Source organism: Amblyomma maculatum, chromosome 10, assembly GCF_055883805.1.
Source record: "Amblyomma maculatum isolate TAMU_Amacu chromosome 10, ASM5588380v1, whole genome shotgun sequence".
NCBI classification, from domain to species: Eukaryota; Metazoa; Arthropoda; class Arachnida; order Ixodida; family Ixodidae; genus Amblyomma; species Amblyomma maculatum.
In genome coordinates this window covers 38,883,242-39,027,420 of record NC_139353.1, presented here as the reverse complement: position 1 = coordinate 39,027,420, position 144,179 = coordinate 38,883,242, and the positions used below count along the sequence as shown (strand labels likewise).

The 144,179-nt window shown below is 43.8% G+C and overlaps 4 long non-coding RNA genes across 4 annotated transcripts; all 4 read right to left on the bottom strand.

Moving 5' to 3' along the window:
* Positions 1-67,444: 67,444 nt before the first annotated feature.
* On the bottom strand, positions 67,445-77,135 carry LOC146176214 (uncharacterized). The gene is made up of 4 exons (XR_014701169.1): positions 77,092-77,135; positions 75,167-75,214; positions 73,945-73,992; positions 67,445-67,562 (listed from the first exon to the last, which is right to left on the bottom strand). It is a non-coding gene; the product is annotated as an uncharacterized LOC146176214 (long non-coding RNA).
* A 2,149-nt stretch (positions 77,136-79,284) lies between these two features.
* Positions 79,285-80,753, bottom strand: LOC146176213 (uncharacterized). Its single transcript, XR_014701168.1, has 3 exons — positions 80,656-80,753; positions 80,203-80,248; positions 79,285-79,333 (listed from the first exon to the last, which is right to left on the bottom strand). It is a non-coding gene; the product is annotated as an uncharacterized LOC146176213 (long non-coding RNA).
* A 20,349-nt stretch (positions 80,754-101,102) lies between these two features.
* On the bottom strand, positions 101,103-107,138 carry LOC146176212 (uncharacterized). Its single transcript, XR_014701167.1, has 3 exons — positions 107,090-107,138; positions 105,922-105,975; positions 101,103-101,246 (listed from the first exon to the last, which is right to left on the bottom strand). It is a non-coding gene; the product is annotated as an uncharacterized LOC146176212 (long non-coding RNA).
* A 1,910-nt stretch (positions 107,139-109,048) lies between these two features.
* Positions 109,049-126,094, bottom strand: LOC146176211 (uncharacterized). The gene is made up of 7 exons (XR_014701348.1): positions 126,073-126,094; positions 125,271-125,309; positions 124,681-124,722; positions 117,371-117,418; positions 110,904-110,942; positions 110,352-110,393; positions 109,049-109,059 (listed from the first exon to the last, which is right to left on the bottom strand). It is a non-coding gene; the product is annotated as an uncharacterized LOC146176211 (long non-coding RNA).
* Positions 126,095-144,179: the final 18,085 nt, after the last annotated feature.

The window sequence follows — 144,179 nt, the reverse complement described above, 5'->3', positions numbered from 1 at the left end:
TAGGACAAACCGGACGGTGTATAAATAAGAGACTACAGGAACACTGTAACAACTTGGAAATTGGAAAGAACAAAACGTTTCTGGTATCCCATTGCCAGTCATATGAAATAATGAAGAATGAGAAGAAGAAGTGCACTCCTAAGTTTGACAGTGTTAAGATTTTATATAGCCACAAAGAGAAGATAACGAGAGAGATAGTGGAAGCGTATTTTATTTCAACGGACAATAAGTGTGTCAGAAAGACGTCTCTGGCTCTTTCAAGCAAAGAGGTGTCTTTTTTAAGTGATTTTTTAAAGTAATTTTTATGCAGCAGGTGAACCCAGGGGTTTTTTCACGTGACTGTTTCGTTTTCTTCATGTTTGTTTTTCTGGGCCTTGGAGTAAACGGCTTAGGCTTAGTTGTGAGTCAGCGCATGTACTGTGGCTTTCTTGTTTCTTGTCCCTTGTTTTCGTGTTCGCGCTGTTTATATTATTAATGAATAAGTACCAACTCGCCCAACAAAGTATCTCGATTAGCACTCCGTTATCAATTTTTTAGCCAGTTCCCCTCCATTTTACCATCCCAACAAAATAAAAAGCATAATCAATCAAATGCATGCTGCGTCAACCTGGCATTCCATATGCTTAGCCGCCTTGGCGCAACAAGGGAATGAAATACTGCTAATCAAATGTATCTGAAACTTGCAAAGATTCGTTTCAACGAGGTGTTTAATATCAACAAATAAAAGGTATCCATCCCCGGAGTTGTCTTTTTACTTCTTGCGAGATCTTTTTTTTTCAACAACCCGAGTCAACGGGACCTGTAGGGAGTCCTTTTTTACTATAGTTTCGCTTGCTCCGTGGCAGTCTTCGCAAACATTCCATCACGCGTCCTACAGTACCATGTCATACAACACGGTGCGCACGCTTAGCATTGAGGCGGTTAGCAAAGTATTCGAGATCCTCTTTCATGCAACCTTCGTTTCTCTTTCTCCGCATAACGTGATTTGATCGGCTGACCAGACAGAGCTAACAAGCCGCTGGCTGCTAAGGTCAATATTTGTGGCAGCGCGATTGAAAACTAAAGTGAAAAGTGCTTTTCGTTTACAAATACACGAACATGAAACTGCTGAATCGGGTAAAAGGAAATGTACGGTCAAAGAAGAAATCAAAGTTGTATGGCTCAGGCCAGATCACATGCAACCTTAGACAACCAAGCATCAGTCAATAGAGAGATTTAGCTTACCGAGATCCGCTATCCGCCACCGTGACTTTTTACCGCGCGTGGGCGGGCTGCACAAGCTGATTGGTCCTGACGCGGCAGACCTAGCGCCGATGTCCAGTATGTGGCGCCATCTATCAGTCTCAAGGGTATCTGGGCATGCGCAGTGGGACACATTGAGGCGGATCACGGTAGCGGATCGCGGATCACGGTAAATTAAAACTCTCTGTCGCCACTATGCGGGAAGGGGAAAAACCAATCAGACAATTTTTTGAATGGAAGCATCTAGAGGATATATTAAATTATTATCGGTGAGCTGATTGACATGCATATTCTCCTTTCGCGCTTCTGTGAAGCGGTTAAATGTAATCACCAACGCCTGCACATGTGATATGCGCAGAAGGAAACAAATGGCATACATGATGAAACCGCCTCCATACGCCCTCTTCCATCATAGGTCCTCAACAGCTTCTCTCTAGGGAAAGTTGGTTAAATACTCTTCCTACATCTCTCTCTCTCTCTCTTTCTCTCTCCTGCCCATCGTGGTTGGTCTGTGGTTAAGCCGCTCGACTGCTGAACACAAGGATGCGCGATCGAATCCCTGCCGCTGCGCGCACTTCGCGATGAAAGCGAAATGCAAGGCGCCCTTGCGTATTGCGATTTGAGTATGTGTTGAAGAACCCCAGGTAGTCGAAATTTTCGGAGCCCTCCACTATGGCGTCTCTCATGGCCTGAGTCACTTTGAGACGTTAAACTCCATAGACCAAACCAATCGGCGTATAATTCCGGGACATTGTTCCTTGAAGTCTAAATCTTTAGTCGACGAGAAAACTATCTTGCACACTTTACCAAGGTTATTGACGCCGGGCTCACTCAATAAAGAGTGGTAGACACCTAAAGGTCAAATATGTTATGTTCGGTGTGCGCGGTGACAAAACGTTCGCTATAACAGCAACGTGCAACTAAAGCCACCTAAGGCTGTAACAAACTCATGGATATAGTAAATAAAGAGCAATCCCCCTTTAACTGCTTTATCAAGAATTTCTGCAGGCCTTCACACTACTCCATGTATTTTAACACTACTCCATGCACTTTCATTGGAACGAACATCTTCCAATTTCAAGACCATGGGTGACCTGGATGTAATCACAGACTCCCGCGCCCATCCCCTATTGGCTTCGCGTACTTTCGCTATTATAGATATTATTACAACTTTATGCTCCGCGTAGATTTAAAAGCGTTAGGGCTCATTTTCTGCTACAACTCTCAGCAAGCATTGTTTTCTATCAATCTTAGTGTACGGAAAATGACTAATGCAACTCTCTGCGAGTGTCTCTTGTGGAGGAATTCAGATCTCTACGCAACTAAATAATGTGAAAAGCGCGAAGTCGGTGATATATTCAATGGATACTGGGCTCTGCGCCATCATAAGCCTTAGCTATATTTAGTGTCGCTACAGACGTGAGAACCTCATCACCACGTGCTGAATTGCGCGCAGCGAAGAGAATGACGCTGTGGGCTCAGGAGGCGCTTCTAATGAGCAGAAGCCCGAGGGCGGTGGCCGTATGGTCGGAGGGAAAATAGGAGACGATCGATTCACATTGTCGCGCTAGGGGGAACATTTTGTGTCTCCTGGAAAGGAGTCGGGTGCGAGAAGTGCATTCATTTACAAAGCCGAAGCGCTGCTCTATCGTGGTAGAGCCGACACGTATCTGAAATCCAGTGGAAGTACCTTAGGCAAATAGAATAGGGATTCTCCGCTCTTCCTCTTTGGGTTGTCTGGAGCCAGAAATCTGGTGGCGAACACACGATGAGATTAGCCGCTGTAATGGGCTATACCAAGAACATCAAAGCCCGCCACCACATGCTGAAGCTAAAGTTATTTTTCTGAGTTAGAGTAGTAAGCGCATGAAACATTCTGTTTTTTTTTTTTTCTTTTTTGTCGCGTGATCACGCCACACTATAGATGCCGTATGCAGTCTCTTCATCTGCGTTAATATTTTTCCAGACAAAGCGCTCAGGAAAAAGCATTATGGCTGGCTATGCAGTCCATGCATCTGCGCAGGTAAGATCAGTTGGGCATTTATACGTCGTGCTTAGTAGCTGATTGCTGGAGCAAATTAAATTACTTCAATTGCAATGATAGGGTTTCAGGTGGTTATAAATAGAAAGTGACGATGAAAATTAGTATGCAAAGGCAGGGTCGTACCTAAATCAAGTAACCAGATATGAAGCGCCTTTCCTGCACGCGTCGTAAATGTTCGAAAATATCTTTGCTTTAAATTCTCGCCTATTAAAAGAAAGACAGTAGGTTAGTTTTCCTACTGCTTGACAAAGTACATGAAAGCTTTAGAATCTCACCGCTGTACTAGTGGCGCTTTCTATTTTTCTTTAAATCTCCGGCGGAGAACTTTAATGCCTCCCCGCCTGCAAAAGATGAATTTAACTCTTTGAGTGTCTTGAAATACAGGGTGGCTTGTTTATACGAACCGTCCTCCTTGCGCGAAAGCCCTTTACACGCTCTCCCCCTTTTATGATTATGGCACACTCCTAAAGAGTGTAACGGTGGCTAAGCAAGGGCCCCATAGCCGATTATGTTTGACGAGCAAATCTTTACGGCGTGTGTAATGGGTTCGGTCGTCTTTGCAATAATCTGAGCCTGGCGCCAGTAACTCGGATCGGCTTCGAGTGGCAGAAAGCCTCTGGTTTCGGTCGTATAGGTGCCCGCGTAATGACAAATTTGTCGATTTAGGCGTGAGTTGAAAGGGGCACAACAGGTGGAGAGGGGGAGGAAAAATTTGAACGAACACGTAGTGGGTAATAAAGCATGTAACTGAAATGAATGTCACAAAATGGGTCGTAACGAAGCGTCCTGAATCCCTGCGGCATGGCTCACTGTAAAGGTTGCTCGTATCCAGCCATTAGTTTAAAACTGCAAACGACGTTGAGACGCTGTTGGTCGTCAAGAGGCATAAAACGCCCGGCCGCGTCTCCCACGAGTCCGATCAGCCGCATTCGTTGACACTTTACGGCCTAATATAATGGGCAGCATATAGGTAGAGCCGGTTTGTTCATTAAGTTAATATTAGTTATTTCTTACTTGCAATGGCGCGCGGTGATGCCGAACAGCCCTTTAAACACCTTCGGTAGGTCTTCGAGGTTCTCTGATTATGGCCACATCGGCACTACTTCTAGCAGGTCCCAGCTCGGCTTTCTTTCTCCCCGTGTTAACAGCTTCGGTGTTCAGGCACTTCCAGTCGAAGTCAAGGCCATTCAAGATGTTTTGCAGCCTTCTTCCGTCCACAAACAGCCTGAATATCTTCTTCTTATCAACTTTTATCACTCTTTCATCCTTCATTGTGCAGCACCACTCCGACCTTTGGGAGAACATGGTTCGAAGCGTGAAAACAAGCTTTGCACAACTTATATATTATTACCCACCGCTCTAGATTTTTTGTAGCCGTAAGGCGAAGCCTTCCAACGTGGCTCTCCTTGTCTATCCGCGTTCTGTTGTGCCCTTATCACGGCCGGCTCTTTCAACGCTGACGTTGGAGCCATACTTTACCATCTCATAGATAGTGTCTAGAATCCTCTATCTATTCAAAGAATGTTTCCTCTGGTCACTTTAGCTACAGTATATTCAATTTCGAGCGCCTTGCGTCTACATCTCTCTGTGCCACGATATTAAAAGTGAATTGCAAGGGTGGAAGAACAGGCCAATTCGTAGTTCATCTTAGGAAAACAAAACTGCGCACTCTTGACAAACGGTCAAAGAAAGAAACGACAACACAGCGCTGGCTACAACTGGTAACTTTATTGCAGAGCGACAGAATATATATGTTTGCAAAGTGGGAGGGAAAGCATGAGCAACAGCTGCTGGATTTGCACGCGACAGAAAGATAACCTAACAAAAGTTGAAAAGACGAGAGGTAACAAAACTGAACCTAACAAAGCGAGACAACAAAGCTCGAAAAATTCGAAGGGCGAATTAAAGGATGAAGGCAATATGCAAAAAAGTAAGAAGTACCTGTATGCGACGACAAGAAAACAAAATAGAATAAGCAGCCAAAAATGCCGTGAAAGGCATAAGAAAAATTAAAAGCAATAAAAAAAGCCAGCAGGTCCATTAAAAGCAGAATACCGAAAATAACCAATGCCGAAAGGACACTAAAAGCAAGAAGATGCAGTCCGGAAACATAAACCTTTAAATTACTCAGTGCCTGACTCAAATAGTTTAGTAACAAGTTATTCAGCGTTATATAACAGACACGGACACATGAAGAAAAACTCAGGACGGGCGCTGTATTTTTCATGTGTCGATGTCTTTTATATAGCTCTGAATAACTTGTTACTAAGCCGTGCTTCGCCAACTAGCCCAGCATTCAGGTTTCGTTCGGTTAAAATTATGCTCCTTTTTTTCCGTGCTTCAAGGTATTGGTACTGAATAATATTTCCCTTGCGTTTTATTCACTCCACTCTATACTTCGACACAGCGCTCAGCATAGATCTAATCAAATCAAAGTTGATTTCCCATCTAGCAATGCAAATGGAGGAATCTTAGAAATTTTTGTCTATATTCAAAGTAGACCTAAATTTAGTACTTTTGTTTGTCTTCATAAGTCTTCCAATCCAATTTACGACCTACCTCACAAAACCAAACTGAATTACAGTGATTCGTGCAATCGCCTACACGAATTTCCATATAAATGAAACCTAAACATGGAGCGTTTTTATGAGGGATATACTGCAAAAACTAAACGAGAACAGCAAACGGAATGCCTGAAATAGGGTACCGAAATAACTGCGGATCACCCTTGGGAGACCTCTTTTGTACCCAGGAAAAAGGCACAGTATAATTGAATGACTTCCCTGTCACCGTGTTTCTATGTTATGTCTACGTCATGTAGATTTTTCCCTTCGCGTGTCGGAGAAGAAACGAAATGCGCTGCCTTAACCACGCTTACGGGGGCGTCTCCATTCTTTTTCGTTTAATTTTGATGGAGAGCCTGTATACGTTCTAAATAGATGTCTACACCTTTTATCTGGCAAAGAACGAGATACTCACCTAAAGGAAGAAGAGCGTTTTTTCTTGTCAAAACGCCTTCTGCTCTACTCGATCTTGCCACTGTTTTCGTGTTTTCATAGGTTCACCTCGTCGCTACTAAAAGAAGCGCTAGCAATATCTAAGCTCACTGTGCAATGCTCACAGTTTGTTAGAGTCATGTAGATATAGAAATGGTGCCCACATACCCTCTCATCGACCGAGCAAATGAGCAATTACATGCATATTGTAGTCACTTTCATTCCATGCGTGACATTACGTTTAATGCAAGCTTTGTAAGGCATTCGAAATTCTCGCTCAAGGTCAACAGACTTTGACGACGTGACCCTATCGACCAACCAGTATTATCCAAGCGTTGAGGTGCCGGCTAGTTGGTAATACATTTTGGAATAACAGCGCGAAGGACGAGGACGAAGATAGAAGGACACAAACACACAAACACAGTATTATCCATTCACAGCCAAAGCCGTCACCAGCGGTGACGATACCGGCTTTCCTGCGAAAAGGAACTCTTATACGCTATAGCCCGCAAAAACATACATCACATTTCATTCAAACTAGCAAGGGGAAAAGAGCGAAGAAAGAAACACGCTTAAAGTGGACACAGTAAAAAAAAAAAAAAAAGGAAACTTTAAGAACGTAAAAACTGCACGAAAGCGGCTTACTCTCCGCGTGGATCCCCACAAACATATTTTGATTTTTTTTTTTCGAGGTCAGGATGGAACGACGGAACCAAAGTGCTCACGCTCCCAGGACGATGTTACGATACAGGTGAAAACAAAGCAGCTAAGCACGCTACTGCCATCGAGATCACTGAAACGGAGCACGATTTCCTTATAAGACATTTTCTTTTAAAAGTTGGGACCGAGGCGGTCAGAGAGTATCTACTTTAGCCATGTCTTCCAAGACCAATACTGTCTGAAAGAAATTTTCAAATAAATGAAAAAAATTAGGAAGAGCAGTTGGGGAACTTCTGACCGTTGTTTTATCGTTGGGCAGCGCGTCAAGGCGCCTACAAGGCCGTGCGGTCATCGATGGGCTTTAAAGATCCTGTAATGTCAACAGGAAAGCAATGTGTTCCAATTATACCGTTGAATTGAACATTTTAAAGCTTTGGGATGCAATAAAGTTTCATTACTGTATAAGTCTCTCCCGCTTTAGCGGGTCTCGCTCGCTATCAAATGTAGCAACAAAGTATCCCAATTACAACATAGAAATTGCACAAAGAACTTACAATCCTCCTTACAATGCGAATTCTTCGTCTTTAGTGTTTGTTTCGTCTGTTGCTTCTATTTTTCCAGTGACGTGTGATTGGAAACAGATGACATTTCTTGAAATGAACCAATGTCTGTTGACGTTTTTAGGACAAATAAATCTAATAAGCTTTCGTGTTAATGTTGCTTTCGTTCTAGAATGTGAGCTGTTCAATACCTGTACAATAGTGTGCTGTAGAATACCTATTATCTGCAATTTTTGTGCCCTGCTTTCATTCTGTAACCTGAGGCTAAGAAAAAACTAATTATTCTTGTCCATAAATAAACTCTAAGCAGGTGCTTTTCAAAAAAGGCGCGCGTGTCAAAGAACTGAACAGACTTTTTCTTCCACATTCCCTTTTATTAGAGAATCCTAATGCATTATTTTTGCCTAAAGTAGAGAGATTCTAAGAACCTTTACAAAGCTATCAGGAGAGTGCTGTAGTTATGCTAAAGCTAAATCAAGTTGTATAATGAAGCAACACCACAAATACTGACCTTCCTGAAATAGTTGCTAATCAGCAGCTCCCTATAGGGAGATTTGCACAAAGGTGCCCATGGGGGTGCATAATCCGTGTCCACCATTGAAGCTCATTGCACGGAGCCGCAATTCGCACTACGCTAAGTGCTTGCAGTCTTTCATCTTAGCTGTAGGCAGGAGCGTTGCGGGTTGTTGGTCATTCCACGACTGATAGCTGCAGCTAGATCATGTGCAGAATTACTCACATGGGCGTTCCGCGGGTTCCATCTGCAGTAAATTGAATAAGCTGCAGGATCTTTGGGTACCATGAGCACGCCTTGTTTTGTTGATTCGATGATTGTGCCTTCGGCTTCTGGTGTCGACTACGCTTCAGCTGGTTTTGCGGACGTCGCACGCTCTCACTGGGAAGGTCGCCATCCCCGGCAACTAGAAGGGCCGCCAAAGAGCGCCACGGGATCTAAGTGCCACAGAGTGAGGAAATGAATTGCGCAGTAGCGTGCGCTGAGGGAGCTGGCTCTCCCTGCTTAATGTGCATGGAGAGCATTCGACATTAATCTGAGTTAATGAGGTGAGAGCATCTAGGACAGCCCTTTTACTGCTCCGTCCCCTCTTTTTTTGTCCGCACATGGGGGAAAATGGGTCCATTGGGTAATACTGCTAACCCTTTCGCTTAACTAGGAAGGAAATGATGCGATGTAACAAAAAAAAAAACAAATTGAATGAATCGTTTCCTTGGTACTGGAAGAAGTAGGATCACTGTGTATTAAGGACCTCATTCAGCCCGCATTATGAAGCTGCTACGGGGGACAATTCAAAGATTATAAGAGATGAAATGTGCTATATTAGGATTTTTAATTTTCCTCCTCAAATGAATTGAATCTGTGGAGGAAAACTAACCTGAGAAAATAATTGCCACAATTACGTTACTTCCAAATGCGAAATTTGAGGGCGGCTCATCAGTTCTTTGTTTTCAACTTTTCAATACATTGAGGCAAAGAATTCGAGCAAGACATGCATGTACATTTACAGACAACGTTTTTATTTTTCACACATTCCTTCTTCCAGAAACACTCCACTAACAGTTCTTGATTGCCATGGAGGAAGCTTTGCGGACGGAGAAATAAATATATGCTCGACTTGCTGCGCAAATCCCTGGTACTGAAAGACTAGGTCTTTAAGGTCTTTGAGACGAAGAAAAAATAAAATTTCGATAGGGCTACTGTGCCGGTGTACCCCGGTTCGATACCGAACGCCGGCGGCTGCGTTTCGAAGGAGGCGAAACTGAGGCGTCCGTGTTCTGTGCTATGTCTGTGCACATCTCGGCCTTTTGACTAAGGTCAAAGTGTAGTACGCTAGTCGACTTTTTGGCTAAAATCAAAGTGTAGTACGCTTCTCGGCCTTTTGGCTAAGATCAATGTGTCAGTACATCTCGACCTTTGGCCAAGTGTAGCGCTTCGATCAATGCCAGAGGTTGGGAATATACTCAAGGCCTTGGTTCTCAGAACCAGCGTTTAAACATTCCCTTTCCGGGAATGCTTAGGTCCACCTTTCCCATCCGTTGATTGGGTGTCCTGAATGGCTGGCGTGGGGTTTCGGTGCTCCGGCACCGGACCTCCCCGCCACCATCACGACACAGCCCGACCGGCTGATCTCTTGTGCGGCCGGGTCTTTTGTATGCCAACGCAATTGGGACGCGTCTCCCATTTCCATTTCCATGCCGAAGATATCGTAAACAGGTGCTCCCGCTCTAAGGGAGCCCATCACCACTTTCTCTTTGCAATGTCCCAAGCATTGTCGAAAGCCACATCTGTTTTAACAGCCTAATATCTGTTAGGGGTTCTAAGGATCCCCAGGTGGTAAAAATTACTCCGTAGCCCTCCACTACGGCTCCTCTTTCTTTCTATCCACTTTCACTCCCACCTTCCTTCCTTCCTGTAAGGTCAGGTTCATGCGCCCACGGAGGCGAAACGGAGGCGTCCGTGTGCTGTGCGATGTCAGCGCACGTTAAAGATCCCCAGGTGGTCGAAATTACTCCGTAGCCCTCCACTATGGCTCCTATTTCTCTCTTTCCACTTTCACTCTCCCCTTCCGCCTTTCCCTTACGGCGCGGTTGAGGTGTCCACAGAAAACAAGTGAGACAGTTACTGCGCCTTCCCCTTCCTATAAATCAATCAATCATCAATCATTTTCAGGCGCCCACGGAACACGTGCGACAGATACAGCGCCTTTCCTTTCCTGTAAACCTCTTATTATGATTTCCACAGAGGCAAAACGGAGAGGCGTTCGTGCGCTGTGCGATATTGTTGTTGTGGTTGTAGGAAGAAGTAAAATAACCTGAACAGACCTGCTACTGGCTCTGTAGCTGAGCCACCTCCACTGCCTCGTGCGAGAACAGAGGGTGGCAGTAGCTGGGATGGTAGGTCAACGCCGCTTGCGGCGGGGGCAAGCCAGCCACCGAATTTTTATCGGTTGGAGGCCGTCATTGCACCTGCCACCGCTTAGGTGGTGGACGACGGCTGTTCATGTGGCGCGCCTTTCTCTCCCTCATCTTTTTCTTTCTTCTCTATTATCTCGGAGATCTGTCCGCACGAGGAGGGCTTGTGAGCCCCGCCGGGGTGGTGCAGTGGTAAGACGCCCGACTACTGTGCCGGAGTACCCGGGTTCGAACCCGACCTCGGCGGCTGCGTTTCGATGGAGGCGAAACGAAGAGGCGCCCGTGTGCTGTGCGATGTCAGCGCACGTTAAAGATCCCCAGGTGGTCGAAATTACTCCGTAGCCCTCCACTACGGCTCCTCTTTCTCTCTTTCCACTTTCACTCCCACCTTCCTCTTTCCCTTATGGCGCGGTTGAGGTGCCCGCAGAAAACAAGTGAGACAGTTACCACGCCTTACCCTTCCTATAAATCAATCAATCTTTCGACATACAACGCACAATTTACAAGGAAAAATATGAAGGCAGGAAGGCGAAAATGTTATTGATGAGCCTAAAAATGGTGTTACGCCCTAAGGACGGTCTGGCTCTTTGTCTGTGGTGGTAGTCAACAGTCCATGACGTGCGGCCATCTTTCCAGCCCGCCACTCTACCAGCCGCCTTTGTGACGCCGGTTAGAATCTCTCAAACTTCTATGACCGCGAGGTTCCAGCGAGATGGTGGTTGGAATTTTCGGCTGAGTTATAAAATGTGGTCGAAGTTGGTTCTCGGAGCCTCATAAAGAGAGCATTCCGGTTTGTAATGGTCAGGGTGTTTAACTGATTGATTTATAAAAAGGCAAAGGCGCGGTAACTGTCTCACTTGTTTTCTCTGGACACCTCAACCACGCCGTAAGGGAAGGGAGGAAGGTGGGAGTGAAAGTGGAAAGAGAGAAAGAGGAGCCGTAGTGGAGGGCTACGGAGTAATTTTGACCACCTGGGGATCTTTAATGTGCGCTGACATCGCACAGCACACGGGCGCCTCTTCGTTTCGCCTCCATCGAAACGCAGCCGCCGAGGGCGGGTTCGAACCCGAGTACTCCGGCACAGTAGTCGGGCGTCTTATCACTGCACCACCCCGGCGGGGCGGTCAGGGCGGATAGGGGCTAACAGAGCCGATGAAAGGAATGTGTGAGCCAGAAGCGGACTCCAGGTAGTTGTTCCTTTGAGAGGGAAATGTGTGTGTGTGTCTGGGGGGGGGGGGGGGGGGATAGACGAGACGTTTCTCCTGGTAGTGGAGAGTTATGTCATGATAGGTGACTAGCCGGTCCCCAGCGCTACCCTGGTCTACGGTGTGTCCTGCTAGGTTGACTTACGCTCGAGCAAGAAAGTGGGCCGCTTCGTTGCCGGGGTTTCCTGGGTGGGCTGGCACCCAAACTAGTTGAATTGGTCTGTGTCCTGTGGAGCGAGAATTGAGAATTTTTCGTGTGGCTGAATGAATCTGTCCCCGTGTAAATATTGTGATTACAGTTTTAGTGTCGCTCATAATGAATGTGACAACGGAGAAGGAAATGGCAAGCACTATGGCTGCTCCTTCGGCTTCGAGTGAGGTTGTTGTCTTGATCGAGCACGAGGCTATGTGTTTGAGGTCATGCGATGCTACATTGATGGCGTAGGCCGAATTGTGGCTTTACTCTCCCGCGTTTGTCGTTTGCATGAGCTTTATAGAAAGCCTTGGCACGAGCATTGCGTCTGGCCTCTTCGTGAACTGGGTGTACGTTTTTGGGCAGGGGGTGAACTATGAGTTTGTGCCTGATGTGTTAAGATGATGTGAATGTCAATTGTTGTTTGGGGTGGACCTATTGGCTGAATCTTAAGACAGGTGGGAATGCATCTATCTGTATTTGTGTAGGAAATTCTGCACCGAAGACATGCGGTGAGCTTCAGTTAGGTCTTGTAGTGTATTGTGTACACACATGCGGAGAAGATAAGTGGTGAGATCTCCTGGTGGGAGATTTAGGATAGACTTGTATGCCTGCATTATTAGAGCATCTACCTTCCCCTCCTTTGCCTTTGTGAGGTAGAAGTATAGAATGGAGTAAACCACCCGACTAATCACGAAAACCTGCATCTGCCGCCACAGGTCATGTTCACGAATGCCTAAGTGCTTGTTGGCTATTCTCCAAATGATTGATCAATCAAATGAGACGGACGGTTTGGTATGTGGTGACTGTTAGTGCGGAGATGGTATCTGTGTTGCGTTCATTGTTCTGAAAAACATATCTAAGATGCGTATTTTGTGAATCTGGCACTGGTAGACCATGATCGTGACGGTGGCCCTGGGCCCTTGAAGGGTCCAAGCTCGCTCGTTTAATAAAGTTTTTTCCTCCTCCTCCTCGTGACCTGGTTAGGTGTACGTGTTCGCCATCCGGGATATCCACCCAGAAGTATGAGGCGCCTTCCTATGCCCAAATCCTAATTTAAATAAAGTTATGAAACAAAACCGCGAATTGAAAAGGTGGTGTTACAGAGGCTGTCGCTGCAACAGTCAAAGCTTTCGCTCTATCATTAGTTTCAAGCCGTGGTTAAACCTCCAAATTTATTTCTTTACTACTAATAATAATAATAATAATTGGTTCACAGGAAAGGAAAGGCGCAGTATCTGTCAGACTTGTTTCTGTGAACACCTGAACCGCGCCGTAAGGGATCGGAGGAAGGTGGGAGTGAAAGTGGAAAGAGAGAAAGAGGAGGCGTAGTGGAGGGCTACGGAGTAATTTCGACCACCTGGGGATCTTTAACCGCGCGCTGACATCGCACAGCACACGGACGCCTCTTTGTTTAGGAAAACTTCAATATTGCGTCATCCGTTTTCCGTCAGAGAGAAAATATTTAGAGTTTTCGTATAATCTGCTCAATCGTTTTAGGAATTGTGAATAGAATATTTTGCAAGGCTGAACACGTCATGTTATTTTAGAAAAATTAGCAAAGTGGTGGAGGATTGCGGGAGGAAGTTTAATAAACAGGGTACATATCTTGCAAGTCTTATAGCGTTAAACGTGATGATTTGGCACCCATGCTTATATGGAGGCTGGTTCTTAGGCAAGTGAGGGAGTGTTTATTTGGTATTGAGCACGGAATGACTATTAATATGTGATTGTTGCTAGTTAGGGAGATAATCGCACCTTTCGTTGTCCTCCCATGTATGCACTACAGTGCGACAATACATTCCCTTATACTGTATTTCTGCGCCGCCACTATGCGGTTAGCTTTAATTAGTTCTTGTAGTGTATTGCATAGAAGATGGATTGCGAGATATCGTTGTCGAATATTTAAGACTGACTTGTATGCCTGCACTATTAGTACATCTGCCTTCCCCTCCTCTGCCTTTGTGAAGTAGGGAAGGGAGCAAACCATCCGACTAATCACGAAAGCCTGCACCAGCCGCCCCAGGTCATGCACGAGGCAGCGGAGGTGGCGCAGCTACAGAGCCAGTAGCAGGCCGGTGCATTATCTTTTCCTTCTTCCTAAAGCCACAACAACAACACGACGGGTGGTTACGCTGACCCCTTTGTATCTGTATTAGCATTTTCCACGGCGCCGACACACTCATTACTTTAACATTTATGACAAGGTGGAATTGGTTACTCTATCGTATTAACTTATTCCTCCTTCGGCTAAATCCATTACTTTGTCTCTTGACTGTGGGCCACGTTATGCACAGTCTCTAATATAAGCGCTTGCGTTCCCGACAACTTTATAGACGCATGTGTTACTGCTGGGTCAGGTACTTGATAGAGCAGTTACCCTTGCTTTATTGTTGAATTTCCCGGGCATTGCCGTGCCTTTATCTTAGTGTGCACCCGCTAAGGATCTGTCTGCCATCCATTGTATTGCCATGTGTTCGTAAAAAATAAAATTTCTCTTTTGTGTGCCGTGTGTTTGTTTCAATGTTCATGGCAATTCTGAGGCTTCCACCGAGAAGTAAGGTTGACATTGTTGGCTTCTGATGCGAAAACTCTCTACGGCGTAGCTGCGGTTAAATGATTGGTCTGTTTGGTTTACGAGGTTTAACGTCCTAAAGCGACGTAGTCGAGTGCCCTTACCACTGCACCACGCAGCGGGGAGTCAAATTAAATAAAATTAACAATAAATAAATAAAATAACAAAATAATATAAATTAACAATAATGTAGGTCTCGCTTCTTGGTGCGCACATAAAAAATTAGGGCAGATTACACTCTCGTGCAAGACTGATGACAGAGCGATGCTGTACACGTGCACGTTTCGCTCGGTAACACGGGCTCTTCTACAACTAGCAGATATCACGATGTCGACACAATGATTGCGCGCACGCTTTGCTGGGTGATGCTATAGCGATGCGGACTTGCAACGGGAACCCTTTGTTGCAACTCGGTGACATCTCGGCGCATTCGCAGCAGCACGATTTTCGGGATCGAATCGAACTCGTCGCATGCGTTGTCGAGCAGCAGCACGCCTTCTTTTGGGCCGTACTTCCTCTTCTACTCGAGAGACGCGGCCCCATCTATCTTCGTTGGAGACGGTCGCTCTGTCGTTGGGTGCCGTAGCGCAGCTTCTTTTAAGGCGAGAGCCTTTATACGTTCATGAGTTCCCATCCGTGCGTGCGCAAGAAATGTCGCACTTCTTCACAAGATTTTGCGGGATACCGCGAGACTGTGACGTCATCGGCCATGACCGGAATGACTTCAGATCCGGTCATGACCGTTTACTACGAGCACGTGCTTGCGCTGAATATGACTCTCGGAACAACCTTCGGTTGGTTGGTTGGTTCATAGGAAGGGAAAGGCGCAGTATCTGTCACACTTACTCTGTGGACACCTGAACCGCGCCGTAAGGGAAGGGATGAGGGTGGGAGTGAAACTGGATAGAGAGAAAGGGGAGCCGTAGTGGAGGGCTACGGAGTAATTTCGACCACCTGGGGATCTTTAACGTGCGCTGAAATCGCACAGCACACGGACGCCTCTTCGTTTCGCCTCCATCGAAACGCAGCCGCCGTGGTCGGGTTCGAACCCGGGAACTCCGGCTTAAACAGCATCGTTGCTAAGACGCCCTGAAACGATTTCTAGAGTTCTCTTAAGGGAACTTATCAAATGCCAGTTTTTTAGACGCCAGACAAGCCGTGACTCAATTGCGAATCCGCCACGTGGTCCCGGAACAGCGGCAGTATAGTCCGCACAAGATCACCCCGTCTCCCTCTCTTAAGGGGTCCTAACATTCAGCTGGTCCACAAGGATTCCGTGACACGTCTATGCCTAAGAACCACTGTAATAGAAACCACTGTAAAGTTAAGGATGATCCAAGGGCGCAACAGCGTGCTGTAGCTCTTTTTGTGACTCGATGATGAAAGGCTTGTGGCTGACAGGTTCAGACGAAAGGTAATGGGTTTGATTATCCCTTCTCTGAGCCGATAGTCAATTGTGCATGCGGCAGTAACAATGGGGACTGGTCCACCTATTCAGTATCAGGCATGGGGAATTGCCGCGAAGCCAACTGGCCTCTCCGCGCACCTGTAAATGCTCATAAAACTTGTGCCCCCCCCCCCCCCCTTTCTTCACAAGCTTTGAAATAATGTCGTTGGCTTTATGCGGTAATATATTGTATTTCCAACAAATGTTGTCAAGATATTACGTCAGTATAAAATTGAGCGTGTTCTCCTCGGACACCAAGGAAACGCTGAATCCGCGGTGGATCCCGCATCTATGGGAACGGAAGTCGAGCGCCCTAAGCACTGCAAGAACGCGGAAATTTAAAAACAGAATTGTTGAGAAAAATTACCAAAATCGGCTAGTAAAAAAAGCTTCTGATAGTTTTGCGAAAGCCTTACATGTACTAAGCTGCGCCGCTTTATAACTTTGCTGGCTTACAGAAGATGCACATCAAATCTCCCTAACGCATAGCGCAAAGTAAATAGCTGTGTTGATGTGTTCCCACTGTGAGTGAGCGTGTGACTAAAATATAAGCTCTTGGAAATTTACAGTGTATTATTAGCAGCCTTCAATACTAACAGAGCCGCTCAATGGCAGTGATAGGATAGAAACGATGTATAGCTCCAAAGAATTATCCAAAATAAAAGAAGAAAGACATGTTAAATACTTCAGAACTTTACCTTAACTCATATTCGCCTTATTTTCCTTTTTTTTTTTTTTTGTATGGTAAAAAAACATGGCGCAAGCCTCAATGCACCGCAGGAATGAGAAAACGCTTAGTTTCTAGATGCCTCTGACAGCTGAAGTTGGAGAAAATCGCTGTGATGAAAAAAAAAAAATGGCATACCTCGAACACTGACAAAATAAATGTCCGAGCAAATAAGTAAAAAACAGTGTTTCGGCGCCCACTATTTTCCTTTCTTCTCCTTCTGAAAAAGCGTTTGGCGTCACGCTCCAAAGGCGGCATTCACACCCTCGTGGTCTAGCTGCCCCACTGTGACGTATGTCGCGCATTAGGGAGTGCCGGACTTGTGGGAAGTGGCGTTGTGGTTTTGGTGTTGGGGCAGCCCGTGATGGACGCACCATTCAAGAACGAACATTGCGCTCACATATCATTCTGTCTTATACTGCCACGTCTAAACTCCTGGAAGTACAGCGTTCGGGTACTTTTCGTTATTAAAGTATTTTTCACTTAACATTCCCTACTTTAATCAATGTCGACACGAAGTCGGCCCGAGATACTTTGAGGTCAATAAAAAATTGGTGGAAACTTGCGTGGGGAACAGTATAAAAAGAGCGCAGAAATAGACTCGTGTATTTGAGAATACAATCATGCTCGGAATTTCACTATAATGTCGCTGCTCTTTGGTCGAGTAAAGAGGGCTTATGTTTACTGACTACTTCTGCCCTCTGGTCTTGTGAGGACTTACCCGTGACTAAATCCTACTCTGCCCATATCCGTGAGGTGGAATCCACTAAAAACGCAGTAATGCGGAATTGCTCTAGTCAATCGAAAGTTGAAGTGTAGCGGAAAGGTGAAACACGGTAGAACAGCAACGCGATGTTATGCGTATAAAGGTATACATGCCAGCTGAACAAAATTTGACATTATACGTAGCCATCGTAGGACTAGTTTGAAGCAAAGTACCACTCATTGTACCATTGTTCATGGGGAAAGGGAAGTTTGAGCGACCATACCCGATGATTTCATGTATACTCTTCATTCATAAAGGTATACCGAAGTAAAAATTCTCATGTACTGAAACAAAAAATGCGGGATAGAAATTCTATTTATTCCAGTGGGTACTACAGAACATAAAGTAAATATGGCGGTCGCGTTGGTAGATGAAAGTCCGTTGTGCACGTCTACTATCAGCTCAATATGTCGCAGAAAAAGCCGTCGAAAAATGACAATATGACAATTTACACGATTACACATTAAAATCGTTCAGCCAAAAACCTATCACCGTACCGCACAATTCTGACGACGCGCAAAAAAAACGTAAGCGGAAAGACACCAAACAAAATTAGCGCATTGTGTAATACCAGAGCTGTGACGCAACCGTGCTTGGCGCAACGTTCAGGGCGACGTCACCCTATTTCGCTTCCGATTTAGCGCCCATCTGCTAGTCAAGTTGGAGGTTAGTTTGCGATAGTCATTGCAACTGGCGACGTATATGTGCTTACCACCAACTGTACGTTGCTTATTTTAGGCATGGATGTACATCGAAAAAAGGAGACAAATACTGCGCCTTTGTTTACATAAAAAACAACTTAAGCAAAAAATTAAAAATAATTCAAACATAAAAAAAGACGGTGTTAAAGGCGTTTTCGCGCTTAATTCTAGGGTGAAGCATGAGCATCCCCCTAATTTCTTTATCGTTTTCTCATATATCTTACCTTATCTGTTAGGCACGTTGTAGGAGAGTGTTTCATTAGCTATCCAGAACACATGAGTGTTCTTTCCGACGCCCATCGCCAAAAAAAGAGGCTCGAAATTGGCTCTACAACGTGGGACAAGAGCTTTCATATTCGTTTTCAGTGCGGATATTTTACCTTATGGTTCACGTTTTTGACCTCAGTAATTTAATTAGGTATCTACAGGGGTATGCCGCATGCCATGAGCATGCCGCAATGGTCATTGGCACCCCCTTTTCTATTCAACGCTGCGCTGATCACGCTCCCTAATAAGCTTGACGACATACACGGTATTAGACACACCCTATACACTGATGACGTCACGATTTGGGCGAGTCAGCGATCAGACGGGCAAATCGAAGAAGCCCTACAAGAGGTGACACCACTGATGACGTGCTTGATGCTTGCCGCTTCACCGATGTTGCAGAGCATTGCTATGGCTGGCTTCTAGAAGTACTCTTCGACACTTTCCTGAAGCTCCGTCCTTCGTGCTTTCGTCCCGGAATGTGTGTTGTAAACTAGAAGCCGAAAGAAACGCCATAAGCATTTCAGTTTTCAATCGGGTAAAGTTCGTTGAGCACAAGAGACCATCATGCCTCATTTGTCGGCGCCTTGGAGCTTCGTGAAGGCGACCAATATCAAAGAGCAAGTTGCAGCCCCGGATGAAGACTCTCGGCCCTGCTCTTTTGTTCCGCCATCGCAGAGACATTGTCATTTATGTCATTTAGGAATGTGCGACTTGATCAAACAATTTTCGGTGTAGTGAGGTTGTTGAATTCCAGAGCAATTACTCTTTGGCTTAAACATAAACGCAGATATGCTCTTCTGAGAGCTGCATTCTTTCATTTCAAGCCGTGTTGCTGAACTCTGTGTGCCACTGATGGAATTTTGTCATAGAGCTCACTGCTGGCAATTCTGCTGCACTTCGAATATCTTTGTGTCCATTAAGCTTCGCTTCTTTGTGGCTTTTGTGCTTCGACCAGAGTCTGAAGACGGAGGCACTTAATGAGTTATTGAGGCCTCTACATCAAAGGGGTCGAAATTACCGAGCGTGAATTAGCGTTAAAATGCGATTGAGTCGCCGAATAACCAGGGCGCACTAGCGATTGCATAGGAGTTAGTACGTAGAATGTTTAACGGCATGAAATTATCTCTTACATTTAGTCATAAGAAATCATTGTCACTCTTTCCGAGAAAAGGATTAAAAGAAAAAGCTTTGGAATTGAGCGACTTTGAAGGTATTATCACAGAACAAAATTTCAGCACCACGCCGCAATAAAGGATAGGGCAAAACAAGCGTTGAGAGATGCAAGGCAGAATCAATTCTTTTGCATTCGCCGTCTTTACCAACCTTCTACGACTGGGGCGCTTTGACCAAAAGTGCATCAAGCCAAGTGTTTTCGGTAGAGATATTGGTCATTCGCCCCGACGAGACCATTCTTTTTCGCCGAATCGGCACAAAGCTATCCACTGCAAGCTTCGCTCTCAGCTTTCATCTCATCTCAACCCAAGAAGGGTTGTAATGACGTCGTTTACCCCTTACGTGGCTCGCTTCCAAATCCCCTACGAAGCAGGCTCTCCTCTTCAACCTCCGCTTTCCATCTCTTCCGGAGAGCGACATCCGCAGACCAGGAACACCCGCTCTTAGCTAGCTGTCATGGATCTCATCCCCTCGAATCGCATCCACCCATGCGGCGGCGCGGGAGACAGGAGAATAAGTAGGACTGGGAAGACCCAGCTCGAGGACTCTCTACTCCCGCTGAGAAAGCTGTAGAACTCCTCGGAGTCCACAAATGGCCCTAGATTCCCAGCGCGACGTACCTTTTTTTCTTTCCTTCCTACTCTGGGAATTATACCGTGTCATCAATATACAAGGCCCAGAATCTTTTAAGGCGGCTGAAATTTGTCACGCACAAGACTTCGGCGATTGCTGTATACGCTGTCTGGCACAGAGACGGTGCAGCGTGCCGGAAGCTAGAATTGCTTTTGTCAGATCCAAGATCGAACGTTTAAAGCTGTTCACAGGTAATAACAGTTCTAGTGAGTGGTCTCTTCGCTGATCAATGATCAGGTTGAAATAGCAGTTTCAACATGATCACTTGTTAGCAAAGAACCGACACATATGTGCAATCGACGCCTCCAGTTTGTACGTCTTCTTGATAGGCTGGCTGGGACTTTTCTGTATATGTAACGCTGCACACATTTAATCAGGTCCGTAATGTCTACAAGGGGCTTCGTGCTGCCAGGAGGGAGTCGTAGCCAATCTTGTAAGTAGCATAACATGGGATATATAGCGCCATTACTCGAAGTGGACTAGGACAATGGGTAGTTCAGATTGAATTTTGATATGGATGTTTTACGTCTTTATGACAGGTGGTATTGAAGTTATACGACAGAATAGCAGCAATACGCGAAATATGACGTCAGTAAATTGATATGGCCCACTTGTTTCCCAAGAAACTGGAATTACGCAGTTGTAAGCGACATTCAATTCGCACAAGTAGTGTGGTCACACTGTCTTCGCTTTTGGAACCGTAAACAGGCGACAGAAGGAGAATGGCTTCGTCATGTAGCGGAGGTTCGCGATGGTACAGCTATTACGTTCTGGTTCCATCTCTCCTCATTCTTCGCCAGTGGATAACCTGAGTTAAAAAGTCTATCTGTACAAAATGATGTAATCGAGTGGAAGGAGGAGGAGGAGGAAGATGAGGAGGAAAGGCAGGGAGGTTAACCGGTAAAGGAACTGGTTTGCTACCCTGCACTGAGGGAGAGGGGTAGGCGGGTATAAAAGTTGTGGGTCACAGACATGTCACATCACATCACGTCGTGGAAGGATCTTTGGTATAGTATGCTAGCTTCTGGGTATTCGATTTTAATTCGAGTAGTAGGTAAGGAAATAAGATTGCTTGGCCCCAGCGCCTTTTGTACAAACTTACAGGTAACGGCGTCCTAGTAAATCTGCTCGCTGTCATATCATTTCATTTCTTTTTGTCATCATTGTTTGACCATTTCTTTGTAGCAGGTATTTTTTTTTCCTATTTGACGAGCACTGCTTAAAAAACAGCTAATAAAAAAAAATAAAACATAAAACAACACAAGCGGTGTGAGAATACGTCTTGTGAAGATCCCCCTTCAGATTTGCGATTGAATCGCCCTGTTACTGCTGCGCATATGGCGCATGACGTCGTTATTAAATCTGTCTAACTACTATAATCAATTTAATTGTACTCTTCTAATGCTACGTGTGCTTTTGTGAGCAGTGCTTTTATTTCTGCTATGGCTACTATTATGGCTACTACATATTGCTCTTCTACTAAGACAATGGAGTCCTGAGAATATCCCCTTGTCCAAAAGCCCCCAAAACAGAACTTTTTGGCGTTACCAAGAACCGCATTCTTCCTTCTGAGTATTAAGTCCGTCATGCATTTTTGTACTTGCTTATCCTCTTTCGCTTTGTTTCGCAGTGTTCTCATTTGCGGTTGCCTTGGAACTGGTCATGTGCTTTCCACGTCGCCACATTTAGAGAATGAGTGGTATCTAGATTCATTTCGGTGGTTTCTTTTAATGTGCTTCGAAGTGTATTGTTTGGATAGAGGTTCTGATAAGCTGATGTATTTCTGTGATATCATTAATTTTCTTTCGTTATACTGTATATTCTTCCACCTTCGCGATGACGCGATAGCATAAGCTACGAGCAAACATATAAAGCACCGCTTTACCCGAACCGTATGAAGGTGCCTGCGTGGCATAGGGATAACGTGAATGCAAGCCTTTTGGCAGGTTGATTCTGATATCACTCCCCCAAATGAAAGGAGAGGCCCGAGTTAGCAGCACCTGATACACGTAATGGCAGGCAGCCCTACATCCAGTTAGCGCTCGTCCATGTCAGCTGCCAGCTGCCGTCTCCCACTTCTTTATTCGCTCTTCGGACCAGCACGGACAGCACGGAGAGGCACGGCGAAATGGCGAGACTGTGGCCAATGTAGCTCTCGCTACAAAATTAGCTGTGGCTTAGCTTGTGGTTAAACCATAGCAATCTGCAAGGCTGCGCTTGGGTTCGGCTTTAAGGTAAAAACATGGCTTTCGCACATTTACTCCGTGGTTTCAGCTTTATTTATGCCATAGAGGAATCACTTTATGTATGAGCACCCCTTGCCTCTAGTCGTTGACCATGCTCACACAGGTGTAGAAAACCTCTAGTGGTATGACGTCATCTCTACGTCGAACTCCGGGGCACACCGCCGTCAAAACGTTCGAACTAACCTTCTTTCCTAGCAACTCGCTGTTGTCGTTTACCTCTACCAACCAACGAGTTTTCTTCTTCTTCTTCATTTTCATTTTCTTTTTTGTTTTCGTTTTCTTCTTTTTATTTTTATTTTTCTTTATTTTCATCTTTTTCTGCTTCTTCTCGTCTTCTTCTTTCTCTCACGGAGAGGCACGGCGAAATGGTGGGACTGTGGCCAATGTAGCTCTCGCTACAAAAGAATAAACGCCTGTTGTAGAGGTGACAACAAATGAGAAAAGTGAAATTCTGCATATTTGTAACAGAAATAGAATCGAGCAACAGGAATTCCTAGTACACGTCTTGCTCGGCTCATACGGACTAAAGGCGTCCAACAAGGACAAAGAGGAACAAATTGATGGAAATGATTTCGGTACAGTATATTAGGACTGAAGCGCACGCGACCCACTTCAAAATACTCACGCCCCCTGCTTTTATTCGGGCCAACCAGTCAGAGAGAAAAGATAAAATAGAAATGCGTCTTTCTTTTTCTGGTAAACTTACACAAACGCTCACTTCCGAATTTCCGAATAGCTTTAGGCATGTTTACGACGACTATTCTATATTGTAATGGTTGGAAAGAGTGAAAGCTGATGAGGAAAGTATGACTGATATCAGTTCAAGGATTTCACATGTGGGCGAAAGGAAAACCCTAATCAAGAAAACTCGCTGTTTTCAAGTCAGGAACAAAGTGTGATCACTTGTATTTCTTTCGGCAAAGGTGTCTTTTTTCTAGCATGTATACAGTCCTGATTCGAGATCTCGTTTGGAGATTAGGGGAGGTAACAGGCGGAAATATTATCTTGCCTCGAGTATTCTATCCAAAGTCATGCGCTCGCTGCTTCTTGCTCTCCAAGCTCACTGCCACAATCACTCCTAATCGTGTGTACTATATCATATTCCGCAGCGTATCAGCGCACAGTCGGGTACAAAAGGTTGCGGAATGCGAGTTCGAGAAAAAATTAATTTTTTTTTGGTGCGGTCGGAAATCATAGAGAAGAAAATGTGCTGAATCACGAGGCTATATGCACGCCGCATTCAAAGAAAAATATCAGACGAAAACTAGTGAGGCAACGAATAAATGTTTTTCCACAAATGCGTGTCCCGCAAATTTTGTCACTGACTGTTATGCTGAGTTTTTTTTTTCTGTATTTGATATGACAGCTACTGCTGATAACGCTGACGGCGCCTACATCTTCTATTCCCAGGCAAACAAAGTAAAAATGTAATCACCCTTGCCGGTGGAAAGAATTCAGACTAACCAGGAATGTAAACGCTCACTTATATGGAGGCAGGATACCCGAATTTGTACTGTACTTTTGTGATGAATAGGCCCTATTTATATTCAAATATTTAGATGATATTGTCACACAACCCGGTAAAACTAAGTAAGCAGGTTCACTTGCGCCAACACACAAGAACCGGCGAAAGAAGGCACGGCTGAATAACAGACTAGCGAGCAAGCTCCCCGAGCGACTTCATAAAATCAGCCAACCTTTTTCCATTCATTTTATCCTTAGCTGATTCTTCATCTTATACCCTACTGATGCCCTGAGGCAATTAATGTCGTTAGAAAAAAAGACGAGCGCGTATCAGTTTCCCGATCTCAACCACATGGCGGCGCCAGTAAGTAATTAAAATAGCGGCAATATCTAGATGATATTATTCTCCTCGAAACTGAAGGCATCTCGTTCCATTCGCTGCCTGAAGTAGAAGCAGTGAGGCATTTAAAGATAGGCGAAGAGAGCAGCGGGAGTGGCCTTTTCCCCTCCTTAAGAGAGAAATGCTACAGAAAAAAATTACGCTTAATCAATTTTTCATTCACGAAAAGAAAGAAATGATTACATAATTCAAATGGATCCAACCAGTCTCTCAAACCCACCAGTTAGAAGCAACGCACAAACTTCCTCAGGTCGGCCCGTGGTACCGTAATTAAGTTCGGCGAGACTGCGACAACTTGCGTTCAATGCAAAGCACAAAGAACTTCTGCTTGTTCACTTTCACGTTTTGCAGTTGCATGACACTGCTTATGGTTTTTCTGCTCCTCGCCTGATAACTTTCGTGCACTGAAGCTTGCTCCTAAAGATTCGTATAACACCGTGAGGAACACCGTGTGGAATAATTGTTACTCTTCCTTTCTCCTCTTATATTACCACTTTCGTTCTGTTCTTTTCTTTTTTTAGTAAAAATCATTTTTTGGCTTGAGGGAAGAAACATAATCATTAACCCCGATCTCCCATCTAAAGGTGACACGTGAGTGCAATTTTAAAACCGGTCCCGTCGGCTGCAATGACAGTCCATTCCCCGTATATCTTTATTATCGCATTGACATTGATAGGTAGCATTTGCAATTACCATAAATTACTGGCCTTTTCGAAGAATACTGATATTGAAACTGTCCTAGGTTCCTAGCATACTTGTCGAATCGATCTTATATTTTCTCTGAACATAGCTACACATATTATAGGTATTATCTTCGTTTCAAAGATGAATGTGGTCAATGTCGCAAGGTTGCAGCAATATTCTAAATCTTTCATTTAATATTACGATCACGTTCGACGGAATTGCAAACCTTCTCACGCAACGTCTAATTTGAGGCATATATCTGCAAGGATCTTTACTGAAAACTTAAGTCATCCTCTATTCCTGTCCGCCTGATACAATTAAGAACTGTCAGATGTTCCACGAATTGTTTCTCGAACACGTCTTTACAACGTCCTGTGCTGTGCGATGTCATCGCACGTTAAAGAACCCCAGGTGGTCGAAATTTCAGGGAGTCCTCCACTACGGCGTCTCTCATAGCCTGAGTTGCTTTGGGACGTTAAACCCCACAAACCAATCAACCAACGACGTCCACCTGTAAAAATAATATAAGCATTCGGTATGAACTCGAATTAACGATATGTAAACTTGAAGAAACATTCTAGAAGGTTATTAAAGCATTGTTCCATCTTATTCGTTTTTATACTTCTTGTCATTCTACGCTAGCAGACCGGCAATATTTCAAGCGTATAGCTGAAATAATTCTAAGCCTGTTTCTAGAGGGCAAGAATGCAGACTATTTCAGGCCAGTGTTCCCTAGAAGTAGCGTTAATAACACTAATTTAGGCCTTATAGGTAGGACTCAGTTATTAACGCTGAGGGCATTTTTTTTTTTTTTTGTACTGGATATGAGAGAAAATTCGAAGCTCTTGCCGGAAGTGGAAAAGACCGCAGTGGTAACGTTCACATGCAAGATTACCCCTACAGATGTTTGCATCACTGTCAATAACCTGATTATTACGAGGTACTATACAGTTCTTGTCTTAGGCATCCTTCTGGAAGCCAATAGCACTTTCGCCTCTCATTTTGCGGAGCAAATCAGAATGTTTGCTCTTCAGGTCACGGTTACATACGGCTGCAGAGCCTTGACTTATACGGCAAACAAGGCAGCTGCCTATCAATGCCTTGTCATTTCTTCAATTGAGTATACTTTCATTGTTTAACGTACAATATACTGGTCCTCTTTTCCAGTTCTTCGAAAACGTTCAAAAGCGGCAAGTCAAAAACGTCGTGGTTTGGTGAAACCCCTCTCCACGCGGATATTTTTTTTTTTCAAAAACTGCACAAGAGATTTTAAAATAAATCAGGTGATATCATACCTGTAACCCCCCCCCCCCCCTCCCACTTTTGACTAAAATCCATGAATAGAGGATTTTACTTCCAAGGATATACAAATCTGTGGAGATTACTCCTCGATGCGATCTAGGACAACACTATTCCAGGACTAGACAGCACTCGCAAAACCTTGATTTTTCATAAGAAATGCAATAGTATGCACTATGCGCAAATAATATCGGTGGATAGAATCTGCGTGCCTGTGTGGCTACGACGAGTAAGAGTAATGTTTTTCCTACAACTCGAACGAAAGTGCGGAAACCATATGCGTTTACAACGATGCGTGAAATTTATATACTTCATTGTGAGTCCACTGACTCCACGGCTTCAAACCTGACTTGGAGACCTCATGGGTCTTATCTCTGTCGTTTTGAAATCGCTTTTTCTCTGACATCTCTGATTCACTGTCTTCTTACTTCATTGGCTAGGTGCCTTAATATCAACAAATACCTCTCTAATGCCATTGGGCCGGAGGGTGTCAGAAATCAGTAAATAATTGAATAAATATTTATATATTTTTGCGGCAAGCCGACTTCTTGCATAAACTGGACGATAATAAACAAAGGTGCGTAAAGTTAAACATCAGAAAATCATCTCAAAAATACTCAGAATGGTGAGTTCAAATGCGATGCTTATTTGCCTTTGTGCCAGAAGTACGTTAAGGTCAAAACCATTTGACCACACGCTTTTAGCAAAGGACCTTATTTGCTTCATATTATATCGTAAACCGGTCACTATTCTAGTGATATCATCTACGCATAGTTGAACTTCGTTCACATCAGCTGATCGCGAAGCATTTCGTCAAGCCATATGATATAAAAGCTGTTCGAACATAGCACATCGCGTCATGTCCCGACAGAACAAAACACAATGCATCATTACGCATCACAACGCAACGAAAGTTCTAAGCCGCAAATAACAGAGAGTTGAAGAAGTCCACCTCCTCCCTTTTCATCCCCTCCTAAATTTTAACCGTATACTTGTAAGAGCAGAGTGCGCTTTTCTGAGAATTATAGCATTTTAAGCCCGTGTGCACCAGTGATATTTATGTTTCCTTCTCGACAAAGAGAGACAGTGGACGGTGTGCCAGGAGTTCTCTTATATGTGGCTGCACACCATTTTCTTCATGCATCGTTCGCAACGTCTTGCAACTCTGAATGTCCCGTTGTTTGCTGACATAAGCAGTCACTCCCAAACTGCTCTCCCCACCTTCCCTTCGAACGCCGCGCGAATCCCGCAATCCCTACTGTCACCCCGTGGTGCGTTCATTTTTCACTGGGAGTAGCCGAGCCATTTGTGCCATCCGCGATGACCTGAGGGAACTATGTGACGGGCGTTCGCGTCAGTACATCTATCGGCAACTGCGTGCCTTCTTTATAGGTGCAGGGGAGAAGATGGGTAAACACGAGCTCTGGTCTTTACGGATTGGCGAACCGTATCGTTGGTTGTTTGTGTAGCAAAGACTGGCCAAATGGCGCTTTCACCCAAGATTGGTTTCTGCCGACGGGTAGCTCGCGCATCGATGCTAGACGTTGATACCGGACATACCATTTTCTATCGCTTTGTTTTTTTGTGGGCATGCATTGATGCTTTTTTGTGCATGCATGTAAGGTTGCGAGGAAAAGTGGCTAGAAGCTGCGATGACATGGCTCGCTGCTCTTGCGATGCCTATCGGGACGAAAACATCTATATACTGACTTGCATCACGGTCACAAAAAACAAAGCAGCCTCTCTGTAGCTTGTCTAAACAGCATGCTGTCTCCGAAAGTAGCGCGGCCATGCAGTTTAGACGAAGTTTGCATAGCGTACATTACTTTATTTGTCAACCGTACACAGCCATACCACGTTGTATTTATTCTTACAGCGTTGGTCTCTAAGCATAAAAAGAAAGAAAGCATTTATGTCCCCCGAGAGAATGCAATGGTGGACTTTTTGTACATGCCACCGTTCCAGTTCTCAAACCTTCACGCTGGCCATAACACCTTTTATTATCACTCTGATTTAAGAGATATATCTCAAGAGGTAGCAACTCTCTCTATTCACGATCACTGTACTCTTGGCAAGCTTTGTGCCTTAATAAGGAATGATAAGAGCAATGTCCTATCGTTGTGAGAGAGCATAAACACCTTCTCGCTTCCCCGTAATCTGCAGAAGCGGGTGTGAGCGCGAAAAGGGAAATATATCAGGGGAAATTAACGGAATAATGACGGAGACCCGGATTAAGGCATCTCTATTGGTTTTAGTGACCAACGTTTCATTCGTTCCATGTTCGCCGGTGAGAAACTTTGCTATGCGCAGCAATGAATAGCAATTACGCTGTATGAAAATGAATCTATGTGTGCCGCATGCATCGGAGATTGAACTAATTCTCGAACAAGCGCTTTCGACTCTTCCTTCCTGCACCGAGCGAATTGGCATTGCTTCGCTACTCTGGAAATTGGTGTCGGAATGAGTGCTGCAAGGATGATAAGCTGTATAAACCCACCCACACCAAACATTAGTATGATATAGCTTCTATATTAAAGTCAGGCAACCTGCTAGCTTCAAGAAGCCTGATTAAGATAATACTTGTATATTTACACTATGACACATACCCCGCCCCATAACTAACAGTACAAAAATTCACATGCACCACGCTGACGCGCCATTCAAGTTTCTTTCACCAAGCGGAGACCATACGCGATATTAGAGCATACATAGATGTAATATGGACGAGAGCTTTCGCGGACAGGGACTGAAATAAATAGGGATGAAATTTTGTTTCGAAATATCCCTTGTTTTGTAATTGGACAAGCAGAAGCACGACAAATGCTACTATTACCAGTTTAAATATAAAGGCAGGAGTGAGCAGTGAGGCTTTTCTAGTATATAAATATATATTCTAGGAAGAAATCTAGAGGTTTAAAATATGTTTACGTGAGAAATTAGTTGTGCTTTCTTATCAAATTCGCGCGCACTTTAAGGCACATATGTGGACCTCCTGATACCTCTGATACCTCCTATTTATACTCATACGCCGCAACAGCATCTTCACAGGCCACTACTGACGTGTGGCATAAATTGGGTACTGTAGGGATTTGCCATCAATAGGGGCTTTGTTCCGCTGAATCCCCACTAATACGTGATACATGCCTGCAGTAGCCGTCCTTGTGAAATGCTAATAGCAATCGTGGGAACAATTCTGGAATGCGTGCGCTGCAACTTCCCGACGAGTCTGAGTGGAACATCGAGTCGAAATTAACAGCACAAGCGCCGAGTGCAGATCTCTTGCGGTGATTAGAAAAGTGCGCGTCATGGCAAGACATTTCCATGCGTTTAACGGAGACAGGCGGTCACGTGCCGAGGACACAAATCCAATAGTTACGACCCCAGACGACTTAAAGGGACGGAAACGGGAAAATATATGAGACGCCACTAAGAAGCGCCACTGCTCATGGTTTGCTCGCGCAAGGTCTCTGGAAATCTGGCCCCACTCGAGCCAAGCATGCGCCTACATTCATACGACCCGACAATACAAGCTTTGAACGCTTATTATCCACCGGCCTCTTCCGATTTATGCTGCCGGCAGGTTAGTCTTCTAACCGGTCCTAACGCGTTCATGTTGAGGTTAGTAACAAGACGTTATTTGGTCCATCCTAATCGTTATTTAAAGTTTTGCTCATTTACCACTTCTATAAGCGTCCTTAAGGCTTTCGCATTATCCGTCATCTGATTTACCAAAGCAAACTTCTCGTTAGAAGGCATGTCTGAAAACCCAAGTGAAATAACAAACAGCTCACGCAAATTAATCATTTATTCATCCTTCATCTCATAACCTACTGATGCCCTGAGGCAATAAATATCGACTAAAAAAAATCAGGAGAGAAGAGCTACTAGAATATTACGAACTTCGAAACAGGAGAAGAAATCTTGCAGCCACATTTTTACAAAATTGTGGTGTGCATTCGACTTTGTTAAAGGGTAACAAATAAATAAAAGGTGACATCAGCTCTAATTATTATGCGATGATAGATGCACTAAAATCATCGCTGCGTATCTTGCCTAACGTGTGTGATAGTGAAGAGTCTAAACATGGAGTTCTTCTTTCAAAACCAGCGTAATTCAATTCAGCAACTGACAAACGGGCGAATGTTTCTTATGCGTATACACCGTAGTGCTATTCGTCATTACATCATGCCAAGAGGGAACACAAAAACTTCTACGCCAGCATGTATTAAAAAAGTATGCAAATTATTTGATTTATGTGTGAATTCATACAATTTAAATTTGGCTGTCTTCAATGCGAGACAGTTGGTTTAAAAAAAGAAAGCTTTTGCTCCGCATCGATAATTTCAGCTCAAACATTGAGAACGATGCGTGAAAACGATAATGCTCTTAATTGAACAGACAAGCAATATTAACATTCATTGTGTGGAATCAGGAGCGCTGCGGCGCTCTATTAACAAAATCAACTAAATATAAACTGCATACGCTTCTGTCAAATGCTCTTGCATTGCTGTCTGGCTGCCTTTTGTTTCTGGTATTACAACTTCACAGCGGATATGTACACTAGCTGCAATAAACGGTATTAAATATATGTTTCGAGCTGACTTAAAATTTTTAATTCGTGATTAGGAAAAAAGGTATCCTTGATGCAGGAAGTAAGCAAAACGGCCGGTGTACTGCTGGTCTTGCCGTTTATTGTTCGCGGCCCTTCTTTTGGCAAGAATGATGAGTATATAGAAAAACAATACGCACTAACCCAGCTAAACACTTTAGCGTTGAATGTATCAGGAGCTCAATAATGGATAATCAGTAACGGGGCAAATGATCAGGTCACTATCGTCGCTGTTTAGACTCGGAGCTTCCGATGATATTTTCCTATCCTACGCAGTGGGCCGCAAAGTAGCGTTTTATTTAGTGCTAGAGAAACAACCTGGAATAATAAGACATGAGATCAATGTTCTGTAGAACGATGGATGACATAGTATTCCCCTTTCTTTTCTGCTCTGCACAAATCATCCCCAACCGCAACAGTGCTCCATTCTTTCGGTAAACACAGACTTCCTTTCTCTGCTAGCAACTTCCCGTTTCAAAGATTCAAAGGACATGGTATGGCACTCAATATCGACCAATGTCTCCGGTCTGTTCCCCACCTTCAACACGAATCGATGTATGAACGGCATCGCGCAGCAAAGTACGAAATCAGCATTTTTGTATCACAAAGAAAGAACTAGTATGTACTTAGGAGTTGGTGTTTGCATAGCAGCCGCGAATCACAAAGGCTCTCCCGTCGCGTGGCATATGATCTTTGCTTTCAGTACGTGAAACTTTGCTTTCGACATTCGACAAGTTCGAGTGCGGTGTGCGTGGCGTACTCGCTTCTTTGTGTGCTTTTCGTTGTCCGGCCGTCAGTCGAATACATGCATGAAGCGAAACGACTAGCACTGGAACAGGCACGCTATTGGAGGCAGAGCCTCTGTTTAGCCAATAGATAGTGCGTTTCTTGAGCTCCCGCGATCGACTGCGTCCACCTACTGCGGTGAATAGTGCATCCCGTTTCTCGATGTAGGAGAAAGCAAGTTCTAAATGGTGGAGTAGCGTGCTGGCAGGTTGTTTATCGAGGGTGCGCGACTCTAAGCCCTGCTTCTGAGGTTATGCTAATCAGCTACGGCACAGAAGTATCTGGAATATTCGTTTTCTCGTATTATCGATAGGTCTATATTCGATCCTAAGTTTGTCTCATTACCAAGTAAAGCAAGCGCTTCATCTCGTGTCCTGCACATTTTAAACACAGTATACGATTCTTCTGGATAGTAACAAAAAATATCAATAGAGCAATAAGTGGAGGCAGATGATAGTTGTGACTATGATGCTAGCTGTGACTATATACAGCTATAGAGCAAACATTCAGTAGCCGGTAAAGCCTGACATACATGTTAAGGAGGAGCTAAGATTCTGCTACTTACTGCAGGGAATCATAAATGAATCTTTTAGGAAATATTTTGACAGCAGTAAAACAATACTGCGTACAGCCTTGGTCAAAAGTTCTGAAGCCAAAGGATGTTTGTCTAAGCCGCAAAATGAAGTTGTCATGACATAATTAAACATAATTGGCCATGAAGGCGTATGCGATAGCTTCTTGTGTTGATAATAAACAATTTCCAAGCATTTTTAATGCCATCTGGCCTTTAAATATATGAGTGACGGTACCATTTTGCGGCTGAGACAAAAACCTTTGTTTGGGTTCAGGAATTTTGACCAAGACTGTACGGAAACGTGTACCGTTGGAGTCAGATAGATGAAACTAGAAGGTTTATAGGGACCAAATAGCGTCAGGCTGGAAAAAAGCCGATTGACTAGAAGCAATTCAGAGGGACATTTGTTCTCGAGTATGCCTCAAGAAAAACTATGTAGATCTCTGTGTTACTTGTAGTAAAACTACTAAGAGAAGCCAGGAGGCTTAGGAAAAGGTTTGAGCCTATATTGGGGACAGCGCAAACACCTCTAAAAAGGAACATAAGAAAGAAGGAAATCAAAACGGGTCAAAGAACAAACATGAATTGATCATATTCGTTCAGAATGAAGGAAAATATCCTTGAACTCATTCTTGAAACAGAATGAAGGAATGAATTGTGTGTGTACAGTGTATTTTTGTCTCTATATGATTGTCACCTGTTATGCCCCTCCTGCTGGGCCATAAGGCCTGTTGAATATTCCGCAGGCCGCCTCCGCTACTGCAGTCATCACGGCAAGACTAGACATACATATATATATATATTGTGAGGCAGAAGAACGCACCAGCAAATTCACCTTTTTACTTCAGGTAGGCCGAAGCAGCAGCTACCGACTAGCCACAGCTTAGCAACACTTCGTCTTCTTCGCACGACCCGATGACCGATGATGATTACGCTGAGATGAAGATGAAGGTCACTCACAGTGCTTACAACATTCCCCCTCCCGAACGAAAGCGACCATCCTGGTCGCAAATTAAATCTTAAGGTCGGCGGTTAAAGGGTTTCAAGCGCGACACGTGCACAATCTCGGTGCCGCGACACCGACGATCGCGAACAGGCGATGCAGGTGTGATGAGATAGTTTACAGGGGAAGTTTGTTCCAGAACCGTGTATGGGCCAATAAAACGGCTCAGAAACTTTTCACACAGGCCGGGGATGCGAGTAGGTGTCCAGAGTAGCACTTCGTCTCCAGGGCGGAAAGACACTGAGCGATGAGTCGCATCATACGTGCTTTTCCTGGAAGCTTGAGTGGCTTCAGTTTGAAGGCGGGCACGATCACGGCAGTGGGCGATACGAGACACGAACTGTTCGTGGGAAGGCGCGGCAGAAGGAGTAGAAGCTGTGAAGAAAGATGCTTCGAGGGAGAAGGTAGGATGGCGGGCATAAACAAGAAAAAACGGAGAGTAGGTGGTGGTTCGTTGAACGGCAGTGTTGTAGGCGAAGGTTACAAAGGGGAGTAAAGAGTCCCAGTTGTTGTGCTGAGGGTGAATGTAGGTGGATAGCATATCAGAAAGGGTGCGATGAAAGCGTTCTGTGAGGCCATTGGTCTGGGGGTGGTAAGGAGATGTAGTTTTATGCACCGTGCCTGAAGCATGAAGCACTGCGGCGAGGACGGTGGAGAGGAACGACTTGCCACGATCGCTAAGGAGGAGGCGAGGGGCGCCGTGGCGAAGAAGTATGGTGTGGAGGAAGAAGTTGGCGATTTCGGAAGCGGAGCCGGAAGGAAGTGCTGCGGTTTCAGCGTATCGGGTGAGGTGGTCAACGGCAGTAACGACCCAGCGGTTGCCAGCTGGAGTCAAGGGCAGGGGTCCATACAAGTCGATTCCGACGACTTCGAAAGGTGTGGAAGGACATGGGAGAGGTTACAAGAGACCGGCAGGAGGCGACGTAGACCGCTTGCGTCGTTGACAAGGGATGCAAGACGCTACGTATTTTAATACTGAGGTTGAAAGGCCAGGCCAGAAGAAACGACGTTTGATGCGGTCGTAGGTTTTGTGGTACCCAAGGTGACCTGCGGTGGGGTCGTCGTGAAAGGCTTGTAGAACTTGAGGACGCAGGGAAGAAGGAATTACGGGAACCCATGTGTGGCCCAGTGGGCTGTAGTTGTGCCAAAATAATGTGCCATCCTGTACCTTGAAATTTTTGAGCCGACGACGGAGACGGGCATTTGGAGGTCTAATAACACCGCTGAGACTATCAATCAGCTTTTGACAGTAAGGGTCAGCACTCTGGTGGTGAGCAAGATTGCAGTGTATATCTGGCATGGGAGCAATAGAGGCGGCGCTCAAAGACTGCATAACTGTAGGGTTTAAATGGCTTGACTCCGTTGGGACAGGAGAGGAATGCGAGGACATGGGTTGCGACGGCAAAGCAATAGGGCAACGAGAGAGAGCGTCGGCGTCCTTGTGCTTCTTGCCCGATTTGTAAGTGACAGTAAAGTCGTACTCTTGAAGGCGGAGGATCCACCGCCCGAGACGACCGGACAGATTTTTCAAAGTGGATAACCAGCATAGGGCGTGGTGGTCAGTGACGACTGTGAAGTGACGGCCGTACAGGTAAGGACGAAACTTCTGAACAGCCCAGACGACGGCGAGACATTCTTGTTCGGTAATAGTGTAGTTTTGTTCCGCAGAAGTCAGAGTTCGGCTCGCATAGGCAACAACATTTTCTGTAGAGGTGTTTTGGCGTTGCAGAAGGACAGCGCCAATGCCATGGCTACTGGCGTCGGTGTGCAAAATTGTCGGTGCTTTATCATCAAAATGGCAGAGGACGGGACCCGAAGTCAGAGCACGCTTCAGAGTTTCAAATGCTTCTTCGCAAGCAGGAGACCAGATGAAAGGCGTGTCGTTGTGAAGAAGCGCATGTAAAGGTGAGGCAATAGAGGCGAAATTGCGGATGAATCTGCGGAAGTATGATGCCAAGCCGAGGAAACTGCGGAGATCTTTGACCCGAGTTGGACGGGGAAAGTGCAGCGCAGCAGCGATTTTTTCAGGGTCAGGCTTAATTCCTTCGCTGCTTACGAGATGGCCAAGAACTTTAATGGATTTTGATGCAAAACGGCATTTCTTCGTGTTTAGCTGTAGGCCAGCGCTGGAAAGTGCTGTCAAAACTTCATCGAGACGAGTAAGGTGATCAGGAAATGACGAAGAAAAAATGACGATGTCATCTAAGTAACAGAGACATGTTTTCCATTTGAGGCCGCGGAGAACTGTGTCAATCATACGCTCGAATGTAGCAGGAGCGTTGCAGAGTCCAAAAGGCATTACATTGAATTCGTATAAACCGTCCGGTGTTGCAAAGGCGGTCTTCTCTTTATCATCTTCATTCATGGGGATCTGCCAGTAGCCTGATCTTAAGTCAAGGCTGGAGAAAAATTGGGCACCTTGCAAACAATCGAGGGCGTCGTCAATTCGAGGGAGGGGATACACATCCTTACGAGTTATTCTGTTTAGAGCACGGTAATCTACACAAAAACGAACCGAACCGTCTTTTTTTTGCACTAGCACAACAGGCGATGACCAGGAACTAGACGATGGGCGTATGATGTTGCGTGCAAGCATGTCAGCAACATTTTCCTGAATAACTTTGCGCTCGGTTGGAGAAACACGATAAGGCCGGCGTCTAACTATGCTTGATCCGTCGGTGAGTATGCGATGCGTTGCTGCAGCGGTTTGACCCAGTGTGCCGGAATTGACGTCGAACGAGTCTGCGTGCTTGTTCAATACAGCGAGCAATGCGTCTGTCTGGTCTGTTGTCAGGTCGGTGCTGATCGTGTGGCGAAGTGCTGCACTGAGCGAGGCAGGGGATGAATCAGAGCGATCGGAGGTGGAAATGGGAAGAAGTGTGACAGGCTGGGCGGAAGCAATTGATGCAACAGTAGAGTCGCGTCGCAGAAGAATGGGCTCTGATGTGGTGTTGAATGCGGCGAGAAGAGAAGAACCGCTGGAGAAGCGAAGAAGGGACACGATGATGATAATACCTCTTGACAGGAGACGAGGGCTGGGTGTAATCAGGACGTCGCCATCGGTGACGGCGTCAGAAGTCACAGATAGAATATCTTCGTTGCCCGGATAGAGGACGTGATCGGCAAGCATAACTACACGGGAAGAAAGTGGTTCTCTATCGGCAAGAATGTTGCATTCAGTGACTTCAATAGTGGGAGGGGAACACGTAATGACTGCTGAGGCGTTTTGGAGGAAATCCCAGCCGAAGATGAGTTGATGGACACAGGAGGATAGGACAGCAAACTCAATGAAGTGCAAGATGCCATCAATGGTGACTCGGGCTGTACACACTCCACAAGGGTTAATATTCTGTCCATTTGCAGCACGTAAAGGAGGACCGGTATAAGGTGTGCGCACTTTTCGCAGTTTTAAACACAACTCAAGTTTCATAATAGAAATAGCGGCGCCGGTATCAATTAAAGCTTCCAGTTCATGTCCCTCAAGGAATACAGTCAACATGTTTGATGGGAGCAGAGGAGGAATTGGAGCGACGACAGGCGGTGCAGTTTTACCTCCGGAAACTGCACAGGTTAGTTTTCCGTTTGGCGGGCAGAAGCTGAAGATGGAGGGCGAAGGGGCGACGAAGTCCGGCGAAAGGGTGACGGGGAGCGACGACGCGATGGCCGTGCTGTCCTAGACCGGTCAGGAGAAGTCGACGGGGAGGAAGAGGGACGGAGGTCATTATCGGTGTAGTACTGGCGAGGAGGAAGCTGGTAGGCGTCGTCACGTCGAACGTACCCATAGCTCGCACGCTCATCTCGCAGTCGTCGGCGACAAACGCGTGTTACATGGCCGCGGATTCCGCAGTAGAAACATACTGGACGAGGTGGAAGAGGCCGCCAATTACCATACACCGGTGGTCGCGGGGACAGGGCGGCGAGGCTGGGTGGGACAGGCGCGTGATGGACAGGAGGACAAGGAGGAGGAGCCGCAGTGACTTCAGCATACGTCGGAACGTAGGGAGGGGCTGGTGGTTCTGTAGCCATGGGACGATTGAGTGAAGTAAGCTCCTCCTTGATAATGCCACGCAACCCAGTAGATTGAGCAGGTGGGCGTGAGAAGGCAGGAACCGACGAAATATCATTGTGGAGCTCTTCCCGTATTATAGATCGTATGATGGTGCGCAGATCAGTTTCGGGAATTTGGCTCGGATCCCAGGTGTTGTTGAGGCGGCGCGACTGTAGATAGTCAAGTCGCTGGCAAGTGGCACGAATGTCTGCCACCGTGACGGGATTTTGGGCAGCTAGAGCTGCGTAGGCAAAAGAGCCAATTCCTTTTAAAATATGTCCGACACGTTCAGCCTCGACCATGCCATTGTTAACTCGCCGGCAAAGGGCGAGTACGTCCTCAATGTAGGATGTGTATGTCTCTCCTGGAAGCTGCACACGGGTCTCTAGCTTCTTTTGAAAAGAGGCCGGACCAGCACCAACAGTTCCAAATATCTGGCGGATCTGTGTCGTGAATTGAGGCCAGTCAGGAATGGCGTCCTCATGGTTGAGGAACCACGTCTTAGCCACGTCACTCAGGTAGAATGAGACGTTGAGTAGCTTCATAGAAGCGTCCCAACCGTTAAAAGCGCTCACCCGATCGTACTGCTGTAGCCAGTCTTCGACGTCGTCACCGCGGAGACCGGCGAAAACCGGAGGGTCGCGCTGACGTGAGGTAACTGACCAAGTTGGGTGGGTCAAATGGTGCTGAGCAAGTGCACCTTGGGACGTCAGTGGTGCAGAGGTGGCATGGGCAGCCGTGGGATGCCCATCGGTAGCTACAGGCGCCGGAACGGTGAGAGCAGGGGGATGTGACTGCGCCATGGCGGTTGATGTGCCGCCAAGAACACGACCGGAACGGAGCTCCAGGGGGTGCCGCGTTGAGGACGCTGGGATCAGGAGTCACTTCCACCACTTGTGAGGCAGAAGAACGCACCAGCAAATTCACCTTTTTACTTCAGGTAGGCCGAAGCAGCAGCTACCGACTAGCCACAGCTTAGCAACACTTCGTCTTCTTCGCACGACCCGATGACCGATGATGATTACGCTGAGATGAAGATGAAGGTCACTCACAGTGCTTACAATATATATATATATATATATATATATATATATATATATATATATATATATAAGCAGATCAATCAAAGGGAAATGAGGGTGCTCGTTATAATACATGAAGGAAAGAAGCCAACAGTCGGCGAGGCCAAGGAAAGCGTTGGGGATGGTACTTTGTCTTTTTTTTTTAATGTTTACTTCGATAATCACAGAAATTAGTAATGTAATCTGTTTAGGGGAAAGATAATTAGACACAAAGTAGAATAAAAAACAATGTGCTGATGGTGGGATCCGAACCCACGACCTCCGAATAACGCGTCCGGTGCTCTTCCAACTGAGCTACATCGGCCGCTGTCCCCCCTGCTACTTTCTTGGGTATTTATGTTGTCTGTATACGAACCTTGAGAGTGTTCACCAGCGCCACCCTCAGCCATAGCGGCGGACGTGGGACGTCCTTTGTTACCGCCAGCGTCACGTAGAACGTGATCAAGAGCGAGGGAGAAAGCTGTGCTAGAACCCTCTTATGCTACCTATGGCTTCAAGACTGCCAGAACCGAGACCCCCATAAGCTACAAGCAGATAAATCAAAGGGAAATGAGGGTGCTCGTTATAATACATGAAGGAAAGAAGCCAACAGTCGGCGAGGCCAAGGAAAGCGTTGGGGATGGTACTTTGTCTTTTTTTTTTTTAATGTTTACTTGGATAATCACAGAAATTAGTAATGTAATCTGTTTAGGGGAAAGATAATTAGACACAAAGTAGAAGAGGGTGGCGCTGGTGAACACTCTCAAGGTTCGTATACAGATAACATAAATACGCAAGAAAGTAGCAGGGGGGACAGCGGCCGATGTAGCTCAGTTGGAAGAGCACCGGACGCGTTATTCGGAGGTCGTGGGTTCGGATCCCACCATCGGCACGTTGTTTTTTCTTCTACTTTGTGTCTAATTATCTTTCCCCTAAACAGATTACATTACTAATTTCTGTGATTATCCAAGTAAACATTAAAAAAAAAGACAAAGTACCATCCCCAACGCTTTCCTTGGCCTCGCCGACTGTTGGCTTCTTTCCTTCACATATATATATATATTTATATACAGATGTTTTGAAGAGTTGTGCGCCGCTCGGGGTTTGTGGCGTCGTTTGGTTTTGGGGTTTAACGTCCCAAAGCGACTCAGGCTATGAGAGACGCCGTAGTGTAGGACTCCGGAAATTTCGACCGCCTGGGGTTCTTTAACGTGCACTGACATCGCACAGCACTCGGGCGCCTTGCTTTTCGCCTCCGCCGAAAAGCGGCCGCCGACGTTCTTGGAAACAGTAGTCGAGCGCCGTAACCACTGCGCCACCCCGGCGGGGTAAACTTGTCTTCTCGTTTTAATAAGGCAGGTCTTGCTTTTATGACGCGCGGGTTTCATTTTTCTTTACAAATGAATGTCTCACCAAACGGAAAAGTGCACTCCTTACGGCCAGCACGTTTGGCACAGCTTTTTGTTCCTTCATTACGATAAACAAAAAAAAAAAAAGAACCTCGGGAAGTTCATGTTTCTACAGATCATGATAAATGCACAGGTAAGATCTTTTATTGATAAAAGTTAAGCAATCTCATGCTGTAAATGTCCTGCGCCAATTACCCGCATAGGGCAACTTCGATGCACTGAAGTTGATGTCTCGCTTTTGCTGTCTATTTTTATTGACAAGCAAACATTTATTAGAAAGTAGTTGCTGGCTGCTAATTTTGACATATAATGCATATTGGGGTTACTTGAAAACAAGAAGCGAGAAAAGCACTGCCGTAAAATTCCTAGCAAGCTATACTTGCAAGAGTATGCAAACAACCTCCTGCACTGAACCGCACTAAAAGCCAAACAAAATGAAAATAGTGTTTTTTTCTCGTATTTCATCGCCCCCGCAATGCCGGTCACATGGGTAGAGATTTTGATTTGCTATCGGTGGTTTACAAATATTGTCTCTTATAAGAGATCTCAGGGATCTCACGGGGCCTTGATGTAAACCTTGGATATATTTATTCATTTGTTTATCTTCAGCAATGAATGAGCGAGCATTATCTAATGATAAACACAAAAATAATAAAATTGTTTCAGTGTGTATATCTTACAGTCTTTCCCAAGGTCTGAGCAAGATTTCCGCTTTATATTGAAATTAGCTATATTAAATTGTACTAGAGATGTACGCAAACGTTATATTAGATTACACTCCGCGTTTGGAGACCTCTTTTCCTTTATGATCAATAGTGAAATGTGAGAGCCGTTTTTGAAGGAGTTCTTTAATTTTTTTTTATATCATATCAACACAGAATGCTAAACCGAACGCGCTCAAACTGAGTGCAGCGCAATGGGAAGGGAAGGGGGGCAGGAGGGGGTATCATCGGCGCAGGGGAAGACACAATACCGCCTCGAAGAGGGTAAACTCAGGAGTTCACTTGGTTTAGTTTTTTTTTTTTTTTTTAGTTTTTCTAGTGAAACAAGAACAAAAACGGCAGTAGTATTAGTACGTACGAGCGGGTTGATTGATAGAAAACTATGAAACAATCCAGAATGGAACCGCCTTGATGTCTGAATATATATCCGAGCCTACAAGGCCCTTGCTCGAGTGTTTGTATTTCATATGTATGCAGATTGATCCGGCAGTTCCTACGAAATCAAAGGGGTGAACTCGTTTAATCTATTAGCCTCTTCAGTACAGAGATGCCGTGGTCGCACTCAGTGGGTGGCAGTCGAAAAATAGAGTCCCAATTTTCATGTTTTTTCTGTCCTACTTCAACAGTGCCCATAATGTGTACCTTTGCTGCTGTGCTTTCATGGTACCCTCGGTTACGGTACGAATTGGTAGCGTTTTGAAGCGGACTTGTGTTTATCATCCCCACATGTCTTTTCACCTAGCTTACTTTACTTCTTTGGTAAAGCAAAAACTTCATGTAATCAATTCAGGACGAATTGAGTTAGATTTTGCTTAGACTATCCGCTACTGATTTTATTAGCAGCCTAAAAGAAATGTTGTTGTTTTTTTCACCTCCCAATTGAAGTGCCATATGTTCTACTGTGCATTGTATTCTTTGTGTTATCTGTTCATCGCTGTGTAAAATTCTTTGTTTTATTGTTTTCGAACTACATGACATTTTATGTAAGCGACCTCTCCTGCTTGGACATGTAGTATGCCTGCATTATTCCTTAAATAAAAAAAATAAAGTATGAAGGTCGAAAATTCGGAGATATTTCTATTTAAATTTAGGACTACGCAGGCACTTAGACTGACTAAGTTCTACTAATCCATTTAAAACACTTCCAGATTTTAAATTCCTGCTGTAATGACGGCTTAACCCACCTACATGGGACATGTGCCCAATTATGTGATGCCGGAGAAGAACTCTGAGGTTTTGGCATTATTGAGTTTATTTGTTTTAATTAGAGCAGTATGATCACGAGAAATAAACATTGTTCTGGAAGGAAGCACATGTGAATAAAATGAGAATATATATTTTTTGCCATTATTTCAGTATTTCTACGGCAGTGAAACAACGGTACCAGGATGAATGTTTTTTACAAACGACACTTGCGGATGTCAGAGAGACATAGAAAACGCTTGTCTTCTATGCACTCATGGTAAGCCGACATTTTAGTTTAATCGGGCAGTCCTCAATTTTAGCTTCGACGATCATTAAAATTTTTTCTCAAGAGGGAAATGAGGGAGAGGAAGTTGTTGAGAGGAGGCTGAAATTAAGTACGCTGACCTCTAGCTCTAGCTCTAAACTACTTCAGGCTGGAGAAACACCGACCACGTCCGTGCTCTTTATAGAGCTTGGTTGAAGTGACAGCCCCTTCTCGCCCCTCCTTGGGAGAGCGGCCCAGCATTGGCCTTTATCGGCCGTGAAATAATAAAGGCAGACTAGTGGCGGAGTTTTCGTAACACAAAACCCAACATATCGACAGTTGTGCTTCGAGAGCTGCCTCTGTCGTGTACCACAGGGCGCCAGGTGATGACAGACGTATTAGTGGTGCGAGAGTGTAAGACTCGCCTCTCGTTTGTGGAAAAGCATGCGCTGGAGAATGAAGAAATCGAAAGCAATTAAGAAGAAATAAAGAGCATATTTTACTTTTGCGGCTTAGGGGCTCGAAGATTAGACAGAACAAAAAGGTATGTTTTTGTACAACTGCAGGCGTTGGGTGGCGTTGTTATGCCCAATTTAAGAAAGGCATGAGGGACTCTGCCATGTTGGGCACAGGGCTGCTCCCTTAGCAAAGCAGAGTTGAGGATCGTCCACTTAACTGCCCAGTCCAACCGGTATGTCCCAGTGCCGTGGAAAGGTCTGTAGGCTTCGTTTATAATGAGGGCAATGACCTTTCTTTAATATGTTTCATTTTCATGATAGATAACGACATAGGTAATCCTGCTTGCTCTGGCGCTCGGACCATAAGTAAGGTGGTTTCTTCCCTTCTAACCCTTTTAATAATTCTTGAAATTTGGTTCACGCTGGCTTTAAGAGTGTAATTGGTCATTTATTACGCTTGCAAGTTGATTTCTAACCGCAGCCCTTAAACTCGGATCTTGTAACAGGTGTTTGGTTTGGGCTAGTTGGTAACTACTACTTGAAAACACAGCGCAAATTAAGACAAGGACGGCACAGAAGTAGACAGGACGGGCGCTATATTGTCGCTATCGATCCTGTGTTTCTTGAATTTCTAGTTTATTCTATATTGATCTAGATGCACTGCGGTATATATTTAGCGAAAGCTACGTATGTGCAGGTTTTGCATTCTTACCTACTCCAGTAGGGGACGTGTAGTGTTCGTCCTTAGGCAGGGGCCTAGCTGCTTGGTCGCGTCCGAAAATTAGTTCCTTGCAAGGTGTCCTTCTGAGGGCCGTATGCCGGAGGTACAGCTTTGAAAACACACAATAATTAAGAGCCGTCTTTTCCCCTATACATGTACGTTCCACTGAAACTGGCTTAAACTTTTCCTGCAATTGGGTCTAGATATCAAGCATCGGACCTTCTCAAACACATATCGTATAGTATGATGGAACGTTTTACAGTAGCTGCAACTAAGGATGATTAAGAAAATCATAAATTAATTGCTCACACACCGTGCTCGCCGCTGTTGCTACTAAAAAATCTATCACTCGAGGGGGGAGACGGAAACAAATATGCGAAGCACTGGAAGGCTATGGCTGGTGTGGTGATCTTTATTTTTTTTATAAGAATATATAAACAAAATGATCCAACCAGGCCCCTTCTTTGAGGCCTAATTCTGTGTACCAAACGCGTACACACAAAACTAACACAGAGAGCGAGAAGAACAGAATCAAGATGAGAAAATAGGATGACAGAAACGAATAAACAAGGGAAGGATTATGGAAAGTAAACAAAAGAAACAGTGAAAATGTGAAACGAAGAAAGCGATGAGAAGAGGAAGGAAACAAAAAAGAAAGAGGGGACTGGAGGACAGAGAGAAGTGAAAGAAGACCGCATGCGGGGGCGCACCTAGCACAAGGCATCTTTTGCAGCTCTGTATTGACGATTGGATCTCTTTATGATCCCGTTTCCCGCTCAGGGCAATTATTCTTGCTACCTCTGCACGCGATACGATATGCGAGGTAGCAACGCTCGCGTCACCATTGCCGACGTCCACTTGCGTGACTGGCACCAGGTCATCGCTCCTCGCGAGGCGCCATCTGTCGGTGGAGCTTTGGCGACAGACAGGACATATACTGGGCGCGCTCTTCGTTTTTCCAATGCGAGTAAAACACGCACGGATGGTATCGGTGCCGTGCCTTGCCTTATACGTGGCCAAATAGCACCTAAACGCTTCACGCTTATAGCGACACCGTGAGGCGCAAATGAGCGCCCGGAAGCAGCTGCCGCGGTCCCCTCTCCCTCCCCTTTCTGATGAGTTCCGAGTAAGGATGCCCGAAAGCCTATAATCGAGTGGCCAGTGTTGCATGGCCTGTCGCGGTGCGACCGTAAGAAGAGTCACGCTTCCACCAGTGTAGCACGCGAGGGATGATTATCCTGCATATTTTGCCGGCCTAGAAAGAGAGATCGACGATCGAATACGTGTTGATTGAGTGAAACAGGCTCAGGAGACGTTCATAGCGGGAACATTAGGCGTAAATACGTATCTCGTCATGATTAAAGCGTTCTGATTTGATTAGCTCCACCGTGTTGTACAGTTTAATAGTTAAGTGGCGGTTGTCTTCAACGTAGGGACAAAGCAATAAGCGGCGGTAGCGCAGGTGGCTATTTCAAGTGCTACTACTGCGCTGGAAGCCTGTCCTCATAATAACAGTCATGAAAATAACACGCGTAACTAACAAAATAAAAGGGTGGAGCGAGCACCATGGTAAACAGTAGGAAGACACAGCATGTGTTCCTCGAAAGAAGGGGCGAGTCAACAGCCATTTGTGCAGATGCTTTCTCAAACACTTCAAGCAGCATCGTCCCATGATCTCTCTCCACAGATGAGCAAATTGCTCTGCTATGCAAAGTAGGGCATAGCACACTCCAGACGCTTCCACTTGGTAGAATCTCACTAGGACAACGATAACTATCAGCACTAATTTGCATATATACTGTAGTGATGATGAGCTCGCTAAACCATCTTCGAGCGACTGAAGTACTAGATTCACAAGCGTACAAGGCATCGAAGCGTTTGATCAAAATAGCTCTTTGGGCCAGTTGGACAAAGGAAAAATAGAAAAACGGAACGGAAAGGAGAGAGGAACAAACGGGGACAAAGGAACTCAAAACGACAGGACGGGCGCTGAGTCACCGCCCGTCTTGTCGTTTAGTTTTCCTTTGTCCCCGTTTTTTGCGCTGATCTTTTTATATGCATCCAGGCGTTTGCCGTTATTGAATATTTCTGGCTTATTGAACGCGTCTAGTTATTGTGAACTAGCGCCCAAAAAAAAAAAAAAAAGCCGGGCATACATTCATTATTAAATAATTGCAATGGCAAAGCCCTCTCTGGCGGTGATTACAAGCCACTAAATCGCACTGCCTACTGAGCACTTACTGAAGGCGTTAAATTTCAGAACTATTGGAGCTCTAAAAAAAAGAAAGACGATGCTTTTTCGTTTTTAAATACTGCAAATATGGAATAATGCTCAAAGCAAATGTATGGGTATGACTTTCTTCCAAAATGAAATTATTGTAAGAAACACTCTTCGAGTATAACTAACATTTCTCGCACTTGTGCTTCTAAATTATTATTGTTTGCTTTCTCATCGTACATTACGTAATATTAAAAGTTAGAATGCGGCTTTGCTTGAAGAATTTGATCCTAACGCTGTTGCTGCAGGAGCTATGTCCAATCAAGCTTCAACGTTAGGAGTTTTGAAGAACAGGAGTATATGGGAATATTAGGAACAGGAATGTATAGGAACCTATAGGAGTAGAAATCTGACAGCCCTATTAAGAAGTAAGCTGAAAGTCGAACTTTCTACTGGAACAGCCTACTGGTTGAACAGCCCAGCATCCAGAACAAGCTTCAGGGTGCACTGCTACATACAGCAGTGAGGCAGCGTTTTGGGGCGGAAGCCCTCCGGGCTGCAACTCTCGAGTTCATCAGATGGCAGCAAAGTAACCTTGAGCTCCACACAAGGCCCCACCTAGTCTTCTGTCTAATCCCCTGAATGAGGATGATGATATTTTGAAGCGGAATTACGTAAGCTCACCGGGTGTCGGCGAATGACCTTCAACGCCTTCCAAAGTTAAACTAGGGCTTTGTCGTTTAAACTTCGGTTTACCCAGTATATGTGTTCCGCTTTCACACTACAAAAAACCGTAGAAGAGGAACGGGTTTGAACCACTTTGGTTCTAACCCGAGTGCTCTTAACCACTCTAACCCGAGCATCTTAACTACTGAGCCATCGCTATGATTGCTTTCGCTCATCATAATTAGGTTTAAGTAGGGTTCAATATCGCCATTTTTTTAGAAACGATGCCAAGTTGAAGCGCTCAAAGTTGGAAGTATTGGATACGTGCCGTCGTCAAGACACTCGCTTGATTGTAGACTCCTGCAGGTTGGATGGGAGAGAGTAAGGGGGCGATAGAAACAAACCTCAGCGCACTGGGTGTCTGTGCATCCTTGCAATCTGCTGCCAGGGCAACGTTCACGTGAGGGAATAGAAATGAACTTTTTTCTTTTTAGAAGAGGAGGGGAGGCGGGGCTAGCTATCATTTGTACTCGCTGTAAACTGATGTGCTACGATGTACAGAATAATATGAATGCCTCCATTGTTTACAAAAGTTAGAAAGCTTGGTAGTTAGAACAGGTGGTGTTTTTTTTTAGTTTGTATTCGGTCTTCTTTCAGAGGAAACCTACTAAAGCTACAGATGTCTCGTTGATTATCACCACAGTAAATATAATGAGAGGGCACTCAAGTTATACTTAGAGATAAGACGCGATAGCATTAAAGGGCCTTTTCAGAAACCTAGAATGCTCTTTACACTCTTCAGACACTGACACACGATAAACACGAAATGCTTGACAATGTTCCGCGACCATCTGGGAATCTTCCCATTCACAGGAGGCCTATTGCAATGACAAGGCGCAGACGCCATCAAAGAAATCACAACCCCCATTGTTGAAAGAAGGGCGTTGGCGTTATTGTAGAAGAATGGTAAACTGAGAAAGTCGGTGTAGATTCATGAAGACACACACTTCGCAGGGCGCAGTGTTGCCCCCTAACGCTCCACTTTGCGCACCGTCTAGGAAACACCTGAATCCACGGACGCATTCATGGCCTCTCCAGTGCGCATATATAGAAAAGTATATATAACTGCCATATTTTACCGGTATTTGCTTATGTGGCACAAAACATTATGGCAAACTAGAAGGCTGCAATATAAATTGGACAGGGGAGCTGTCTACGGAAAGGAAAATGACAGGTGTAGCGTTTAGCGAAAGGAATGGAGCGGTGTGGATGACAGGGGAAACGTTTAATTATAATAGTCTAGCCTAAATCAGCACGAAGAAATGGGAACTGGGAGGGCATGCAATGCGCAGGCAAGTTAAGCAGTGCACGTCAATGGTAATGAACTGCATTCTTGAGAAAGCGAGCTTAGCAACGGAAGAATTATGTATAAATTGATGAAATGAGGAAGTTTGTGGTGATAAGGCGCTTGCAACTGGTAGAGAACAGCATTAACTAGAGGGTTACGGGAGTGGCCTTTGCTTTCCAGAAGGCTGATGAATAATTTTGTCTTGGGCGCGACGCAATCACTCTGTAGGTAATGTTTCTTAGACAGTTTTACTATTCAAGTCCTGTTTGTAATATTTGCAAGCTTTGCTGTTATCAAAAAGACCACATATAGGCGTGTTAGCTTTTATTCCTGTGTGAAGTTCGCCCATTTATTAGTTTCTCTGTAAATATATGCCATCATCTTCTAGAAGCTAAGTAAGAGGAGTGTCAGAATGCCTGTTATTCGATGAATAATGCTTTTTGAAGCCCTGCCAAATCCACTTTTGTGCTGGGAACGAGCAATGAAATGCTGAGCGCTCAACGCCTAAAACCGATCGCCTCTGTGGGTGCACAGCATAACACCTCTCTTCCCAAGAGACCTTACCCTCACATTGCCGGAAGTCGTTGAAACGAATGACGATAATATCCTGCTCGTTTTTCACGAGCACGCTTCATCTCATTCATGGCTGTTGAAGTGGAAACAGTTGTTCTCTAGGGGCACGCTCTCACCAGGCATCGAGTATATGTGCGTTGTCGATATGGAGGGCCCCCTTCATGGCCCACCCATGGTTACGACTTCCCATCGCAGCACGGAAGTGCTAAGGGAACCAGGCTCCTGACAGTAAAGATTGCGGAACTCTAGAGGCTACTATAGCCGAACAGGCCAGACATCTGTTGCTCTGGCGACCACAAGCTGCTTGCAGAAAGTCCATGATTGTAGCCAATTCTCTTGTTACGGGAAAATGAAGCGTCTTTTTACTTATTTCAGACAATAGACGCAGTGTGGTATTGTCTGTACCATTTACTTGTAGACCGGTATGTTGTTTATTCTTTTACCAAAGGGCGTCATCACTTTCAAGCCTACGCTAACGGAGGTGTCGGTTGTTCACGGCGATACGACGGACGCGCAATCTTTTTTGACTTAAAACGCGTTTATCAGCGCTACAAATTGTAAACGCACAAGTTAGCCTTTTTGGCAATATTTTTTGGTTTCAGATTGCTTCTTATGCCTCAAATGTCACATGACACGCATCTGAGCGGGCATGGTATACTTCTCCAAGGAACGAAAGCATTTGTAAGCTCTTGGCCCTACGGGGCTGGGACAGGTAGGTCACCGGCGCTTAATTGCGGCGGGGGCTAGCCTGCCGATACGCAGAACCAGATAAAGACCTCTGCAGACAGGAGGCAGTGACCTGGAGGAACAGGCTAGAACATTCCCAAACCTAGCAAAGTACCACAAAGTCTCGCCCCAAAAATTCAAAAATAACACATGCACTGCATGCGGTGGTCTCGGACATCCTTCACATGATATGGAACTGCAAAGAGCAATTAGAGAAATATAAAGCTCCAGCACTCAGCCAAGCGGAGTGGGAGGCAGAGCTGACCCACACGGATCTCTCTGAGCAGCGCAGCTTGCTCACCAGGGCCCGGGAGGCAGCCCAAGCCAATTTTATCCTGGACTGAGGAAACCACCCACGCTATTCCGTTAACCAATTAAAGTTTCCTCTCTCTCTCTCTCTCTCTCTCTCTCCAGTATCACCGTTTGGCAAGCCGTTCCTCTCACCGTTCGGGCGTCTCCGCTGCTCACTTTGCCTTCTTATGCTCACTCTCTCTTTGCTGCTGATATGCGCCGTTTTTTGCGCTCTTCCCAAGGATGCCTTTCGATTAAGTTTTTGGTAATATGTATAATTAAGAGACATAAGGAATAGCGGCCTATACGCACTACTTATTTCCATAGACTTTCGTGGCACTTTTGACAGTGTGTGGCACCCTTTGGTCCTAGGAGAGGCCTTCACCCTGCAGTGGGTATAGTCAGGCTGATGATGACGATGATAATGATAATTATGTACGGTATAGTTGGCAGAATTATAAACACGTTTAGGTGAAATATTTTGTTGCTTAATTGAAGAACATCGTTATCACACAAATTGCAAACTCTCACCTCCGCATATGCAGCGAAAAAGTCCTCGGCTGGAACCATGTAGATCGCAGTTCCTTTGCTTTTTTATTCCAAGCAGGTGCTCAATCACACAATACATGTGCTTCAATGCAAGCGCGTACTCAATGCTATATGCCTAGTGCATACATAAAACCACGCAAAATCCCTCTACCAGGTCAAGGACGTTAATGCAAAATGTCTTCAAATGCCACGTGAATTGCTTCCGGTGTAAATCAGGTCACAAACGTTAATGCAAAGTGTCTTCAAATGCCACGTGCATTGCTTCCGGTGTAAGCAAGATCTCCAGATAGTCTAAATGACAACGAAGCCGTCCACTACGAATCCTTTTTCTCTGTTTCAGCTTTCTCTGCCACCTTCCTTGCATCCGAGCACGTTATGGTGTCCACTCAGCAAGTGTGGCAGATACCACGCCTTCCTTTTCTTGTGAGCCAATTATTATTATTATTATTATTATTATTATTATTATTATTATTATTATTATTATTATTATTATTATTATTATTATTATTATTATTATTCTCCTCTGTTCGGGCGTCTAGGCTGTTCTGCATCTTAGCATCTCCGCTTGGCAAGACGTTCTCATCTTTATCAGGGCGTCTCTACTGCGTCGGCAGTGGAATGGCACGCGGCCGCGGCGGCCGTGAGCTCTGTTGTCATGATGCAGCGCACCTGTTGCTCCTCTCCGGTTTTAGCGCATGCGCACTAGTGACCTGTCTTACGCACTGAATGCTCTGCTGACTACGCGGTTTAGCTTTCGCTACAAAAAGAGGTGCCGTAGTGGATGGCATCAGACCACCCCGCAATAGGCGCTTTCGTCTCATCGTACTTCGGAGTGCCCCCTAGAATTTTTGAGAGTGTTATCGTGCCATACGCTTAAAGGGAGAGCGTCTACCACCCTAATTTACCGTTTCTGCAGCCCCGTCTATGTGCTTCAGTTGTGTGCACTGTTTGTATAAATAATCTATCGAGAAAATGAAATCGAGGCTACATTTTTCACCTTTGCGAAAACAACTACTATGAGCACGAGTAAGGAATCGAGAGAATGCATCTGTGGCTTGGTACGAAAGGGCAAGAGCAAGTGGCGCGAGAAAAGTTTCGTACTCTTTTGGCCTTTTTGGCCGCGTCTTTGATTTTGACATACATCAACAATTGTCGGTACACTCCGTAGTCGGTACACTCGAATTGATACTCCATAGTTGCTGCGCCTCGTCGTTTGAGAAACTGACGGCGAGACGCGGTTTCTGCAGCGCTGGCACACGCACTTTTATGTTGTACGAGGCAGCAGACTTGAGATGCCTGTCGTCCTTTATTAGAACCCTCCTCGTTTATACTGTTTTCCCCTCTCTGGGGAATCATATTATTTTTAGTTTATTATGCATATGTAACCTATAGTGTTTTGTATAGTGCTTTGTTATGTGAGTAATGTGCGTTTTTGTATGTATTTATGTACCCCAAAAATTTACTTTTTTGTGCTAAGATTAATAGCTCGAAGAGTGCCACCATCTATTTTGGTTGTGCACCATCTAGCCTCAGCCTGCTCATAGTGTTCCCGTGAAGGCTGAAGTCCGCCTCATTGGCTTTCACTTTAATACAGGTCTTTCAGGCAGCGATTGCTCCTTAGCTCAAGAGAAAATTGAATTGAGGGCAAGAAACTACGAGCTCTTGTGTCCGCTGACGGCTCGGGCAACAAGCACGCGGTCCCTCCTGTTCTCGGTGCTGACCTATTTCGCCAGCGTAACACCTCTGTCTGTACGGATGAAGCTCCGCCTGGAGCGGATCCTTTTCCGTTTCTTCTGGAGTGGAGCTCCAGAAAAGGACAAAAGACTTGTGGTGAAGCTGCCTAGGGACAGGGGAGGCCTTGGTATCTCCGATCTGGGCATCGTAGCCTCAGCCTTGCACGTCAGGTGGACCCAAGAGGCACTGAACTCGGGCATGCCTCTACCTCGCAGCCTGACTTCGTTTTTTCTGAGTACCCGACTCCACCTTTTCGCCCAGATCATGTATTCTCATTGCATATCAGGGTGGGCTCTCTATTCTTTTTTTATGCGTCTCAGTAATGCGGAGGCGGACTTTGATGTGGTTTCGGTTCCCCTTAAGAAATTCGTTAGACTTCTGACTCCAAGTCTCCTTCCTCACCTCCGTCAGTATTATCTCATCAATGCTAGGCCATGCTGGAGGTACATCACAGCGGTCTTTTTGGAAGCAAGCAGACCTTACTCTATGTACCGCTTAGGCAGGGGAGTCCTCCCCCTTAAGGCTCCAGCTCTTAACGGGGCCAGCTTGCGACCAACTTGTCCGATTTGGGGTGGTAGAGAGGACACTGCAGATATCCGCGCAGTGTCTTCTTCTGGAAGCGCTTCTCCGTCGTGCAGCTAACCTCTTCCAGTTTCCGCGTATACAGTACCAGACAGCGTGATACCTGAATCCGTTGCCAGGCGTAGCCATTAACCAGTTCGTCCTCCTGCTCGTGCAGTGTAAGTACCAAGTATGGCTGGCACGCTGCGCGGCCGCATACAACACCAGAGTTCCGGGCCTCCATGAAGTAAGTGCAAAGGTACGGAAGGAGGTCTCTTCTACCTGCTGCGGGAACGTCGCATTCTTGGCTAGCGGAGGCTCTCGAAGATTTGGTGCGGTCCGTCTGTGATTTTCTCGGTTAAGGGTGAAACGCTCTCTCTGTCGCTGAGTCCATTGCAAGGAATCGTCGTCCTTAATTACACCTGTTGTGTAGTCATCAGGGTCTGCCTCGTTGGCTCAATGCCACGATAGCACTGCAGGTCGTCTTCGCGTACGATGCTATTCACTCTTGTGGGTGCATCGCGCGGCGGCCCCCTTGTCCGGGTAGGGCTCTCACCTCGAACTAAAAAGCGCTCCCAGTCCCCACATGGCCCTGAGAGGGGGCGAGCCTGCAGGAGGTGTTGATGGATGATGATGGGCTGATGAGTTATGTGTGCTCTTGGGCATGGTACTTCCGGGTGCCAACCCCCCTTCCAATCTGATAACTGCAGTGCGTCGTCAGTTTTAGAGGTACATGCAGGGCGGGAGCCCGTAATATTAGTTGGTGGTTTAACTTTGGTTAGCCCTGGAAGGTAGCGAAAGCATGCCTACGCTCATTACCAAGCTTGTGTTTAATACACTGTTAGACGGTTTCACAAGGTTTTATCATTATTCATTGCAACTGCGTAGTGATGCTTCACAACTCAATCTTTCTGAGTCGTCTACGTAACATCGATTTCCACCTTCAAGTCACATTGACAATTACAGCGCCTTTCCTTATAAACTGATTCACGAAAATACGCAGTGGCTTGTTGTTGTTGTTGTGGCTGTAGGAAGAAGGAAAAGAACGTGCACGGGCCTGCTACTGGCTCTGTAGCTGAGCCACCTCCGCTGCCTCGTGCAGATAGAAGAGAATATAGAGAAGAAAGAAAAGGAAGAGGGAAAGAAAGACGCGCGCCGCAACAACAGCCGTCGTCCACTACCAGCGGTGGCGTGTGCAATGACGGCCAAGAACAGATAAAAATTCGGTGCCAGGATAGCCCACGCCGCAAGCGGCGGTGACCCACCTGTACCAACACCATCAGGGCTTAGCTCGGCTATGCTAGGATACTCGTAGCGCTAGCCAAGGTACAGCTGGTTATTCTTAGCTTTTCCAGCTCGTTTAGCCTTCTTATGTTCGTTCTCCGTACGCTCTCCCACCAATTGCCAGGCAACTACTTAGGAATCCGATGAGAAAACTGAATGATTTATAGGAAGGGAAAGGTGCGGTAATTGTCTCACTTGTTTTCTGTCGACACCTCAACCGCGTCGTAAGGGAAGGTAGGAAGGTGGGAGTGAAAGTGGAAAGAGTGAAAGAAATAAGGAGGGCTACGGAGTAAGTTCGACCACCTGGGGATCTTTAACGTGCGCTGACATCGCACAGCACACGGACGCCTTTTCTTTTCGCCTTTTTTTGGATGTCGGTTCAACACCTACCGAATTGCTGTCCCATCTTAGGGTACGCACCCAAGGAGTGAAAATCCTTTATGCACGAATGCTTGGAAAATCTCAAAGCGCCGTCATAACATTCGAAGGCAAGATCGTTCCCCGCTACTTTTATTACTACGGCGGTGAGACGCGTTGCTACCTCTACCGATCATCGCGCCAAGTTTGCTATATATGCTTCAAGCCTGGCCATAGGGCGGACGTATGCCCGACACCTGACGCCGTTGTGTGCTCGAACTGCGGTGAACCAGTCATCGAGGACGGTCCCAGGTGTGCGCTGTGCAAGGAAGAGCATCCCACAGGGGCAAAGGAGTGCAAGCAACGCCTAAGAAAACCGAGGAGTCCACGGACCAGGACGAAAGAGGAAACCGACAGCGCAGCAAAGGGCGATGGCGGCACGGGCGGACGCGGCCGGGCTCGGAAACGCTGGTTCAGCTCAGATGCTACTTCGCCATCCAGGTCCAGGTCGGCGTCGCGCTCGAGATCAAGGACCAGGGAGCCACCACAAACAAAAAAGGGGAAGCAGCAGAAGATAAAAAAGGAGGAAGAGAGTAAGTTGAGCTGGGCAGCGCAGCTTTTCTCTACTTCTCCCACTGTTAAGAACACGAACGCGCAGGCACAATTCAGTAAAAACACTAGTGGACAACTTATCGAAGTGCAAGAACTAAGACAAACCATTCAGACACTCAGGGCGGAAAATGCTGAACTGAGACAGAAACTTAACAACCTTATAGAAGAGCTCAAAGCTCAGAGAACAGGGCAGACTGACACGAACGCGCGAACAGATGAAACTCAGCCAGCCACCATAGGGCGGCAAGAATTCGCAACTGCCATGGCAGCCATAAACAACTCACTAGCTAATCTTAGTAATCTCATTTCTAACATCCAGGCAGATGCGCAAAGAGATAGAGAACGCCTAGTACAATTCACGAGCATGAAATCCAGAGGCAAACCCTATGATAGGCCATTGACCGAGCATGGCGAGGCACCGTAAGAGCTCGGTCAAGTTGGAAACCCTTGAAATATGGCAATGGAACTGCCGCGGGATCAGCAAAAAGCGGGGTCTTCTTAAACAACATATCACAAATTGTACAGTACCGCCAGACATAATCGCCCTACAGGAAACCGGCTGCTCACCTACTCTCCCGGGTTACTCAGCATATGAGGGGCAGGGGGAAAGCAAGGTCGCCACGCTGGTTGCCAAAACTATCACCGCAATAAGACACGACATCGACGGAACGGACATTGACCACGTTCTTATCGAAGTCATTACCCAAAAGGGAAGCCAAGAAAGCATCTTCCTGCTTAACGTATACAGCCCGCCCAGCAAAAAGAACGCTAGCTTCAGCTACCTGCTGGGCAAGGCAGAACAAGCAGCAAGCAAGAGGGGCCTTCTCATCCTTGGGAACTTTAATGCCTGGCATAAAAGCTGGGGCTATGTCAGAGAAACTCCGAAAGGCAAGGATCTAGCCAGAGAAGCTGATCGCAGAAGCCTCAGCCTAATCACAGATCACACCCAACCAACGCGAGTGGGAAATAGCATCAACCGCGATTCGTGCCCAGACTTAGCGTTCGTCAAAGGAATAAGGCAGGCAAGATGGGAAAACGACGGGGAGGCGCTAGGCAGTGACCACTGCATCTTTCGCATCCAGATAGAAAATCTTCTGATCAGGAAAAATTATGGCCAAGCTAGACTCACACAGTGGGAAGCCTATAGAAAGACCAGGGCGGAGTCCGATGATACAGAGATCAAGGACATTAAGGATTGGGTAGAGGGTATCAAATCCGACTGGGAAAAAGTCACTAAGAAGGTCACTCTCACCAACAAAACGCCCAACGTGGATAAACATCTCTTACACCTCTGGGATGCTAGACGGGGGTTGCTAAAGAGATGGAAAAGGCAGAAACACAACAGAAAGCTCAAGCTAAAGATCGCCGAGGTCACAAAACAAGCCGAAGAATATGCGATGGAGCTCTCGAAACGGGACTGGGACCAGAAATGCAACGATCTACAGGGGACTCTAGGTTTGGCCAAGACTTGGGCATTGCTAAGGGCTCTCATAGACCCAACTAAGACCAAATGTGAAAACCATAAGACAATCCAAAGGATCGCGCACCAATTCCAAGGTACAGACCGGGAACTGCTAGAGAACATCAAGCAGCGATACATCGGTGACGAAACGGGCGCCGACTACAGCTCGCCATACACGGGAGAAGCAAATCCCACTCTTGACGAACCCATTACTATAGAAGAAGTCAGACACGCTGTTATGTCTGCCACAAAAAACACCACCCCAGGCAAGGATGGCATTACCAACGCCATGATTAGGAACTTGGACGAGAATTCAATCCACAGATTTACTGAATTCATCAACACACACTGGGAGCAGGGGACCATCCCGAAAGACTGGTCTCATGCGGAAATAGTAATGATTCCTTAATCCGGAAGAACTCCCAGCCTGGAAAATCTACGACCTATTTCATTTACGTCATGTTTGGGAAAGGTATACGAAAGAATTGTGCTTCAGAGGTTGCAGACCCACCTGGAGGACAATGACCTCATGCCCCACACTATGTTCGGATTCCGAAAACATCTATCAACACAGGACATCCTCCTGCAGATCAAGGAGGAGGTGCTTAACACGGTCCGGAAATACGGAGAAAACATCTTGCTCGCGCTCGACCTCAAAGCGGCATTCGACAATGTCAGTCACAGGGCAGTGCTAGACGGGCTCTGCAACTTAGATTGCGGGCAGGGAATACACAGCTACGTGAAAGCCTTCTTGAGTAACAGAACCGCCACCATTGGAGTAGGCGGCATCAGGACAGACACCTTCCCGACCCCCAAAAAGGGAACACCGCAAGGCTCAGTGATATCCCCTATGCTCTTTAACATTGTTATGATCGGCTTAGCAAAAAAACTCGAGGAAATTGAAGGAGCCAGACATGCTATCTATGCTGATGACATCACGATCTATGTGACCAGGGGATCCTTAGGAGAAAAGCAAGACTGTCTGCAGAGAGCAGCAGACGCTGTCAACGCATACGCTCGACATTGCGGCCTTGAATGTTCTCCGGAGAAATCTGAGGTGCTCAGAGTCCACAGAAGAGGGTACGATCTGCACAACTCCATAGACATCTACATAGGGGAAAAGAAGATCCCGGAAGTATCGGAAATAAAAATCCTAGGCATGCGGATACAAAGCAATTGCCGTTTAGATCAAACAATCAGGCAGCTAGCAAGTACCACCGCGCAGATCACGCGAATGATAGCAAGAATCTCCAACAGAAGACGAGGCATGTCCGAGGAGGACACATGTAGGCTAGTACACGCCCTCGTTGTAAGCCGAATTATATATGGCGTCCCCTACCAAATTCCGCTCGAACAGGAAAAAGAACAACTGGAGGCAATCCTGAGGAAAGCCTACAAATGAGCTCTTGGACTACCGGTCAACACCTCGACCGAAAAATTCAATAAACTGGGCATAAACAACACAGTGCAAGAGCACATCGAGGCCCACCTTCTCGCGCAGAAAATAAGACTTATGCAGACGCAAAGGGGAAGGAACACGCTAAATATACTGGGCATGAGAGATGCTTGCAGAGAAATAAACAGCACGGAGCATACCGAAAGAAATAAGAGAGATCATTAAGGTCAACCCGATTCCGAAAAACATGCATCCGAAAATACACAAGGCCAGAAGAGAGGCAAGACCCGAGGCACACGAAAGAAGCCTCGTAGGAAAAAAAAACATATTGTACGTCGACGCGACCACATACAAAGAAGAACGCGGAGCGGTAGCCAGTGTGGTTGATCACCAGCTTAAAGAAGTCAACTGCGCCTCGATCAAGAGCAACAACATTCTCGAGGCTGAGGAAGCGGCAATCGCTCTCGCTATCACCCACCAGGGTGAGGAGGCTACCACAGAAATAATTACGGACTCGCATGAAGCATGCAGAAGGTATAGCAGCGGACGCATATCCACTGTGGCCATCCGCATACTCAAGGCAAGAAAAATCACCTTTTCGAGATGCTTCATAACGTGGACACCAGGCCATGAGACTGTCAAAGGTAACCAACGTGCCGACGCCAATGCCCGAGCGTACGCCAACCGGGGGGGCAACAACGACGGAGAACCGGACGCAGTCACTAGACGCTATGGAGCCATCCTTGAACATCAAAGAGCCTTAAGGAGGATCTATCCACCTCCCCACGAAGACCTCAATAGAGAGCAGTCAGTTGCCTGGAGGCAGCTACAGACTAACACATACCCCAATCTGAGTCTACTCAGTAAAATCCACTCCACTACATGTGAAAATAAATGCCCACTATGCGGAGAACCCCCTACACTCTACCATGTTACATGGGCCTGTCAAAAAACACAGGTAGCACCAATAAGCACCACACAACACCGGAGCAGTGGGAGGCTGCGCTGTCCTGCTCGACGCCTGACGACCAGCTCAAGCTGATTGACAGAGCGCGCAAGACGGCAAAGGCCACTGGGGCCCTGGACTGAGGGCCCCACCAACGCCGGGAGAATTCCCTTTGTGTAAATAAAGTTTTTCATTCATTCATTCCGGCACAGTAGTCGGGCGTCTTATCACTGCACCATCCCGACGGGGCTAAAATGGAACATTGTGCAAACGGTGAAGAATGCCTTTTGTAGCAGTCGCTGGCGGTTGCGGAAAACCAACCGCCGGCGGCAGCGTTTTAATAAAGGTGAAATGGAGAGGCGTCCGCGTGCTGTGCGATGTCAGTGCACGTTAAAAATACCCAGGTGATCAAAATTACCCATAAGCCATCCACTACAGCACACCTTTCTCTCTTTCGCCTTTCACTCCTACCTCCCTCGATTCCCTTAAGGTGTGGTTCTGGTGTACACTGGAGAAGTGTGACAGATACTGCGCCTTTCCTTTCCTGTGAACCAATTACTATTATATCTTGGTGCATCATGAGCGAAAACGAAAATAATATAGTCGCGGGAACGAACAGTAGTAAGAAGGGTTTACTACAACATTATCCGTCTGGCAACCGAAGTGGCGAACCGCTTCGTCTATTAACCCCTGCCTCTTAGGGTGATATCGGGCTCCTGGACGCGAGCGGTACCGGAACTCCGGTGTCACCCCTTCCGGAAAATAAAAGTGTTCACCACCACCACCACTTTCTCCTGTGGACACCTGACCATGCCATAAAAGAAGGGGGTAGGTGAAAGCGAAAGCGGAAATAGAGAAAGAGGTGCCTTAGTGAAGGGCTTCGGAGTAATTTCGACCAAATGGGGATGTTTAACCGGCACCGGCATCCCGCCCAGTACACAGAGGGCTCTTTGTTTCGCCCCCATCGAAACGCAACCACCATCGGTCGGTTTCCAACCCGCGCACTCCGGCACAGTAGTCTGGGATCTTAACCACTGCACCACAGCGGCGATGCTAAAGAATACAGAATGTAGCAACGCGTACATACCCATTCCATGCGCTACAACCACAGTGATAAAGCTGCATGTTGGCGGCTGTCGAAAAAGAGGAAATAATGATTTTAATCATTCGTGCAAAGGAAACCTTTTGTTTCTCACTGCATCTACATGTTGCTTTTAGTATGGCCATCTTCCCAAACCCTTTTTTTGCACTACAACCTGTAATCGTGGGTTTTGTGCGCTACAACCTACAATCGTGGTTTGATTGCATTCTGGCCAGTTAAAGTGGTGTAGTAATCGAAAATCTCCGGCAGAATTACGAGGGCGCTAAAGCTTGCCCCAGTTGTAGACGTGATATTGCGCCTGTGAAACTGCTTTTCACTCCGATAATTAAAACATTGCATGTGTTATTCTAGTTCTTTAAATTATTATTACTCTATTATCCGTACATAGCCGAAACAAAGATTAGTGAGCCGTACCTACCACGACGTGTTTTCGAAGCGCCCCACTAACACACTTGGTGCCAACGAGCATTCGCGGCCTATGGGTTGAACACCTGCTTTGAATGAAGCACACCTTATGTTCGAACCTCAATGACGAAAAAAAAAATGTTTTATTTAATTACTTTATTTTATGGATTACCTCTTTAGGGTAACCTACTTCAAATCGTTAGCCTTATTGAATGTCAAGTGCACTTTAAAGAACCCCAGGTGGTCGAAATTTCCGGAGTCCTCTACTACGGCGTCTCTCATAGCCTGAGTCGCTTTGGGACGTTAGACCCCCTCAACCCAAACCAAGCCACATGATTCCATGTGGCTATGACGTTATGACCATCTCGGCCAATCAGAATATTTCTCGCAGATCATCAACCGCGGCATGCGCCAGCTTTATTGCGGGACGAGCTATATATACTTCCGCGTAAAACATCGTGTGGAAAACATTTAGGACGTTAGAGAAATTGGACACGATCATTTTGAGTCGCTTACACAGTTGTTTAATTATTCAAGTTAAACTAAAAATTCATTATATGAAAAAATTGTAATGGGGAATATAAATTTTGTCTATGTTTTACACTTTCTCCTGCCGTGAACAGGTGAGTTAGATGGGGGCGAGAAATTCACTAGACGGTTACGACTGTACAACGCAATATTTCCCTGACCTGTTGGTGCTAGCTGACCGTAGCGTTTCCGGTCAGCTAGCACCAACATCACTTAGGCGAGGCAGGATAATGGCTGCCATGGCAAACAGTTTTCTTATTTCTGTGGTTTTCTATAATAATACCACATTATAGATCTATGCAGCTGAGAGATAAATAAAACAAAACAACGGTATAATTGCTGGCTGAATAGATTCTTTTTGTTTAAGTGAGAAGTAAAATCGACACAGGGTTTCCTTCGGTCTGTGTTTAGTCAGTAAAATACAGCTTGCCAGACGCACCAAAACATATTCACTGAATTATAAATAGGCCCACGTTGTGATGCCCACGCTGTTCGACCGACAACACATCCCGTGTGCGCTCGTACTTTTCTCACAATTCTTTTTGTGCATCAGGGTAATAGATTTTTAAGCAGGCTTTTTTACCGTCTCATGAGAAGCGATGGAGATTAAACCCTTTATACGCGGAGGCAGAACACTCGATTCTCAATGCAATTCGTGCCGAGCACTCAACAGTCCACGGTCTGATTTTACCTGACTATTACTACATAATTAAATATCGCAGTTGTGCTCAGATAACGTTTTGCACTTTCAGGAGCATGGTATTTACGTGTTTAGAATCTCCCAGTGGTCACAATATCCTTTTTTTTTTTTTTGTGCATGGCGCGAAAGCACCTCGCAGCATTTAGACAGCCCACAGAGGGCTGGCGCCTGAGGTATGGTTTGGCAGTTACGACCAGTTCGTTAATTAATGATGGAAACTGATGCTGTGGTATCACTTTGGTCGTGTAGAGGTGGCAGGAATGAGCATGTGCCGCTCGGGCTGCAGCTCAGAGCATAGACACCTTCGCTGTGCGCGCTTGTTGACGCAAGTGCTGCTCCAGTGTAGCGGAGTATATAGACGTCAGAAAGTGACCAACAAAAACATGAACCTTCGGTTAGGGAAGACTTGGTGTTTTCAGTTTCGTTAACGTTTGGATTCATCTTGTAACCATCTCCGGTTTGATGCCATGTTATCCTTCCACTGCACCGGCAGCGGGATATGAAGACATTTCGTGATTAAAACTGCAGTTTGCATTGGGCGGACATATGAAAAAAAAAAAAACCTAAATAAGCGTGTTAGCTAAATGCAAACTTTTATAATGGTTTTGTTTTAGTGAGTAAATTAAAGAGAAGTTGCGCTAAATATTCGTAAGACGGATATAGAATGAGCGCCGTTGAGGCAGTCATAAAAGATACTTGGCACCTGCTTATTTTTCGTCATCTGTTTGATGCCAAAAAAAAAAATGGATATTATGGGCACATTCAAAAATGTCCTCAGCTACTCACTGCGCAAAGAATGTTACTAAGAATCTTGGAAACAAACTTTCATTGCTGTCCAGATGACAAGGACCGAGAAAGACACTTCAACTACAAAACTAAGACGAAAAACAACTAAAGAAAAAGGACTTCCCGAAAGGAAACCCTTCTCTGACAGAGACAAGAACTTTTTCACTGGAGCTGATGTCCCTTGCTCCCGACCCTTTATTGCCGTCGGCCGTTTGCTTGGTAACTCCACCCTATTCAGGGTGAATAGAGTGCTCCCCAAGCCTCCCTAACTCTGCCACGACTACGTACTGCTCTTCCATCCCTGTCCCTGCCGGGCGTTTATTCAATGTACATGGCCGGCAAAAAGATCACAGCAGGCCGCCTGCTCGTTCTGACCCGTTACTCGGGGAACGCATAAAACGCCGTTGTTCTTCTTTTCTTTGCAGTGAATGCTTTCTACGTCCTCTACCCTTGTTATCGCCGCCCTGCAGCGTCCCCTGATTGTAGTTCGGACCGTGTCTCAATGCCAAATAGGGAATAGCTGTCCACCGAACATCGATGGACGCATTGACGTTTATGGCTCTGTTCCGGTGCCTGCTTCCGACGCTCCAGAGACAATTGACGACTGCTCTCTGGAGTGTCTCAGACCAAATTCATCGGCAGCGAATCTCGGAACGGAGACGACCAACGTTCCCTCTCGAGACGCAATTACAGTTCGCTATCACTCGACACAGCGTCGCCTCCGTGTGTAGTCCACTTTCTTTTGCGAACCGGAAGTCCCTGGCGCAGACTCAGGAGAATAAAAGCGGGACTTCCTCTGATTCCCACGGGTTCCGGAGCTAAAACCAATGGAGGCATTGAGAAAGAGATTGAGGTATAGGTATTGAGAGTTATCCGGTCGTGTACACGGCTTGCTCCACCCAGCATGTGAATATGCAGTCAAAAAGAGGAATTAATGTATATACCTAAGCGGGTCTTTGCTGTCTTCTGTTACATTATGATATTGAAAAGCTGCACCCATCATTGGGTTTTGCTGTTAATACTTAAATATGTGTATATAAAACAGTGGACTAAATATTTACTGGATTGAAAGTTGAGGAATGGAAATTTGCAGAACCATGCCCGCTGCCTCAAGCTGTGTCTAGTTGGCAGAGTGACCGAAGACAAGAATACTGCAGTAGCGAAAGAACCTTATCTGTGTTGATTGTGAAGTTGAAGTTAACATTTTCCACATTTAGAATGCAGTAGTAAGCAGCGGTGAGCCCCGCAATGCAGGCAGGACAGAGAAGGCGGCAAGGAAGTTGTGCCATATATTGGATGCACTAGCCAGGACTTAGAGCGCTGGTATTTCTTAATGTGCATGTGTTTTGGCGCTGAATAGAAACATTCTTCAGTAACTGAGCCATGGGTAATCGCAGTTTCAAAATTATGAGAACTGATGCGGCTATCAAGAATGGCTAGCTAGAAATCCCCAATTGCTACAAGACATCGCACCGTGAACATTAAAAATCTAAATACAAAAATTAACAAGCTTAAAAATTACTTTTGTAACTCTGCGTAGAGGCGTAGCTAAGAGTTCGAGGATGAAGAGGAAGGAGGCGCGCACAGATTGATTTGGGCTCAGACCTAAAACCAGATTATTGACATTTCTTCTTATGTTGTTAATACTGGTACAAGTATGTCAAGAAGTTGCCTAAATATCTCAAAAGCCTATTTTTAAAACTTAGGCCGATTTCTTTGAGACACGGGAAGCTAAAATGACAGCTTCGGGATGATCACAGTTACTTGGTATAATAATGAACAATATTCAGGATGGCGAAATTGTGTTAACATAGTTTCAAAGGCTTGGAGGTGACTGTGCCACTTTCTGATTTTATGGAGATCACTTTTTCAAGGTTGTATGCAAACTCAGTTACATTACTGCAGTTAAATCTGTTTTCCCGGCCGACTTTGTTCCTTCTTTTTACCTGTAATGAGAAATCTACCATGAACGGCATCTGTACATATCTATATAATACCTGCGGTAATCGAGCATGTAGAACGAATTTCCTTGGCCTGATTTCGCATCTTATTCTGTTCTTTGCTGCATCCTATGATGTGTACCGCACGCAGCAGGTACACCTGAAAATTGACATTTCTGCATTGCGATGTCTTCGTCCCTTTGCAATCTGCGTTCGCATGCATTTTAACTTTATATTTCAAAATATTCTGGCTTAGTCTTACGGATGTTAACAAAATAATTACAATATGCCTCAGTGACCACGGAGTTCCAGATCGCCTCAAGTCATGATTTGCTGACACCTTATGAGTTAAGCACCTGTTTTCTGACAAATATAGCAACATCTCCATTTTTTATTTAAATTCTTGATCAGCCCGAAACAAAAGTGATAATATATGCACTTTTCTTGCCAGTTCTAGCTTTACTTTTGACTTTGTCATAATCTCTCAGACTTTGTACGAAAGCCAATCATGTTCTATATCTTCCTGGATACTCCAGATATTTTCAACCAGAACTTTATGAGAGGAGGAGTTACGATACTGTACAAAAGATATCTAAAATTCGAATTACTCGACAATTTTTGTGTTATAACCAATGACTGCGAAATGCTTACCCTACAATCAATTCCCAACTTTTGACCGTCACATATCGCTCACCCAATGGAAATTGTTGCACATTTCTCTCCTTTATGGATAAGTATTTTAGCTGGATAAATGATCATCAAGGTTCACTTATTTTAGGCGGGGATTTAAACATTAGCTTACTCGAAAAGTCAACTCTCCTGCGAGAGTTAGACACCATACTAGAGGCCAACGGATTTGTAAGTGTTATGAACCAGCCAACACGTGTTTCGAGTGCAACTTCAACGCTACTGGACAATTCCATCACTAATGCATGCGACCAATCGCCAATGTCTGGTGTACTGGCAGCTGATCTTAGTGATCATCTGCCAAATTACCTGTCTCTGAACCTCTCAGCCACCCACAGTAAACCAGCGAGAACACTGCATTCTATGCATATTCAAGGCATCAACTAGACCACGCTGCAGGCATTTTATGAGAAATTAAAGACAGTAAACTAGAGAAGTGACCATGAGGCAAATGATGCAAAGGAAAAGTACAGTATTTATTTCCATTTATAAATAGCTGTATTGTGCGTGCATTCCATACAAGACAAAGGTATAGGAGCTTCAAAGGCACGCACGCCATGGATAACTAGGGAATGCTTGAAGCCGACAAGAATAAAGAACGCACTCTTTAAGCGCTTTCTAAAAGCGAAAGATTTAGACGATCTTAAGAAGTATAAAACGGCGAGAAATAAAGCTAAAACTCTAAATTGGCAAACAAAACGAATTTATATGAGTAACCAATTTAATGAGGAGGTAGTCAGGCACTCAGATATTGTCTGGAAGAGGCTCAATACTCTGTTTAACTTAAAACAAAAGCCTGTATGAAATGAGAATACAGTAGATGGCGCTCGTCTGGCCGGTTTAACTGGTAGATGCTTTTAATCATTTATTTGTATCCATTGCAGAAGGCACACATTCCAGCCAATCTTTTAGCATAGTTTATTTAACTTTAGTTAAGAATCTTTCGCACCTCTACAATGTAGCCAACATACGCACACTTGCAGGTATCCTGCCACGGCTGTTAGTGGAGGTGCAAAGCAGCATATTTTATTTTTCTAATGCTCGTATAAACTCAGGTAACAGGAAATTTGACCACCCAAAATATAGGAGCTATGCGTAAAAGAAGGCAAAATATATGAAGCATATGCTTTGCCTTAAAGGTGGTTTTGGAAGGGAAGGAATGGAGAGCGTAGAACTAGATCAACGTTTTCATACCAGCTCTAAAAACGTTGGAATATATAGTTACAAGCAAGCTGCGGTGTCAATGGTTTTTCGCCCCTCCCCCTTCAGAAGGGGCCAAGTGGCCGCGGAAAAACGAGTAAGAAGAAAACGCAGTTATTCTAGAAAGTTGGAACGTGATTTCCGCGACGGCGTCCAGAGCGTAAAATAAGTGAAGACCGCTTGGATTTGGGACTCAAAAGTGTAGCGCTCATATTTTTGTTTAAAAAATCTTCCGAGCTGTGTATGCACAACGCATACTTTAGACACACCTCTTCCAACTGAATAGAAATGCAAATTGCATCTATTGGAAGTGTTCCTAGAGGCGTTTTAACTTGCAGCCTTTGAGCTTTAACTGAGCGAGGGGTAGGTGTTGGAGAACTTGCATTCTTTTCGCTGTTAGCAGCAGACCTCGCTTAGCTAATGCAGAGGGCATTAAAAGCCGTAAACACTTCGGCTGTAGCCACCGTTATGACAAGTATATTCGCTACGTCACGTAGTAGTATTATGCCTAAATGTCACCCTTATCAATCTGTTGGCGCCACGGATAGATGATGCTGAATCCCGGTATCAGCAATAATACCTGTAATATTGCAGGTCTTAATGCAATGAGGACAACCCTATTATCGCTGGAGAAATATTTAAACTCTTTTATCCCAGCAGCCAGGATAACGCACACTATGTCGGATCATGCGAGAGCCCTATTGTTTTTAGAGTCATTCATTTATTTAATAGGAACTCTGAATCTAGAGCAATAATAAACAGCTTATAGGACAAGTTCATTAGCAAAAGGTGATTGGAACATAAAGGTTTCTGCAGGGCGAATTGACAATCCTGCGTAATAGAAAACTGAGCTAGCGCATTCCGAAAATGTGGTCCATTATTAATGGCTTCGTATGAGGGGAAGGTTATCTTCTATTCAACAGATGACCACGAAGTGTGAGCTGAGAAAGGCTTTGGTATGACGTCTTATGTTGCCAAACTTGTGGCGACTATCGGTACTACAGGGTATAAATCGTGGTGTAGAAATCACATGTCACGTAGAGCGGCGTGGCGATATGCCTTGCATTCATGGACGTTCAGAACCTAATTTTCCAGACAGACGTTAAGACTAAATGAAGACATAAGGTTATATGGCTTTGAGGCCTAGATTGCATTTATAATCTTAAAGGCTAGAGCGAATTAAATTATATTGCATGGGTCCTGTAATAGTTGACAGCTTTTCAAACGTAGCGTTCAAAGCTGACTCTGGGTGTGTCAAAATCGGACTTATATGTGTTTTATAAGTAGCTGTTTCAGCGTCTTCTCAGTGGCAGTAACATTTCCACGCATATGCTTTAACTTGTCTTTGGAGTCATTAGTAATGTGTTAGTAATTGGCAGATCTCATAAGTTTTATCTGAAATGGTCACCAATGTAGTGGTGCGCCTTTTGTGTAGTTTGTGTTGAAGGCAATGCTGAGATATGAGGTCAAAACTTTTGGAGAAGTAAGGAAATGCTGAGTGAACCTCATAACTGATTTCAATTAAGTTATTTCTTGAGCCAACTGGTTTTGTTTTGTGTCAGTCCACCTGACGAAATTCACGTTTATTATCATTATCATGACATACGGAATTCCGTCGTCATTGTCTCTAGCTAGGAGCCAAATTCCAAGAGGGTTGAAAGAGAAACCTACAATTATTTGTACAAGAGTTGCTGTAGGACAACCGAAAAGAAAACCCCATTCCAACAAGTTGTGTTTCGCAGTCTCCAGTTTTCTACATGAAATAGAAATCCCCCCCCCCCCCTCCCCACGTGTCAACGTACAAATATTTCCTTCAACGTCCATGCCTACACTGGAAGAACACCTCCATGCCATTTAAAGGAGAATGTTTTTAGAACAAGCTGTGCAGACAGTTTATTACACGTTTCAATCAATTTTGTTTCTGCCAAAAAGTGTATATTGACCGGTACACGGGTACAGGCAAAGCTTTTTCACTATTTTATTGCCACTGGCGCGCCATGCCTCGGGTAAAATTGCAACGCAGTCTCGCGTTGTGCAGTACACATTGTAGTTATTATAAAATCGGCGCCGATTTGTAATCCACCAGGCGGCTCCTCAGCCGCAGCCATAGCCACTCGTTACTAAATCATTATTAAATCAGAAATCAGTTTACGCCAACCAGCAAACCAACAGAACAAACCATTACCGATAAAGTACCCTAGCTATAGTGCTCGACATCCATGTCCGACAGCGCCGAATGGCCCAATTCTTACGCTGAAATGAGAGACGACCCAAAGACAACAACAATGAACAAATTTCAAAAAATGAAATTTAATTTATTCACATGTGCCCAACCCACCATGCACCAAAATCTTAGTCGATTTTTATCAATGTTTTTCTTTTTCCTCAGTTTTGTCTTCTTTTTTATTCCCTTTTGTCTTCTTTCTGTGGCTGGGTGCTGGAAAGAGTATATTAAGATTATCATGCCGCTTCTGTTGCTGACACTTTGCATTTACAGTTGCAAACAGTTTCTCCGCCTTTTGACATCTATTTTAGGAATGAGGGCATATTTTCCCATTCAAAATATGATCATTGCTTGTCCGTATCTAATCAATAACAGTGTCTTCTTTTGTTTTTATTTTTGCACAATTCAAACTCCTGAGTGCCAGCGGACCATATTACTTCAGTTTGTTAAACAATGGTTGTATAAACTGTCAAGTTCTCATTTTAAAACTGGCAGTTTCGAAAAAAAAAAAACGTATTGTTTTTCACCGCGCAGTGCATGCACACTCTTGCCAGAAGTTGATATATTTATGTAAAATAATTAAACAGATTTGGCTACCCTAGCAAATAGAACAGAGCAGACATATACAAATAAAAAGACCTGAAGTTTCAAAACCAATACTTTCGGAACCGGTTAGTCACCTATTTCTACTACGCATTCGTACTGCAAGGCACGGCGGCGAGAGCAGTAAGTACTGGCAGCTGCAAACATAATCGATCTGTAAGGCTGCCGGAGAAGGGGTAGGCAGCGAACGCGATGGTTAGATGGCATCCTCGAGGCACTGCAGATGAAGTTATGTGATGTTAGGAAGATAGTGAGAGACCGGAAAGCGTGGCGTGACATGGTCAATATGGTCACGAAGAGTCGGACACGACTGAACGACTGAACTGAACTGAAGGCGTACCTGAAAATTTTTTCTGGTAAGCACTTATTTCCCAATATTTTTTCGCCTTTAATCAAGTAGACCGCTTTGGCGGTTCCAACGGAAATTGAGTTATTAAAAAGACCGTAGAAATATTTTTCGGGCGTAAGAGCATTTAGCCAATGCATATCAAGTTCTGCGTGTTATTCAAGCATATTTGACCTCTATCTCTGAGGTTATTAAACTAGTAATGGGAAGAATAATTTCCCTTCTAAGCAGTTGGGAAATCATCATGCGAGTGAAAAATGTTTTCCTTCATATTTTGGTAGTTAGAAAAAAATGAAGAAACCATCATTCCCTGATTGCTGCGGACTAGTCACTATGATTTCTCTTCAATTATATTCAGAAAATCTGGGATATCCTCCTTTTATGCTGTGAGACGGTACCATTAAAATTTCCGCCTGCCGGCTGCTTTTCCAGATATAAGTTGCCATACATGTACTTTCCTACCGGCATATGAATATGCCTTTATTTTTTTCCATTATCATAGCGTACTCTTAGCACGGAAACGTAAGCCACCAGATTATATGAAAGACCACCCCCCATACATACAACGATCTTATCTGTACCAAGCACCCAAGTGAATAATGATCTGCCTGCATTTCAGTGTCCTTATGATTGTAGAATGGCTAACTCTACTGCAATCATACGAACAATTAAATGCCGATCATGTTTCAGTTACACACGCAAAATTGTGTTATTAAAATTCGTAGCTGTCGTTCACAGACATCCGGACCGCTGTTGGTCTGGACGTATTCACTGCTGTTTCTAGATACTTTGTGTCATTTGAACAGTCGCAGTCAACACATAGCATCATTTCCTTGATCCTGACGAGTGCATCGGCAGACAATCTTTCTATACTTTATTGCAAAACCTCCCCACGTATCGATATACCCACGTTCACTTAAGTTTCGTAGACGCGCCTAAGAAACAGGGGTGCATGTTGAAGCCCGTCCACTCGAATCGCATGTTTGAATCCAAATGAACACGTCACATTGCGAAGCTGAAGGCTCCTCCACCATCCACTGAAACCAATTTTCCATCCTCGCTCATACGCACGCAAAGCAATGACTGGTCACATTACTTTCAGGACAGAGCCTGCAAATTCGAGAAGTGTCTACTTGTATTGTAATGCGAAAAATTTTGTTAGACAACACAGAGGCTCACAAAAAGCAGAATATATGGACTCTCATGCTATAGCCACAGAGGCATAAATTGTTCCGTTGCGAGAAAAATTTAAAACTTTTTAAAGTGAAAAGTATTTGTCTCAGCAAAGTACAATGGAATGGGAGGATTATTCTTTTCGAGCAGAACTGTTTAAATTTAAAATTTCAATTGCATTGATCGTTTTTTCTTACCATTATACAAAGAGTAACCGGGCACCCCCAATTTATCGATTGCCGTTTCAGCGCCATACATATATGGTGGGGAAACTTGAAGCGCACAAGACATAATGTACCCCACATTTTCCCTCCCTGTCTTTACATTTGTCCTTTATGTCAATTGGGCACGGTGGCAACTTCTCACTATATATTTGCTTACTCAGCTAGGCTGCTCTAAATTTTAAAGATTTGTCTTAAAGTTTTTTGCGCTTCGTCATCATTCCAGAGTGAAACACTTGAGCTCGAAAGTAGTCTTACCCTGACTACCGTGGCCCTAGAATCTGAGCTAACCAGCGCCTAATACTCACGGTGAGAAAAGGCCACTGTGGCTGAGGAACCTTAAACCTCGAAGCCATGACGTAAAAATCATTAACGCCATGAATAATTAGCCCCTACATTTTCATTTCCCTTGTAAACTTCATGACAGGATAGCACATCCACTTTCACTCCTTATAAAGGGAGATGCTTTATAAAGTGCATATAAGTACCTTTCAAAATGTTAGCAGGGACACTAATTACAAGAACGAATCAGTCAGTTTATTGTAACGCATCGCAGATTTTTTTTCGTCAAAGAATTAGCCAGTCTTTTTCCAGTATTAATTCTATTATACCTGTTGAACTCAATACCAGACCTTGTCCACGGATAAAGATGTTTCTAATTCAAAATACAACATCTAATGAAGAGACCACAAAAGAGACCACAATGTAAAGGCGTAAGATAATCTTAAAAATTGAATGATGAAATATGGCTTTTTGACAAAGGTACGTGATAACAGATCATGCGAAAAGGCACTGTGAGAACCAGAAAGACCAGACTCTCAGAATTACGTGGAAAACCGTGTTCAAATATAGAGATAGAAAAAGGAAAGTGACAGTTTTAAACCGCTCAGTTGATTAGTGGTTAGCATCTAAAACTATCAGGCCGCGTTGCAGGTAACCATTATTTTCAAGTGCTCAGTCCAATCTTGATATTCCATTCTCCCGATTAAGGGTGGACAAAATTATCTCCAGCGTTTTCATCTACAATGGCTCTATCAGCAATACATATGATTATGAAAGAAGCGTGCACAGAAGATAAATCTTCAGAAAAAAGCATAACTGCTGTTAAAGCTGATGACCCGAAATTTTGGCCGAATTATAATAGGCAGCTGTGTTGTCGTTTTCACGGTGTCTCGGTCTCGAATCTAGCGCAACTTCCTTAATCATAACTGCTCCAGAAGTCCTCGTCAGCAGCCATGTATTTCCAGTCACCTGGTCAGAGTGTTGCTCGCAGGGTCACAGGCTCGCCGTGCAAGGTTCGGTTAAACTACTACTTCATCAGAAACTTACCCTTTGCTATTTGCAATCTTTGGACAGGTTTCTGCCTCTACTATTGTGTCCCAATATACACGTCACAAAGGTAACTCTGGTTTTCATTTAAATTATCCATTTCAGGAGACACGAAAGAAGAAAATATACAATACAAATAGAACAATATATTTAGATGGTGAGATTTGATAGCTTCAGGAGGTGCTGGTGTTTATAAAGGTCTTTTCTTTCACTCCGTCGAGGTAGTGGATGCCGAGGCTTCCAGGTGCCTCCAATTTAAAGCCACATTGTCTAAATCCAGCCGTCGCCAAGTCAAGCGTACCGCCTTTTCTCTGCGCTCCTCGCACATGCCAACACTATTTATGCAGAGATACCACTATTCATGCATGATTCTTTCGGTTCACCTTTGTCATACTTGTTATCGCCGAGTAAGTAAACCGTGCCGATTAACGACAGCTATCCTGAATATGCCATAGCTGTGCACATAGTGTTGGAGAATTCAACCGAGAACCTCCACTAAGTATAGTGCAATGGTTTCAAAGTCGTTGTCTCTGCAACCGATTATGCTTTAAAATCCGGTGTATTGGCAATTTCGTTACGCGGATATAGGGGGTTACAAAAGGATTCACTAAAAAGGATACACGCTAATTGACCAAGACCACCTTTAACTATACACAGTTAAATATGTTATTGCTCTTCTTGTGGCGTGCTGACGTTATAACAGTTGTGCATGCTTTAGAGTTAGTTATGAAATATCATGGTTTGTATTTTTCTTCCCTGCTCTATATAAAATAGTGTCATTACAAATCCCTTTTTTCTCTTAGGATCACTTCACTAAGGACTCTGAATCCCTCCAGCGACCTCCTAAATAAATCAACACGTGTGCTTTGATAATCCTAAATAAATAAAATGTTTTGTTTTACAGTGCTTGAATTTTGTTTTGCATGCTACTGCAATCAAGAGCGATTAAGTTACTGCAGCTGTATACGCTTCTGCGCGTTAAGCATGGGACGACAATTGTATGATATGTGGAGCTGTCCTCTTAAGAGACATTATTGCATGTGTCGATATAATAATTTAACCCCAAAAGACGGCTTTGATCCCAGACGCGGCATCCGCGTTACAATGCAGTCAAAACACATGGCGCCCGTGTACTCTTAGATTTTAGGTGGCCGACATTACTGAAGATATCTACAAGTTAAAATCGTTCTACTGTTAGGCTGTGGCTTCCGGTAAAGCATTATCATGGTTCCTCCTCATGAACCAACTCAGTTCATGTTGCATACTTTTTATCAGAATTCTGCAACAGTGAGTAGCGAGGTAATCTTTTACAGCAGTCTGCACGCACATATTAAATGAACTGCAGCCGTTCGGATCCTCTTATCGTTCGGTTGTGACGTACCCAAAACAAATCTCCAAGCGTCCCCGCAGTGATGAAATAAAACAGACGAATGCGCTAATATGCACTAAATACCACAACAGACAGATTGAGCAAACGCGTCATCGAAAGACTCAATATTAGAAGAGTTACACAGCCAGAGCTTCATATAAAAGAAAATTGCCCATCTGCTATATCCACGCCCAAGCGTATTTAGAGGCACCGACCTTTGGCAGCATTGAATTTCAATTGAGAGCTCAAGAAGGGGCTGCAAAAACAAAATACCGCGAGCTTGGCCCCCCAATCCAACCACAGAGCTAAGATCAACGCGGATTGTGCGGTTACTGAAAACCTGATTTCTCATACTCCCAATTTTCGATCTGTGTTCAGTGAAAACTAAGGCAAAAAAGCAATGAGCAATTCAATCGACCACGCGGCCTACTGTGCTCAAAAGGGTGAGCGCTGGAAGCGTTTGCTTTTCTATCCCCGACCAAGGACGTGCCACACTTGGCACCCGGGGTGAGCCCAGAGGAAGATCGGTGGCGCAGGAGGAGCAGAGAGATATCGCTTCTTTTATTTGACTTAGGAGTTTTAGTGGTGCCGCATGTTTTCAGTTCTCGCTCTGCTGCACACATCTTTGTCTTGATCTTGCGCTGTGCAGCAGTCATCGCCGTAAATACGCCACATATGCGCTATCCCCATTGCATATGTATACGCTATACCATTCGCGAGAGCACTATTTTATCGCGTAGTGCGAAACTGCAACACATACTCGTTGCGCAGTAAAGTATTTTTGTTTTCGTCAAGTTGCAAAAACTACTCTCGCCTTGCACGTTGTCTTCACGAAGATCCATCTCCCCACTTCTTCATCCAAAAAAAAAACAGCGCAAACAAACGGGGACGACAGGAAGAAACAACAGGAACAGGCGCTGTTCTTATAGCTGCTGAGTATGCTCTGAATGCACACAAAATGCTTATTCGGAAAACAATCTTCTTGACCATATTACGATACCAAAACACAGTCATTCAATGTTTTCACTGCACAGATTTTATTATGTCAGTTTAAGTCAGTTGCGCGCAAATAAACTACAGGTCTCGAAACATCCGTCCCCGTTTGTTTGCGCTGTTTTTTTTTTGGATGATGTATCACCAACTCGCCCGCTTAACTATCCCACTTCTTCATTTAACTTAGCTAAATGCCCCGCACACATACGCTATCTCGCTAAAGAGAAAGACCGCAACCGTACCAGACATGCTGCTGTGTCCATCGAGCAACGAGCAGCCATCCAAACTAGCCCGCTGCCTAGAAGCTAATCCAGGCCTGGAGCGAGCTGCGATCGAAGCGGCGGCAGTGACGTAAATGCGGCCGGTGGCTAGCACTCGTGAAACTCGGCTCAATGATAGCTGAACATCTATTCTTTGTTTTTTCTATACTGTTTATTCTGCTGGTTCGTGATGTTGTACTCTTCATTTCCAGCTTTACCGGTAATGCGAAAATGCTCCAAATTTTGTGTCATTGTTTCAAGTGTGCCTTCACGAGGATATTCTTGAATTTTTTATACTCACCAACTTGCAGCAATTCAGTCCCTTCCTCCTCATCGGCGTCTTTGGAATCTGTAAATTAATAACAAGAGGAAAACTTTGCCGCTCATTCTTCACTTATGGCTCTGGTGCTGGGACTATAAAGGATTTTCGCTTCTTTCCCTTAAGGTACTTTTTGCTGGTGCTTACACCTTTCCGGTGTTATAACCTAATTGACTGCAGCCCCGCCATAAAACTCAGTAAATACCAAAAACCCCGGTTGTGGAACATTGGTGTAATTGAAGGTTCATCAAACAACAATTCTCTACTTTCTTTCCCCCTTTCTGAGGCAATAAAATAATATACTTTGGAAACTTCTTATAGCTGCTGAGTATGCTCTGAATGCACACAAAATGCTTATTCGGAAAACAATCTTCGTGACCATATTACGATACCAAAACACAGTCATTCAATGTTTTCACTGCACAGATTTTATTATGTCAGTTTAAGTCAGTTGCCGTTATAAACTACAGTTGCACGCAAATAAACTACAGGTCTCGAAACATCCGACGGAATTGGTAACGAACAAGAAATAAACACTTGGTAATTCTTTGCAATAAAAAAAATAGCAGCAAAGGAAACCTTCACTAGCCAGCACCTCGTTCGCAAGGGGATATAACATGTGTATTAGCCCATTTATGTTTTGTTATGTAATAGTAGCGTTAAACCGGTCCATAGTCCCCATCGGCTTATTGCCCGCTGAGCTAAACGCAACAAAATTCACAGAATACAGAGTGCACATTTAGGAATTTATGATAATATGTTCCAAAACCAACAGTCACAAGATGGAGCTGAGTACAGATGTTTTTAGTGTATTAAACCAAATATTAGAATCATCCGTCGGGAAGCATGGAAATATTTCTGCCGCTCCGAGCAGACCCATTGGGGGAAGATGTGTATTTCAGAAATGTTGTTTCATTTCCTAAGCGCCCAATATACAGGCTGCTCAGTGGGACATGATCTCCGCTGCCAGTCGGAAAGGACAAGAGCTGAGCCCGCCAGAGGACAGGTTTGTCTGGGGGAACTGGAAAATAAGTATACAAATTCTGTTTCCGATATTTTTTTGTCTCTGCTCTCTCTCGTCTGAAGGCTCTTAATGGTGCACTGTTCCTTTCCTGCGTTACAGGTTCTAAGAAACTGCTGAAAACTGCATGTCCCCATATGAACTATGCTTTCAAAACGATAATCAATCACATTTCCTACTTACCAGTGGACAGCGGTCTAAACCATGTTTCCTTATAGCTCTCGTCAGGACCTGTAAGTTAACAAGAGAAAAACTCTACCGCTCATCCGTCACCTGAAGATAATTGAAAGTCAATTAGTGCTGTGACCAAATAGATATCACATGACCCTTGTTACACTATATGCCCCCCTTATGTGACCGCTTCAGGATCTGTCTCTTTCTAAATACATTTGTTTCTTTCCTTCAGGGTACTTTTTACGGATGCATACACGTCTCCGGTGTTGCAGCCCTACTAGCTGCACTCCAGCCATAGCACTCAGCAAACACAGGTACAATTGAAGGTTCATCATCTAGCAACTGCTTAGTTTCTTTTCCACACTGAGGGAAATTTTTCTGATCATATTAAGGCGAAAGTCTTTAATGGCGCATACTGTCGTTCGCAGAAGGTGTCACACTTTGCGGTCAGCCTTGGGCACGTGATTCCACCCAAGATGACTGCCACCATAGGTCAATGGGGGCCACCCTGGGTCCACGCCCCACCAAAGGGGGATGTATTATATGCTTTCGTTACATGGGAGGCGGTAGCTGGCACCTGACATGGCCGAGCGGTAACTAGACGTGGGGCTTCCTGACATTAGGTTTGGCAGGCGTTGCCAACACCAGCCTCTCCCTCCATATGGGAGGGTGATATCAGAATCAGCCTGCCAAGACTTTTGCATTCACGTTATCCCTACGCCACGCAGGCATGTTCATACGGCTTGGTTAAAGAGAGGCTTTACATGTTGGCTGGAAGCTTACGCTATCGCTTCATTCTGATCCAGTCATCCGTGCGGCGCCTATTATTTGGCGCTTCCTCGAACGCCGCACCACACAGCCTACAGAAGCAGACGAAATAAAACCAGAAATCAGCAAAGTTTAAAACCGAGGTTTTCGCCTTATAGCACTTTGGTGGTCCAAAGTGCCACGCAAAAAGCAGAAATCTGGAAATCTTCGCGCCGACCTAGTCCGTGATTAAACGGCTGCGAATTTGGTAGCTTTGTTACGTTACGAAAGCGCACCTATTCAGTACTTTCACAGCACGTATTTTCAATATGTCATTTTAGGTGAGTTGCAAACAAATAAGCTACCGATGTCGAACCCGCTGATGCAGCTGGTAGCGAAAAGGAAATAAGCGTATTTGGTAATTCTAAGAAATAAAAAAAAAACCTGCAGGATAGGAATCCTTCCCTAACACCGTGTTCGCAAAGGTATATACCAAATGATTGAGCTCATTTATTTTTTCTTACCTAACAGTAGCTTTAAAGATGTCCGTGGTTTCTACCGGCTGATTCCCCGCAGAGAACGTAGCAAAATGGTCAGAACTAAGAGCAAATATCTTGGATTTTCTGGTAATATGTTGCAAAGCGAGCAGTCACAGCATCTAGAGGAGTACAGATTTTTTAGTCTATTCAGCAGAACGAAAGAATATTGGATATAAAGGCATGACGCTATTTCTCCCGCAATGAATAGACACCTTAGGAGAACTATTTAGAGAGTGATGTAGAATCTGCTGTCGAGAAATGCGAAAGTCTGAGAGTTGCTGCTGCACAGGGTACATTGCGCTCCTCTTTTCAAACACAACCAGCGTTCCGTTGAACTCGTTAAAGTTTACCGGCGTTCTATAATTGGTTTACAGGAAAGGAAAGGCGCAGAATCTGTCAGTTGAGAAATCTTGCTGACACATTACAAGCAGCCAAGCCCGCCTCAGCAGAGGTTTGTATGGAAGAACTCGAGAATAAAAATAAATATTACGTTTCCGTTTTTTTTTTTTGCAGCTCTTTCAATTCTGCAGAATCCCGGCGCTGTACTGTTCACTAGCTGCGTTACATATGATCTAAAACTGTTGCAACTTGTATGTCCTTATTACAAGTATGCCTTCAAAAGGATCCTCCTGAATCTTTCCTACTCACCAACGGGTAGCGGAACAGGCATTATTCTCTTATGCTTTCTCTTGGTATCTGTAAATTAAGAACCAGAGGCAAACTGCCACTCATCCTTCACCTAAAGATAATTGCTCACTCTGCATGGTGCTGTCACCAGATAGAAATCACAGGACACCTGCTACAATTTGTATTCCACATTTGATAACTTTAGCACCTGTTGGCGTCTATGAAGGAGTATCGTTTATTTTATGTAAGGCAATTTTGCTGGAGTTTACACGATTTAAGGTTTGCAGCTATATTACCTGCCCTCCAGCCACAGCACTCAATATATTCTAAACAGGCCTCGGTGGTGGGCACTACTTCTGCCGCTCCAAATGGGCTCTTTAGCCGAAGAAATTTATGTTGCTGACATACTGCAAAATTCAGCCTAGAGTTTGCCCTGTCTAAACCAGTCACTACAGCCCTATTTTAACTGCAACACATTTTCTAGCGGTGATATATGTATCCTCGTCTTCATGAAGCTGGAAGTGAAAAACCCACTTGCCCTGTGCATTGAACATCATCCTCTTCACGAAATTCCATCTCCCCACTCCTTCATCTAATCCAGGTAAATACAGCATACACATAACGCCATCTCTCTAAAGATAGAGACAGCAGCCGTACCAGTCAGGCTGTCGAAACCATCGAGCAACGAGCAGCCAGCCAGACTAGCCCATTGCCTAGATCCGTATCCAGGCCCGGAGCGAGCCAGGATTAAAGCGGCAACAGTGACGTGGCTGCGGCTGATGGCTCACGCTCTTGAAACATGGCTCATGAATAGTTGGACCTCTACTTGTTTGTTCTTTCTATAGTCTTTCTTGAGCGCGTTCGTGAGGCTCTACTCTTCACTTCCTGCTTTACCGATAATTCGAAAGCCTTACAAATTTTAAATCTTGTTTCATGTATAGTTTCACACGGATGGTAATGAAATTTATACTATCCAGAGTACACCAAGCTTGTCCATATACTCTGATCGCCTTTAGTGGGATCTTTAAATTAAGAAATATAGGAAAACTGTGACGCTTAACCTTCGCCTACAGATAACGGAAGGCCACTCTGGGGCTGCGACCAAACAGAAATCACAGCGTTCTTCTTCTTAACTACGGCTTCCCCATTCAAAAGCGTTGCAAAATACTGGTGTTTTTGAAGGACTTTCGTTTCTTTCTTTTTGGGTAAATTTTGCGGGTGCTTACACATTTTCGGTGCTGAAGCTGTATTGGCGGCAGCCCAGCCACAACACCTAATAAATGCCAAAAGGCCCCAGTTGTGGAAAACTGGCATAAGTGAAGGCTCATAACCTAGCAACAGACTCATTTCTTTCCCACTCCGCGAGGAAAGAAAATAAGATACGCTACAAAATTTCTAAAAGTTTATAAGTATACTCTGAACCAACGAAAAGTGTTTCTTCGAAAACAATATTGAGCTTCTTACTATAAGAACATATTCAGTGTTTTTAGTATGTCATTTTAAGTCAGTTTCAAGCAAATAAGCTGCCGATCACGAAACATCCGACCGAAATGCTAGCGCAAGGGAAATAAACTTATTTGGTAATCCTTCAGAACAAAGAAATCTGCAGGAATATATTTCTCCCTAGCACCGTTACCAAATAAGCTCTTCTATTTTCTTACGTAATAGTAGCGTTAAACCGCGATTCTATCTGCTTATTACACGTACAAAGCGTAAATAAATGCTCAGAACAGAGAGCACAAGTTTAAGAATATCTGTCAAGGGTCAATATGTGTAAAAACAAGCAGTCATAGGATCGAGAAGGCTACCGACTTTTTTGTGTATTCATAGAAATCAGAGATTAATCGGTCGGAAAGCATGGCACTCTTCCTGTCACTCCAATAGACCAATATGTTGAATAAATGTATTTCATAAAGGTTGTTTCATGTCCATAGCGCGCTAAATGCAGCCTTTCCAACGGGAGAGGACCTTCGCTGTAAGTCGGAAAGAACAAGCAGGCAAGACAGCCTTTGGAAATCTTTGTCTGGAGAAGTGAGAAATTAAAAAGAATTACCTTTGCCAATTTAATTTTTTGTCTTTGCTCTGTCTCGTCTTCAGTTTCGTGATGCTGTATTGTCCACTTCCTGTTTTACCAGGAAATCGCAAGTGTAAATAATTTCATGTGCTTATTTCACGTATTTCTTCAAAAGGATATTCATGAAATGTCCCTACTCACCAATGGTTTGCGAACTAGTCGATATTCTCTTATTACTTTTCTTTTTATCTGTAAATTAAGAGGAGGAAATCAGTGCCGCTTATTCTTCACCTAAGGATAAATGAAGGTTACTTTGTGCCCGCGTCCAAATAGAAATTTCAGGGCCCTTATTACATTATAGCTTCCCCATCCGATGGATTTAGGACGTGTTGGCGTGTGCGAAGGACTTTCGTTTCTTTCCATTTAGGTTTTCTGCGGGTGATTACATGTCTCCGCTGTTGCAGCCCTATTAGCCGCAGGCCAACCGTAGCAATTAATAAATGCCAAAAAGGCCCCGGTTGTTTAACAATGGTATAATTGAACCTTCAACAACTAGCAGCTGGCAAATTTTTTTCGTTCTCCGCGAAGCAAAAAAATTACAAAGTTTGTAAAGATTTCGTAGCTGCTAATTATGCTCTGTGTAAACATAAAATGTTATTTGGAAATATTTTATGGTGCATATTACGATAGGAAAACCCACTCATTCACTGTTTTCACGGCACCGATTTCAATTAATGATTTTAAGTCTTTTGCAAGGAAATAAGCTACCGAACTCGGAACATTAGCTCATGCATACTTAGTTCTCTTATAAACTTCATGACAGGAAATCCTTTGGTTCCATATTATGGGGGGGCTACGCTTTACCCGACCCTAACTTACAAAAATGAACTGGTCGGCTTAATATAACGCAGAATTAGCCATTCTTTTCCTGGATTGATTCGATTATTCCTGTCGAACTCAATAACAGAGCTCGTCCTGGGAGAAATTTTTTTTTTCACGCAAAACACTGCATGTAACTAAGAGACCAGAATTTCAAAGCCGTAGGACAATGTTAAACATCGAGAGGATGAAATATGACTTTTTGACAAAAATAATAAAAAAAACACGTTAATACGTACCATCAGGTCTTGGTTTTACCAGATTTGTCTGAAGCACGTCCTTTAGCTATAAAGACAGAAAAAAGAAAAGACAGTTTCAAAGCACTCAGTTCGTTAGTATTCAGCATCTGAAACTGGCAGGCCTTGCTGTAGGCAACCATACTCTTCAAGAGCTCAGTCTATTCTTGTTAGTTCACTCTTCCGCTTAAAGATGGACGGTATTATCCCCAGCGTTATAATCTAAAATGGCTCAATCAGGAATACATATGCCTACACAAGAAGCATCAACGGAACATAATTGGACAGAGAAAGCATAACAGCAGCTGTCAAGGGCAATAACCCGAAATTTTGGGCGAGTTTTAAATAAGCAGCTTTGTTCTCGTCTTTACGGTGTATTGGCTTCGAATCTAGGGCAACTGCCTTAACCATAGTTCCTTCACACCTCCTCGTCAGCACGTCCGTATTTTACGTCACCAAGTGAGAATATTGCTTGCAGGGTCACAAGTAGTATGTGCAAGGTTTGGGTAAACGTCTACTTTATCGGAAAATTAACCATTGCTATTCGCAAGCTTTTGATAGGTCTCTGTCATTACTATTGTGACCCAATATGGACGTCATTGGCTGAGATTACAGCTGGGTTTTATTTAAATTACCCATATCAGAATGCAGGAAAGAAGAAAAATAACAATAAAAATCGAAATATATAGATGACGTCCCAATGCAAATGTTTTAGGAGCGGTTGGTGTCTATGAAGGACTTTTCTTTCGTTCCGTCGAGGTAGCGTACGTATGCAAATGCTTAGAGGTGCCCGCATTTATTTCCATATTTGCTGAATTCCAGCTATTGCACTCTGTAAATGCCAGATCATGATTTTCGAATACAAGTCAAGCGAAATCAAAATGACGGGCAACTGTCTAATTCCGCCCCAAGCAGGGAGCCAACAAATAACATACTTTTCAAATTTCGATAGTGGCTACCGTTCTTGTCGGTGTGTGCAAAGAGCTTCGTCAAAGCTTCGTTAAAGGCCAAAAATGTCCAGATGATGTGTTAGCACGCCTTCAGTGGTAGTGTTGAAAAAGGAATTGGATTTTTACGCTTACAGGCAGGACGTTAAAGTTAAAGAAGAACTTAGCAGGAGAGGTAAAAAGAGAGAAGATGTGCGGATTCAAATAAATATAGTTGCCAGTGTAGTGTTGTCCTTGTGTCTGTGTATTTGCTTATTTTGTTATGTGGCCTGCTCTGCTGTCTTCTGCCAAGATGTTAGACCAACTAGCTAAACGTTATACTCTATTATTGCTTCAAAACAAGCAATCACAGGATCAAGAAGAGTACAGATTTTTTTTAGTGTATTCATAACATTATGAGATTAATCGGTCGGAAAGCATGACACTCTTTCTGCCGCTTCAATGGACCCATTAGGATAATAGATTTATTTCAGTAAGGTTGTTTCATTTCCTTAGCGTGCAAAATGCGGCTTGCTCAGGGAGACAGGACCTTGGCTGTAAATCGGAAAGAACAAGCAGCCAAGACTGCCTGAGGATTTATTTGTTTGGAAGAAGTGAGAAATATAAAAACAAATACGTTTCCTGGGCTTTTTTGTGTCTTCTCTCTCTCGTATGCAGGTGCGTGATGCTGCATTCTTCGCTTGCTGCTTACCGGTAATTCCCAAGTGTTACAAATTTCGTGTCATTATTTCACGTATTCTTTCACAAGGATATTCATGAAACTTTTCTACTCACAAACTGTTTGCGGAGAGGTGCATATCTCCTCATCACTTTCCTCGGTATCTGTACATTAAGAAGTGGAAAACTGTGCCGCTCATCCTTCACTTCAGGATAATTGAAGATCACTGTGGGCTTGCGACCAAATACAAATCACAGAGCCCTTACGGCGCTATAGCTTCCCCATCCGATACCTTTAGGTCCTGCTGGCGTCTACGAAGGACTTTCGTTTCTTTCGTTTTAGGTTTTTTGTGTTGATTACACGTCTCCGGTGTTGCAGACTTATTAGCTGCAGTCCATACGTAGCACTGAATAGATGCTAAAAAAGCCTCGGTTGTGGAACATTCGTATAAGTGAAGCTTCATCAACGAGAAGCAGCTAATTTAAATGCTTTTCCACGAGGCAAGAAAAACTTCAGAAATATTCTACAGCTGCTAAATATGCTCTGAACGCGCATAAAGTGTTCCTTGGGAAAACTTCTTTAGAGGCATATTACGATAAGAAAACGCACTCATTCAGTGTTTTCAGTTGCAAGTAAATAAGCTACCGATCTCAAACATCCGACTGAAATGCTAGCGCAGACGAAAAAACTTATTTGGCAGCTCTACGCAATAAGGAAAGTTGCAGGAAACTAATCTTTCTTTAGCACCATGTTCTGAAAGGTATCCACAAAGTGAGGTCAATTATTCTCTTACGTAACAGCAGCGTTAAACCGGTGCGTGGTTTTCATGGGCGTGTTGCCCTAGAGAACAGATGAAAATGCGCAGGACAGAGAGCGTGCATTTAGGCATATGTGCTAATATGTTGGAAAACCAACACTCATAGGATCGAGAAGAGAATATATTTTTTTTAATGTTCGGAATACTGAGAGAATAATCAATAGAAAACTATGACACTATTCCTGTTGCTTCGAACACACCCAATGAGAATAAATTTGTAGCACAAATGTTGCTTCATTTACTGAGCGCGCAAACTGAGCCTGATCAGTGGAACATGGCCTCCGCTGCAAGTCGGAAAGACCAAGCTGCCAAACTCGACTTCGGAGAGCTTATTCTTGGGGAAATGAGAAATAAACAAAATACGTTTCCGATTTATTTTTTTGTTTTGTTTTGTTTCTCCTATGGAGTGCAGGTCCGTGATGATGTTCTGTTTACTTCCGATGTTACAGGTCACTAGAAGCATTTGCAAATTTTATGTCCTTGTTTCAAGTATGCTTCCCTACTCACTGTTGGGCAGCGGACCAGTGCCGCGTGATCTGTAAATTAAGAACAAGCGGAAAACTGTGCCATTATTCCTCACCTGCGGATAATCGAAGGTCACTGTGATGCTGTGACCAAATAGAAATCAAAGGGCACTTGTTACACTGGGACTTCCCCATCCGAGAGCTCAGCAATCTATTGGTGTCTGTGAAGGACTTTCGTTTCTTTCCTTCAATGTACTTTTTGCGGATGCTTAGACGACTATAATGTTGCAGCCGTTATGGCTGCAGTCCAGTCATAGCAGTAAATAAATGTCAAAAAGTCCCCCGTTGTGAAACAGTGGTATAATTGAAGGTTCATCAACTATCAACTGGGTAATTTCCTTTACATTTTGAAAAGCAAGAAAATAAGATGCTTTAAAAAATGCTTTAACAGCTGCTAACTAGGCTCTTAGTCCGCAGAAAAATCTTGTTTGATAAAAAAAGTGCAAACATTCTGAGCTTATTACGATAAAAAAAAAAAAAAAAAAAAAAAAAAACTCACATTCAGCGTTTTCACAGCATCGATTAAATGATGTTATTTTAAATCAGTTGCAAACCTAAGATGCCGCTCTCGAAACGTGCGACGGAAATGCTAGCGCAAAGGAATGAACTTATTTGGTAATTTAATGTAATAAAAAATCACCAGGAAAGGAATATTTCATTAGCACCGTGCTCGAAAAGGTATACACCAAGTGAGCTTGTATTGTTTATTCCGTAATAGTAGCGTTAAAGCCTTCTGTGGTCGATACCAGCTTATTGTCCGCAGAGGACATAACAAAATAAGGAGAACAGAGATCACATGTTTAGGAATTTTTTTAAATATACTGCAAAACGAGCAGCTTACGCACGATAATAATACATTGTTTCAGTGTATTCAGAAAAATGAGAGAATAATCGGTCAAAAGCATGACACTCTTTCTGGCGCTCTGAATAAACTCAATAGGAGAGGTAAAGTTTTTTCACAAAGGCTGCTTCATTTCCTAAGCGTCCAAAATGCCGCCTGCTCAACGGGACATGGCTTCCGCTGCAAGTCGGAAAGAACAAACAGCCTATCCGGAGTATAGCTTTGTCTGGGAGAACTGAGAAATAAAAAACAAAATCACGTTTTTCAATTTTTTTTTTTTTTTTTTTGTCTCTGATCACTCTCGTCTGCGGGCTCGGGATGCTCTACTGTGCACTTCCTGCGTTACTGTTCATTAAGAACATTTGCAAAATGTGTGTCTTTATTTTAAGTTAATTTGACAAAGATATTCAAGCGCATTTCCTACTCACCAGCGGGCGCCACATCATGCTTATTTCTCCTGACATCTGTAAATTAAGAACAAGAAGAAAATTATTCAGCTCAACCTTCACCTAATCGTGAACCACGCGGTAGAGCTTAGAATAAACAATTGTGGAGCAATGTTCTTATGAAATTTTAGAGGTGTTTTGGATACAAAAAAAAAAAAAAACATTCAGCACATGTGTCAGTGATGACTCTCTTTCCTTACGCAGAAATGAAATTTCTGCGCGATGTTTATCCGTGCCGAAGCGGGAAACTAATGGAAGCCGCGGCCACAGCGCTGCTAGAGAACTGGGATAGGCCCTACATGACTATGCATTTTGTAAGGAAGCATACTAACCTGTACGTCAAAGCTCTGCGAAACTTGCATTGCCGCATGCATTTAGGCCCAGACATTGATTACTTGGTTCTAGCTCACTATCTGTGAATATCTGGTAAACTTGTAGCGATAGAGCTTGATGAAGTGGTGGAAAATGAAGTAGCTGCGCTTTTTAGTTGATGCTTCGAACCATAAGCAACCACTGGCAAAATTGCTTTTTTTCTTTTTTTTTTTTTTAACGGCCACAGCTTGTATTCTATTTTGAGCGCCGATATGCTACTTCATCACAAATTAAATCGAAGATTCGGAATTCTTGTAATGGCATCGAAGACTTGAGCTGCCCACACTAGAATATTCGTCGAAGCCTACTAGTGCAGACAAATATACCTTGGCATTGCCGTTATTTCAGCGATTGTCTATAAGTATTTTAACTTCTTTACAAAAAAACAAAGGGAAATATTCGCCCGATGTTGCTGCGGCTAAGTCAGCCAGCAAGCAAAGAGGAAGCGAAAATACAGCAACGCGCAGCGTCAGCATGTCTTCATAGAGAAGGTAGTGGAACCACTGCGCTCGGTGGTTTTCGAGTCGCATAATTTATGGGAAGTAAAGCTGGTAGTGTTTATAACTGCTTATTTTTCCAGGAACTCATTGTGTTATTGAGACAAATATTGATCAACACGTATGCGCATCAAAAGAATACTAATGATCAAGAGACTCGGCATGCTGAATATTTTCATTCAATATTAAATGCAATTACACAAAAGCGCACCACCTTCGTTTTTATCAAGCTACGAGCCCACAGTTGTGAAGATGGGTGAGCATACTATAACAAAACGATAATGCCGTGCCGCCTTTAAAATCATCACCTCTTCTTATTCTTTAGATTTCTTTAATAATTCAAGCATGTCTCCTTGTGAAGTTTGTTTTATTTTAATGAGAATAACAATTGATACTATTGTGTTGTGTTTTTATACGGCAAAGGTCTGGGCGTATCAATCACATATTCTGATAATAAGTCAAAGTGAAAAATAATATTTTCTGTCTTCCTAGAAATGATGTTTTTGTTGTTTGGCCACTTTGAGTGACAGGGGCAGCATTGTGACTGGAATCCAAGGGCACGGATTACAAATTGGCCCCATAGTTTGTTTCGTCTAATCTTTACTTTACCACCGCCGACCATATGTTCAACAATCGTTTTCGATTAAAAAAAGTATAGCATGCCCTTTAGGCGACATCGGCCATAATTAAGGTCTTTCAGGACGGCATGCAAATACGCCGAAACCATAATTAGGCGAAACGTACAGCCTCTCCAACTAAGTCATAGATTATATGTAGGCGGATACCTTAGGCATTTCATTTTGGTAGCAGCATGTATCGTTTTTGCTTTAGACAACTACAGCCCCAGGAAGGCCTCGAATCGCGCAACTCCAACCCAGTCGTAAACCCAATTGCGTTCGCTTGCAGAAAGTGTAAAGCTAAACCACAAACAATGGCTAAGGTGATGCGATTGCATTGACGTATGGAGAACATGCAGTTTTGCTAGGTACTGACGGTAGTTACTTGCTAATAATAAATCTTCATGAGTAGTGCTATTTACTAGTACCATTATATAAGGCTAAATAATAGCACTTATTAGAGGCTCTGTAGCAAAAAAAAATTAGTATTGCTTCTTAGGAGGACAAAGAAGTAGTGAGTTAGCGTTCTGAACACAGAATGCGTGTTTATGTAATCTGTGGCTGCTGCCCTTTCTACGGTATGGCGGCCGCATAAGGCTGCAAAACTATCCAAGTGAGCGTTCGTTGCAACCGAATGAATGATGTGAGAACCATGATGAACCCCTGACAGGGGCCTTTCAACTCGGCTATGTGACTTGGGTTTGTGACATCACACTCTGCTCAACAAACGCAATGTCACCTGCCTGGTGCAACCTACCTAACCTAAAATCTCGGCTAAGAAATTCGATGATCGAGAGGTTGATAGCTGCGTGATCTCATAAAACCTGGACGAGAAGCGGGTGTATGCGGTCAGAGATCACGTAACCTCGCGCGACCAATGAGGGATTTTGTGAAATTCGACTTCGTCGCCTTTTTTTACGGAAGGTGTGCTGTATTCATCATCATCATCATCATCATCATCAGCCTGACTATACCCACTGCAGGGCGAAGGCCTCTGCCATATTTCTCCACTTAACCCGGTTCTGTGCTAGCTGCATCCACTTGACCCCTGCGAACGTCTTAACCTCATCCGCCCACCTAACTTTCTGCCGCCCCCTGCTACGCTTTCCTTCCCTTGGAATCCAGTTTGTTGCCCTAAGCGACCATCGGTTATCCTCTCTTCGCACTACATGTCCTGCCCATGCCCATTTCTTCTTCTTAATTTCCAATAGAATGTCGGTAGCTTGAGTTATTTCTCTGACCCACTCCGCACGCTTCCTATCTCTTAATGTTACTCCTACCCTTTTTCGTTCCATAGCCCTCTGGGTTGTCCTCAACTTAAGTAGAACTCTGTTGGTTAGCCTCCACGTTTCAGTCCCATAGGTGAGTACAGGTAAGATGCATATGTATTGCCATGTCATAAAAAAAAATGTTCTTTTGATTTCGCCAGGGCGGCAACTCACCCGATGCATTTTAATGACGTTTAAAACCTCCTTAAACATGTGTTGCAGCAACATGGCGATCCGTGCTGGCTTCTTGGGATGCAAATTGCGTTCAATATTTGGCAACTATCAGTAATGCGGCTATATATTCAACAAAAAGATTCTGTAATGCAATTTACTAAGAGCATTTTATGAGCCGTTTCAGGGGGCTTTGTATAGTCGCATTTAACGAGTGTCTCTTAGTGGCATAATGATGGTAGGAAGAATCAGCAAACCTCTTTTCATTAATTTAATCATTTCATATTCCTCTTATGCTTGAGGCAATAAATATCGTTCATAAAAAAGAAGCCGCTCTGAACAGCTGTGTTTGATAATTCTGCAACCTGGAAACAGCTGATCGGACGTTGGCCGAGGTCTTGCGACAAATGGAAGGGCTCCCACGTACTTATAAAAGCCTGTCCTCCCTCGACTTCCTCCCGGTAATGTTACTTTCAGCCTCTTTTATCTGCATGCGGACCTCTAAGACCGTCATACTGAACCCGGACGTCCGCGACGCATTCGGCCAGATTTTGGACACTCTGTGAAATTATTTGGATTCACCAACGACAAATAAGCAATGTTTCGATGGCTACCCACGGCAACACTAAGTCAAACCAGAAACTTGTTGAAAAAGCTTAGTTCCTTGTCAGAGGTGTAAAGTGCATGATGTTTTATCCGAAGGACAACAATACCAAGGTTGAGCTGCTTTATTGATCTCTCTTGCTAGAGGGTGCGAAAGAGGATCGTAGAAGCTTTGGAGCCTTTTGGAACTGTTCTGACTGCGGGGCGTGAGGAGTGGCGATGTCCCCGGGAAGAGGATATTTAAACAGGAAATAAGTCTCGCTGACTCGCAATGGCGCAGCCTTCGCAAATACAATCCAACACCCTAAATGTCTTTAGAGCACAGGCGTTGGTTCTAATCCCAGAAAGGCCACGTTTGGCACCAGTGCCGTAAGCCGCGGTGCACCCAGTGTCGACGATATATGCACAGTGGAAAGTTGCGTTATGATCTTGCTATGCTGACACGTTTCGTCAGGGCGAAGGGACGCCTAAGGATTTTACATATTGTGGATGTGACGGATTTGAGAACGCTTTACATTAAAGTTGAGTCATACGCTCCCAATAGACAGAGAGAAGTCATCTCTGCCGTACAGCAGTGAAGGATAAACTGCAGCAACTGGCTCTTAAGGTGAGTGTCTCCAGAGCCAAAACCACGGGACAATCACGCCGAGCTAGGCGCTCGCCCCCCAATGTCTCCAGCACAAAAGCAGGCTATAGAGCAACAGTTGGACGCTCCTATCAGATAAAGCCGTTAGGTAAAGCCAGCTATTCTGTTGGTGATATCCATTCGTCGCGGGTGTGCAGCAGTGTGCCGAGTGGAGTGTCAGCCTTTAACGTGTTCTTTGCTTTGTCGGCTGTCGGGGTGGCTGCTAGCTACGTGGTACGCTCGGCTTCATGGGCCGATTCGTTTTATCGGAAGAGGTACAGGTCATGAAGGACAGCGTACCTTTGAGTCGTCCTGCAGATGAGCAGGTGTAATTGGGGTGATGAGGTGTGTTTGTAGCATCCAGTGTAGTGGCCGCTGGAAGGGTAAGTTCAAAAAGAAGAGCAATGCGAACCATATAGGCCGGCAATTTGCCTCTTCAGAGAATCGCTTCTCTTTTTTACAAACATATTGAGTTTTGTTTGGCAAATATTAGAGCCTTATCAAGAGCACTACATCATTTCACAACTTGTGGACACTGTTTCTAGCTTTGTATGACGCCACAGCTTCATTCACAGGTGTTGTATTTCATGACAATGAAGTTCTATTTTTGTGCTGCCAAGGTTTCCAACTTTCTGAATGATACGTAAGCGTTGTGGCTGAAAATTGTCCTTCTCTACTTAGTCTAGACATATAATGTCACATGAGTGCCTGCGTTTTTATGAAGGTGCGAAAAGTTTCTGTGCACCAGGAAGTTGTGCGACGTATGATACCCACTGTAGATAGCATTGTCGTTCCCATTCACCTATAACACAGTGTGATTTCGTGAATAAATCCTTTATCTTGGAACAGGGAAGCACTGACAAAAAATCTTGATTAGCGTCTTTTCAACAATAGGGAAAAACATGGTCTGGATTAAAAATATTCGTTTGTTCCTTTTTCGTTTTCACTCCACATGGAAAAGCATTCTGCACAGCTCCCGTCCTCCTCGGTGGATCAATTTATACATAGTGCTCGCGGCATCACAGGACGACCCAGGTCCACTTTTATGTCAGAGGTTTGGATGGCCGAACCCTGTCAGAATATGTTCAACGTAATATAAAGGTATAAATAATGCAACTTTAAACACCCTTCGCAGCATCTTGCGGTGGAGTACTGGATATTTGGAGGGCGTGATTGCGGCCCAACTGACGGCATGCGATCCTTTTTCGTCTACTTCCAGCCAATTACTTCCACGGTGAATTATTGCATCACACTCATCGAAAAAAAGATGCCCTATGGTTTCCTTTGCGTCAATGCGAGCTGGCTCATTTCTTGTGCATCTCCTAACAAAGCCGCTCAACTTTCCGTCAGTTGTGTGATCTTCATATGTATTCATTACGTTATTTTTATAGACGAACATTAGCCATTTCGGTTCGCTGCTCATTCATCCTCGCATTCACCCTACATAAAATTGATCTCATGCTCTCATCGATAGATTCCTGGTAAATTTTTTTTTATGGCCTTTCTAATAAAGCTTCTACGAAAATGACTACTTCAGACTGCAATCTTTTCATAGCGTTGAAAAATATCGGATGCTTAAATTCCAGCTCGGTGCTGCCAATTGTTCCCGTGTTCGGCTCCCCTTGTGGAATGCTCTTTCGCCTGTGTTATACTTTTCCTTCACTTAGTCAATGACTAACTTTATGATCGCTGCCTCTGTTATTTAATAAGTACTCATTATCATGCATTCGTAAGCAACCAGAGTATCTGGGAAAGATACGACACTTATATAAAATTGCACTCTTACCAAGTAGTACCAACAAGTCTTCATAGCCATGTCTGATCTATATCCAAGAATCTCCTGCGATTCCTATTTCGCCTTGCTATCTCAACGTAGCATCTACTGCCAACTAGGTCATATCTCATGGTCTCGTTACGCCTCACATCCTGCTAACCGGTTTAGAGAACGGCCATACAATATGGCAACTAATGCCTGCGGGACACATTAGCATTCTTGTTCGTTCACAATACCGGCCTCGACAACACCAATGTGTCTGAAAACTGGCGTTTTGAATGGTGTCGCAATAAATTTTCAAAAGTTTTTAGCAGACTGTTGACAAAGTGTGCGACTGCGAACCACGACCAATTCTGATACTTGCATCGCAGCAAGTGTGAACCATGCTTGCAAGACGAATCAAACTTTTACGTTCCTCCGCTAATCCAGATCAAGGTATTGAAGCCGTTACGACTGATAAATATGTGGATTTCAGATATTGAAAAAGAAGAAATAAAGCAGTGCAGTTCCTGTCAATTCTAGAGGCAATTATCATACTCCACTTTGGGGAAGAATTTCTTGAATCGTGCAGGTTTTCGCAGCCAGTGTGAAAACAATGTTTGCCTCGAAGAGACACATGCTGACGTAGTCTATTTAGACACGTGCGCAGAGCAATTATGTATTTTATATAAATGTTCAAATTAAGAACCTTTGGTGCAAAACATCACGTGAGACAATTAGAAATCGAGCATATTTCTGTATTAAAAAAACAATTTTCCGTGAAACATGTCAAATCCGCTATATTTTCCAAAAATGGCCTTGCTTAATGAGAAGCTTAAAGACGTTTCAGAAAAATTAATAACGGCACTTTATTGATTTCTGTATTTTATTTACATTTAAATTTTATCGCGTGAAAAAAGACTCGTGTTTACACAATATGTAAATGAATGAAACGGCAATTGTCTTCCTTAAGAACAAAAAAGGCAACCATTGTCTCCGCGCTGCGAGCGATCACCCCAGTTGGTCATGGCTGGACAGGAGCGCCGTGAGGTCATTTGCGGGACCTTCAGCTGGTGTCGGCTGTGCTGCTGCCTGTGTATTGCTTCAGTTCACGTGACAACTCTATTAACAAAATTAGCGATTTTTCGAGCAGCGTTTATAACAGCCTGAACTGGTGCCGAATTTGTTGGAGAAACTAGTGACTAGAAAAAGCGGCATAAGCCATGACACCGTGAAAGGCGTCCAGAGCGATAGGATGGCTCGACATTTGTGTGTGTCGGAAATTAGCAGCCGACTGGCCCTGCTGGCCCATCCCCAGCTGGTGCGCTTTAAGAGCGTATACTTTGCACGTATACGCAATGTCTGGTGTCTTCGGCGGTACCGGAACAAAGGAAGAACGCAAACATTATCTTAATTCATAAGAGATTGGACGCTAAGGACCTAAAAACATTACAGACCAATCAGCTTACTGTCTTTTACGTGTAAGCTATTTACTAAGATAATCGCTAATAAAATCAGAACAACCTTAGACTTCATCGAGCAAAAGATCAGGCAGTCTTTCGGAAAGGGTGCTCTACTATCGATCATAACCGTACCATAAACCAGGTGATAGAAAAAGTATCGGAATATAACCAACCCTTATACATTGATTACGAAAAGGCATTTGACTCAGTGAAACTTCGGTGGCCATGCAGGCATTGCGAAATCAGGGGGTAGACGAGCCGTATGTGAACGTACTGGAATATATATATATATATATATATATATATATATATATATATATATATATATATATATATATATATATAGTGTCTGTACAGCAGCATTGTTCTGCATAAAGACAGTTCACAGCTTAGTTAGAGGAAGTATTCAGAGACTTGGAATGGCAGTAGTTAGCGATAAAGGTAGATGGAGAATACCTCATTACCTTGCGATTCGCTGATAATATTGTCTTGCTAAGTTACTCAGGGGATGAATAGCAAGCAATGATTGAAGACCTAGACAGGAAAAGCAGAAAGATAGGCCGAAAGATCAATATGCATTAGACTAAGATAATGTTCAAACTCATGGTAAGGAAACGCAGTTTGCAATATGTTGAGAAGCACTCTAAGTAGTAGGTCAATATGTCTACTTAGGACAGGTAGTAACCGCAGATCCGGACCACGAAAATGAAATAACAAGAAGAATACGATTGGGATGGAGCGCATTTGGCAAGCACTCGCAGATGATGACTAGCAGCTTACCGGTATCGCTCAAGAGGAAAGTATACAACAGTTGCATCTTACCTGTACTTAACTATGGGGCTAAAACGTGGAGGCTGACGAAAAGGGTTCTATTAAGTTCAGGACAAAATTGAGGGCTATGGAACGAAAAGAGATAGGAAGCGTGCAAATTGGATCAAAGAAATAACTCATGTTAGTGAAATACTAGTGAAAATCAAGAAGAAATGGGCATGGGCAGGACGTGTAATGCAAAGAGAGGATAACCGATGGTCGCTTAGGGTAACAAACTGGATTCCAAGGGAAGGAAAGCGTAGCAGGGGGCGGCAGAAAGTTAGGTGGGCGGATGAGGTTAGGAAGTTCGCAGGGGTTAAGTGGACGCAGCTAGCACTGAACCGGGTTAATTGGAGAAATATAGGAGAGGCCTTCGCCCTGCAATGGTTATAGTCGGGTCGATGGTGATGATATAAGGTACTAACTCAGGGTTTAAAGTGAACAGAACAAATAGGCGTGCTATAGCATGGGGAAGCCTTGAACTTTAGAGTATCGCCCGACGGCGCAGCAGCAGAGCGCTGTTGCCTCAGCTCCGTCCCACTTTTGGAGTTTTGTTTGCCCGGCATGCTGTTAATCGGAACTTCTTAAAAACTCCAGCATAAGCCACATAAGAAACTCACACAAATTCGCAACGAACGCAGCGCCGGACTCCTTGAGCATACCGATACGCTGCCGCCAGCAAGCGCAGCACACAACGGCGCTGTGGCCGTGAACAACTGTATGGTCGTCACTAGGCCTATATTGTTTTGCACTGAAGCCACAGCAGATGATGCTTTAAAATTGATCAACGCTGCAGTAAATGACCTACTAAATGACCTAGACCTGCGTTACCACCAATAATGTTGTTTTCATATTGGACAAAGATAGTTAGGACGTTTTAGCAGATGTGTAAATGTACAATAATACCGGATGAGCTGCGAGAAACCGCGGGAACTGCTCCACGTCTGCGAACAGCGGGCGACTTAGGTCGCAGTAATCAATCCTGCATGCACTTCAGTACAGGTCAGAGATCAACAAAAAGTGCTGATTATTTTAAATCACTTTATCCTAGGGCTCATTATTTAAGAGAACAATCGAGTCGGTACGCTTTCTTGCTTGAGCAATATATCCACGACCGGTTTCCGAGGGCTGAATTTAGGATATAGTGCTTGAGCGCGTCGTATCCGCTTAAGCCGGACGGTATACCTTATAGTGCGGTATTGCAAATGCAGCTTTATTCTGCTGGTCGCAGGGTCTCTTGGTCTGCAGCACCCGGTTATTAATTAACCGCAACCAAGAATGACGGCGACTTGTTTAACAACTGTGAAACGTGATTCGCGTTAAACGCAGCTAACTGCGGTAATATCGGTTACTCGTAACCGCGTTTGAGATAGTCATGCAACTTTGGTCAGACGCTTAGCGATTAGCGAGGAAGGGCGAAAATACTCATTCGTTCAGTCCAACATGGTGTATATAATTTTTCTTCGCGATAAGTTTATCGAGTGGGCAGCAGATGTAAACTTGGGCTACCATAATTGAGGGGGGATTCGAAGATATGGGGAATCAAATTTTGCTGGTGTGTAACCGAAGCCCCCTGGCAACAATTAGGCTGAGCTGGCAACTCGGGCTACCAACATTGAGATGAGAATCGAACCCATCGGGACCCCATTTAGATACTCTGCTTCCAGGTCATGCAGGCACATTTTTACGGCTTGGTTTGAGCGGGGCGATATACCAGGTGTCCCAAATAACTTCAACCAAATGCTAAAACCTTGTGTGGCAGTTTGAAACACTAAAGTGCAATAAGGCGAAAGCCTTTATATGAAACTTCGCTGATTCCTGGTTTTACTGCACCTGCTTCTGTTGGCTGTATGGTGCGGCGTTCGAGGAAGCGCCAAACGAAAGGCGACGTACGGACGCCTGGAACGGTAGGACACGATAACGTAAGCTTCCAACCAATATATGAAGCCCCGCTTTAACCGAGCTGTATGAACGTGCCTGCGTGGGCTAGGGACAATTTGAATGCAAGGCCCTTGGCAGGCTGATTCTGATATCATCCTCCCATATGAAGGGAGAGGCCCAATTTGGCAACGCCTGCCAAACGTGATATCAGGAAGCTCCACGTCCAGTTATAATGCTCGGCCATATCAGCTGCCAGGTACCGCCTGTCATGTAACGAATGCATATAATACATCCCGCATTTGGGGGCGTGGGCCAAGGGTGGCACATCTTTACCTATGGCCGGCAGTCATCTTGGGTGACATCACGTGACCTAGGGGGGCCGCAAAGTGTGTCATCTTCTGCGAACGACAGTATGCGCCATTAAAGGCTCTCGCCTTAACAAATAAAGAGATTGAAGTAAGCCAGGGAAATAGGCTGTATGTAAAAATTGAATACGCAGAAAGTAATCTGAAAAAATTGAACACAGTGACAAACATCATCGATCTTCACCACATTGTTTTGAAAATAACTTATAAATAAATTGATATTCAAGATATTTATATTATCCTATTTCAGTGAAAGCATCCCTATATGAGGAATCAGTTGTCAAAATTTCAATTCAAAATATTTTTTCAGATAACCGTTATTACATTTTGTTCAAGTAGAGGTCGGTGAAACTAATATGTAAAAAACGAATTAAAAACATCTTAAAGATGACAGAAACAACATATAAAACTCTAAAATGGTCCAGGCTCACAACTGGGGCCGTTTCAGATGCAGTAGTCTTCCTTTGTTCGTGTAGCTGCCCTTTAGTTTTTCCTAGCCCTCTCAAATATCCATGTGCAGGCCGACCATCTCCGTGCTGGCTGCAATGCCTTTATGGTTTGCATAAAAATAACTGTGACTTGTATCCCACTTCAGGAATGAAATACTTTTTGGGCTTAACTTGCTTTTTGTTGCTCGAAATGTGCTCTAAATAGCCTCGACATCACCAGTGATGGGCAGTATCGAAGATGCATGTTTCTTCGATACTATCTTTAGATATATTCTGTGTATCAGTATCAGGTATCGAGTGCTGAAAATGAAAGTATTGGAGTATCGGTTTGGAAAATACATTTTTGGTCTATCGTGTATTTTAACGATACTCGATACTACGCAAAATATTGAACCCACTGTGTGTGTCAGACATTTTGGTGACGGCGCTAGTACAAGCCGGGAGGCATCTTTGCTCGCAGTGCATCCTGATTTCCCTCCTTCTCGGAGTTTCTTTCTTAGCCTCCATCCACTGAAGGAGCCAATGGCAAGTAGGCGTTCATGAGGTTGTTTACCTGTGAGCACTCAGTGCGTGCCACGAAGCCGCTGAGTCGTTAACAGACGCGCAGAAAGAAAGAATTAAGTCGACAAAGAAACACGAAAGAAGACAAACAGGGAGTAGGGGCCCCACGCACTTCATCCCTAGCTTCTCTCCCACCTTTGCAATCTGCCTCCTTATCCGAGGCATGTGATCAAGTAGCATGCTCAGTGTTCTGACGAAAGCAGTAACTTATGCACGACCCTAGCTCTCCAGACCCTTGAGCTTTGCATGTCGGCTTTGCTTGGCGGCTAGAACAGGAGCATCTGAGGCCTCAGTCGGCCACGATGCAGTTGGCTAACCGCCGTTTTTGTATTTTACAGCATTTGATTCGAAACAAACACCTTTCCTTGTAACTGCGCTGGGAAGAGACTTCCACTAGGCTTCTTCTGTAAAAACTATTACGTCTAAAATATTAAGAAATACACGACGTAAATTATATATAACTGCACTTTTCCAGGATTTAGGTAGAACGAAAGGAAGAAGATGGTTTGCACGGTATAAAAAAGAAGAACTGAACAAGGGTAAATCGGGTACGCCTCAGGTCGCAGATGAGCCAACGTTTCGACAAGTCCACTTGTCAACATCAACAAACTGTTAAAATGTTTTCGAAATATGCGAATTGATTGACGTCATATTAGCCAATCTCTCTTAAAAAGAACAATTTTTTCTTTTATCTAAACAAGACTAAGCTCTCAAGAGACGGTAGTGAAGGTTGACTTCGTTAACTACCTTCAACATCCTTGAGTCGACGCGGCTATGCTTCACTCTTATATTCTGGTAAAGGGCCCCTTCATCAAGTATAACAGTGTGGCGTGCTCGTCGAATCATATATAGAGGCTTTTCTTATTTGCCTCGCTTACAGAACGCCCACATCGCGGGGCTATTTCGAAACTAACAACAACAACGTTCAGCCATCTTATTTTTGTTATACTCTAGCTTTTAACACAGAATGTGAGCCTCAAAAGTCTTCTATCACACTAATATCAAAATACCTCCACAGTTCCCCAAGCGCGCGCAGCATTTAGCCTTATAGCAAAGAAAACGGAAAGGGCCATCGGGTAAGTAACGTGTAGTGTATGAAATGGAGAGCAGCAAAAGGAGTTTCAGATTTAATTGTATGTAGCCATGTGCTCACAGGGCGGTTCGTATGAAGAACACTAGCCTAAAGAAATTGTTCGCTAGGCTACTTGTGGAAGCTTTGTAACCATGGCTTCAATTTAATATGAAGTTCTGAGAAGGCCAGCTGCCCAGACAGTGGAGCTTCAATAAATTCGTGCTGTCGGATTCGTTTAGCCCTTTCATAGAAACAAAATCTGCGATATAGGCACCACTGAAAGTTCTAGAAAGCATGGGAAAATTTTACAGCTTCGCTAATATTACCGCCTTTTTCTCATTGGGATTTCAGAGATGTATCGAAGTATCGAAGATACAGTATCGAGTACCTGTATCGTAAATCGATTTCGGTTCGGTATCTTGTATCAGTATAGGAAATACAATTTTTCAAAGTATCGAGTGTCGGTATCTAATATACTTTTTGAAATATATTGCCCAGCCCTGGACATCACTAACCTTTCCCGTGTCAACAGAAATCACTGACACACACCCGTTCAAAGAAGAATGCTCATGCTTCTGCATGTTTGGTCACCTGAAACACCGCATTCGTCGCTCCCCACCACATGACGAACTCTTGCAGTAGCATTAATCATCATCTCTGACGTTACTGTTCAAGTCACTGCTGAGAGCCGAGACGATATCTCGTCGTAGGCGGAATGTCGCGAATTGGGAGGCATGTTCATCACCTTGCAGAATGCGGACCGGCTAATTGTATACACTAGTCGAACATTGTTCTGATTTGCACACACCACATTTTTCGATGTGTCAGACCACTACACCGGTAGAGCATCCCTCTTGGTGAGCGCCTTCTTCGGGCGTCAGTGGGACATTCATTTATTCAGGGCATGTCAACAAGGAAAACAGAGAAGAAAGGATATCACTGTCAACGATCCCGTTTCCTTGGAGTGTATAATCCGGTAGCAAGGCTTCATATGTCTTGCGATGTTCCCAAGCTTCTTTGCACTCACGCCGAAACACCCGTGTCTGGTGGATGAGAAGACGAACGCTGCGTAGTGTGTCGATTCCCAGCAAACTTGCGTTTCTGCCTTTTATGAGCTCGGAACTTGTCCATACTAGACAAAATGCTGTCTGATTGTTATGAGTGCTGTATCTCAGCACATGTTAAAGTTGCAAACGACTTATTTTCCCCTTAAACAGTGTGTAAATAAAGCACGCACGAAAGTAAACAGCAAGCGTTATTCGAGCATCAGTCATATTCCCTTTGTGGCCGCTTTAAAAGATTGTAGGAGAATAATAAACATTTTAACTGAACTTAAAAATACCCGTTAATGTTGCAGATATCAAAAACTAAAACATATAGTGAAAAAAATCATACATAAGAAACATTAATAGTTTCAGAAACCGGCTCAATTTAGGTTCGGTTTCAGAATACCAGTATAAGCGTTTAAAAACTAGCTGTAACTCCCAAATTAATCATGATAGGACCATATGTTTTTACAATGGGTACATGAATGTTTCCAAATACTGAAAATATAAAAGCATAAAAATGAAATTTCTGCAAAAAATATTGACATTTGAATGTGGCCTCCATCAGTGGTTTACTATCGGATTACAGGGAAAGGGAGAAACTTGAACTTGACTCAGACTTTACGCCAGCTGAAGTGGGATTGGCTATGAGACAGTCGGCCCCCACCAGCGGCCGGATCAGACGAGGTGACAAATAAAGTGTTGAAGAACCTGAATTACAGGGATCCTCACGAACTTAATGAATAAATAACGGCGGAAAGGAGAGATACTACTGAAGTGAAAACACTTTAGGATCCTTTTCAATCAGAAATTAAAAAAAAGGTGAACGGAGAATCCATGTACCATATCGCTGAATTCGTGTGTGGGGATGCTTAAGGAGTGTTTGGTTCTCAACAGGCTTCAGGTAAGCTATGGTAAGGTCCTATACCGGCCACGATGATTGGCCTCAATGACAAATTCTTGACGCACGACGTTACCATAAAGCTAAAGAGAGACACGTTGAGCCCAGTGTATGGTACAGGGACTAAGGCCATTTTATGACCCGATCTGAGAAAGATCTTTGATAATGTGATCCATGAAGCGATTTTGAATAGCCTCACGTAAATTAACTCAGAGGGAGGGACCTTTCTCTATATTAGACCATTTCTTAACGGCGCAGCTGGTCAGATTACGATGGGGGAGATTTAGTTGGCCCCCTCATTGAGGGGCGGGGATGCCACAAGCTTCAGTGTAGTCGACGCTAGGGCTTAATCTCGTTGTAGTTAAGGCACACCTGAACCTGGAAAAGATTCCAGGAATAAAACGCGTTTTGCATGCACGATATATACAACGCTGTTGGTTACACGGGGTAATGATGGCCAGCTGGAATAGACGCTGCAACAGACAGTAAGCACATAGCACCTCCCAGGGTGGTAGGGATTTCTAGCTCACAAACCATGTCGGAGTTGGCTTCGGTTTGAGACAGATCCAGAAGAATTCACACGAACCGCTTCGTCCCGCCGCCTCCACCGCAGATGCGGGAGCGTTCGGTTGTCAGTGAGGTCCAGGGGATCTGGATCATGAAGTTGTGTTTGAAGGCGAGCAAAAAAAAAAAAAAATGAAAGGGTGTTGAAGAGGACAAGAACACAGTGGGCGCGACTGTGAGGCTCATTGGTTTGCATAGCCTACTAGAAGACAAAGTAGAGGGACCTCTGTAAGCTGGTGCAGCCATTTATACTATTATCAGCGTAGAATATGCTCTTCCCTTTATTAAGATAAACGCTGAGGAGATGGGTGAGACGTAAGTTATGATCAAGGAAACGCACAGGGTTTTTTGGGTCTATAAAGCAATGCATTGATGGAGCACTCAAAGGATGTGGCGATGCACTAGACCTTCTAAAACCTTGAGGAGGTGCATCCAACAACTCAGATGGTTAAGCGCTCTAAAACAGAAACCTCGAGAAACATTTTGGAGAAGATCAGCATAGAGGGACGCTCCGGGGGAGGTAGCGTTACACAGCTGTTCAAGGAGGTACGCAAGGGGTAGTAAATCAAAGCCCTCCCAAAAACACTGCATCAGCTGTATCATCAAAAGCTAGAAAGGCATGGCTCATGGCTCTCGATCTACGCCATTTATGAGATACAAGGAGCCTGCGAACATCCTGCGAAGTGAGCCTGCGAAGTGAAACCAACCATTATTCTACCGGCCCATGCTGAATTGTATTTAATGTTTTGATACTCTTCAGCTTCTAGCCAATGTCATTACTGACAACATTAAAAGTATCGCCAGTAATATCAGTGGTGTATCCCTTGTATAGTTTTTTGTTTTGTTCTTGTTGTTGTATTATGGGGGGGTCTAAGGTCCCAAAGCAACTCAGGCAATGAGAGGCGCTGTAGATGAGGGCTGTAGATGAGCTTGCCGAAGGTTTTCACCTCAGAGGAGGGTGCATTTAGAAACTCCAATAGCACGCTCGGGATTTACGTTGTCAGTCCCGCTTCTACTCTCTATCGGTGCGAGTGCGAAAGGATTTGCGTTGCCTCAAATTTGTCAGTACTTACATAACTACATCACAGCTACTGGCAGATTCTCTTGCTAATTGTCCTCCAAATTACAAAATTCCAAATTTTTAATTCATATTTTTTCTTTCAATACCTTTTGTGATCTTCAATCTTATGTTTTTGTCTAGCTGTCAATTACTTCAATACACTAATTCAGTTCTGTAGGACATTTGGCAGTCCACACTGAACCCTGGCCAATCCCCCTTCGTGGGTATGTGCCAAATATCAAGGAAGAAGAAGAAGATGATGAGGGCTCCGGAAATTTCGATCACCTGGTGTTCTTTAACATGTGCAGACATAGCACTTGTCGGGAGCCCATCTTTTTAGCACCATCGAAAAGTTGCCGCCACAGCAAGTATTCGATCCGGCATATTTGAGCACAGACGTTGAGTGCCGTAACCACTGCATCTCCACGACGGGGCATGCCTTCTGTATATAGGGTCATTTACATTAGTGCTACCGTGACAAAGAAGCGTCGATGAATCGAGAGGTGAGAGCCATTTTTAGGCATAAATTTTAGACGAGCAAGAGGCAAATGGATAGATTGGTTTGCAAAGAATGAAATTTATTTTTCTCGGTTTTCCCAACCCCTCTTTCTCCGAATCTTAGTCGTACTGTGTATCGTATTCCCGGGTATTTGTTTCACCATTCTGCAGTTTGCCTTCCGTCTTTTCATCTCCATTCGGGCTTTGATTTTCTTCCTTCTTTCTTAAACTCTGGCTTCTGGAAACAGTGCGAAAAGTGGTTAGTATACAGTTTGTGTTGCTGAAACTTTTCGTTCACACCAGTACATGCGGCACAGTTGTTTTGCCGTGACGGTCTAGTTCAAGAATGGTAGCACAGCATTTTCCTCCATTTTTTTTCCTTCATGGACTGGAAAAATATTATTTTGAAACGAATATTTTGTCACAGTTTCTGCCACACCGAGAATATGTGACATCAATATATAAACGACTTTGTAGTATGTACTTAGCCACAAATTGTTTAACATGGAGCTTTAGAAAAAAAAAACTATATATCGACTACAACGGTATCGCAACAAAAAGTTTGAAATGTTCTACGGCAAGAAATAAAAATATAATTTTATACAAACTGGAAGAGCCAGAATCATCAGACCTTACAAATACTACAGGCTTCTCATCTCCTCCTGGAAGCAAAATAAATGCAGAAGCCACATTAAAATCATTTCCAGGTCAAGTTGCGGGGTTATGGAAGTTTACACTCCCCGGATTAAATCTATCCAATTCATAAACATTCAGTGTAGTCTAAATGTTTTCCTTTCCACGATAGGCCCTACTGAGTCAGCGGCAGGTTTCACAGCTAGGAACTGCACAGTGGTCATTCCTTAGGAAAAACAAACATGCAACAACGTGTCAACTGAGCTGATAATAACAAAATTACCGTCGAATTTCAGTTTACTTCGTAGCAGGAGCCGATGTTGTTTTCGCTCAGCGGCCATGACCATTTTCTCCTCACTGAAAGGCGTCCATACCCGCACATGATCCTTTCCGTACTCTCCTCTTTATAATCACCCTAGGGTGATTATAAACTTCTTAGGCCAGAGAAAGTATGTGCAACAAATAGGCGTCAGACTGTGTCACTCGGGCGTTTAGAAGACTCGCCTCAGTTCTGAACTATCGCTTTTGCGCAGAATGTTCATACTGCATCTGTGTAAACAATATTAAAGCAAGCCTTCGAATGACCTACTCCATTAAATTGAAATATGATATTACGATTTTGTGTTTTCGCTCAGATGAGAAAAGAAGCATAGATTTTAAGGGTTGAGTGAGGCGCGGAATGCGCATTCTTTCAATTAAAATTGCTTTCGTATTTAGAAAACTTAAGTTCCTGTACTCAGGATTTGCTGGGATAATATCCGCCTTACTTACTGCTGATTGCGTGAGGGGATGTCGCAGTAAACAAGGCTGCTGCGAAGAGACCTTGGGCGCTAAAATTGACACGTTCTCTTTCAGATTCATCATGCTGTGAAAAACTTTGTGATCGCTTCGTTCGATTTTGTTCCTACATATTTCTTGCATAATTTATGTTAGAAAAGCATCACATTCAACTACCTCTTTTCCATGAAATTTTGAACGATATAAGCAAGAGGAAATATTCGGCGATGTCTGCGCAAATAAACACTCACTTTACCCCCATTCCAGCTTATTCAGTTTATTTAAAATAGTAGTGCTCTTAGTGCTCTTCTGCTTGTAACATTATTATCAATATCACCTTCAATTTCATAAATGACAACGGGACTGTTGGAAAATGATTTTAAAACCGTAAATTTTCTAGTTATCGCTGCATCCTGCCAAACCAAGTGTTGAAGTGCAACACACTTTCTTGCTATGAATTGCATGTTGTTGTCACCATCATCTTCCACCTGTGCTCAGCCATTAACAGATTTCTTACTAGGTTTAGCTACGCTGAAATCTACCATTCTTGCCTCACCGAATCGACTGAAAATCTGTGGATCCAAAAACCTCTCAACTGGCTGCATTTCGCAAATGTGAGCAGAATTTAAGATATTAGAATTAGCTGCTGACAGGATATGGTTTGGTTTGGTTTGGTTTGGCTTGTGATGTTTAACTTCCCAAGCAACGCAGTCTATGGGTCTATGCAGGGCATTGAAAATTTTGGCCACTAGAAATCCCTCATACTTGGGCACAGCTATGGAGTGCCCTAATCACGAGCTGCATCACCACGGCGCAGCTGTTTACAGATTTTCTCGATTATCATTGTTTACTAAAAACCAGAAGCCTTCCTTTGATAAGTCACAAAGGACTGCGCCGCCGTATTTTTCGAAGACCATAAACGCTTCGCAGCAGATGTAGAGCTTGGCTCGGCTGCGGGGTGGGGGATTTGGCGGCAACATTCTGAATGCCCTCCAGAAAAAGACCAATAATAAAGTGCAATATTGAGCTAGTTTCTTCGCACACATGGTGAAAAACTCAGCTGAACAGGAAACAATGTCCAAAACGGAGAATAATGGTAAGTTCTGTTGTTATTAAGAAAATCTTTTATCGGTTTTTATCTGTATTGAAAATTTGTCACAATTCACTCAGTCCGAGTACGGCATTTCATAACTTTTTTGTAGAATAAGAACTGATGTCTCTGGAAGGCTTCCACACTACTCGACGCGGAAATTCGATAGTTCATTGTGCACAGGAACAGACTGAAATGTGTTCGTGTGTGTGTGCGTGCGTGCGTGTGTGTGTGTGTGTGTGTGTGCGTGTGTGTGTGTGTGTGTGTGTGCGTGCGTGCGTGTGTGTGTGTGTGTGTGTGTGTGTGTGTGTGCGTGTGTGTGTGTGTGTGTGTGTGTGTGTGTGTGTGTGTGTGTGTGTGTGTGTGTGTGTGTGTGTGTGTGTGTGTGTGTGTGTGTGCGTGCGTGCGTGCGTGCGTGCGTGCGTGTGTGTGTGTGTGTGTGTGCGTGCGTGCGTGCGTGTGTGTGTGTGTGTGTGTGTGTGTGTGTGTGTGTGTGTGTGTGTGTGTGTGTGTGTGTGTGTGTGTGTGTGTGTGTGTGTGTGTGTGTGTGTGTGTGTGTGTGTGTGTGTGTGTGTGTGTGTGTGTGTGTGTGTGTGTGTGTGTGTGTGTGTGTGTGAGTGAGTGAGTGAGTGAGTGAGTGAGTGAGTGAGTGAGTGAGTGAGTGAGTGAGTGAGTGAGTGAGTGAGTGAGTGTGTGTGTGGAGGGGGGGGTCAGACACAACGAGGTGCAATGTTGCGCTCTTGCTCAGCATTGAAAACAACCATAATGTCGATATTTTAAAATGCATATTATGCAAAGGAGACAAAATTTTTTAAGAATACTAAGCGTGAAAAGTAAACGTTCAGTAATGAATTTGACTTTCTAAACAAAGCGGGATGAAAGAGGTGGGGCTTTTGTTTTAGACTAGAACTGTTTGCAATGAACTTCTAACTTGAATAACTTTTATCTAGTGTATTTTTATTTCTGGGCGATATAGAAAGAGGACCCAAGGTTCTTTAGTTAATCAATTAATGCATCGTGTCGTACACATTGACAAAGTTCAAGTGTCTCCCAAATATTTCCTCCGTCTCTCAAACTTCTGCTCTTTAGTCCAAATGGACACGCGGATAACTTTTATACTATGTGCTTGCTTAGGCAACAAGACGGCTGTTTATACTTTACAGATCTGTCTTACAGTAAACATTCTGTGCTTCGCGGACATACTGTAAAGCAAACTCTGGAGCTTGAGAGAACACTTATCTTGATTATCGTGATAATTGAGGCCCTGCAAGCTTCATTTTTAATGGCGATCGCCTAATTCTCACAGTGAAAACAACACAGTGGAGAAGAGAAACATTTACCTAAACCCTTATCCAAGACGTAAAATCATTTACGGCGTACAAAATTAGTCCATGCAAGTAATTATTTCTTATAATTTACATGACAAAAAATCTTAACTGCCCTACTTCGCCAATGATGCTAAGCTGGGTTTGTCGGGGCGTTTGCATTTTCGGATAAGCGCCAGTAAAACGAACACATAAGAAGAGAGGAAGAGACGAGAGGCGTTTTCTCACTGCACAAGTTTTATTCTAAAGGGTAACTGAATATATAATGCGAAAAAAGGGAAACATACAAACAAAAAAGTCGAGATGAAGTTACAATTGTTGTGGGATAAAAGCACGTCCAAAAAAAAACTTTCGGAAATTTTCCTAAACATTGCAGGATATGTATGTGCCGGCCCCTTTTCGACTGAACGGTCATGCTTCTCAAAACACCTAAACAGCGTACAAGGGAACACTTCGAAGTAAACCATATCTTGAAAGAAGGGCACAGGTGTGCTAATGACGCACCCATCACCTTAGCAGAAAATGAGATTGCTAATCTTAAATCAGATGTCACGTAGCACTGAACCTGTATTGTCTTTTTTCAGGCTTTCTTTATGATACATAATTTGTCACTTCATCGCATATTTTTTTTGTTTCTTTAGTTCTTTGTTCCGCAGTACATATTCATTTAACCCTTCGAAATAAAAATTCATTTGGGCAAAGAGCCTGTATGTGTGCCTTTCTTGCTTATTTGCGCTGCGTTCTCTACATCTTTAAAAATGGCCATTCCCGCTAAAATTCTCAAAGAATCATTTCGCAAGTATCAACCAGGATCCTAACTTAAAAGAAGTAACTAATCGTCTTATGATAAAGAATTTGGAAATTCGCTCGCTAAAAATATTAGCCAGCTTTTTTTTTTTTTTGGTGATGATTGGTTACCGCTGTTGAACTAATTAAACAACATCGTTCTCGGTTATCTGTCTTTTTTTCACGCAAAGAAAAGCAATCAACTAAGCTACTAGAACGTAAAGACCATACGACAGTTCTCGAAATATAACCAAGAAAATTGTTTTGTGGCAAAATTAACATCGAAGCTGGGGAATACGTACCGTTAGAACCGGACACATGAGAGTTCTCGCCATTATACGGAACAACGGCTGGTCCTATGTGGACAAAATAAAGAAGTATGCCGTTTGAAGCAATCACTGGCTTAGTTTTTATGATCTAGAATTGGCAGGCCCCCTTGCGGTCCTCCATATCCTTGAAGAGCTGAGCAGGTTCTTGATATTTCGCTCTCCCGCACAAAAGTTCACGAATGATCTAAAGCGCTTTCTTCTAAAGTGGCTATATTATGAATTTTCTACGACCACAAAAGCAGTATCAGGGAGATATAAATTACAAGAAAACCATTACATCTACTGCCAGGGAAACAATTTGAAATTTCCGACGAGTTGTTAATAGGCAGAGCTATCATCATCTTTACGGTGTCTGCTGACTCGATCCTAGTGCAACTGCCGTATTCATAGCTTATTCACATATGCTCGCCAGCCTGTCCGTGAATTCAGGTACCTGGACAGATTCTTGCAAGCAGGATAATAGGCAGCATGGGCGAGATTTGGATAAACTTCGACTTTCTCAGAAAATTACCTTTTACTATTCGCAAGCTTTGGGCAGGTTTGCGTTTGCTATTGTGTTTCAAATACTCGTGAATAGCCAATACAGCTGGCTTTCATTTAATTTATCCATGACCCTTTAGATTATTGCCGCAGAAACGCAACAAAATGCACTGAACAAAGAGTGAACAGTTTGGAGTGTGGTAATATGCTGCAGAACGAGCACTCTCACCGTCGAGAAGACTACAAATTTTGTGACTGTAATCAGAAGCAGAACAAAATCTGTGGAAAAGTATTGCACTATTTCCGCGGCCCAATAAAACCATGAGGACGAGATTTTTTATTTTTTTTTCGCAACGTTGTTTCATCTCATAAGCGTGCAGATTGGAGTGTGCTCAGTGGCACACGACTTCCAGTGCCAGCCGAAAAGAACCAGAAGTCAAGGGGCCTCAGGAGCGCTTTATCTTGACAGAAATAAGAAATGATAACAAAATTTACTTTTCCGAAATTTTCGGATTCGTTCCAGATTTCTCTTCTGCAGGTTCGAGGTGCTGTGCTCTTAAAAGCCTGCAGTTACCGGTCATTTGAAAGTCGCACAAATTGTATGTCTTTCTTTGGGGTATGATTAACCAATGATAGTCGACAATACGTCCTTTATACTCACCACTGGGTTCTCCACCTTTCCATATTTCCGGATCACTATCCTGGTGACCTGTAAATTAAAAACCGAAATAAAATTGATCCGTTCATTCTTCACCACGGACATCTGAACATTTCTCTCATGTTCTGTAGAAATAGTAATTACAGTGTATCTCTTACACTATGCCTTTCTACTCAATGGCTTTAGAATCTAGTGGTTTCCATGTACTATTTTTGTTTCGTTTCCTCAAGGCAGTGTCTGTGGAAGCTTACAAGGGCCTGCGGTTAAAGCCATAATGCCTACAGTACAGCTATCACATTCAATAAATGCCAAAAAAGATGCGGTTGTACATCTCTGAAAATATTTATTATTCAACTATCATTAGGCTAATTGTGCACCTCATCACGAAGCAGAAATATGGCAGTTTTCAAAATTTTATTAATGAGTAGGTTCTCTGTGAATGCGCACAAAGTTTTTCACTGGAAAAACGAACAATCTTTAGGAGCTTATTACCATACGAACATACTGCATCCAGACAACAGCAGTTGTTTAGCAGTTGTTCAACTGCGATAGCATTAAAGACCTACTTCGTCGGGTACCTCGTTGCCTACAATGTCGGACTTGTAGGCTTTGGGAATTAAAAATGTCGGAAATGGCTCTCGCCGATAGTAACTCTCGGGTGATATGGATGACAATTTATCCCCCATGCTGTATGTCGCGTAACGTTGTCACTCAGTGTCACAATGTTTGGAAGGTCTGTGAACTCGCGTCGCTCGAATGAGGAAGAAGGGTTGGGATAGGAATCAACCTTCTGGTGTTCATTGATGCCTATTCAAGTACTCTAGTCTTTGCCTGTGTAGGTACGTTCTTATGGCATCGTTAAAGCAAAACTTTTTAATAATTCTAAATGATCGGTTACGACCGTGGCTGCCTGAACAGGAACCTGCACGACCCGTCACCTAAATACCAGGTCGGTACATGACTTCGGCTATCTTCATATCTTATCTGTTCTATGTACAGTCTTTGTCGAACGTATACAGCCCAAGAGGTTCGCTTTTAAGCCCTGTAAGGCGGCTGCTGGCAGCAATATTGGAATATTAATGTTAGCCAGAGGATAATGAGGGCGAGATTTGTCACCTATAAGATTCCGAATGCTAGAGTGGCTGTACGAGCCTCGTTACTGGACTTAGAACAACAATCATTGGGCAGTATACTTTTGACAAAGACTGTACATGATATTGCTGCTGTCGAATAATCGAAAATGTGGAAGACGAAGTGTGTATATGTATGGCGCGTGCTCGCGGCCCTAATCCTAATTAGCTGTCTGCGTTCTGACGTCCTGTGCGCCCTGTACTTGTGTCTCACTCGGTGTGAGTGTATTAGTGTTATGCGTGGTGTGAACACCTTCTGACACGTAAAATCTTGGTGGAGTTACGGAGTTTCGCATTCTCCGCACCCTGGCCTATTGCACCACGGATCTTCCCAATGGTAGCTACATGGGCACTGCCACTATGACTAAACCCGGAGACTCGCGAAGCCCCACTGCCCCTACAATCATAGTCATGGCTCATCGCTGTGACCCCGACTTTTCCGGTGCCTAAGGTGATAACGCCGACTAATGGGTATCTGTGTAGGAACGTGTCAGCACCCACAACAGGTGGCTGTTGATATCTATAGAAATATGGGGAAGGTCATACGGGATAGAAAATTTGTACTGCGCAAGAGGAAGAACCTGTAAGAGGATGGGTTAGGAATAAAGGAGGACGGCGGCAGTTCGTGCTAAGCCACAAAGAAATGCTAGTCTTAGGAGAAAGTGGTTAGGGTCGGCTAGAAATGTTGCAGTAAGTACGACAGGCTCGGGCATTTAGAGTTTAACATAACACGTTAGAGAAGTAGGTCTTGAAAGCAAACGAAAATTTCTCTAAAGACGGCGAATGATGGGGAAGAGCAGGCCATGAGTGTTTAGTATACGTTTGTGGGGCACTATGTCACCCCTTTTAGAGAATGAGAAGAAAAGAGCCCACATGAAAGCAATAAAAAAGAAAAAGGTTCCGAAGGGGAAACAGATGATAGCTGGACCGCGGGAAGGAAAGGGCGCGACGTTAAAGAGGGTGAAAGCCGAAAGCAAGGTGGTGGCCATCACTCTAGTTAGAGACTAGGAAGCAATGGTGAATTGAAGAACGCGTACAGAGTTCGAAAACACTTCGGAGGAGGAAAACACTGTAGATCGCATGATTAGTCTACCTCTTTGTTTTAGTGAAACTACTGCACACTTCTAGATCGGCAATGCTCAATTGAAGGAAAAGCAGAGTAGAACAGATGAAAAGAAGTGTTTGGGAGGTAGCCTACGAAAATACCAAACTGTAAAATGAACGGAGTAGTTGGTAGAACACAAAAAATAGAAGCATATTCTTTTCGGTACATATTTTAGTTTCGTAACATCCCGACAATGCAAATATAAACTTTCAAGAGATATCTTATCTTACTTTTTTTTTCCGCCAGAGAATATAGCCCATTATTGATGTCTACATTGACCTAAACAACAATTTGTTCTCAATTATATAGAGAATTTTATGTATACAATGTACCTAGAATTTGAGTGGGTGTTTCGATAAAAGCCCACTCAAGTTAGATCTCAGCCCAAAGTTATTCTTTGGAGCCTTCGATGATACTGGCCGCATGCTACTTGCCCTAATAGTAAGGTGATGACAAGTACAACTTCTTTATTTTCCTTATGTCGTTTGTGAGAATATCAGTGTTACAGTAGTCTTTTAATTACTCTGACATGAGAACTAGTGTTTCTTATTTACAAGCAGAAGCAGCTTTTTGTAGCGACTGTTCTTTGCTCATGTCGGCTACATTTGTACATAAAATGTATTAACTTTTTTTGCTATACTGAGACCCTCGCCTGGAATCTGTCAAAAATTATAATAACCACCGCTCAATATTTAACCTTAACTGTTCACAGCAGCCATAATAAAACATGCTTATGTTAAGATTGCACCCTACCTCAAGACGAAGTTAAATAGAAGATAGCCACAGGGATAGAACAGAGAAATATTTATAAGCCCGAGACTGCTTATCTTCATGGGTTGCAAAAAATATATTAAATTGAATATTTTTGTTATTTGTTCAGTAACATTGGTAATCTATTTTATGAATATATATATATATATATATATATATATATATATATATATATATATATATATATATATATATATATATATATATATATATATATATATATATATATATATGTGAGGGTATATGAGGGTATACCAACCAGCATCAGATCTTGCTAAAACTACGCCAGACTCCCCTCCGCCTGGAAACGAAAACAAAACAGAGATTGTCAAGTAGCACTGTACGTGTATTATATCTTTTTTCAGACTTACATTTGCCACTTTTTTATTATATTTTCTCCCAATTTTCCCCAATAAAATTTATCAATTAATCAAATCACTTCTTTTGAGAAAGGGCTCGTTCGTCTTCCTCCCTTTATTTGTCCTCGTTTTCTATAGTTACGTTCTCTGCTTATTGTGATGGACCACTCCTCGTATAAATGTACTTAAATCATTTTGCATGTGTTAGCCGGGACGCTAACTTACCATAATAAACTAGCCAGCTTATTAAAACGCACCTCGAACTGAGCTCAGTACGCCAATATCACCCTTGATTGGTTCAGTTATCTTTGTTGAACCCATTAAGCACTCGCATTCGGATACCCAATTTTTTAAAACAAAAAACACATACGAATAAGAGACTAGAATGTACAGCCGGTAAGACAACCTGAAAAACCCAGGGGCAAAATATTATAGAATCATATGGTACGTACCGTTAGGACCCTCAGTGTGATAGGGAATAGTCTGGTCTCCTGTAAATAGAGAAAAAAGGAAGAGGCAGTTTGAAAGCACTGAGTGGACATCGTTGTAGTTATTCATACTCTTGAAGAGCTCAGTCTTTTCTTGATATTTATTTTCTCTACCGCTTGCGAGTGGACAGCATAATAACCAGCGGTACTTTTTAGTTACCTATATCACAATTTCATATTTCTACAAAAGCAGCAGCAGCGTTTCTCATAGCTTGAGTCACTTTGGGACGTTACGTCTTATAAACAAAAGCCAAATCAACATCAAGGGAACGTAGATCACCAGTAAAAACATAACCGCTGCGATCAATTCTTTAACTCGCATTATTTGGCAAGTTGTTAATATGCAACGTTGTTATCGTCTCTAAAATGTATCGACACTAGTGCAACTACCTTATCCTTAGTTCACTGAAATGTGCTCGTCAGCCTGCTCGTATTCACAGCCACCTGGGCAGATTGTTGCTCGTAGGATCGCAGGCAGCACTTGTGCCAAATGGATGAACTTCGACTTTGCCAGAAAAGTAGCCTTCGCATTTCGAAAGCTTTGTGCAGGTTTTCCTTTTGTATTGCGTTTCAAATACACATAATTGGCAAAAATATAAAGGTGATTTTGAATAAAATTTACCCATGAGATGAGACAAAAAACAAGAAAACTGACAGCATTGAAAATAGCTACAAATAGATGGCTTCCTCATGCGGTGGGTTTAGGACCTGCCGGAGTCTATTAAGGGCTTTTGCTGCGTTGTCTCAAGACAATATCCGCGAGAGCTCTGTAGGGCCTGCTTTAAAAGCATACTGGCTGAAGTGTACCGATCGCATTCAATACCACTCCGGCGACCTCCGGCGCTGCATGGTTATACACAAACACAATACACACACACGAGAATTAAAGCAAGCGCCGGAGGTCGTCGGAGTCGTATAGCCATCTAGCTCGCTGACAAGTACTACTGCGCATTCAATAATTGGTAACAAAATCCCAGTTGTACGATACCCGTAATATTAATCAACTGGAAACTGACTAATTTTGACCCACGCTGGAAGGCAAAAACGTAGACACTTTATAAAATTTGGTAGTGCCTAGAGGTGCTGTCAGTGCACCAAACAGCTTCATTCGAGAAAAAAAAATCTTTTTGAGCTCATTACCATAAGCAAATTCTTCAACCAGTGTTTTCACTTCATTGGTTTCAACTTGTTTTAAGTACGTTGGAAGCAAATGAGAACTGATTTAGGAAACCAAAGTGCTGGCATTGTATTGGATTTGAAAAAAAAAGCAAGCGAGTCCGCAAGAATGACATCATGATAGATTATAACAATGTAGTCTACTTGGATAAATTGAATATAGAGAGGGCCTTTTATAAATACTACAGCGGACTTTTGAGTTACACAAATTTGAAAATCGAACGCTTAAAGTCCAGTTTCCCCTCTTTTATGTCACGGCTGAATGATGAAAAGAAAAATACATTTTGAAATGCTAATCTCCGAAGAAAAAGTAAAGAGAGCCATAAAAGACCTCAACCCTGTAAAATGTACAGCCCTAGACGGGCTTGCATCCGCTCTTTATAAGGCATTCAATTATTATTTTTCTCCACTTTTGGCTGCACTGTTTAATGAGGTCTATGACAAAGGTATAATCTCCCGTGTTTTCTAACAGCCCATATAAATTTAATACCAAAAAGCGTCGACGAAGCCAAACTTCAACAAGTTACCGCTTACAGCTCATTACCACCGACGAATACCGATTGTAAGGTCTTCATAAAATGTCTGGCTAAAAGGCTTCAAACCATAATGCAGGAATTAGTAGGGCCACATCAGACCTGCGGCATTATAGGCCGAACCATATATATACTTATATCCACAAGGCATGGTCGGTGCTGGAGTGTTGCGACGCCTTGTATGATAGTGTTGCCATGCTTCAGCTTGACCTAGAGAAAGCCTTCGAAAATGTGCCGCATGATGTCTTGTTTTCAATTTGAAACATGTGGATGATAGGTTCTGTTATTTGCAAGGGAGTCACTATGGCATACAGAGGGTGCACCACGCGTCTGATAGTAAATAAGCGGGTGGTTGAGGGCGTCTAAGTGCTGCCCCCTGGTGCTGCCCATCGGGGCTGCCCCCTGTCACCATTTCTTTTCTGATTCTATATCGGATCATTCTGTCTGAGCATTATCGAGAGCAGCACTGTCCGGGGCTTTCGTTTGCATGCCGCAGAGGTCAGCATACACGCGTATGGCGACGACATTGCCGTCTTCTGGGCCCGCTACGAAAGCATTAGCAATTTTGTCCAATTGATGAAGGACTTTCTTTCAGTGAGCGGCCATGCTGTGAACATGGATACGTCCCTGAGGTTCTAGCCTGGAGAGCGGCCCACAACAACAAAGAGTTTCTTGAACTGGCCTTGGGAACAATCTCAGTGAAATATATTGGAGCACCACTGGAAAACTACCGAGAGAATGGGCCATATTGGAACCAGCATGTTTTCGACGTGCGTGATTAGGCCGAGGTACTAAACGGATTCGGTCGGTCTGTTTTTTCACGTGCTACAATTTGTAATTTATTTCTTGTTTGGTACGCGTTACAAGTACTTCAATGTTCTTGTATTGTTCTTAATTTTTGTTCGGGGAGGTAGTTGGGAGCACATCTGCTGAACCAGCTTGTTTCATCGCGTTCGCTCTGGAGCCGTTGGTTTGGCGCATTTGTATTTGTGCCAGGTGGTTAACCGCTTAATGTTCTTTAGTGATACTAAATATCGTTTTTTACGAACTATGTGTCAGGTTAGGTTTAGGAGAGTTTTGCCAAATTTGATTGCAGTTTCGGCGAGTATGCAGGGGAGAATTTTTGGAACCCCTAAAGAAGGAGTACATGGCATGTCATGTTTTGCAAGCCCCATTTTTTTTTACTATCTATCAGCTGCATCGCGAAGAAACTTTATCAAGACTTGTCTAATATCTTGCTCCCAATCCCACTGACAGATCTTTGTACTGTGCAGGTGCATAAAATTCATTCCTCAAATCGAGCAAGAAGTATGGTTGTACGCGGGGCAGCAAAAACTTTATTTTTCAAGCTCCATGAATACCCACGAAAAGTTAAGACTTATTTAGAACTTAAAGGGCTTTTGTACCTTGTAGAAATCACTGCTTCATATACCGCAAGCCAGAAAGCATCGAACACGTTTTGTAAGACTGCTGGGAAGCCTTTTTCTTCTTGGACATTCTACAACGAACGATTAAAAAGCCCCTACCCATCGGTGCTGTCAGGATTAGATTTTTACTAATTTAAGATGATGGGCTACCGCTGGACATGATCATAGTACTCGGCCTGCACAGCATTTGGCGTTTGGTGTGTTTGTATCGTAATGCTCTGTGTGTGTAAAATCAGGTTTTGAAGTTGGCAATAAAGAAAAAAAAGAAGCTCTGGCCTTGTGGTTGAGCATCCGCCTCGCATTAGGGAAGTACCATGTTCGATTCTGGTGCTACCAGGTCCCCTCCGCTTTTTCAATGGGTTCAAGATTTTCCCCGGTCTGGTACTCGGCTCCTTTTGGGTAAAATGCTAGGGAAAAGGGTCATTGATGAAATTGTTCGCCCGTGGGTCATTGATTTGTTTCGCCATTGGACAAACATAAGTCAGTCTAGTGCAGCAGAAACCGAAATGTGGCCCTTAACCAAATCCACTGCCTTGTGGTAGAGCATCCGCCTCGAATTAGGGAGGTACCAGGTTAGCTCCCTGGTGTGGCCGGGTACCATTGATTTTAATTGGGCGCAAAACTTACTCCGGCCTGTGCCTGGTGTTTTCTGGTGTAAAATGCTTGCAAAATTGGTCATCGACTAGAACGAAAATGCTTTGGTATAGGAAATAAACTGAGGCTTTGCGACTACAAATAAGCAGGAAAATTCTTGACATCTAGCTGGTTTGAAAGTTATATATCTCAGTGAGGCCCCTTGTTTGAAACATAATCATGGTGTTAGATCCATTCCCTGAGCAGTATTCGATTATTGGCCGCAGACAACGCAATAAAATTTCAGGGATGGCTGCAGAATATGCACTGCACAAATGCATAAACCTGAGTGTCGGTATTTTGTCCTCGAGATGTGACATTGAGATTCAGCGAGAAACAGATACAGCGCCTTTCCTTTCATGCAAACTAATTACAGAACGCCGGTGAAATTTAATAATTTGATGTTCAACAGAACGCTGGTTGTGTTCTAAAAGGGACGCGCTATGTGCCGTGTGCACCGGCAACGCTCGAACTTTCGCACTGCAGATTCTGCAGTGCTCTCTGAATTTTTCAGACTGCAGTTGGTTGATTGACTCTCTTTCCGCACTTTCTAATCATTCCTAACCATCTGCGTCCGTAAATCCCTCCCTTTCCCACTTGTGCATGTTCAAACAATTTAAAGTTTCCGCCACACGAATTTAGGCCTACGTCACCTAATGTGTAGTACCACGTGACCCCCTTTGGACGTCGACTTCACCATCCCGGCTTTTCCACGTCTGACTGACCTAATTGGCACAATAATTAACCTATATAAAAATCTTCTCATTTACACACGTTTCCTTCAAGCTCTATTCGATGCCACATTCTGTTTCTGATATACCAAAAATTCCTCTTGCACAGCTCCGAAATATTCATGCCCACTCGAAACCCCTTACATAGCCAAACAACTCTTACCCATCAAAAAGCACTGAACACTAAACAAACTTTCAGGAATTTCTGGTGATAGTCTGCATGCAGAACGACTGCTCTTACCACCGAAAAGATTTGCAAATTTTGGTGAATGTGTTCCGTAGAAGACATCGCTCTGTTGAAAAGAATTCACTTTTTCTGCCACTCCAAATAAACGCATTAGGATGGGTAATGTATTTAACAAGTGTTTTTTGATATCCTAAACGCGCAATTTGTAACCTGCTTTGTGGAACACGACTTCCGCTGCAAGCAGAAAAGAACAAGCAGTCACGGGTGACCGAGGAGAGCTTTGTGTGCACGGAATGGAGAAATAATAATGCTCACGTTTTCAGAATTTTTTTTTCCATCTCTAACCTATTTTTTTTTTTTTTGCAGGTTCGAGATGCTTTGCTGTTCACTTGCTGGAATTACTGGCAATTATAAAGTGTCGTAAAGTAAACTTCTTTACTTAAAGTATGGTATGGCAAAGATGTTCAAGTATATTTATTTCACCAACGGGCTCCCCAGAAGCCTATTTTTCTCGGATCACCAACCTCTGTAAATTAAGAACCAGAATAAAACTGTGCCGTTCATTCTTCAGCTACCGATAATCGAAGGTCACTCTGGTGCTCTGACGCAATAAACATCACGGGACCATTGTTGCACTGTGGCTTCCCCAGGAGAGGGTTTTAGTACCCACCGGTCTTTTGCTCCGTTTCCGCAGGGGTATTTCTGCGGGCACGTCTAAACATTCCTGCTGTTAAAGCCGTATTGGCTGTAGTCGCGCGGTCGCATTGAATAAAGGTAAAAAAAGTCCAGGTCTTGAATAACTGGGTGAACAGAATGTCAATCAACTGAGAACTGGCTAATTGTTTCCCATGCCTGCCGGCGGAAACAATAAATACTTGCTAAAAGTTGATAGTGGCTAGGTTTAATGTGATTAAACACAAAATGATTATTTGGAAGAACAGCTTTTTATCATCTTATTAGTGCAGAAAGCCCTTCATGCAGTATTTCATCGCACCTATTTTGAGATGTCATTTAAATTTATTTGAAAGCATGTAAGTACTGCCTAGCATTATTAGACCAAAATCATAATTCAAAATATAAAAACGTTGTTGTTAATCATCTGCGATATAAACTCACGAATGGAATCCTTCACTCCTATCGTGTAAGAAAGTTATGGCTCCAAGTGAGCAAATTTATGTGCTTGTAGGATGGTAGCGTTGAACCAATCCGTGATATCCATCGGCTAACTGCCACAACAGAACGTGCCAAAATGTACCGAAATGAGAGCGCGCAAATAGGAATTGCTGTTGATGTGCTCAAAAGTAGAAGTCGCAGCGTCAAGAAAGATACAGATTTCTTTTTTATGTATTCAGAAGAAATAGAAAATAATCTGTTTAAAAGCACGACACTGTTGCTGCTGCTCCAAATAGGCAAATTAAAGTAAGAAATTTGCATAAAACCTATTCCGCTGTCTTAGCACTCAAATTGCAGACTATTCAGTGGCAGACGACTTCCGCTGCAAGCCAAAAAAACAAGCACCAAAGATTGCCCGAGGAGAGCTTTTTCTGTACTGATTTAAGAAATGGTAACATAAATTATGGTTCAGGAATTATTTGTTTCATTTTTGGTCACTCTTTTGGAGGCTACAGATGCTCGATATTTCACTTCCTCGTGTTCCCGGTCGATCTAAAGTGTCGCGATGTCAATATCTTTATTCCAAATAAGGTTTGACAAAGATATTAAAGCACATTTACTATATACCCACCTTTAGGCTCCGGTCCACTCCATAATGGCGTAGGACCTTCCTCCGAATCTGTAATTTAAGAACCAGAATATACCTGTGTCAACCATCCTTCACTTACGTATAATAGAAGGTATCTCGCTCTGGCAAAAGAAAACTAACAAGACCCTTGCGCTAAAGCTTCCCCATGCGATTGCTTTAGAATCTGGTGGTGTCAATCAAACACTTCTGCTTCGTTCCCTCAGGGTAGTCAGCAGACGCTTACAGGGGCCTGCCGTTGAAGATATGTTGGCTGTATTCCACCATGCGCGTTCAATAAATGCGGAAATATATCCGATTTATAATCACTGGAAACGTATACGTTCATTCACTATCAAATGGCTAACTTTGCCCCATGTTGGGAAGCAAAAAAAAAAAAAAAAGCTACCAATATTTTAATAGTGGCTAGGTGTGCGGCGCATTCGCCCCAACTGATTTAATGAAAAAATAAAATTACAATAGTTTAACGCTGCTGAACCAAATGTTGACCAAAAGCATTAGCTGTGGGTGACCGAGCGTTCTTCTCCTTCTCTTTTTCTTCTTCCTCAGCCCACTTATAAAGCTCCGCTTTAACCAAGCCGTATGAACGTGCCATAGTGGCCTATAGGGGTAACGTGAATGCCAGGGTCCTAGCAGGCTGATTCTGATATAGCCATCCCATGTGAAACGAGAGACCCAAGTTGGCAGCTCCTGTCAGCTCACACCCTGGTGTCACGTGGGGTGTGACGTCACAGCGTCACGTGGGTAAGACGAGTATACCGGCCGCGCTACGCTGAAGCCTAGAAAACTTGAGTAGTATTGCCTTTGCAATAAAAGTTAATCTTTCTGAGATTATTACACTAAAAGTTAATCTTTCTGAGATTATTGCTACTACTAAACACTGCATGCAGACAGTAGCAGAAGTTGTTTTAATGCGAAAGCGTTAGAGGATTATTGCTCAGGAAAATTCTTCGCCAACGTTATCGGCCTTGTTCTGGTTATATATATATATATATATATATATATATATATATATATATATATATATATATATATATATATATATATATATATATATATATATATATATATATATATATATATATATATATATATATATATATATATATACAGGGACTTGAATATTTGGGGGCTGGGATTTAAAAAATTCCCATGCAAAATCTACTGCTCCATTCGAGCTGAAATAACGTTCACAAAGTAGCAAAATATCGTCTACGTTATCTGATAAGTGATTCAACATCGGTACTTGCCTAGATTTTCCGAAATCGAGAAAAAACTGCTCTCGGCGGCGTGCAAAATTTTCGCAGAAGAGAGTTGAAAAAGCTATTTTGACATGACGCGTCATCTGTCGAGCAGTGAGACAAGCTCAATCCCGACCGTTGGCGCGCTTGCCTCGCTGCCCGACAGATGACGCATCATGTCAAAATAGCTTTTCAACTCTCTTCTGCGAAAATTTTGCACGCCGCCGAGAGCAGTTTTTTCTCGATTTCGGAAAATCTAGGCAAGTACCGATGTTGAATCACTTATCAGATAACGTAGACGATATTTTGCTACTTTGTGAACGTTATTTCAGCTCGAATGGAGCAGTAGATTTTTCATAGGAATTTTTTAAATCCCAGCCCCCAAATATTCAAGTCCCTATATATATATATATATATATATATATATATATATATATATATAGACTTTAACCCGAAGCTCTGTGCTCAAAGAGTTTGCAACACAGTATATAACACCAAAAACAGCCTATATATTCATATCATAGATTCGCAGTGTGCTAAAGCAAGAGCAAAAACATTCACTTTAATAAATAATTTGCCAACCCATGAAGGTAAGCGATCTCGGGCTATAAATATATATATATATATATATATATATTGTAGGGGTGTGTTTATTCGGTGAACCCAGATGATTCCAGCCGCTCAGGGGAGACTCGCAGCGAAGCGTCAGGCGTGGCGAAAGAGCAAGGCAGCGAACAACTTCTTCGTCCTTGAGAGCGGCAGCACGCGACGCATGTCAGTGGTTATATCGATGAAGATTACCACACTACAGTTTCCCCCCGGGCAGAGAAGGAGCCATCCTGGCGACTCATGGTGCCGAAAGGACAGACGGATCGTAGTAGGGCTTGATTCGGTCCACGTGAACTATTTCGCGTCCACGGCGACGCAAGTCCGCAGATGGCGTAACGGGCTCAACTACGTAGTTCACAGGAGATGTTTTTTGAAGGACTCGGTATGGACCGTGATACCGAGCAAGAAGCTTCTTTGACAGGCCGGCGGTTGTGGCAGGAACCCAGAGCCACACCAGGGAGTTGGGCGCATATGAAGGCGCCTCACCAGTGTCACGATGGTGTTTTTGTTGCCACTGATTTTCCTTTGTGAGCGAACGAGCGAGCTGACGGCATTCTTCTGCATACTGGGCGGCGTCCGAGAGTGGCGTCGATTCAGAAACATCAGGGCGGTAGGGAAAAAGCGCGTCCATTGTGCAGGTTGGCTCGCGCCCGTAAAGAAGAAAAAAGGGAGAGAATCCAGTGGTGGTCTGTATCGCAGTGTTGTACGCGTAGGTTACGAAGGGAAGAACGTGGTCCCAGTTGGAATGAGCGTCGTTGACGTACATGGCCAGCATGTCACTCAGAGTACGGTTGAAGCGTTCTGTCAGGCCATTCGTCTGAGGGTGGTAAGAAGTAGCGGTGCGATGAATGATGCGACATTCTTTCAGTAGGGCCTCGAGAGCGTCGCACAAGAAAACGCGTCCGCGGTCACTGAGCAGTTCCTTCGGAGTCCCGTGGCGAAGAATCAAGTTGTTGAGAATGAACAAAGCAACGTCTCTTGCAGAGGCAGAGGGTAACGGTGATGTTTCAGTGTAGCGAGTCAGATGGTCTACTGCCACAATAATCCACCGGTTTCCAGCAGGAGTAGTCGGAAGAGGGCCATAGAGATCTATGCCAACGCGGTCAAACGGACGAGCAGGGCAGGGTAACGGCTGCAACGAAACAGAGGACTTCTGAGGAGTTTTTCGGCGTTGACAAGATTCGCAAGCGCGCACGAAATGTCTTACGAAGCGGTACATTCCACGCCAGTAAAATCGGAGACGTAGGCGCGTGTAGGTTTTCAATACGCCACCGTGAGCACATTGTGGGTCACCATGGTACGCAGCACATATGTCGGCGCGGAGATGACGCGGGATGACTAGAAGCCACTTCCGTCCATCAAGCAAATAATTGCGGCGATAGAGAAGACCGTCACGAATGGAGAAGTGGTGGGCTTGGCGGACGAGCGCTTTGGATGAATGACCGGGAGTAGGACTTGAGAGAAAATTCAAAAGTGCATTGATCCAGGGGTCATTCCGCTGCTCGGTAGCCATGTCGATAGTTGTAAGAGTCGACAAATCGTAGGCACAGACGTGGTCAGACGAATTATCTCTAGGCAATGGCGAGCGGGAAAGAGCATCCGCGTCCGTATGCTTCAGGCCTGATCGATAAATGACATGAATGTCAAACTCCTGGAGACGAAGAGCCCAGCGAGCAAGGCGACCGGATGGGTCTTTCAGAGAGGCAAGCCAGCACAAAGCGTGGTGATCGGTCACAACGTAAAACGGTCGACCATACACATAAGGACGAAATTTTCCGATAGCCCAAATAATGGCCAAACATTCCCTTTCTGTGACTGAATAATTAGATTCTGCCTTTGTCAATGTTCGGCTGGCGTATGCCACAACATACTCGCTGTAACCAGGCTTACGTTGGGTAAGGACGGCACCAAGCCCAATACCGCTGGCATCAGTGTGGATCTCCGTAGGCGCAGCCGGATCAAAGTGGCGTAGAATGGGCGGCGAAACCAAAAGGCGGCGTAAAGTGTCGAAGGCTTTATCACAGGCTGGAGTCCAGGCGGAAAGGTCGGAGCTGCCGGCAAGGAGCTGGGTGAGAGGAGCGATGATAGAGGCGAAGTTCAAGATGAAACGTCGAAAGTAGGAGCAGAGGCCGATAAAGCTCCGAAGCTGCTTCAGGGAGGTTGGCTTCGGGAACTCTGCAACTGCGCGAAGTTTGGTGGGGTCGGGAAGAATGCCGTCCTTAGAAACTACGTGGCCTAAAATTGTGAGTTTTCGAGCGGCAAAGTGGCACTTCTTCAAATTCAACTGAAGCCCAGCGCCGGCGAGACACGTGAGGACATCCTTTAGGCGGAGAAGGTGAGAAGAAAAGTCGGCAGAAAAAACTACGATGTCGTCCAGATAACAAAGACAGGTCTGCCACTTGAGTCCACGAAGAACAGTGTCCATCAGGCGCTCGAAAGTAGCCGGGGCATTGCAGAGGCCAAAGGGCATAACGTTGAACTCGTATAATCCATCCGGTGTTATAAAGGCAGTTTTCGAGCGGTCATTATCAGCCATCGGTACCTGCCAGTAGCCGGAGCGCAAATCCAAAGAGGAGAAATACTCGGCTCCCTGTAAACAGTCCAAGGCGTCGTCGATTCGCGGCAAAGGATAGACATCTTTGCGCGTGATTTTGTTAAGTCTACGGTAATCGACGCAAAACCGGATGGAACCATCTTTCTTGGTGACCAAAACAACCGGAGAAGCCCATGGACTGTTAGATGGCTGTATGACGCCCCGGCGAAGCATGTCGTCCACGTTGTCAGCAATGACTTGGCGCTCAGAGGCCGACACGCGATAAGGACGCTGTCGTAAAGGTGCGTTTGTACCAGTGTCGATTGCGTGCGTAACGACAGACGTGCGACCCAGAGCAGTGTGAGGAAGGTCGAAGGCAGAAGTGAAGTTCTGTAGAAGAGCAGCGAGTTGATCGCGTTGTGCGGGTGGGAGATCTGCGTCAATAGCTTGTTGAAGAACATCGGGTGGTGTCGAAGCGGTCGCTGTATCGCAAGAGCTGAGCACATTAACGTCTAATGAAGTAGGCGTTGCAGGAAGAGTATTTACAAGCGCGGGATCAAGTTCTTCAATACGACCGAGACACTCGCCGCGTAGCAGGACGGACGGGCACGAAAATGGATTTGAGACGTACATTGCACTAAGGCCATCTTCGAACTTGAGGACCGCAAATGGAAGCAGGAGGCAGGGATGGCGTGAAGCGGCGTCGGAAGGTGTGAAGAAGACAGTAGAACTAATAACGCTTTCACAGGAGAGTGGAACGAGGGCAGCAGAAAATGGAGGAATGTCTGTGTCACCGGCGACGAGGAGTTTTGCAGGCCGGGTAGGGACGTCACACAAGACGGTATCACAAAGAGGTAAAAAGGAAACTTCCGCGCGGGCGCAGTCAATAACGGCATGATGAGTGGAAAGGAAATCGTAGCCCAGGATGATGTCGTGTGAGCAGCGAGACAGTACAATAAACTCGATGGTGTATAAGACGTCTTCGATGAGAACACGGGCCGTGCACGCCGCTGAGGGATGAATGCGCTGTGATGAGGCGGTGCGAAGCGAAAAGTCGGAAAGTGCGGTGGTCACCTTACGAAGACGACGGCAAAGAGCTTCACTGATGACTGATACGGCAGCGCCCGTGTCGACTAGAGCGAGTACTGCGACGCCGTCGACAAACACTTGAATTACGTTAGTGGGAGAACACCGAGGACTTGAAGAGTTCGAACCAAGCGCAGTTCTTGCCCCGGGAACTGCGACTGTTAGTTTCCCTCAACGGTGCCGGTAGAACGTCGGAGTGGGGACGGGGAACGGCGACGAGGGGAAGGTGATCGGCGAGTTGTGTACGTTTGATTGTCACGAGATACAAATTCGGAACTGGGCGGATTTCTCGGCGAGGGCTGGTCTGTATTGTAGGAGTAGTTCCATAGTTCAGGTCGAGAAGGTGGAAGGCGTTGGCGGCAAAGGCGTGCGACATGGCCCGGCAGCCCGCAAGAGTAGCAGATTGGTCGGTTGTCCGCGGTACGCCAAGGGTTCGTAGGGCGTTGGCGTACCCTTGGAATAGGGACATGGAATGCAGACCCAGGCAAAGGCGAAGGAAGGTTGGAAGGAGCGGCCTGGTAGGAAAGAGATGCTGATGGCATGAGCGGCCTGGCCGCAACTTGGGCGTAAGTCAGTGGTGCCGTTACTTGCGCTGGCACGGGGCTGGGCGGCAGCACAGGGCTGGGCGGGAGCATGGAGCTGGGAGGAAGGACGTCAGCGATGTGATCTTGAACGGCACGCCGTATGGTAGGGGCCAAAGACGGAGCCATGTCAGGAACAAGGCGGCCACTATCCTGTAACTGAGGGACCAGCGATAGCTGGCGGGCGACCTCTTCTCGAACGAAGGCTTTGATTTGCTGAAGTAAAGGGCTGTCCTCTGATGGGGTAGAACCGCCCAGCGCAAGTGTAGAGATGGCGTCGTCTCTAACACCGGACCGCCGGGTAGAAGCGCGCTTCTTACGAAGCACGTCGTAGCTCTGGCAAAGCTTGATCACGTCGCTCACCGTGGCAGGATTTTTTACCCAGAGCATTTGGCACGCGTCGTCAGAGATGCCTTTCATGATGTTCTCGATCTTATCCGCTTCAGTCATTAGCGGATCGACACGCTTGCATAGGTCCACGATGTCCTCTATATAACTAGTGAACGACTCATCGACTTGCTGAGTGCGCTCACGCAAGCGTTGTTCTGCCCGGAGCTTGCGAACTGCAGGGCGGCCGAACACTTCTGCAAAATTCTTTTTAAATGCAGACCAAGATGGCAGGTCTGCCTCATGGTTGCGAAACCAGAGGTTCGCCACGTCAGTCAGATAAAAGATTACATTGCTTAGCTTGATAGCGTCGTCCCATCTGTTGTAGCTACTGACGCGCTCATATGCCGCCAACCAATCGTCGACGTCCTGGTCGGCTGTGCCACTGAAGAAGCACGGATCACGCTGCCGTAGAGCTCCAGAACACAGCACGGTGGTTGGGAGGGGCGACGATGTCGTGGCAGTGTCGTCCGGCATGCTGGAAGCAGAGGGTAACGTGCGGCTTCTTAGTTCCAGGGTGGACGGGAACGTACCCAGCAGCACCTGCACCAATTGTAGGGGTGTGTTTATTCGGTGAACCCAGATGATTCCAGCCGCTCAGGGGAGACTCGCAGCGAAGCGTCAGGCGTGGCGAAAGAGCAAGGCAGCGAACAACTTCGTCCTTGAGAGCGGCAGCACGCGACGCATGTCAGTGGTTATATCGATGAAGATTACCACACTACAATATATATATATATATATATATATATATATATATATATATATATATATATATATATAAAAGAGACCCTCATAGTGCTGCAACAAACAGTATGGATTACTCTGTGACAAGGACTAGAAATATTAGGGTATACCAACCATCATCAGATCTTACAAAAACAACAGGAGGCTGCTCTCCGTCTGGAAACAAAAACAAAACAGAGAGATTGCTTATCATGAACCATTTGTCACCTATAACTGCACGTGTGTTATGTCTTTTTTTCAGACTTAAATTTACCACATCATTTTTAACTTTTTAATTATATTTTTTTCACATCATGGGAAAAAGGGCTCGTTCGGCTTCCTCCCTTCATTTGTACTGTCTTTTTTTTTGCGCTATGTTCTCTGCTTATTATGATGGACCACGTTTCGTAAAAATGTACTTAAACCATGTCACATGTGTTACCCGTGCCGCTAGCTTACCATAATCAACTAGTCAGCTTATTACAACACACCTCGAACTTAGTTCGCAAATGAGTAGCCAATTTCCCCCTGGATTGATTCAGTTATCTCTTTTCAACTCATTAAAAGACCTCGCATTCGGATAAACCGTTTCCTTTTGTTTTAAGCAAAAAAACACATATACTAAGAGACTAGAATGTACAGTCGGCAAAGCAACCTGCAAAACCAAGGGGCAAAAAATCTTTTTTTCTTGTAGCAAAATATTATAGAAGCGTGTGAATACGTACCGTTAGGACCCTCAGAATTATATGGAACAACTTGGTCCTCTGTAAATAGAGAAAACGGAAGAGGCAGTTTAAAAGCACTCAGCGGACATTGTTGCAGTCATTCATACTCTTGAAGAGCTCAGTTTATTCTTGATATTTCTCTCTTCTGCTTGAAAGTGGACAGCATATTGCTCAGCGTTCCTTTTTAATTACCCATATCACAATTTCATGCCGACAAGCGCCGCATCAGCCTTTTTCATAGCATGAGTCGCTTCGGGACGTTACACCTTATAAACAAAAGCCAAATCAACATCAAGAGAAAATAAATCGCCAACAAAAGCATAACCGCTGCTGTCAATTCTTTACCTCGCATTATTTGGCGAGTTGTTAATATGCAGCGCTGTTGTCGTCTTTAAAATGTCTCAACCCTAGTGCAACAACTGTATCCATAGTTCATTAAAATGTTGCTCCTCAGCCTGCTCGTATTTGCAGTAACCTGGGCAGATTGTTGCTCGTAGGATGACAGGCAGCAAGTGCGCCAATTCGATGAACTTCGGCTTTGCTAAAAAATTAGCCTTCGCAGTTCGAAACCTTTTTACACGTTTTCCTTCAATATTTCATTTCAAATACACGTGATTGGCAAAGATTACAGGTGATTTTCAATAAAATTTACCCATGAGAGCAGACAAACATCAAGAGAACAGATAACGTTGAAAATATACCTACTGATAGAAGGCTTCCCCATGTGATGAGTTTAGGACCTGTCAGAGTCTATCAATGGTTTTTGTTGCGTTGTCGTAAGGGAATGCCTGCGGGCGCTCACTAGTGCCTGCTTTTGAAGCCATACTGGCGGCAGTATACCGATCGCACTCAATAGCTGGCAACAAGGTCCCGATTGTGGGTAATAATTATCAACTGGAAATTGAATAATTTGACCCATGCTAGAAGACAAAAACGTAGACAGTTTTTATAATTTTATTAGTGGCTTGCTGTGCTATAAATGCTCACAAAGAGCTTCATTTGCAAAAAAAACAATCTTTCCGAACTTATTACCATAAGAAACCTCTTCAATCAGTGTTTTCACAGCATCGATTTCAACTTGTTTGAAGTAAGTGGAAAGCAAATGAGAACTGATCTAGAAACCCGGAGTGCTTGTCTTGTGGTAATGCATCCGCTTTGCATTAGGGAAGTACCACGGTCGATTCTTGCTGCTATCTGGTACCCTCTGGTTTTTCAATGGGTTCAACATTTCACCCGGCCTGGTGCTGGGCTCTTATGGGGAGAAATTCTTGGGAAAAGGGTCATTGACCAAACTTTTTTCCCCTATAGGTCGGGGATTTGTTTCCCCATCGGACCACCATAAGCCAGCCTGCTGCGGCAGAAGCCTAAATGTGACCCTTAACCAAAGCGTTGGCCTTGTGGTAGAGCCTCCGCCTCGCTTTGGGAGGTACTAGGTTCAATCACTGGTGCCGACGAGTACCAACAAGTTTTGAATAGGTACAATGCTACCGCCGGCTTGTCCGGTTCTTCTCGGATAAAATAATTGAAAAAGGGGTCATCGATTAAGACGAAAATGCTTTGTTACAGGAAATAAACTGAGGCTTTGCGACTACAAAAAAGCGGGAAAGTTTTTGACACCTAGCGGGTTTGAAAGTTATATCTGCCCCCTCGTTTGAAACATAATCATGGAGTTAAATCCATCCTGGGACAGTATTCGATTACTGCCCGCAGACAATGCAATAAAATTTCAAAGATGGCTGCAGAATGATGCACTGGACAAATGTGTAAACCTGTGTGTCGGAATTTTTTCTAAGAGATATGACAGCGATATTCCGCGAGAAACAGATACTGCGCCTTTCCTTTCTTGGAAACCAATTACAAAACGCCGGTGAAATTTGTTCAACCGAACGCTGGTTGTGTTCTTCTACAAGGGGTACGCGCTATGTTCCGTGTGCATGGGCAACGCTCGGGATTTCACTTTCTTACACTGCAGATTCTGCATGGGCTATCGAAATTTTTCAGACTGCAGTTCGTTGATTGACTCTCTTTCCGCACTCTCTAACCATTCCCAACCATCTGTGTCCGTAAATCACTCCGTTTCACACTTGTGCATGTTCAAAGAATTCAAAGTTTCCGCCACGCGAAGTTAGGTCTACGTCACCTAATGTGTAGTACCACGTGACCCCCTTTGGACGTCGACTTCACCATCCCGGCTTTTCCACGTCTGACTGACCTAATTGGCACAATAATTAACCTGTATAAAAATCTTGTCATTTACACACGTTTCCTTCAAGCTCTATTCGATGCCACATTCTGTTTCTGATACACCAAAAATTCTTCTTGTACAGCTCCGAAATATTCATGCCCACTCGAAACCCCTTACATAGCCAAACAACTCTTACCCATCAAAAAGCACTGAACACTAAACAAACTTTCAGGAATTTCTGGTGATAGTCTGCATGCAGAACGACCGCTCTCACCACCGAAAAGATTGGCAAATTTTGGTGAATGTGTTCCATAGAAGACATTGCTCTGGTGAAAAGAATTCACTTTTTGTGCCGCTCCAAATAAACGCATTAGGATGGGTAATGTATTTAACAAATGTTTTATGATATCCTAAACGCTTAATTAGCAACCTGCTTTGTGGAACACGACTTCCGCTGCAAGTAGGAAAGCACAAGTAGTCACGGGAGACCGAGGAAAGCATTGTGCGAACGAAACGGAGAAATAAAACTGACGTTTCCGGAATTTTTGTTCCATCTCTGGTCTATATTTTTTTTTTTGCAGGTTCGAGATGCTTTGCTGTTCACTTGCTGCAATTACTGGTAATTACAAAGTGTCGTAAAGTACACTTCTTTACTTAAAGTATGGTATGGCAAAGATGTTCAAGTATATTTATTTCACCAATGTGCTCCGCAGAAGCCTATTTCTCTCGGATCACCAACCTCGTGTTCTGTAAATTAAGAACCAGAATAAAACTTGGCCTTTCATTCTTCAGCTACCGATAATCGAAGGTCACTTTGGTGCTTTGACGCAATAAACATCACGGGACCCTTATTACACTATGGCTTCCCCATACGAGGGTTTAGTACCCACCGGTCTTTTGCTCCGTTTCCGCAGGGCTATTTCGGCGGGCACGTCTAAACATTCCTGCTGTTAAAGCCGTATTGGCTGTAGTCGCGCGGTCGCACTGAATAAAGATTAAAAAAAGTCCAGGTTTTGAATAACTGGGCGAACTGAACCTCAATCAACTGAGAACTGGCTAATTTCTCCCCATGCCTGGCGGCGGAAACAAGAAATAATTGCTAAAAGTTGATAGTGGCTAGGTTTAATGTGATTAAACACAAAATGATTCATTGGAAGAACATCTTTTCTCATCTTATTATCGCAGAATGTCCTTCATGCAGTGTTTCATCGCATCTATTTTGAGATGTCATTTAAATTTATTTGAAAGCATGTAAGTACAGCCTAGCATTATTAGACCGAAATCCTAACGCAAAAAAATAAAAACTTTGTTTTTAATCATCTGCGATATAAACTCAAGAATGGAATCCTTCACTCCTATCGTTTAAGGAAGTTATGGCTCCAAGTGAGCAAATTTATGTGCTTGTAGGGCGGTAGCGTTGAGCCGATCCGTGGTCTCCATCGGCTTACTGCCACAACAGAACGTGCTAAAATGTACCGAAATGAGAGCGCGTATTTAGGAATTGCTAATGAAGTGCCCAAAAGTAGCAGTCGCAGCGTCAAGAAAGATACAGTTTTTTTTATGTATTCAGAGGAAACAGACAATATTCTGTTTAAAAGCATTACACTGTTGCTGCTGCTCCGAATAGGCCTATGAAAGTAAAAAATTTGCATAAAACCTATTTTGCTGTCTTAGCACTCAAATTGCAGACTGCTCAGTGGCAGATGACTTCCTCTGCAAGCCAAAAAACAAGCACCAAAGATTGCCTGAGGAGAGCTTTCTCTGGACTGATCTAAGAAATGGTAGCATAAATTATGGTTCCGGAATTATTTGTTTAATTTTTGGTCACTCTTTTGGAGGCTACAGATGCTCGACATTTCACTTCCTCGAGTTATCGGTCATTCTAAAGTGTCGCAATGTCAATGTCTTTACTACAAATATGGTTTGACAAACATATTAAAGCACATTTACTATATACCCACCTTTAGGCTCCGGTCCACTCCATAATGGCGTAGCACCTTTCTCCGAATCTGTAATTTAAGAACCAGAATAAACCTGTGTCAACCATCCTTCACTTACGTATAATAGAAGGTATCTCGCTCTGGCGAAAGAAAACTAAACAGGCCCTTGCGCTGAAGCTTCCCCATGTGATTGCTTTAGGATCTCGTGGTGTCAATCAAACACTTCTGCTTCGCTCCCTCAGGATAGAGTCTGCGGACGCTTACAGGGGCCTGCCGTTGAAGATATGTTGGCTTTATTCCACCGTGCGCGTTCAATAAATGGGGAAATTTATCCGGTTTATAATCACTGGAAACTTATATGTTCATCGACTATCAACTGGCTAACGTTTCCTCCCGCTGGGAAGCAAACAAAAAGCTTCCCAATATTTTAATAGTGGCTAGGGGTGCGGCGCATTCGCACCAACTGATTGAATGAAAAAATAAAATTACAAGGGTGCAACGCTGCTGAACCAAATATTGAGCGAAAGCATTAGCTGCGGGCGACCGAGCGTTCTTCTTCTTCTCTTTTTCTTCTTCCTCAGCCCACACATAAAGCCCCGCTTTAACCAAGCCGTATGAACGTGCCTTAGTGACCTATAGGGGTAACGTGAATGACAGGGTCCTAGCAGGCTGATTCTGACATAACCGTCCCATGTGAAATAAGAGACCCAAGTTGCCAGCTCCTGCCAGCCCACACCCTAGTGTCACGTGGGGTGTGACGTCACAGCGTCACGTGGGTAAGACGTGGCTACCGGCCGCGCTACGCTCAGGCTCGAAACCTAGAGTAGTATTGACTTCGCAAAAAAAGTTCATCTTTCTGAGAATATTACAATAAAAGTTAATCTTTCTGAGGTTATTGCTACTACGAAACACTGCATACAGACAGTAGCAGAAGCTGTTTTAATGCGAAAGCGTTAGAGGATTATTGCTCAGGAAAAGTCTTCGCCAACGTTATCGGCCTTGTTGTGGTTGGTAATGAAACATCCCTCACGTGGATCTGGCAGGCAATACCTCTGAGATGAGATGGCCGAGAAATAATTCTTCTCTGGGGTTTTATGTAACGTTACCACTCGCTGTCTCAAAGATGAGAGGGGCTGGAAATTAGCGTCGACCATTTGAGTTGGGAGGTTGGAATAAGAATCAAATAATCAGTGTTCATTGAGGCCGAATCAGCCACGCTACTCCCTATTCGTGTATACACTCTGACATGAATAAGAGTGCCTTTATATCCATTCTAGGGAATCACAACTGGTAGCTCCATAATGTGGTAGTTTGATAGTACTGTGTGGTAATAAGAATGATTTAAATGTTACAGGCAAAGGTTAGGGTACGGGAATTAGGCGAGCAAATATGCATTTATGAGAGTTAGTTAACGTATAAGAAGCCACAGAAGGAACCTATTGATTGATTGAATATTTTTTGTTCTGTGCTCTATTGTAGTCAAGGCGGATGTTATCAAGGATTTACGTGAAGACTGCCTTTGCATTTCGGTTCTAATTTTCCTTGCAATATTTTTCAGGTCAGGAGGCATAGCTATTTTTCTCTCGCCAACTTCAATTCGAATGTACATTTCGTGCAGTTTAGTTTAATGTACGTGAACGCAAAATTCAAATAATATTTTACCTCAGCGCAAATATATTTTGTGTCTTATGTTTGCCGTCATTACAAGACAGCCAGTGTGCGTTTTCAATAACTTCATCAAAGTTACCATTTTTCGCTTACCTTACCTGCCTTAGATTTCTTCTTTGTTTTGGGCTGACCATATTTAAGGGGTTAAAATTCTAATTCGCATTCGACAGTTACAGATGCTCTACCCAGAACTTTTAACAGGCTTTAACAGGCTACAATTTTTTCATTTCTGATTAGCGCACCATTCATACATCTCAAATATCATCGAAACATATTTCACCACTTTACGCACTGTGTCTTCTGCGTCAAGTAGCGAAGGCACCGAAGACGCAGAGCGCCCAGCAGCAGCGAAGAGAGGTGCGAGTCTGTTGACTAATTGTAAAATTTTAATTTGCGTTGCCGCATGTAAAACATTCAAACATGTTAAGAAGAAGAAGCGCGGCTGCTTGAACATGACACGTAACATGACCGATCACCTAAATAGCATGTCAGTAAACGATTTCGGCTAGGTGGGGCTCAGAGACTACGACGACGATTACCAAGCCGTAAAAATGTACAAGAAAACAACCCGGCCAACCCCTTCGCAGCCAAAGTCACCACAGTAACACTTCGTACCATTCCCAAACGAACGTTTAAGCAGAACGCTTACAGACATGCTTTCATAAACATGGACATTCAGCCCAAAACGTGGGACGAAGTCCTACCTTATGTGACGTTTGCACATAATACAGCGACCCAAGAAACGACCGATATGGCGTTGTTTAGCCTTGTTTATGGCGGCTAAGTAACCACAAAACTCGACACCATGCTGCCCCATGTTTACGACCATCCAATCCGACGATTGGATGGTCTTTACTGAGTTCTGCGTCGCGTTGATGCTCTCAACTATGAAGTCGTTCCTAACGAGGCCCCACGATCAAGTCATGCCGCATCACGCGAGGACCCTCCCTGTGCATCCGGGAATTTCCTCGAGCCGATGCTCCCGTACCGGGGGAGCTAGTGGAGCCAGTGGAAAGAGGACAATGAGGAGGAGCAGAAAACAATGAAGTTCCTATCTGCCGCTCGTTTGATACGTCACTAATCAACTCTGTCTTATTGGCTTTCGGCCTTCACACGTCCTTTCGCTAACGTGGCAATGTAGGGCTGAGCAATTAATTATATGAAAGTCCACTCGTTAATGATACCAATCCCTGCTTTCAGCAAGCAGTACAAGCGTGCCTGCAGAAGGGGGCGGGAAAGTAGCACGTCTAACACAGAATGCAAATTACTTTGACGGCTGCATTCCAACCTCACACTTTCCTCTCTGGAGTAAAACTTCAGTCGCCAGCTCCTATCATGTCAGCCATATGACCTCTCGCTATACCACACGACCTAATGATCTTCCAACTACAACATGGCCGAGCCATGCTTAAGGGTTTTCGATCACAACGCCGATTCCAATAAAGACGACGCCGGCTTTTCTGAATAGTGGGGTGTAAAGTGCTTTCAAGCTAACAGCTAAGGCCTTTATTGGCAAACTTAACGATAGACAATTATCCTTAGTATTATAGTAAGTGGATTCTTACTTGAAGGCTTTTATTCTCTAACGACGATTGCTAAAGCACATTTTAAGGGCCCACTTCTCAGGTTTTGCAATGTTGCAGGCGGTGTTTCTAGTAAGATGGCTAAAAAGACAAATTAATATGTATTCTCGGGTACGTAGAGAAAGGGAAGGAATAGAGATATATGTAACGAGGGCAAAGATCACAACAGGGATAAAACACGTTCGTACAGCGCAAAAGGCAGAGCGTGTAGAATGAGGAGTAAATAATCAAAGCAGTAAGGTGGCGGAGAGCACTACGTCTAACAGAGGTGAGTTTAGATTAGGAGGGAAAAGATAAAATCATCTATAAGTGGTTCGGGAAGAACGACAGGTTTCGATGTTTACAGAAGGGAGAAAACGGTAGTAAAAGAGGGATTGGAACAAAAAAAGAAAGTTCTTCAAAGAATAGTAACACAGGGGAAAGCAAGTCACAAGACATTATTATTGGTTCGTTCGGTCCTATGTCATTCCTTTAAAAAATTAGGAGATATTGGCTCTCGTGACGATTATAAAAAAAAACCAAGGGGCTACAACGAACAAAGACAAAGAGGAAAAGCTGGTTCGCGGGGATAAAAGGGTACGACATGAAAGAGAGTGAAAGGCGAAAGCAGGATGGCAGCACCACTCTTGTTAAAGACTGGAGAGCAATGGTAAGTTTAAGAATGCCTGCATATTTTGAACGTGCTTCGGAAGAGGAAAGCATTGTAGATCTCACGTTTAGCCAACCTTTCTGCCCTCTTTTAGATCCGCCTTCTTCAATTGAAGGGAAACAGAGTAGAATAAATAGAACGATTTGTACATATAAAGGTATGAATATTTTCTACATTACTGAGGCTCTTGCCTGGAATCTGTCAAATATAACAATAAAAAAACATTGCTCAACGTTTCACCTTATTGTCCTCAGCAGAAATAATAAAATATTTTTACACTAAGTTTGCCCGCTACCTCAGGACGAATTTATATAGAAGGTAGCCCATACCAGCAGCCCGAGGTTTCATATATTCATGGGATGCAAAGATATTACAATAAATTGAATAATTTGTAATGAATGCCGCACTGCGATTCTATGACAAGAATAAATGAGGAATTTTCTTTTCTATATGTATATATATATATATATATATATATACATATATATATGCTCTCATACTGCCGTAACAAAAGCCATAAATTACACCGTGAAATGAATAGAAATATGAGGTTATACCAACCAAACGAGGCAGCACTATCAGATCTTGCAAAAACTATACCAGTCTCCTCTCCTTCTGGAAACGAAAGCAAAAAAGAAACAGAGATTGCTCCCCATGAGTCATTTCTCGAGTAACACTGCACGCGTATTGTGTCTTTTTTCAGCATTACTTTTATCCTATGTAATCTTTGATTTTTTCATCATGTTTTCATCTTTTCTTGCGAGAAAGCGATGGTGCCTTTCTGCTTTCTTTTGACCAAGTTTCTTTTTTTAGCGTTATGTTATATACTTTCTTGTGATGGGTCGTGCCTCACACAAAGGTACTTAAAATATTTCCCAAGTGAGACGCTAACTTGCAATAAATAACTAGTCGACATACTATAACACACACAAACTTCGCTCGCTTAAGCAGTAGCAATTTCCACCTGGATTGATATATCTGTTTTGAACTCATTTATTGACCCCGTATTCGGATTAACCTGTCTTGTTTTAAGCACAAAGGCAGCATATGACTAAGATACTAAAATGTAAAGTTGGCAAGATAATCTGTAAAACCTATGGAATGAAAAATCTTTTGGTGGAAAAAATATCATAAACTCGTGTGAATACGTACCGTTAGAATCTTTAGAATGATATGGAATAGTTCCGTCTTCTGTAAGTAGAGAGAAAAGGAAGAGGCAGTTTGAAAGCACCCCGTGGATATCATTGTTGTCATTAATACTCTTGAAGAGCTCTGTCAATTCTTGATATTTCTCAGTTTGCTTCAAAGTGCCAAGCATAATGCCCAGCGTTCTTTTTTAAATTGGGTACATCAAAATTTGATATGTCTCCTAAAGCAGCATCAGCTTTCTCATAGACTGACTCGCTTTGGGACGTTACACCTTATAAACAAAGGCAAAGCAACATCAAGGAAACATATATCACCAGCAAAAAAGGATAACCGCTGCTGTTCATTAAATAACTCGGATTATATGGCGACTTGTTATTAAGCAGTGCTATTATTGTCTCTAAAGTGTCCTGAAACGAGTGCAACCACATTATTTATAGTTCATTAACATGTGTTTGTCAGAGTGTTCATAATTAGTCGCCTATACAGATTCTTGCACGCAGGATCAAAGGTAGCACGTGTGCAGTTTGGATGAACTTCGGCTTTGTCAGAAAATTCAGCTTCGAAATTTGCAAGCTTTGCACAGATTTTCCTTTAGTATTGCCTTTCAATCACACGTGATTGGCCGTGATTACAAGTGATTTTCAATACAATCGTGCCTGCTGTTAATGAAGTATTATCTGTAGTCGTACGATCGCATTCAATAATTGCCGAAAAATCTCAGGTTTTCGATCAGTGGGAAAGTTGAATTTAATCAACAGAAAACTGACTACTTTCGCCTCATGCCTGGCGCTTAAAACAAGAGAATTGCTAAACGCTTAGAGTGATTTTGATTTTTTGACAAATGTTTGATTATTCACAATAAACCTAGGCCTAGGTTTATTGCGAATAATCAAAAATGGTTCATTGGGAGAACAGACTTTCCTATCTTATTACTGTGAAAGACACTTCATCCAGTGTTTTCATCGCACCTATTTTGAAATGTCGTTTAAATACAGTTGATAGCAAATAAGCTACTGTCTCGCATTATTAGGCAGAAATCTTAACGCGAAAAAAGAAATTTGTTGTTAATCATCTGTGATAAAAACTCAAGAATGGAATACTTCACTTTTACCATTTGTGGAAATTTATGGCTGAAAGGGAGCTCTTTTATTTGCTTGCCGCATAGCCGCGTCGAACTGGGCCATGGTCACCATCTGCTTATTGTCTGAACCGAACGTACCAGAATGTACCAGAATCAGAGCGCATATTTAAGAAAGTCTATTGAGGTGCTGAAAAAACAGCAGTCGGAGCCTCAAGAAGAATACAGATTTTTATATTTATTTATTTACTGATTATTTACTTATTTATTATTTATTTACCCTCAGGGCCCGGGGGCATTACAGATGGGAGCGGGATGCATAAAAGTATATGAAAGTACAGCAAAGTTACAGAAAAAATACAGTACAAGTACACAAAAACATGCGCAAAAAGAAAAAGGAAAACAAAACTTCAGAATGCAGTGGGGATAAGTAAAAACTATCTTCAGGAAATAAAGGGCAAATAATAACATAGTAACAAGTATTTAATTCTTGTTCTTGACCGCCTAGTAAAGAGCAGAGACATTAGTCTGCCAAACAAGATCCTAATAACTCGTGCTATGGTCTTTCCAGTTGTGATGTATGGATGCGAGAGTTGGACTGTGAAAAAGGCTGACCGCCGAAGAATTGACGCGTTTGAATTGTGATGCTGGCGAAGACTCTTAAGAGTTCCTTGGACGGCCAGAAGATCAAATCAGTCGATATTGTCGACCATAAACCCTGACTGCTCATTGGAGGGTCAAATTTTAAAGTTAAAGCTCAGCTACTTTGGTCATCTGATGAGAAGAGAGGAGTCGCTGGAGAAAGATTTGATGTTGGGAAAGGTTGAGGGTTGCCGGAGAAGGGGTAGGCAGTGAACGCGATGGTTAGATGGCATCCTCGAGGCACTGCAGATGAAGTTATGTGATGTTAGGAAGATAGTGAGAGACCGGAAAGCGTGGCGTGACATGGTCCATAGGGTCACGAAGAGTCGGACACGACTGAACGCCTGAACTGAACTGAACTGAACAAGTATAGATACGTTCAAAGAAAAACAATGGCTTTGCGAAATGAGCCGTTATCTGATATACATGCGATATCATAGGGAAGGTGATTCCAACTGACACAAGTTCTAATTATGAATGAGTCATGGAAACATTTTGTGTAACTAGATGGAACCCCGACTATATGGCGGTGATCACTGCGCACTGATATGTAAGATGGTCTCGTTAGTAATCTTTCTTTCAGGTAGCTTTTGGGGTAAATTTTATGAAAAAGAGATAATGATGCTACTGATCTGCGGTGAGATAGAAGTGGAGGGACAAATTGGATTTTATGGCAGTTACATTACTTGTTCTGTGATAGTTTGACAATATGAAGCGACAGGCGTGGTTCTGCACAGCTTCCAACTCGGAAACGAGTAAATCAATGCCAAGGCTCGAGGCAGATGTAGAATATTCTAATTTAAAGCGTACCAGAGTTTTATAAAGCAATAATTTTAAAGAACTGGATGAACGAGAGAAATTTCTCGGACCCTAGCATGTGTTTGCGTTATTTATGATACAGTCAACGGGGGGTTTCCAAGATACGTTAGAAGAAACGTAAACACCTAGATACTTCTAAGAATACACAGTCTCAAGAGAAACATTGTAAATCTGATAAGTAGTGGGTATGCTGGAACTACGAGAAACGTGCACCATGCTTAGACTTATTAATATTTAATTTCATATTTCATTCCTTACACCAATCAAGAACCTTGTTATTATCAGACTGAAGGCAAGAGGCATCATTATCATCAATAATTACACGGTAAATAAAGCAGTCGTCAGCAAAAAGGGTAATTGAAGAAGAAATGTTAGCCGGTAAGTCATTTATATAGATGAGAAAAAGGAGAGGCCCGAGAACGGACCCCTGAGGCACGTTAGAATGGACAGGTATAGAATGTGAATCACGTTATTTGCTGTAACATATTATGAACGATTTGAATGAAAACGCTTCAGCCATGCAAGCACGTTATGGTCAATGTTCAGGTTATTTAATTTAAGGAAGAGAAGCTCATGAGAGACCTTGTCAAACCCTTTAGAAAAGTCAATAAATATGCAATCTGCCTGAATCCCGCGATCAATGATGCAATGAAGGTCATGCGTGAAGCATATTAGCTGAGTTTCGCATGAAAATTACTTAAGAAATCCATCCTGAGTTATGCTGAAAAAGGAATTCGACTCTAAAAAAGAAACAAAATGCGAGTATATAACATGTTCCATGATCTTACAAGGGATACTAGTGAGTGATATAGGACGAAAGTTGTGAGGACAATGTTTATTTTCAGACTTATGCAGAGGAATCACCTTCCCAACTTTCCAATCATTGGGATTACAACCTGTTTCAAGATACTGATAAAATAATTTATTAAGGATTATGGAGCAGGATAAGTTTGTGTTTATCAAAAATATAGAAATAACATTGTCAACACCGCAGGAGGAGGAGACCTTAAGATTTTCAATAAGATTCAGAACGCCTGATACCTCGAATAGAACTGGATCCATGGGAACAACATCAAAATCAGGACACTCGTGAGTAGCAAGAGAAACGTTGTCAGGAAAAGCTGCCGCAAAAACATTGTTAAGAATAGAATCACATTCATTAGGTGGAAACGCAACACCGTCAGAGGATGTGAGTAATATTGTGGAGGTGTATTTCTTGTTAACAATGTTCCAAATTTTTTTTAGGATTGTTAATCGACATAGCAGGTAAAGTATAGGTAAAGAATGAGTCCTTGGCGCTTTTTAGCGCAGCTTTGTACTCTGCTGCCGCGAGGAAATAGGATTCCCATCGTTGCTTAGAATTCGACAACGTCGCAGAGAGAAACAAACGCTTCTTTTTATTGGAAAGTCTTTTCAAAAGATTAATAAACCAAGGAGATTCCGTTATACCTCAAGGACCTAAGCGGCACGAAAGTTTTAGTGAGACGTTTGACGGTGTACTTAAATAATTTCCAGTTTGTGTCAACAGAACGCAGTAAGAACCCAGGTAAGTATTCGTTCAGAAAACGAGCTAGTTCGAGATGATATTGAGATGAAACTGACAAAAATTTGTTTAAAAGGATGATACTATTTATTTCTGCCGCTCCGAATAGGTCCATTAAGGTAAGAAGTTTGTATGAAACCTATTTCAATATCTAAGCGCCCATTGCAGCCTGCCAAGCTGTGAAGGTTGCACAAGGAGAGCTTTATTATCTGGACAGAACTGAAAAATGGTACCAAATTTATTTCTGGAATTTTCTATTGCGTTTCTGTTTTCTTTTTCGTAGGTTACATATGCTCTACTGCTCACGTCCTGCAGTTACCGGTCAGTAGAAAGTGTCGCTAAGTGTATGTCTTCATACAAATTATGGTTTGACGAAGATCATAAAATATATTTCCTATATACCCACCAGCAGGCTCCGGACCACTCCATGTTGCCACAGGACCTTGCTTAGAATCTGTAATTTAAGAAACACATTAAACCTGTGCCACTCATCTTTCACCTAAGGATAACTGAAGGTCTCTCTGGTTCTCTGGCGAGAGAAAACTCACAACGCCCATGCGCTATGACTTCCCTATGCGATTGCTTTAGGACATAGTGGTGTTAGTCAAGAACTTCTGTTTCGTCCCCTCACTATATAGTCTGCCAACGCTTACACGGACCAGCTGTTGAAGATATATTGTCTGTAGTCGACCGCTAGCCTTCAATAAATGCCAAGAAAGCCCCGGTTTGAAATCACTGGTAACATTGATTGTTAATAAACTCAGTTCAGTTGTGTCCGACTCTTCGTGACCCTATGGACCATGTCATGAAATATGTATTTATTTATCAACTGTCTAAATGTCCCCACACTGGAGGGCAAAAAAAAAAAAAAGATTCCCAATATCTTAATACTGGGTAGGTGTGATGCAAATACGCACCATATAGCTCACTAAAAAAAAAAAAAGTTAAATATTTTTGAGCAGATTACCACCACAAAATACTGCATCAAGACAATAAAAGAATTTGTTTCGGCTCTTATTACCCTAAAAAACCACTGCATCCAGAGAATAGCAAAAGTTCATTTAATGCGATAGCGTTAAATGATTACTGCTAAGGGAAATTCTCCGCTGACATTGTTGGCCTTTTTGGCGTTGGGAATGAAAATATTGGCACTGGCTTAGCTCAGTTATGCCAGGATATACGTAGCGAGAGGCGTTTTTTTGGTTAAGGTTCTTGTGGTCATTCGTGTTCAGCAATGAGAGACCGCTTCATTTATGCTATATGGGGTACTTTAGACAAGTGCGATGAAGCGAAAGCGCCCGTTTCGTGGTGTTCTGAACACCTCCACTAAGGCACCTCTTTTTCTCTATTTTCAATCCCACCTTCCTTCTTTTCCTTACGACTCGGTTAAGGTGTCCGCGGAGAATTGTGACAGATACTACGCCTTCTCTTTCCTGTAAACAAATTTGAAACAACGTTGATGCCTGCTGCACTGAGTCTGCTTCTATATATGCTGTGTTACGGAGTTCGAGGAAGGTCCAAATGAAAGGCGCCGCGCGGACGCCTGGATCGAACGCCCGGCGGGGTCAACTTCGTATCTGCTTGAATCGCCTGGTGACGTCATCACCAGTCGGGAATGTAATGACCGTATTTTGGTTACTAAACATGACAGAATGTGATGTCATCATGACGTAACATCCCGCCATGACTTCACAACCAATGACGTCATAACCGGTCATTTTCATTACTCATGACTGTTTAGCCATGACTACCGACAAATTTATTTATTTTACCCTCAGGGCCAAAGGCATATTACAGAGGGGAGTGGGTTAATTAGGATACAGAACAATGAATATAATACAGTGAAAACAAGTAGTACAAAATAAAATTCCCCCAGAATAAAACAAACAACATTCACAAAGCGTAAATAACATAAAATCAATGTACACAACACAGTGGAAACAGATTTAACATATGATCAAATTCCTTCAGAATAAACGTTGTTAGCTATTGCGTCGTGAAAGGTTTTGTATTTGCCCCGCCGGGGTGGTGCAGTGGTAAGACGCCCGACTACTGTGCCGGAGTTCCCGGGATCGAATCCCGGCCTCGGCGGCTGCGTTTCGATGGAGGCGAAACGAAGTGGCGTCCGTGTGCTGTGCGATGTCAGCGCACGTTAAAGATCCCCAGGTGGTCGAAATTACTCCGTAGCCCTCCACTACGGCCCCCCTTTCTCTCTATCCACTTTCACTCCCACCCTCATCCCTTCCCTTACGGTGCGGTTCAGGTGTCCACAGAGCAAGTGTGACAGATACTGCGCCTTTCCCTTCCTATGAACCAACCTTATCTGGAATGGCTGCAATTAGTACTAGTTAGTCAATATCACTGGTTAGTGACTAGCTAGCAATTATATAGCACTGATTAGTGACTAGTTAGCCATATGTCATTAGTACTACATCACTGATTTAGTTCGCGAGATTTGATGTAGGAGCGGTGCGACCCCCACTCGGCAACTGCCACGGCGAAAATGCGACTTTGCGGTTAATGTAGCTCGCGGTATAAGGTCCCAGATACGGCTCTGGCAGGCAGTACCTCTAAGGTGACATGACCGAGAAATAATTCCACTCTGGGGGTTGATATAACGTTTCCAGACGCTGTCACAAAGGTCGGACGGGCTGTCAACTTGACGCTTAGCCCATTACAGTTGCGAGGGTGGAATAAGAATTCGCCTATCAGCACTCATTGATTTTGACAGCACTGAAAATAGCCCGTTGGCTTTAGGACCTGTCGGTGTCTATCAACGTCTTTTTTGCGTTGTCTTAAGACAACGTTGGCGGGCGCTCACTTGTGCCTGATTCTAAAGCCATAATGGCTGCAGTCTACCAATCACACTCTATAATTGCCAATAAGGTCCCGGTTGTAGGACACGGGTAATATGAATAACCTTGTAAGTGACTAATTCTGACTCACTCTATAAGGCAAAAAAAGACGATACTTTCTAAAACTTCAATAGTGGCTAGCTGTGCTATCAATGCACGCAGAGAGCTTCATTGGAAAAAAGAACAAGCTTTCTGAGTTTAATACCATACAAAGTACTTCAGCCTGTGTTTTCACTGCATTAATTTCAACTTGATTTAAGTAGGATGGAAGGAAATGAGTACCGATCTAGAAAACCGAAGCGTTGGTCTTCTAGAAGAGCATCCGCCTCGCATCAGGGAAGTACCATGTTTGATCCCTGGTGCCACCTGGTACCCTCCGGATTTTCAATGGGTTCTAGATTTGCCCCCTCCTGGTGCTCGGCTCTACTCGCATGAAATGCTTGGAAAAAGGGTCATTGACCAAAATGTTGAAGCGATGGGTCACTGATTAGTTTCGCCATCGCCAATTATAAGCTAGCCTACTGCGGCAGAAGCCCAGATGTAGCCCTTAACTGAAGCGATGGTCTTGTGGTAGAGCTTCCGCCTCACTTTGGGGAGGCACCAGGTTCGATCTGTGGTGCCGCCGAGTACTCACCAGTTTATAATGGGTGCAAGACATGCCCCGGTATGGTGCCAGGTTCTTCTGGGGTGAAGTACTTTTAGAAATAATCATCGACTAGGACCGAAAGCCTTTAGCGAAGTAAATAAACAAACTGGGTAACGCTTTGCAACTAGAAATCAGCAGGAAAATAATACTTGACTCCCAGCGGGTTGGAAGGTTTGACCTCCCAGTGAAGCTCCTTATTTAGTAACATAATAGGTCTGTCTGGACCGTATTGATTTATTGCCTGTAGACAACGTAATAAAAAAGCCCCAAACACAAAGCAAAAATTCTGGAGTTTCCGGAAATAGGCTGCAAGCCGAACGACCACTCTCACTATCGAGAAGATTGGTAAATTTTTGTGAGTGTATTCAATTGAAGACAATGCTCTGTCGAAAATAATTCACTCTTTCTTCCGCTCCAAGTAAACACATTAGGGGGGGAATATATAATACAAATGCTGTTTCATATCCTAGCGCGCTAATTGCAACCTGCTTAGTGGCACACAACTTCCGTTGTAAGCTGAAAAGAACAAGCAGCTATGGATGCCGAGGAGAGCATTGTCTGGAGAGAGCGGAGAAATAATAAAAAGTACGTTTTTCTGAATTTTTTGTTTTGTCTCAGCTTTTTTTTTTTTGCAAGTTCGGCATGCTTTGCTGCTGAAATTACCGGTTATTCGAAAATGCCAAAATGTGCAACGCTTTAATTACATTATGGGAAAGATATTCAAGTATACTGTAGCGAAAGCTACACTGTGGTAGGTTTTGAAGACCTCGGGTGGCCGCAGCTACTTCGTGAAGGGGCGTAGCTATGAGAAGAAGAAGAAACCGCTGGTGATAACAATTCGGTAGTTGGCACCCTGGTAGAGACGAACGACTACAGCGAAATGCCCGCACCGAAAGCTTTCGCTCTACATCCGCTTCAGCAGCGTTGAATCCCTCTAACTTTTCTTTCTGTACTCACCAAAGGGCTCCGCGCCAACCCATGTTCTCGAATCACCAACCTCAGGTTGTGTAAACTAGGAACCAGAATAAAACTGTGCCGTTCATTCTTAAGCTGCACAAATCTTAAGGTCACTCTCGTGCTTCACGGGGCCTTTTTTGCACTATGGCTTCCCAATGCGATGGCTTTAGTACCTATGGGGCTTTTTTGTGCTTCTAGCAGGGCTATGTCTGCGGACGCTTAAACGTGCCTACTGTTAAAGCCACATAGCCTGTAGTCATGAATCCCAATCAATGAATGGCAAAAAGCCCAGGTTTTGGAATACTGGTGACACTGAATAGTAAAACACTGAAATTTTGCTACCCCCTCCCCCCCCCCCCCCCCCCCCACCCTCCCTGCCGTGCGGCGAAAACAAGAAATATTTGCTAACATTGATAGTGGCTATGTGTAATATGCATAAGCACATAGTTGTTCATTGGAAAAACAGAAGTCTTTCTCAGCTTATTACCGAAGAAGACACTTCATCCAGTGTTTTCACTGGACCTATTTTAAGATGGATTTAAATTTAATTTCATGCAAATAAACTACTGCCTCGCATTATTAGACAGAAATCCTAACTCAAAAATCAAAACTGCGCTTTTAATCATCTGCGACAAAAACTCAAGTAAAGTATTCATGATTCCGACTTTGTTAGGAACGTTATGGCTCTAAGGAGCTTCTTTATTTGCTTACAGGATAGCAGCGTTCGATCGGACCGTGGTCCTCATCGGCTTATTGCCTCAACATCAAATCACAACATCAACATCAAAATGTACCGAAATGGGAGCGTACATTTAGGAATTTCTGCTGACGTTTTGAAAAAAGAGCAGCCGCCGCGTCAAGGTAGGTTGCAGATTTTTTTAATCTATTCAGAATAAACTGACAATTAATCTTTCTGGAAGCATCACACTATTTCTGCCGCTCTTAATAAGCCCATTAAGGTAAGCAATTTTGTATAATCCCTATTTCACTATCTAAGCGCTCAAATTAGAGCCTGCTCAGTGACACACAATTTACGCGGTAAGCCGAAACGAAAAGCAGCAAAAGGTTGCCTGAGGACAGGTTTATCTGGGCCGAACTAAGAAATCATGTTTCCGGAATATTTTCTTTCACTTTTGGTCTCTCATCTGCACGTTGGAGAGGCTCCACTGTTCACTTCCTGCAGATACCGGTCATT